Raw genomic sequence first — 138426 nt, 5'->3', positions numbered from 1 at the left:
AGAAACTGGTGTCTATCATCAAGGTCACCCGTCAGTCATTCAGCTGAGAAGCAGAGTCCCTGAGCGGGATTTGTGTCGGCGTCTTTTTCTTTAACATGGGACAGACAAAGCAGCTAGAACCACACTGTATTGAGTACTGATTGCGGATAGGAATCTTAGAGGAACGTCCTCTAAGTAAGGAGCCACCAGGCAGAAAATGGCAGTATGAATAAATAAGGGGTGTTTGGTAAGCGTGTGTCCAGCTGCAAAAATGACGCCAAAGTTAGCCAATGCATGTCAGGCACATGATTGCTGAAATGAGTGTATTTAATTGAGTAAGGGGTTCATTTCTTTGCTTAATACTATTTTAAGTTACATTGTTAGGTTACATCATCTCGATTTAAGGCGTTTCTGGTTTTCTTTCTAGAACAAGAACAAGACGAGATCGGTAGCTTCTCACCGCCTTTTGTTTTTCTCAATTAAAACATTGTTCCCGCGACATCGTTACACAATAGCTGATCGCTTCTATATTAATGCTCTGAATCCTGTATATATCACCTTTAACTTTCCCATTTTTCACACTTCAAAAAAACAATTCCAAATTCCTAAAAAGAATTTCCATCGTATTGGGTGAGAGCATCTTTGGTGTTGTTGGAAAAATAGCTTTCATCATGTACAACTGATGCAAAAATGTAACATGTGTGTATGTCACAGTGAAACTCAGCATGACCATTTCAACACGGTTAGGACATAGCCGTGGAATGGCCGTCTGCCGCTGGATTTGCGGGCAATTCCAAAAACATAATTCCAGGAAGTGGAACAGCACGAGCTTGTAACGATTTCCGATTTCATTTTGATTGAAATAACTCATTTATCAACATTTAATATATAGAAGCATGTAAAACCACACCATCAGGAATTGCACATAGGTCCTGGTTCGCTGATGAATGCTGACCCGTAAGTGAAAGGTACAATGGATGTGTCAGGGCTTCGTATAGTTCTTCTTCTAACCAGCTCCTAAGTGCTGGTGACCAACCACTCGGGCTGATGTTCACAGCCAATCACATCTGTCACAGTCAGACGTGATCGTCTGGGGTCAGATCAAGGCACATTGATATTTCACATGGCCCATTTCTGCCGAGCACGTCGCAAACGATCAAAATTTCCATATCATAAATGTAGTGTGGTGCACAATTAGAGCTGTCATACTTCTGCAATTTTTCCTCTCGGATACCAAAATAAATTGCGCAGTGATTTGCCAGTCGCATGAAAAGATGCAGCTGTGTGTGTGGAAAACGCTGCAGGAGGCAGGAGGGCGACCCTAAATGTCCCGTTAACTATCCACACAATCACAGTTTTTGGGAAGTGTGCCCTTCCTGGGTCAATTCTCACTGTTATGGCAAATAACAAAAATATGTTAATATGCGCATTGATATTGGACCAAGCGCCTCCTGAAGAAGCCCGAACAATGATCTCAGCCTGCCCCCGGTCTTTATTGACTCAATTATCCTTCTATCTCCACATTTGGACCGCACACTTGGACTACTTATTTGTCCTGTGCAAAAGATGAAAGCGAGCCCGAAAAAGTGTGGCGAGGGGAAGAAAAAAAAAAAGAGGGATGAAGAGAGGGTCAAAAGAGTTTCATTTAGAAGAGGAGGGAGGTATTATGAGCACATTTATCCAAAATTGGAAAATAATGAAGAAAGATTAAAGCCCTCCCAGTATTTTAGATGCTCCAAATGGACAACCAGTCCTGGAGTTGACAATGGACCACAGCGAGTTCCAGACACTATTATGTGCCACAAATGAGGGTGACAATGTGAAAGCCTCTTTGCAAGCTAAAGGGGGAAGAAACTTGAGTAAGGTCTACTTGTGCACATTCCCTTTAATACACAGTGTGTGACAAGAGATAAGCACACTGTCTTAAATAATGTAAGAAAAAATAGCCTTTTACACCATCCATTTTGGTGATGATTATACTCCACCTTTTGCAAGTGCGGCAGCTCCATTTGGGGCGAGTCCCCCTGACCCCCTCATCCCTGTGTTCCCCTGTGACATGTGGAGCCAACACAAAGTATGCACGTGGCCTGCTCTTTATGCACGTGGGCTGCTCTTTCACTTGTAGTTGGCATCCCAGGTTCACTTCCACAAGCTGCAAAAAAAAAAAAGCTGCTTACATTAGAATGAATCGCCACTGGTGAAGCAAGGATGCCGTTTTTTTCATTTTTTAGCTGGGCTTGACAGGTTGAGCATTTTGCCGCCCCCCCCCCCCCCCCCCCCCATCACCTCGACCTTAAGCTGGCAAAATACAGACAACCAGGTCACAGAAGTTCTGTCACAAGTTATTGGGCACCTAAGAGTGTGGGAAATCCTGCAGTGCAATATTATTCTGGGTAAATCTCAAACTGTGAATAACACTAGCCAAGCAATTTAGGCAGCAAGGTCATAGCAAAGTAAAGCAGGAGAATTGCCAGGAATGGGGAAAAAATAAATAAATAAATAACAGGCTTTCTGAGAGAGTGAAATAGATGAGAGATGAAGGGAGATGAAAAGTTGACGGGTTACCCAGGCAGGTCTACAAAAAGTAATGAATATCCCTTGGTGTGGACCGATTTTGAGGAACTGTCATTCTGAATGAAGCGAGATAAAAATTATATTTTGCCCAGATACAAAAAAGCAACCAATACAAAAGCTGAAAGGACATATGTCTGCCTGATGCTGCCCTTAATCCAAGACAAGGCCTGACAGCCTGCGCCATCAAATGTCACAGCCACTGAAGCATCAAAAACAGCGTGATTATACAACCCATACGGTGAAAAAAAAGGAATCAGGAACCAAAAGAAACCGAAGAAAAGAACTCACCGTAACAATGTGGGGCGAAATCTGGAGAAGCTCTCCTCTCTCCTCTGGAGCAGCTCTTCGCTTTATTCCTGCCCTTGCTGCTGAAGTATTGGAACACGCGTCGAGAAAACGAGGACGATGACGCTTCGTGAGTCCGCGATTCATTTTTTTATTCCTTATTCAGAGATTTCTAATGAAACAGAATACAAATAGGCTTGTGTTGCGAAAGGCCAACAATCAACCACACGGCATTCTGCTTCAAAATCACCGCGGTAACGAGTCAAACATGAGGCCAATCTATGAATTCAGACAAACTTTTTTTTATTTTTTTTATCAATCCCTTATCAATTTAATTTCCTTTGTGGGGCGCGGAATGAATTGAGCAGCCTTCTGTTGTGGAAAATAACGTGTCCTTCGCAAAAAGAATACGTTCGTGCTTCTCATTCCAAAGTCTTAATGCTTTTTTTTTTTCCTCCCTTGAATAAATCGTCCACTTCTATTGACTCTCTTTCATTTCGCAACACAGGCCCACCATTCAGAGTGCAGAAGAAAAGAGTCTGAATTACTTCTAGCTGGAGAGTTACCTTGCATAGAGGGGAATTAAGGACCATTTGCCAATATTGTGGATCAACTGTGCGCAGAATAAAAGCAGCATTCTTGAGTTACCTGGCCGAGGGAATACAGCCACAATGGACTTCAAACAAGGACCGGCACACGATCCGCAGATTGATTTTTTACTTGAGGGACCTTGGACTTTTCACAACAAACATTTTTCTGGCAGAAAACAAGCAGGAAGGGAAGCGTTTGAATGGCCGTTGTATTACTCCTCTTGCACTTTGTCGAGGAGAATGTTGCCTGCACATTGTGTGTCAATGGGTGACCTCAATTTCATAATTTACCATTGTGGCGCGAGAAAGTAAGGAGCTCCTTTTCAAAGCTCCTGTTTGGGCATTGTTCCCAAAGCTCTTTGGCGCTTTGGACGTGTTTTGTCTATATTTGTGTACTTTTGTGTACACCTTTGCGCGTTGTGCAGTGGTTTGAGATGCAAAGTGACCCCGAACCATGACGAGCAATGATTAAATATCGCCTGCACAAACGACAACGGACCTGTTGGTTTTTTTGTAGTTTCACCCCATTCAGCGGCAGGCTTCGGCTCCTGATTTCAGATCAGTCTGGAGAGGACGAACGGGGCAAAGTGAGCGCGTGCAGGTGCAGCGCTTGTGACTCTCCTCGTGGGTACCGTAAGCTGACTATCCCCGCCGCTCTTAGCGGTGCCCACACTCCCACCTGAGTGACACTCACTTGAGCTCTGCTCCAGTCTCTAGCCCCTCTAACAGCGAGATAAGACTCTTATCGCCTCCAAGAGGGAAGATTTGGCCTCAATCCAAAGGGGAACCAGCGGAGCAGGGAAACCACTGTCTACACACTTAAGGTGAACTAAGAGCAACAATGCTGGGTTTGACAGGAAGTACTGAAAGGGGCTGTCGCTGAGGCGCGGCACGCCGAGGAGGCTGTGGTTCAGACAATGTCATTGTGCCACAGCGCCTCGGCCAAATCCCCTTCCCCGCAGTCATTTTTCCTCTCCATCCACCATGAACCTTCTGGCAAGAAAAGGGGAGGTGGAGGCGCACACACACACACACACACACACACACACACGTTATCCCAGAATGCCATGGGTTGGAATGGACTGTGATGCACACCGGGGCGCTCAGGTGATCGGATCCGGTCTGTGACCCGGTGGACTGAAGTTTATGGTAAACAAACCACAAACAGAAACATATTCTGAACAAAAATGTAAACGTAATACTCTATCTAATATATATTGTATGTTGCTGCTGCTACACATCATCAAACAACTCTATTATTCTGGTTCCTTGCCAAAGACAACATTTTAACGAGATTACATGAGAACACACCACCTGATAACTAACCTTTGCCAAATACTTGTGTGACTGTAGAGAGCTAGAAGACATCACCATGTGACTCAAAGTGACCTTTGGCTCTGTTCAAGATCACCACTCCTGGCGTGGTTAACGCTAAACCCGTGTGCAGGAACATTTTTAGTGACTTACTCACCATGACAGTGGCTTTTCTCTTTTGTTACTCCACATTTTGCTTTAGTCCTAAAAAAAACAAAATGACTAACGATGGATGCGTGATATTCCATACAGTGACGAGAAAGGATTTAAAGAGAAAATACTCATGAAAGAGCCACACAAGTGGCGTTGTGTGAGGTATCCATTGCTGTTTAACCCATATCCACCAATGCTCTTTTTCTAAAATAACCTTCCTGCCTCATTCGCTTAGTTTCTATCATTGGATGGCTTTGATATTATGAAAGGGGGAGTTTGGATTCACCCACCAACAGAAACTCACAGATTAAAGGTAACGGTTCTACGTGGTGCAGATGGTGTTTCTTTGCGCTCTCGGGGGTCACATTCTCCGAACTTGACCCATGCAGACGGACATGACTGTAAGTGGTGATACCCCAACCATGGTGGAGTACCACAAACCAACCTCAGAACCTCTGAACTACACCTTTAACAAACTCAACGTGTGTATTTCCATAAATACTGTTAGAAATGATAAGACTTAAGACACAAACAGCCTCTGCGGCTACTTTTGGGATCCTTTTGTGCTCATTTAAATAATAACAGCTGGGAAGCACTTCAGTTCCTGTCAGTAAACAAGTGGATCTCTAATGGGAACGCTCCCATTCTTTTGTTTAAGCTTAGCTGGGAGTATTATTGAGGGATTAAAGGAAAAAAGGTGGTTTCCTGCTGGGTTTTTTAACTGATCATACCAATATTACTGATGTTAACAAACCTTTACCGCTATCAACAAATGCTAAACCCTCTCCTCCTTCTAAAACAGGGTTTGTTGCTTATCAATCCTTCATTTGATGCACAGATTTCAAGTTTGTCCGCTGCGGGGTGAAAGTTAATTTGCACCTAAATTGCTGTTGTGTACCTACACAAGCAGGATTTTATGACAACACAAAAGTTGACCTTAACTGTAGCTTTTCAGTTAAGTAGTTTGTTTCACCTTTTCTTTATCATCATTATTATTATCATTTCAAACTACATATTTTTGAGCGTGTGTTTATTATATGTAATAGATTATGGTCTGATGCAGCCTGCATATTGAAAGACCTGTTTTTACAGAAGGGGTTTAATTAGTGATACTATTAGGTAAGTAGATGACACAGATGTTTTAGTGGTGCTCCAGCTGCTGGCCCATCAGGGGAGTGGGGATGTCCCGGCCCACGTGTAGTGGGCACCGCGACTACTAACATCACTAAAGGCCCGCTTGTTCACACCTGTCCTTCTCCTCCTTCTTCACGCTGACACCTTCCAATGAATACTTAAGGTGGGGACCATTCATTCTCTGGCAAAAAAAAAAAAAAAAACCTTAGGACGCGGCGCTCGTGGCGCATCGAAGGATTTCGACGACGCACTGACACGCGGCCCCCGATTTTCAAGTTGGTCGAGCCAAACCCAACGCAGGACAAATCACAAGCCAAATTGGATGGTTTTCTTCTTTCTCTTTTTTTTCCTTCTTTTTTTGATGGAACTCTTTAAGTTCAGCAAAATTTCACATGGCCAAGCCTTTTTCTGTGTGTGGGGGGGACGCGGGGGACATTGTACTCACTTGCATGTGAATGCGTCGCCTCTCATCATTTGATTGGGCCCTGCCAGTCTCGATTGCAATGGATTCCACAGTCCGCCTGTGCCATTTACCGCCAGCGCCTTAAAATCCAAATTGACCCAGACAGACGCTCAAGTGGAGGCGTTTTTTATGAAAATAAAATATAAAATTAGAGATTCAAGCCAGAAGACACTTTTCTTTTTTTTCTGTGTCAAAACTGCAGAAAGTTGAAGATGAATACCACAGCCATAATATTCACCTACCAGAGTTTATCCAGGCACACGGGAAGTAAGCAATCGCCCTCATTACGCCTGCATGACACTCTAATGCAACTCATCTATTCGATAACTCTGCTGAAATAGGAATATAGGTGGTTAAATATATCTCTTTAGCTGTTGGAGGGATTGTATCTGTGGGACATGGGTGGGTCGGGTTCATAATCTATGGTTTTATATGATTACAAGGTGCAGACACAAAAAAAGCATATTTATGCACATAAACTCCACAAGGGAAGTAATCACTCAAATACTGCCAAGAAGAAAAGGAAACAAACAGAGTCATGTTCAAGGAATTCATCAAATCATTGTATCTCTTCCTTTGCTTTCTGCAACGTCCAGATAAACAGTAGATGGTTGTAGAAGATTTAAAGGTATTTAAACATACTAGCCAACGTTGGCTGTAAAGGCTCAGAGAATATCAAATTCAAGTCTAGCAATGCCATCTAGTGGCTCTAAACATCCCCTCTGAAAAACAGGCCGAGTAACGGCAGTGTTTTTAGTGCTAAAATGAGATAATAAATGGGGGGGGATGTAGCTGCTGTTGGTAACATGGAGTGCAACGGTTATTTCGCTTTGTTAATTAGTATAATGTAGTTTAATTAGCTGTTTGGCCTATCAAGCATCAGAGGGTGGTGATGTCAGTAAGTGTCCGTGTGAATATTGTTCACATTTCATATTCACATCAGAATATTTTCACTTTTTTCAAGACAACTTTTTGAAGGATTTGATACCAAGACAGGTCAAGACTGCGTTGTCGGATTTATCCGTTTATATCTGCTCATAGAAAACAACGGACAAACTCACTTTTTTCCCTTTTTTCTCTGTGGAGGACTTTATGGGAGTGTCGATTCGCAGATATGGATATTTTTTCTAAATATAAAACCACACCAACTGTTTCCTTTGCCCACTCTCCTTTACTCACAACATGTAAAACTATATTGGCAAATGGATTTATCTATAGTGAAAGAAAAATCCAGCACTGACGGCTACATTTTCGGATGGATAAATTCCTGCCAAAACGAGACCTTTTTTTCACGAGAGACATATTGCAACGTCAATGTAGAAAAAAAAAAGCACATGTGTAGATAATCAAATTACTTATGGCTGAATTTCATTTAGCTTTTTCTGTTTCAGGGTCCTGGTATTGTTCATGCTGGCTCACTGTAACAATGTCATGGCTTACAATATTGTTAACGTTTTTAGTAGCAACCACGCTTTTTTCAGCGTTGACAATTGGAAAAATCTGCAATGAAGAAAGGGCTTCGAATGCCAAGGATTGCAGCATGGATTGTGCAGACTTATTCATAAAGGTTTATGCAGTTCTTACTAATTTACTATCAATTGAATTTGCCGCCAGGGCGGAAGAGTGCAATCGTGTTACACATCTCGAGGGTTATGAACGCTGGAAGGACGCACTGGAGCTTCACTTGGAGTGCCATGACAAAGAGTCTTTGCTCTTACTTCACAAACACGTTTCTTCTTTGTCCCCATGGTTTGTTGTCTTCTCAACGCTGGAGAAAATAGAAATTCAATCCATTTGAAGGCTAAGATTACAGCAAAAGGAATTTTGCAAAAGGGGAAGAGGTCAGGGCTGCTTTAAAATATGAATTTCTTTTTTACATGTAATGTCAATGTTTACTTTGAATGAACTGAATAAACAAGCAAGAAGGGCCATTTCAGTTCGTATCACCATCATTCGTGCATTCAGGCTTTCTACCGAGACAAATAAAATTAATAAAAAACATAGAAAATATATCTGTAGAGATCTGATAAACTCCTTTTTTTTAAATCAAGTCTTGAAAAATATTCCTATCTCTCAATGTACCTGCACTGAAACTGCTTTATTCCCTTGAATCAGTTTTCTTTCATTTGAGCTTATGAAAATTTCCCATTTTTAAATGATTCTTCTCTCCAGCTGCTGGTCCAGGGAAGACGGGCAGTTTTTTTTATTCATGGCAAAGCTTTGTCGTCAGAAATAAACAAGTCTTCTCTTGAACTGACACCAATCATGTCATTTCGGAGGTTCTTATTTTTTATATTTAATAAATTTATCAGCAGTGAGCAGCTTACAACCTGCACAGATTTTCACCTCCGCACGTGGTGATCTCATAAACTGTGTGTTGAATTTTGAGTTTGTCATTGGATGGCAAGTGAAAAAAAAAAATGGGGGGAAACGGAGAATGAAAGTGAGACAAAGATAGCGGGCCACTGGGCTCTTTTAAGTCACAAGATGCAGGAGCAGATGGCAGCACAGGCAGGTTTGTGAGACGACAAAATGCCCAGAGACACAAATCCAACCTCTCCAAATGTTTCTTTAATTTTCAAAATCACAACCGCTTTACCTCACGGGCAACCTCAATGGGCAAAGAGATTCCTGAGGCCACCTGGATCCCTTTCCAAAGAGTTAGCCAAGACAATTTCCCTCAAATCACCTGCTATCTTAATCTGACAGCCAGACTCGATTACAAGGCGTAAAAATTGCTTTTCTTGCCACCAGCAGTGGTTGGAAAATTATCTTAATTGTGTCATGATTATGCCTCAAAGCTCCGGTGTGAGCGTCAAGTTGCTCTTTCCTTTCCAATACACAGGAGTGCTTCACGAGGGTGGAGAGATTGCACCTTTATCGGCTTTCAAGGAGGAGTGAGGATGAGAGGGAAATGCATTCATCTCAGCGCGTTTCTGACTCTGTTCAAACAGGTGGATGTAGAAGCTTTAACGGTCTAAAATGACCTGAAACCTAAAGAGTTTACTGAAGGGGGAAAGCGACTCAGATACTTCAGGACCATGAAGAGAAGTTACATTACATCAGAAAACTGCATTTGGGGGGAGCAAAAACATGCAATACTGTTTACTAATAGCAACCCCTTTAAAAGATGTGAGGTATGGAATGGAATTATGCCGTCATTCAGACTCTGAGATGATCAACTGGGAGGTTTTCAACCAAAAGAAGATGTTGAAGCGTGCAAGGTGGGCGCTGGATCCATCGCCAATGGACCCTCATTTAACTGTGTGTCTGCAGTGTGCTGGAAGACCTCGGAGATTTACATCGCTTTAATGGAAACAATTTCAGGCATTGCCTCCAGTAATGAATAAATACTGATAAGTAGCAAATAGTAGCTCATCAACACTGGTTTAGGGAAATAGGATGGATGACCTTGAACAATTTGATCGACGTGATCCTGTTAAAGCAGAGGAGGGCGGTGTAGTAACATCATCTGGATGGTAACTGATGTTCAATAATACACAAAAGAATAAATAATGCTTTCTGGAAAAAAAAGGACTGTAGTGACCAGTCCACCTTCTGAAATACCCAGTGTGTTACACACATTTTGAAATATTGAGTTTTGGCAGCAATCACTATGACCACCAGTTATTTCTAATCAAAATGTTTCAGTGTTTCATTGAATTTATGAACTCCAGAGTAGCAGAAGTTGGGGTTATTTAATTATCCACACAGGTGATGAACCATCTGAACAACTCGGCCCTTTTCTCCGGACCCCCACAGGGAAAACCTCGCATTTGTTTCTATTTATAACAGCAATGTTTTTCCTCAATGTTTAATTCCTCCAACTTTCATTTTTTTGCACACGTGTGTGTGTGTTGGAGGAGGAACTGCATGTGTTCAGTGTTAAACGCGTGTTCTTGTATACACTTATGTTGGCCTCATCATTTTTTATTATTAAACTGAACTCAATATCAAAGCGGTCCTGTGTATAAAGTCTGGAGCTGAAGGTGGTTTGGTGTGTTGAGGGGGCCGCTGTGGTGCTGGAGCCTCCTCACACCTCGTCGGTTGTCATCCTCTCTCAGAAGCTCCATGAAGGACAAAGACACAGAAAGATTCCAAAGAGAAGACAGGAATGAGGGTCCTCATCGCTTGGTCTGCTGTAAGCATCAACGTCTCCAAGGCTTCCGTTGGCCTGCAGACTAATTCAATCATAATATATTGTCATTACGAATTTATATTAAGAAGCTCGTACTAGCCTTTTTTGTACAGGAGGAGCTCAGGTGGTATAGGGAGTAGAAAGTGAAAAGGAATAAACAGAATCATTTAATGTAAAACGCAACAGACCTTTTAAGCAGAACTCAGGATAAAGGGCAAACAAGTCCCAATCATCTAGACTAAATTAATACTGCACTGATATAATACTGAACATATGGCAGGATGAGTCGTGTGATGCTGCATTTACACTAGAATAAGAACTGCATGCAGTGTAAATGAGAGGTAGAAAGAGAAAGGATTTGAGAAAATGTTAATTATGCATCTAATATAGTGGAAAATCCTAGAACAGAGTTTTGGCATATTGGCATTTGGCAAATTGGCATATTGTTTCCAAACGTTGACGCTCAGTAAGTTAGCTATGTCAAAAATGACGGATGATTTTGATCGACACGATACCGTTAAACTAAAGTTAAACCTTTCTGACTGAATGCTGTTTTAATAATACAGAGTTAGGTAATAAAAGACGCTGAAGTGAATTAGCCCTTGTCCCAGTTCGGGTTAATTATGTCCAAACAGAGTATTGTTCCACTCTCCTCTGCCAACCATCCCGACCTGCGTAGTCTGGTGGGTACTCTTTGACCTATCATTGACTTTCGACCCCCCTTTTATGCAGCTTTATCTGCTTTATCTACTTGGATACATTCTCTGGCTCCCTGTAGCATGCAGGATACACGTCTCCTAATGTCTCACTTACAGAGCTCCAGCACAGTGTCTAGCAGCTGATTCTATGTCCATCCCATGCACTCACCGAACAACCCGTGGTGACCAAGCTTTTGGGCCAAAGTTATGGAATGTTCTGCCTGCACGAGCCTTTGTTTTAAAAACCAGTTCAAAACGTACCTGTTTAGACTGGCGTTTGGGTCAAATCAATGTAACAAACCTGTATCCCCTCGCTTTTAATCTGCATTTCATGCTGTCTTTTTATTGGCCCTTGTATGTCTACTTTGTCTTATTATGTCTTATTATGACTTTTGTTAAGCACGTTTGTCTGTAACAAGTGCTATATAAGTACATTTGACTTACCATATTTAATTATATCTAAACTATTAATATTAACATCAATGCTGTCAACACATCTGGGACCATACGCCTTTTTCACAATAAGATATCAAGCTTCCTACACTACAAATGATGCATTACAATTCCATTATTTCCATTTCTGAGTAAACACCACCACCTGCTGGATGTTTTTTGAAGTCTTCTCGCTGGTAAAAGCTGATGCATAGAATGGAACAATTGTGCACACATGTATTACGTATAACAATTACTACAAAATTTCAGGGTAAGTAGGATTTAAAAATCTCATTTAATTGACTTGTTTTTTTTAAATGATTAAAAAGTTGACATTTGTTAAAATATGACAAAAATGTAAACTAAATCAAAAATATTGACCAAAATAACATTTAAAATAATCATCATCCTTCGGTAAGCTCTGCATCCCAGACAACAAACATGATGTCATCCCATCTGTGACAATTGTCATTCTGGACCCACAACATCAACACCTTCCAAACTCTCTGCATTTGGCTCCATACGCTTCAGGTTCCCCTGAACTTACAGCTCCATCTCTTCAAGTGTGACCAATATAAAGGCTGTGTGGATAACAAAAAAATAGAACCATGTTTTGTTTTGTTGTCACCACTGTGTTATTGTGTTGCTTGTTTTCTCCGATCACATGAAGCATTTTCAGTGGGAGTGAGATGAAGGAGTTAAGGACCCATGGAGGACCCATCCTGCTGCTGTTCATGGCTTTAAAAGACATACAAATAATGACATAATAATGAGTGTGTCATCATAATAGTTAATACTGATATTGACATTATAGTTAAGTAGAAGGGTGAGATTTTTTTGGTCAAAACTAAAAAGAAAAAATAATTTGGATATGGGTTGTGAAATAAAATAGGGCCGGGACTTTAGCGCGTCAATTACGATTAATTATTTACAATGTGAATTCAGATTAATTAATTACACAAAAAATGACACATTAAACATTTTTAACGCATTTTTACACTTATTTTTTGCACCGCGGAACGTTTCTCACTGGATGAGTTTCGGAGGACCGATTATACTGGAGCACCGATGGTTGAGTGGATGGGTCGAGGCGGTGGCTGGGAGACGGCGGAAGGAAAAGTTTGGTTGGAGCAGAAGCGAGAAGTTGCAAGTGGCGAGTTTACGGTTCGGGCTGTTTTTGAGGCGTAAAAACAGCGAGAGGAAGGAAGCGGCTATTTGCTGGCTGGAACACAAAGTGTATACTTGTTCGGTGTGGGTGAGTTAAATCGAGTAGGAAGTGGGGTGGGATAGTATCGGCCGACGGCCTGTATAGGTCCGGTAGCGGTACTATCTCACACCCACAGCTTCTTGATTGAATTTTAAAAAATTTAAAAAAAAACTTAAATGAAGCTTAGGCGAAAATTCAGTCAGGAAGACTGGACAGGCGTTGCCATTCTCGGTAGGCTCCCTCTCTCCATGGGGGCACACGGCCAGCTGATTAGGGGCGGGGTCAGGTAGTACCAGCCAACCAGATGTGGGTGATGTTACCGTAAACCAATTGCATCAGGGCTGGCAAACGTTAAAAGACTGTTCTCTCTCTCTGCTGTCAGTTGTCATTTCAGCGCGCACCAAAGGCGAGTCAGAGCGCACCAGACGTGAGCAGGTGTCATTGCAACGCAAAACCAGATGCGATAGGTTGGCTCTGACTGCGGGGCATTCTCGGTAAGACGATTCCGGAAGAGAAACTATTATCCCTCAGCCGCACGTCCTTGCGCAACTGTGCAGGTGACCGGTTGACGTTTAAATCGAGTTAGTGCTCAGCTGCACGTCCTTGCGCAACTGTGCATGTGACCGGTTGACGTTTAAATCGAGTTAGTGCTCAGCTGCACGTCCTTGCGCAACTGTGCATGTGACCGGTTGACGTTTAAATCGAGTTAGTTCTCAGCCGCACGTCCTTGCGCATCTGTGCATGTGACCGGTTGACCATCAAACAAGCTATTATTCAGCGGCAGAGAGAACTGGGGAGGAAGAAGAAGGTTGTCCGACACAACAATGTTGCGGTAAACGCCGATGGGACGTCGGTTGATTGCGATCGATCGGAAAGCTAAAGCAAAATCTGAGCCGGCGAGCCACCGGCGTAGTAGCACTTTTATGAGGCGCAGCAGGAAGCAGTTATGCTAAACGTAAGAGCGCTGCGCGGTCCGAGCACCAAGCATCCCTCTGCCCAGGTGTGAGTGGGTAAGGCTCACAGCTGGCAGAGAGCGAGTCGATCCCTCCCTGCCAACCGCACCGAATTGAAACAACCCATTATGTTTTATGTAATTTAGCATACGATTTAATCCAAGGGACAAGAAGTGCATTCAGCAGAGGGTACAGAACAAGAAGCAATAGAGTACAAATAAATCAAGTAGCCAAACTACAAGTGCGTTATTAAGAGCCAGGGCATAAACAGTCGAGGTGTTAAGGACTTAACGGTAGCTCGCGCTGAGGGAGCGTAAAGCACGCGCTCCCGGTACCGATACCAGCCGAGGCATCGCTCCCATAGATCGTGGTAACGCTCCTTTAACTTGAGGCACCGGTCCATTTAGCTCCCCCGACCGAGGACCTGGTCTCTTGACCGAGTAAACACACGAGGCAGTTGCCGCGACTCGCCGCGGTAGTTGCCACAGAGCCACAGGCACCGCAACCTGCAACAGGAAGTGCCTCAACGAGTTGCCACTGCCACTAGCGGCGCTAGCTCCTACTGCGAGAGAGCGCTACACCCCGGACCGGCTCTCCAGCTACTGCGGAACATCGAGGACGGAAATCACCGTCATCTCCAACGCCTGGGAAACGCGCAGCTTTCCGTCCAGCAAGCAGCTCCTTGATGGGCTAACACTCGGCAAGTCGACCCTCCGCATCCATGCAGAATGAAGCAGCTCGGCATTCACAGGCACCCGCATTCCCTGATCGTCCACCGGGTAAGCACGCAGATACTAAGCTGGTAACGTATGGACACGCTCCGCGATGCGAAGCTATTCCCCGGTTAGCACTGTCCGGCTGTCCTCATGTGATGATAGCGCAGCGTCGCGAGGTGACGCTCCGTGGTGTTTGAAGTAAGCGCTCCACGGCGGAGCACGCAGCGCTGGCGTCTACCGTTGTTTGCGCGGTGTAATGTAATGTTTACCCTGAGAGGGGGCATGAGCTAGATTCTTACAGAGCTGGGTAGCGATCACAGCGTGAACTACGGGAGTAACAGCTCGGCAACCAGTACCGTGAAGCTTCTAAGGCACTCAGGCCGGGTCCACCGTATTGACTACAAGTAATCGATCAGAATAACTGCTACAACTGGACATGATGTTCTAGTCAAATAGTCTAAGCTATAGCTAATGTATTGCATAAATAAATACAGGACCACTAGCAATAAGGGGGAAGTGTCATAATTGTGCCTATGCAGGTGCATGGCTTTCAAGCTAAAGAAATATAAGGATAAATAAATAAAATAAAAAGAAGCTTGCGCGACTCCTGCATACAGAAACAAATCCGCAAGCGACATTCAACTGCAATCTATCCGTGCGGCGCTTTGGGTCACCCAGCTCAGATTGCCCGTCAGCGACACGTTAACCACCGGCATCGGGCTCGCAACAGTCATAGCAGCGGCATGAGGTCCTAAAAAGCCCAGTTCATGGTCATGCGTTTTCAGAGGAACACAGGGGCATGCATACAGGACCCGGTGCACGTCCGTTCCGTGCTTGGTTACCCCTTCTGGCAGCTGTCAACCAAATGTGCTGGGCTAGCAAGCTACCCAAGCCTCGCGCAAACCACAATGCTGTGATTGGTCGGAAAACTATGTCCTTTCCATCCATCCTGTTAGCATAATACCGGCGTATAAAAGTTGTTCAGGAGAAACAAATCGACTTGAAGCGCTTTTTCGGAAGTAATAAAGAGCTGCGGTTACCCATTCAACCAGTCAAGGGCTGATTATAAGGATGCACAGATGGGCTCCAAACTCATGGAGGGAGATCTCTGAAATTGCCGGTTGAGGGGCGTTAAAGTCCTGGAGGAAACTACGGGACAAACATGGCTGCGGAAACTAATAACTGAACATATCAACAACTTCCACACGCAAAGACCTTGTGTTCTGGGTCGCCTTTTACAAGGGCCGGTGTGCCACCTATGCTGGCGGTGAATGGCTTTGCAGCACGGGCAGAACCCACCTTTACGTAATACATGTGTGCACCTTTCAAAACCATGGAGGGGAATGAGTATCGACTCAACTGCCCATAAGACGCAGCCGCGTTGCAGAACCAGGCACCGGAACCATATAAGCTACACTCGTCGCATGATGACAAGAGTTTGCGCGAAGAGGCTAATTCGCCATACGCATTATGCCGCGGGGAAGCGTATTTCCATGCTGCTAGCAGGACATGGCGTCTTATTTATGCAAACAGCCGCAACCGATATGGGAACAGGAGCAGCACTGACGGAGCGTGAGTGTCAGTGGTTTCAATGTGTTAGTGTAACGGCCACAACAGCGGTGCTGAATCAGTAACATGGAGGCATGCAGGCCAGCTGTGTTTTGGGGGGGTTTTGGTCAAAGCCACGGCTGGCTAGACCAGGGCCTCCTTTCTTCAGATGATTCCATTTAGCGTGACAACCAAGCGCGGCCAGCAATCTCAACTAAGGGAAAAAATTATTCTTGGTTGGCTGAGATATTTATCCGCTTAAGAAGTTGGCACCAACAGTACGCAGGGCATTCATTTAGGGGCAGCTACTTGACTATTAACCAAGGTATCTCCTCGTCATCCGGCCTAAGGGTACGTTGCGCCGCGGCAACCCACACATTCTCCAACATCAAGGATGGCGAGTTGGATTCTGGAAGCCTAAGAGGGTCTGTGAATTCCAGAAGGTAATAACTGCTAGAGCTGCTAGCATCCCAGTGACAAGCTCTCAGCCAACAGGCCAGGGGGGGTCGTCAGAGGTTGTGACGTTCCTCCGCCCTGGTCGTAGCGCAGTACGTGCAAAGCAAGATCTATAAGCCGTAAATGAGCGGGTAAGCATGCATATAACTGGTGGTGGTGGTGCATTCCCTTTTGGCATGTTGGAAGGCCAGGTCAGCGTCCCCTATGCAGGGGACCGGCGTAGTTCCTCCCAGTCTCCCTAAGAAAATCTAATTTCCTAGGTGAACGTGACCTGACTTAACGTGGCTGTGTTTCCTAGGTTTAACGTTACCTGGCTTAACGTGTCTGTTTCCTGGTCTAACGGGACCACATAAATTTCCCCAAAAGATGTCCGAAAGGACCCGTCAAGCCGACAACACTCTGTTTCGCGGTCTCACGGGACCAGTCAAGCTGACTACCTTTCCGTTTAGCGGTCCCGCGACCAGGTCACTATAGATCAGGGCTAGTTGCCTGTCTGAGCAGGGCCCGGTCCAAGCTGGACCCGTCAAGCGACGCAGGGCTGTTCAGCGGGCGCACAGGATCAGTCAGGTACACCATGTGACCATCTGTTTCCCGGTCTGAGCGGACCCGGTCAAGTTGTTCTGTGAGGGGTCCTCCGCAACTATGTCTATTCTGCGGTCTCCCTTGACCCTGACTGTCCTGTTCTGCGGTCGACCGTGACCACATCTATCTTGTCTGCGGGCTTACACGACCACACCCTGCCCTTGGCGTGGGTCTATCTCGCCCCCAACCTATACCGTCCTTTGGTCTAGCAGACCCTCTCTTTTACTTCGGGATCTGTTGAAATCCCACCATGCCTTACTGTGGCCCAGCTAGGCCCTCGCTACGTCCTGCGGCTTTCCTTGCCCCCTTGTCCTTGTCTGTGTTTCAACGAGATCTTCCTGTCCTTTCCTTGTTAACTGTGGCCGCTATCGGCTCTTGACTCCCCGTGACCCATGATATGTTCCCCTACCAAGCTAACCCCTTGTCCCACCAGCTCCACTTAAAGTCTGGCTAGGACTCCTCAGTGGCCGTAAGTATTATTTTATTCATCATAAAATAAACCTGTTTTTGGGGGATATAGCTCGGCTCAGCATCCCGGCCCCTGGTCTTTCCTACGGCAGGATGGAGTCCAAGCCCCAAACACATTGCAATAACAAAATTAATGCATGTTATAATAAAGCACTGTTCAAACTTCAAGTCTCTCCGGATTGAAATGAAGCTTAGGCGAAAATTCAGTCAGGAAGACTGGACAGGCGTTGCCATTCTCGGTAGGCTCCCTCTCTCCATGGGGGCACACGGCCAGCTGATTAGGGGCGGGGTCAGGTAGTACCAGCCAACCAGATGTGGGTGATGTTACCGTAAACCAATTGCATCAGGGCTGGCAAACGTTAAAAGACTGTTCTCTCTCTCTGCTGTCAGTTGTCATTTCAGCGCGCACCAAAGGCGACCCGCCACCACCCCTGACACCTCCAATCTACAGCAGTACCTGGCACATCAGGAAATTGGAGCAACTTATTCTCTACCACCATCACCAGTGTCTGGACTCCCGAAGGGGGGGATATAGCTCGGCTCAGCATCCCGGCCCCTGGTCTTTCCTACGGCAGGATGGAGTCCAAGCCCCAAACACATTGCAATAACAAAATTAATGCATGTTATAATAAAGCACTGTTCAAACTTCAAGTCTCTCCGGATTGAAATGGAGCTGCATCAGGGGAGACAGGAGGAGGATAGTATGGATTATAGTGGAATGGAGGAAAATGGAAGTGATGGGAGGAGGGAAAGTGATTGGGAAGAGGTAGGGAAAGTGCGTAGGGAAAAAGAGGTTAGTCGTAAAAGAAAGAAGAAAAAAGATTGTGCTTGTTCAAATGGGACGGAAAGTGAAGAAGATAAAAGGAAAGCTCCTAAAGCAGGAATGCTTAATGTAGTGGTACGACTTGAGGGAGAAGGAGTTAAAAAAAAAATGGACCCACTTAAGTTAACTAAGATAATAAAAGAAAAAGTAGGAGAGGTGAAGTATGCAAGGATTCTGGGAGATGGAAATCTACTGGTAGGATGTAATAATGAAGAGCAAATGGAAAAAGCAAAGAATGGAATTATCCAGTTTTGAGTAGTGGAAATGAAATTGCAGTGACGAATAAAGAAAAAGCTGAAATGTTAGCAAATACATTTGCCGAGGTGCACAGCTCTAATAATATGTCTGAGGAAGAGAAGAGAGGCAGAGAAAAAACTAAATCTGAAAATGTAGAGGCACTTGCAGAGATGGGAAAAGTAGAGGATGAGCTAAATGTATTATTTAATGTGGGAGAACTAAATAGGGCAATGGCCAAAGCTGGGAAGACGGCGCCAGGAAAAGATGACATTTGTTATAGCATGTTGAAACGGTTAAGTGAAAAGGGGAAAGAAAAATTGTTGATGCTGTATAACAAAGTGTGGGAGAAAGGTAAATTACCAAAGAGCTGGAAGGAGGCAATTATAGTTCCGATAAGGAAACCTGGGAAGGACGTTAGTAAACCAGCAAGCTATAGGCCTATTGCCCTGACTTCTCATAGTTGTAAATTAATGGAAAGAATGATAAATGAGAGGCTAATGTATATTATGGAAAAAAGGGGTATGATGGCTGAATGTCAAAGTGGGTTTAGAAAAGGTAGAAATACTATGGATGCAATACTGTGTTTAGAAGATAACATAAGAAAAGCACAAGTAAACAAAGAGACAACAGTAGCAGTATTTTTTGATGTAGAAAAAGCATATGATATGTTATGGAGAGAGGGATTAATGATTCAATTATATAATATGGGAATTAGAGGAAATCTTCTGAACTGGATTAAGGATTTCCTGGATGGAAGAACAATCCAGGTTAAAGTAGGAGCAGACAGAGAACGGAACACCTCAGGGGAGTGTTGTAGGTCCCACATTGTTTTCAATAATGATTAATGATATATATGTAGACATACCAATGGATATGGGAAGATCGCTATTCGCGGATGACGGGGCAATATGGAAAAAAGGAAGAAATATTGAACATATAGTTAAAAAGATACAAGAAGGGGTCCAACAGGTTGAAAAGTGGGGAACAAAGTGGGGTGTTACATTTGTTGTTTTTGAGAAAACTAAAGTGATGTTTTTTACAAGGTAGAAAATCAAGGAAAATATAAATGTTAAACTATATGGAAGTAATTTAGAGAGAGGTAAAACATTCCGTTTTTTAGGAGTACAATTTGACCCAAGGTTATCATGGAAAGAGCATATTAAAAATGTAGAAGATAAGTGTAAGAAAGTAATAAATATAATGAGATGTTTAACAGGAACAGAATGGGGAGCAGATTATAACTCATTGAAATACATATATGTGAGGTTAATAAGACCAAGAATGGATTATGGAAGTATGGATCAGCGACCAAAACTTTACTTGATGTAATACAGGCAAAAGCGATGAGATTATGTTTAGGAGCAGTTAAGACATCGCCAGTGTGTGCTCTACAGGTGGAAGCGGGAGAAATGCCATTGAGCATAAGACGAAAACAATTGATGGTAAATTATTGGGTTAATCTAAAAGGACATGGAGATAGTCATCCAACTAAAAGAATATTACAAGATAATTGGGAAAGGGAGAGAGCACAAAAGTTCAGTTTTGGGTGGATAGGGGATCAAGCAGCTAGAGAATTGGGAGTATATGAAAAGGAATTCTGCTCAACTGTAATATGGCCTGATACACCGGTATGGAAGTTAGAAACAATGACGGTTGATTTTAAATTAAATCGGGCAAAGAAAGAAAGGAAGAATATTGATTTGGTAGCGGAATGTTATATAGACATTTAGAGGTTAAATATAAAGAATATGTTCAGATCTATAGAGATGGATCAAAGGATACAGGAACAGGACAGACCGGATCTGCAGTTTACATTTTGAATCAAAGAGATGAGATAAGTAGACGAACCACAAATGACCTGAGTGTGTATGCAGTTGAGTTATATGCTATATTGATGGCACTAGAATGGATTGAGGAAAACAAAATAAAAAAGCTTTAATTGGCAGTGATTCAATGTCAGCTTTATACAGTCTCATGACTGGGGTGTCTAAGAGTCATCAGGATTTATTGTATGCTATATTGACAATCTATACTAGAATAAAAGGAAAAAGTTACGAAATTCAAATGGCTTGGATTCCTGCTCATACTGGTATTGTGGGAAATGAGAGAGTCGACAAGTTAGCCAAACAAGCTGTTAAAAAAGAGTATATTGAAGCAAATATTAAGCTGTCAAAATCTGAGGGATAGAGTGTAATATGGAAAGAAACCATTAGAAATTGGCAACAGCAGTGGGATAGGGAAAATAAAGGAAGACATTTGTACACTATTCAAAATAAAATTGGGGTTGTGAAGAAAAGGGGAGGAAATAGAAGAGAAGAAATTGTTATGAGCAGATTAATGATAGGTCATAGTAATTTGAACAGCACAATTCATATTATAAGGAAGCACCCAACGGGTTTTTGTCCGGTTGCAGAAACAATAGAGCATGCGTTAATGAATTGTAAACAGTATGAAGTACATAGGAAAAAGATGATGGAAGAGTTAGGAAAGACTGGAATAAAAGGGACAGGAGTGAAGGAAATACTAGAGAGTGGGGAGAATGAACAATGTAGAGAAACTATTTTTTATTTTTTATTAAGAACAGGTCTGGTGAAAAGAATATGAAATAAGGATATGATGTAACAGAGAAATAAATCCGCAAGATGGCGGTAGCGCAACATAAAAGGATGCCAGCTGCCGCTAAACGCTAAAGAAGAAGAAGGAGGATACTGGAGCACCAACTAGCGTTCATGACTTCAGACAAAAACAAACCACAGTGAACATGAACGAAGAAGCTGACGAGACCGTGTCGGGTGGCCTCGTGAATGGGAAATCTTATTATAATAAACACACGGATGGAAGCGTCGATAAGAGCATGGTTGTGTGCAAGCTGTGCAACAAGGAATTCACATCGAGCCTCAAGTATCACCTCAACGCTAAACAATTAGCAGCTAGCGTGGACGTACAAGGACCCACACCCAACCCACACTGCACCAGATGACTGGTTTAAGGACCAGGGGAACTAAGTCCACGTCTGAAAAAATAACGTTGTTGTTGATGTTCTGAATGTACTTGAAAGTATTGGTCTACTTAAAGAAACCTAGTTTACAGAAGGTCTACTTACCTATAGGCTACCTGAATTTCTGAAAGTACTATATTTCTAATATGCTATTTCTACACTTGTCTGCTGGAATTGGTTGAACAAAAATAAAAATACATGTGAAAAAAATTACTTCTCACTGTTCTCAGGTCAAATATTTATGCAATTAAAATTAGATTAATTTTGATTAATTAATTACAAAATACACTCACCGGCCACTTTATTAGGTACCCCATGCTAGTAACGGGTTGGACCCCCTTTTGCCTTCAGAACTGCCTCAATTCTTCGTGGCATAGATTCAACAAGGTGCTGGAAGCATTCCTCAGGGAGTTTGGTCCATATTGACATGATGGCATCACACAGTTGCCGCAGATTTGTCTGCTGCACATCCATGATGCGAATCTCCCGTTCCACCACATCCCAAAGATGCTCTATTGGATTGAGATCTGGTGATTGTGGAGGCCATTTGAGTACAGCGAACTCATTGTCATGTTCAAGAAACCAGTCTGAGATGATTCCAGCTTTATGACATGGCGCATTATCCTGCTGAAAGTAGCCATCAGAAGTTGGGTACATTGTGGTCATAAAGGGATGGACATGGTCAGCAACAATACTCAGGTAGGCTGTGGCGTTGCAACGATACTCAATTGGTACCAAGGGGCCCAAAGAGTGCCAAGAAAATATTCCCCACACCATGACACCACCACCACCAGCCTGAACCGTTGATACAAGGCAGGATGGATCCATGCTTTCATGTTGTAGACGCCAAATTCTGACCCTACCATCCGAATGTCGCAGCAGAAATCGAGACTCATCAGACCAGGCAACGTTTTTCCAATCTTCTATTGTCCAATTTCGATGAGCTTGTGCAAACTGTAGCCTCAGTTTTCTGTTCTTAGCTGAAAGGAGTGGCACCCGGTGTGGTCTTCTGCTGCTGTAGCCCATCTGCCTCAAAGTTCGACGTACTGTGCGTTCAGAGATGCTCTTATGCCCACCTTGGTTGTAACGGGTGGTTATTTGAGTCACTGTTGCCCTTCTATCAGCTCGAACCAGTCTGGCCATTCTCCTCTGACCTCTGGCATCAACAAGGCATTTCCGCCCACAGAACTGCCGCTCACTGGATGTTTTTTCTTTTTCGGACCATTCTCTGTAAACCCTAGAGATGGTTGTGCGTGAAAATCCCAGTAGATTAGCAGTTTCTGAAATACTCAGACCAGCCCTTCTGGCACCAACAATCATGCCACGTTCAAAGTCACTCAAATCACCTTTCTTCCCCATACTGATGCTCGGTTTGAACTGCAGGAGATTGTCTTGACAATGTCTACATGCCTAAATGCACTGAGTTGCCGCCATGTGATTGGCTGCTTAGAAATTAAGTGTTAACGAGCAGTTGGACAGGTGTACCTAATAAAGTGGCCGGTGAGTGTATATTGACCTTACATATATTTTTTTATAATATATATATAATTTTTAATTATAATTTATTTTTTTACCTATTATTTAAAAAAAATCTTTTCTGTGACATTTTTTGACCCTACATATTTTGACTGTTTTCACAATATATTTTTTCCCATGACATGACTGGAATGGTCTTAGATGGAGCAACCTACACATCCCTGTCACTAATGCCAAATGCCCCAAATTTCTGTACTTTAAACCTTATCTGGGTTCAACCCTCAAGGGACATGGTGGCTCTTCCTAAATCCTTTTTTAGTTTGGGGTAACTGACATTTATAAAAAATCATAATGGGATATTGCCCCAGAGATGGATTGGTGCATCTTGGAGGATCAACCATGCTATTCATCCTTCCTGCATTGGTAAAGGCACAAGTGAGTTGAATTTGAATGTAACAGAGAATTGGAGGGTGGATGCACTAAACAGGGTAAACAAATCTACACCATGTGCCAGACTGTCAGTTTAAGGTTGTCCACAGGATGCCCTGAAGTAGACAAACATGTGATTGTCTTGAAAAATGCCCTCAGAGGCTGTAATAAGTTTCATGTCAGTGTGACCACTTAATGAGACACATCTGACTCATAGGCTACGTAGCATGGCTAATAAGTGCTATAAAGCTAAAAGCAAAGCAATTAACATCAAATTTAGTCAATTCATCATCATCATTCAAAAGATTCTTCATCATTCTTGACAATGCCATCATAACTCTCAAGTGAACGCGCCTTGTGTTTCTGCATAACCCCTAGGGTTCACTTCTCTGAAACAACCAGTGGGGACAATGCCCCCACAACTACCTCCACAACTACCTCCACGGTAGTGTGCTCAAGACTTGGCAGGAGCAGGATTTGAACCCACTGGCGGCGCTTACAGAGGCTTTCGGCTGCTTCTTGCACCCCTACACTACCAGTCCTGGTCACATTTTGGCAACTTTGATTCTCCTATTTAACCTTGAGCATGTGAGTTAAACTTTAACACTCTTTTAAATGCTATTTCCACATCTGGGCTTGAACCCACAACCTTCAAGTGCAGTGCAGGGGCTTATGTCAGCAGCTCTTCCGCTGTGCTACTTCACTACACACTAACCACCCCTTTGTTTGTTGTATTTAACCTTGAGATTGCTACACAAACCTGAAGTAAAGCCAACCTACAGAGTAAGGACAGTTGCTCCTCAGCTCTTGTGCTGCACTACCTCACCATGCACCAATAAAATTTTGTTTCTCGTATTTAACCTTGAGACTGCTACTCAAACCTCAAACCTCTTTCAAAGCAGAAGTGATGTCTGCATGAAGGGGTGTGAACCCACAACCTCAGACAGCAGGTTGGAGCCTGCAGCCCTTCAGTTGTTCCCTTGTGCTATTCAAGCACATGCCTCAATGTGTAAATACATGTTGTGAGTCTATTGGATGTGGTCCATTTATATTCCCTATCCATTTACACTATATTATGTTAATGATATGTTAATAAAGAAAAATGTTAATATACTATAAACATAATACATTGAGATAATGGACATCTTGATTATTTCATTATCATCATTATTTCTTAAATACATTTTTTGCACAAATAATCTAACTAAAACTGACCAATAATATAGTTGAGTGAAAAAAGTTATTAAACTCTAAAATGAGAATGAGAATTCTACGTGAAATAAAACAAATAGTCAAGAAAACAGACAGTAGTAAGTTAATAAATATACCACACATTTTGGCGAGATTAATGGGGAACAGTTTATTGTAGCCTTCAATGACACACTGGGACACCATCATTCACACATGTAACCCCAATTTCAACAAAAGCTAATGACGGAAGGAAAAACTCTTTTAGTGACAGAAGAATTTGGGACAGCAAGGTGGGGTTACTGACATTTCACCTTCACGTCACTCCGCCACACTGACATTGCAGTGGTCCCCCCAACATTTACCACGGTTTACATCCATTTAGGAATCTTTACGTCCACAACCCTGATCATGGGATGAAAAACACAGAAAGTTAATGTAGAAAACACTGTAAGATGCCCTCCTTTTGCTTATATTGCTTGCATGAAAAAATTAGTGCTCATTGATAAAAAGCAATACCCTGAACAGGATGATTGTTATGTACAGGAACTGTGTTGCTGAAAAGTTAGTTGAAATCCCTCTCACTGCAGATCTATTATCCTCTGTACAATTTAAGATCATACGTTTGAATCAGCTGGATCACAGAATATCAATGTAAATGACACAGGCATAAGTACTTCTAAATAATAAATAAACTTGTTACTAATATGAACCAATTCAAGAGGTTGAATCACTAAAACAATACTACATTAAGTAACTAGTAAGTAACTAGTAGTATTTGGCTAACATTTAACAGCATTTTTTAATGGCAACATTACAGTACAGGTCGTATTGAATTATAATACCTTATGTATTTGCAGGGATGGACATACGGGTATATTTGACTTCAATATAGTCTTAAAGCTTCTGTTTACCCTGCCATACCAAGCATAGTGCCCAGGACCAATGCCCGGTGTTTTCACATCATCAGGGCATTGTAAAGGGGGGGGATTTCTCAGATGCTATAATGTCTAACTACTTGAAGGGGTACCAGTTTGATGTTTTATTTCCATTGTGAATAAAGTGACCTCTTTGTGATATAACTCACCCCTCTAAAGAATCCTTCATGAATATATTTCGAAATATATTTGATAATTATAACCCTGGTCGTTCGCATTATTTGTGATTCTTATCTAAGGTTAAATGTCTGGATTTAAAAGAATGTGAAAACACAAATACCTGTGTCTCTCGTCACTCAATGTAACATTTTTATTATTAAGGCAAATAAATAAACCTCATTGAAACCTTATTTTTATGTGCTGGATTATTCACTGGAGGGAGAGGGGGTGCGTTACTGAAGTACTCCAAATACACAAGCTACTGAGAAAAATTGTTACAAGCGAGCTAATACATTTGGGTGTGAATAAAACACAGATAGGAACGAGATCTGGAGAGATATGCTTGTTTGTTGTTCTGCCCAGAGTCATGGATTGATATCAATTTCACCTCTGTGCATCTTGTTCATAAATAGGCCCGATTCATGTTCAGCCTAGCTGGGGCGGGAAACATAGGGATATCAATCGCATATTCCAACTTCCCAGAGGATATATCGTATTTGAACTGGGTAAACTAAGAAACGGAATAAATAAAAGAGAAACGCAAACTGTGGTTTATCATGCAGCTGAAGCTATTTCGTTCTCCCCATCAACTGTGTCCTACACATTGTCTGAACATCAGTGGCCGTGACAAGTAGCTTGACAGTTTACAAGACATGTCTGATATGTACCGGTATCGCGGCTCTTCGGGTGTTAACCAGGGATTTCAGATTACTAGCCACAGCTAGGCTAACCAGTCTTCATCTAATTTGTGCCCCGACAGCAGCACGTCCCAAAATGCACAGAGATGACCCTTTATAACCATCTCACTGGGCTTAGGGCCGCCACACATTTATCTCCAATGGCTTTAAACCTCAGTGGGGGGTAGAGTCCCATGAGCATAGCTTGAGATACTGTAGCTTCCCTTCCTGGAGTCACTGAGGCACTACTTCCTTCAAAGAAGCCAGGGCTGAATGGATGCGGACATGAAGCCTGTTCTCAAAGTCGTAGCCTGTAAAATCCTCCTAAAACAGACAGACGTACGGATAGGTGATCAGTCACACAATAGAATATAATTACATAACTATCCGGGGAATTCCAATTGCTCTCCAAATATTTTACCTTGGCTTGAAGTAGCAACGATCTCCCCTTTCCCAGAGTCTAGTATAGAAAAAAAAAAGAAAAAGACCAGATTATAACAGAGTATGTGTTCCAATGTGATACAATCCAAAATCCAAAATGTGGATGAATAAATATGCAAACGCTGTATTGCGTGCAGCAGACCGACCTCATGCTTTGCGAGGAGAATGCACCCGAGCTCGTACACGGCGTACGGCTGAACGTACGAGTTGATGTGGCGTCCGTACTCGTCTCTGGCGGCCAGCTGGAAGGACTGGATCGCGTGTGAGATGGACAGGAGAGACAGGCTGAGTGACATTCGAAGCGCCGACTGACCGCCCCGAATGTGCGGTGCAGAATGTAGATACCTGAATGGCATCCCTCACGTTCCCGTGGCATTTGTGGATGGCACCAAGGAGGAGATGTTTCAGGCCTCTGCACGAAGCCTCGTCGAGGCTCTGTAACACTGAAGGGGAGAGGATCATAAGGTCTGATGCGTCTGCATCCAGCACATGCTGCTGTGATACCTGAAGGTTACATTTACCCTGGTTCATCATCTGCAGTTTGGACGAGGAGCAGTTCTGCAGCGCCTTCCACAAATACAGCACTTCAATCACCCCCAGGATGCAGAGCTCTCTGGTGGGCGAGATCTTTCTCAATCTCTCCGCCTGCAGCCGGGAACCAGACAGAGGAAGGGGGGTCGGGGGGGAGGGGGAGGGGGGGTTGTCACACACTTGGGGTGACTTTTTGAAAACGAAAAAAGAGGCTAAATCTGCAGCGTAACCCACCCTTTTGACGGCAAACTGCTCAATCTGGTTGTTTTTTCTCTTGAACAACTTCTGCACCTCTTTGAAAACCCCGATTGCTCCATCCAGGTCGCCGGAGGCCCCCTGACACACTGAGGGAGGGGTGATTAAAAACAAACATTGTAGAAACAACGTAGGTTTGGTGCGTGTCGGGCGTACCTCCGGTCAAGTATGCGTAGTAGCACTGCGACCAACGCGACTCATTCTTCAGCCGTTCGAACGACCTGTACGCGTCGTCAAAACTCATCTCGATCATGCTGCACCAACCTGAAGAAAGGGTCAGGCCAGACGGGGACAGAATGAGCTGCCGGGTGTGTCGGCATGTCACGACGCCGCTGACCAGCGATCACGTACCAATCTCATAAAGACACACGTGCTGGATCTCCCTTTGGTCGGACGCCAGCTCCAGCGCGTCATGGAAACAGGCCAGAGCGCTGTTGATGTGGCACTGCGGACAGAGGAGGAAGCGGAGTGACTCGGCTGATGCGTAACTGTTCGTTAGCGACCCGGGGGGAGGCGGCGGCGGCGGCACGTTACCTCTAGCCTGTGAACCCGTCCTTTGAAGAACATGAAGAGGGACGAGTTGGGGTAAACCACCGACTTCCTCTGCAGAATAGCTTTGGCCTCCAGCAGCCCCTCGTGGGTATCCGAGCCGTCCAGAGCAAAGAAAGGCAGCACTACCGTGTGGTACCACAGGAGGGCCAACCTAAGCAGCACAACAATTATGTTATGATATAACAGCATTAGTCAGGGATCACCTTCTAAAATGATGTAAAGGTAATAGGGATCTCCTTTAAAGAGTCATAAGAAAATAACATTCAGAACCAGGGAGATTGGACATTTCAGTTACATGGCTCTAGTGTGGAGGGTTTAAGAATGAATGCAGGTTGCATTAATTGATGCAGAGTTGGCTGACGATCATGTGTGGGTTTGTCTCTATGTGCTGGATGATCAGATTAAAATCCCCCTCCAATGCAATCTGTCTCTTTATCAGAAAAAACATCTCTAATTTACAATGGAAGCTACTCACTAGGGCTGTGAACAAATATCCAATATTCAAATATATATTCATGAATAGTTGTTAAAAACAGATATTCAAAAGTGAAAATTAATATTCGAATGTACAAAAACAAAAAAACGGGCAGCAGCAGCAGCTGACTGTCTGCTTTGCGGGTTGGCGCGCTACTGTACTGACTTTATATTGCATAAATAAAATAGACTAGAGGCTTCATGCACTGTTTTGATTATTTGCCGTTTCATGCCAAAGGAAAAGTTCCACGTTCACCACAGCACAGCTCGCTCAGAGCGCTCATTGTCGGCTCTACACTCGCCTCTACACCTTAAGAATATTTGTTTCAATCCCTGAATGAAGCCTGGACAAGGATCGCGACCTGAAATTGCTTGCACAAAACTCTTGATCAGCACTCGGCATTTGTTTATTGTGGTCGTTCATTTAAACCGCTCTGCGAGAGAGAGAGAGAGAGAGAGAGAGAGAGAGAGGCCATGGTCTATTGACGTGCCTAATGCCCAACTTATGGAATTCCTCAACAACTTTCCGTCTGGATGTGACGCATGTCTACTCTGTAGCAAGCAGATAATCGAATATTTTCGAATTAATGTTTTTTTAAGCAAATATTCGAACGTCATTTTTGAGCAGTTTTGACAGCCTTAGTACTCACGTAGCCAGCGGTGCCTTCATGTCCTTGCTCTCGCTCGCGTACATGAGCGAGGACAGGCCCTGGAGGCGGTCGCCGGGGAAACCAAGCAGGTTGATGATCTTGAGCAGGTGTGGCGGCACCATGGAGATGCACAGGTGGAAGAGGCCGTAGCCGAAGCTGACGGAGCCCTTGAGCCGGTCCAGTGCCTCGGCCGTGACGCAGTTCTCCACCGGCGCGTTGTGGTTGGCGTTGTCCGCCGAGAGGGACTCCTGCTGGACCGAGGGCCTCCCCTGGCGGGCCTCCTGCAGCTGGCTGATGTCACTGTGGCACTTGTTGTACATTTTCCACGCCTTACGTAGAATCCAGCCTCCTTTGATATAAGCTGTGATTTGATAAGAAGGTCGTTAATTAATCTCTGCAGCAAATAAGCATATTCATGACTAATTAGTTTGTCTTTGTTTTTTCAGCCTCACTAGAAGCGTTTTTTTGAGCTAAACTCTTTGTAGTTTGTATCAGATCTCTATTTTCCCCTTGGTGATCCTTTTAGTTTTTATCACGCAAATTAGCTAATGTTAGCATGCCAACTAGTGGTGGAACACAACATACATTCAAGTACTGTGAGGCATTTGTACTTTGACTTTTTCTTACATGTCACAGTCTAAAGAGAAATATTATCCGTTAGCTGTCACAACAATAATATTTCCCCATGTGTTTCATTGTATCATTATACTTACTTATCTTTATAATACATAATGTATTATTATAATATGTTAATAGTTTTATGAACAAAATGATTCAGTACCAGTATAAACAAACTAATATTTCATGCCTACACACCTGACTTCACATAGCAGTAATGGTATCGTCCAGTTAATCCTAATTAATATATCCCAGTAAAATAAGATCCACCTAAATATGATCCGTTAAAGTGGTATGACATCATCACATGGATCTACTTCTCTTTCTACCTGAAAGCTCCTGCTTGACGAAGGAGAGCACGGCGAGGTACACCTGACAGTCGGCCACAATGATCTGTCTCTGTAGGCGGTCCACGACCACGACACCTGACCTCTGAGAGTCCATCTGCAACACGCACACACATACACACACACACACACACACAGCAGTATTACTCATAACCTGCATGCTGAATGACCCCCACACCGCTCGCCCCCTGTTTGTTGATTACATTTCCCAGAAGCACTAATTAAATCTGTGAGTGGGTTTGGAATGACCTCACTGCCGGCTGGATCATTAGGCACGACGCCAAGGATATAAACATTGTTATCTGAAAAGCAGCCTGTTCTGGCGGCAATATTAGGAGACTTCAAAGCCAGCGGAATCACGTAACAAAAATGTTTTCTCTACGTGGCAGCGCTATACTCACACTTTTCTTAATCTTGTTCCTGATGGTCTCTATGACTCCGGCGCTGTCGCTCTCACACAGCTTCTCCGTGGTCCTCAGGTCGTCACAGGCCGTCTGCATCTTCTCCTCCTCAAATGTCATCATGGCGTTCTGCAACGCAAAGAGGTCAACGCACCCTGAAAATAAAGCAGCCACGCATGGTCTTGTTGTGCTCGAGCGGGCAGGAAACATCTTTTGACAGTAGGGAAGGAGTGTTATGAAAGCACAAAGGGCCGTGTCTGCGTGTCAGTGAGCGGAGGGACGCGGAGACATCCGTGCAGCTGCAACTTTGAAGATGCGACACAGTTGTTGCTGCTGAAATGTCTTGGGGTCAGCTTCAACGAAACACGGAGGTAGACAAAAGTGGAGAGATTCAACGGGACATTTGTAGATTCCCGTTATGAGGTTTTCATGCCAAGCGGTGGGCGTTCTCTCCGTACGGCATGTATGAATGTCCACCCTGACGTTCAGATGCCTTCAGGGCCATTTAGTATCTAGGGGACAGAGGATGACATCATCTGTGGCTTCATGTTTGCGAGTGTCTTCACCCCCCTCCACCAAGAGAAAGAAAGAGTATGTGTCTGTGTGTGTGTGTGTGTGTGTGTGTGTGTGTGTGTGTGTGTGTGTGTGACCATCACAGCGTGAAGAATCTCCCTTTCCCATCAGCCTTTCAGCTAAATGTTCTTCTCTGCCGGAGCATCACGGTTCTTGAGAGGGAGATTCATCCATTATGTTAATGGACGGAAGTGCAGAGCAGAGGAGGCCCTTGGTGACAATAGCGAACGTCCAATTTGACAGTTTGGGTTATTTCATGTGATACGGGGCGGGGTTCTCTCCCCCCGATCATCATATCTCTCACTAGCCGAGATGAAACTCACCAGGAAACTGACGAAACTGGCCCCGAAGCTCATCAGCGGGCTGTGGGTCCTACACAGGAGACGAGAGGAGGGATGAGAGATGCATTCACTGTCAAGCCAGACAGAACCAATCCCATTTACAACCCAAAGCCTGGTCCCCTCTCATCCCCCAGCGAGGGTGCTCAGCTGTCACGAAGGATGTCACGGCTCACCACCATCCCTTCGTGTGATGCGAGGGTCTAGTGTGGGTCTTGTGTTAAAAGTAAAAATGCATTACCAAAATTTCCGCTTTCCAAAAATGCAACAGGGTCTGTTTGAAAGGTTCAATAAGAGGTGGGAGGGACGATGTTAAGATAAACAGCTGGAGGCCCCACTGACCATAACATGCATCTGGAACCTTATAACCTATTTAGTAACGTATTTGAAGTGCCCTGCCTTAAAAGCATGCTCAGTGTTCTCCATTCCACTGAGATGTTTGAGGCGCCTGGGACTCTTAAGGAGAGGTTTATGCAGGCATCCCTCTGCAACATGCAATGATGACGGGGCGCACCTGTATCTCCTGAACAGCTCGTCGCTCTCCTTGAAGCCGTTGTTGAGCAGCATGTTGATGCCTTGCAGGGCCATCTCGGCATCATCTAGCCGCTCGGCCTTGTCCTCCACCTGCTGCTGCTGCTGCTGGGACCGCTCGGGACCCGCCATTGTTTGTGCTGCAGCGCGGGCGGCCGCGGGCCCGAACCGGTGCGACGGGGAACAAAACGCGTCTCTCCGCCGAAGCGAAGCCGCATTGGTTTATTCCCGCTGGCGTAATGGACGGATTTTATTTTTGTTGTAATAAAAGAAAAAAATGAGACCTGGTCGGCGAATCAAGAAAAGGAGAAGCGGCTCCCGCAGGCTCCGGGGTCCAGTGCTCCTTTCGGGGTATGTAGGCCGCTGATGCCCGCATAGGACTCGCTCGCTCCGCGCTACAGCGACGCTTCTCCTCGTCGTCGTTCCTCCCGTCCGCGTGCGCGTCCACGCTCTAAACACACGCTGCACCTATCGGCCCGTGCATCTAGCATCCTTCAGGCTCCACCTGCACGCCTCCTCCACTCTGCTACTCCCCGCCTTGCAGCAGCACCCGACGCGTTACATAACGAGGCTCCGAGTCCGCTGGGCTGCTTCTGTCTGCCGGCGGCACGTCACGTCGCCCTGGCGTCACAACGCGCCGCGCCGCCGCCCGAGAGGAGGAGGAGGAGGATGGAGCAGCATCCCGTTCGGTCGGCTCCGTCACCCCGACAGGCTCCGTCAGGCGCGCAGCGCGCGGCAGCCAATGGGCGCTCAGACCGATGAAGTACTACTATTATATCATATACCGCATTATAAAGTAGACCTTTATTCTGAACCTGGTTATCGTCGAGCCGAGGCCTGCGTCCAAGAAGGTTTGACAATTTGCACCGTAAATAACATAAGAAAATATATTAAGGTATGATTTTGATTAAATAAGTATACGTGTCGTGCTTTTTGGTAATACCTGTATTTTTATTGTATATTATTTTTTATGTATTCCCCGCAGCACTAAGCACAAACTGGGATTCCAAAGTTTTGTTTTTTTAAGTACGTGGTATGACATTCCACGTGTGCAATTACGTCACAGAAAGCAAGTGGGGCTTTACAGTTTGAATGTGCAGTAAGTGAGTAAAATGAAGTAATGTACAAATATAAAGAGGGTCAAAACATTGGCAATATGAGTATAATGTGTAATATTACAGTATGCATCTATCTGTTGAAAAGAGATTTAAAGAACACATATTGTCACCAACAAAAGCACATATGTGGAGGACAGGGTTGATATTTCTAAGTGTTAAGACATGCAGACAAGTAGCCAGGTAGGTTTGATCCTGAGCCCCAAGCTGGTGAGCCTGTGCAGCCTGTGCACCATGTCTGAACTGGTCTCACAGCCCTGATGAGTCAACAAATTTTCTTTTCTTTGAACCCGCGGGGGGGTGGAGCCTGGAGGCTGACCTACCTACCTACCAAGCAGAGTCTATTGTCCTCATTGACTCTCAGTGAAGACAGTCATGGAGCTGGGATCATCGGTTGGGGCTGTGAGGAGTAAAAGGGTTCTACTGGGCGACCAGGTCCGTCCTGCTGTCATCGTGATAAAGGATGGGAAGATCCATCAAATCCTCTCTGACAGCGACTTTCCCGGAGGTGAGGTAAGACAGCCCTCGTTGGCCATTTCCCCCTGTAGGTTTGTAAGGTCACATGCACTGATTCAGCCCTCCTAATGATCTATTGGCCCTCAAACAATGGTGTTGCTGCGATGGCAGGTGTTGGACGTGGGCGACAGCGTGGTGATGCCAGGCATCGTCGATTGCCACGTTCACGTGAACGAACCAGGCCGAGTCTCCTGGGAGGGCTTCTGGACCGCCACCAGGGCCGCTGCAGCTGGAGGGGTGACAACTATTGTGGACATGCCGCTGTAAGCTTGTTTCCAAAAGGGGAAAAAAAAGTCGGACCTTGCGAGGCCACCTGTGGAGGGTAAACAGAGAGTAGAATAACGCCTCTTTTTGGAAGCATGAGTTGTTACAGCTGGTAATTTGACATTCAAATTGGTGTTTTTTTATGCAAAATAAAAGGAGCTGAAAAAGCCAACATCCTTCCCTCCCGCATTGCCATTCGTTGGCATGAGAGAACAGTTTGATTTCAGGTTTCCAGCTGGAAGTTTTGTCTCATTTTTTTATTTTAAAATTCCCACAGAAACAGCCTTCCTCCAACCACCACGGTTGGAAATTTCCACGAGAAGCGGCTCGAGGCGGCAGGGAAGTGTTTTGTGGACACGGCCTTCTGGGGAGGAGTGATTCCTGGCAATCAGGTATGGTGGAGCAGCTCATGGTACATTAAATAAAAGCCAAGCTGCGCTGATATAACGATCAAATGCCGGATGTCTCCTTTGAGTAGCTTGAGCTGCGGCCCATGATCCAGGCGGGAGTGGCGGGCTTCAAGTGTTTCCTCATCCACAGCGGGGTGGAGGAGTTCCCCCATGTGACGGAGCGGGATCTACACGCAGCCATGGCGCAGCTGCAAGGCACCGGAAGTGTCCTGCTGGTAAGAGACCCCCCCCCCCGCAGCGGCGTCCATAACCTTCCCACGTAGAGAGCTGCAGTATCCCTGAAACATCCTCTGGTTCGTCTCCCTTTAGTTTCACGCAGAGGTGGACGTTCAGCAGACGACACAGGAGGATGGCGGTAACAGTCATTTTACAGTAGAGCAATTTAAGTATGTGACGCAGTTAGAAAGTCAACAACTCACATGCCAGGATTGGGATTGCAATATTCGGAAGTGCACTGAGCTAGAACATCCAAAAATGCTGTTACTTTACCTTTTGGCCAAATGAATCACAACATTTGAGTTTAATTTGCAAAAGGTTCCCAGTGTTGATATCGTAGCTAAACGCCACACCTTGCCTGCTCCACTAGACCCTCGTCAGTACTCCACCTTTCTGCAGTCCAGACCAGATGTCATGGAGATGGAGGCTATTCGCACCATCACAGCGCTCTGCCTCCAGTACCAGTAAGAACATCTGCGTGGCGGCAGATGACCGTGACCTCTTTGTGATCGTAGCATTGATGCGACACCGAGCGAACTCTCTCTGCTCCAGAGTGCGGTGCCATATCGTTCACTTGTCCTCTGCTAAGCCACTGGAGCTGATCCAGGAGGCCCGGCAGGCCGGAGCCCCCCTGACGGTAGAGACCACCCATCACTACCTCAGCCTGTGTGCGGAGAACATACCTGCGGGGGCCACACAATTCAAGTGCTGCCCCCCCATCAGAGGATCTGTGAACCAGGTAAGCGGAAGAGGGTGCAAAGCAGTGTGGTGAGGTCGAACGTAACGCTGCGATTCGATATCCATTACTCGCAGAGGATGGGATTTTGTCCCCACAGGAGCAGTTGTGGTCCGCGCTGAAAGCCGGGCAGATTGACATGGTGGTGTCGGATCATTCCCCCTGCACCCCAGACCTGAAGAAGCTGGTTACCGGAGACTTCACTGAGGCTTGGGGTGGAATTTCTTCTCTACAGTTTGGTATGTACTGAGACGACGTCCAGTGTTAAAATGCCACATCTTTAAAGCAGAGTCAAACATGTCTAAACTTGTGGCAGAAGAAACAGTTTTGACTCTGTACTGGGAACACAAATGATTCCACTGGATGGCACCAATTTTGTTTGTGAATTTACATCCCAGTAAGTGTTTTGGTGTCACACACCCGGTGTCGCAGTAAACTTGTTCAGAGGCAGCTCTCCTCCTCGTCCTCCTGGCTACGGAGCAGCTCCAGGACTTGTCCCTACACGACAAATCCTCCGTGCTTTAGTAGCCTGGCAGGGACACTGCACACTTAAACCTGGCCCGTGTAAAACGACAGGCCACTCTATATGCAAATTGGTCTTTTTGAGTGGACGAGCGGCCGCGTGTCTCCTCCGACCCATAATCCATCCGACAGTCACACACACACACACACACACACACACACAACCGGGGCAAAGTTCACAGGGAGGTAAACAAGCTTTGGGGAAATGAACAATCATTTACTGGTCATTCACAGTGAGAGGGTGGTCAAAGTCTGACACCAGGAAGAGTCCAATGCACAATGTTTACTTGTTAACCATTTGCAGGTTTACCTTTGTTCTGGAGTTCAGCCAGTAAGAGAGGCTTCCAGCTGTCTGATGTGACGAGACTCCTCAGCCTGCAAACAGCCCGGCTGAGTCGTCTTGACGACCGGAAGGGCTCGCTGGCCCCCGGCTACGATGCTGACTTGGTCGTATGGGATCCAGAGAAAGAATTCGAGGTCAGGGTTGACATCTGCTTCCGTATTTAGGACTGAGAAGAGCGTGCTTTCATTGTATTCCTTTTCATTTTCTTCACAGATTAAAGAAGCAAGCATACATCATAAAAACAAGGTAGGCCACATTAACCAAACAAATAATGGAAGGAGCATGATTTTATTGTGACTGAGGTAATGATCGTGTGTGTGTGTGTGTGTGTGTGTGTGCACCCAGCTAACTCCTTACCTGGGCCTCACACTGCGAGGAGTGGTGTGTGCAACCATAGTCCGGGGCCAGCTGGTGTACAGAGAGGGCTCCTTCTGCCCCGAGCCTCTGGGGACGCATCTCCTCATCCAGCTGTGAAGCACCGCGACAACAAGCTGTAATAAACCTCAACAAAACTAAATCCTTGTGTTGTCCGAGTCCGTAAAGAGTATCCCAGGATACGTCATCTCGCTCACAATTTATGTATACGTTTGATTTTATTAATTAATTATTAACATCACAATTTGCATTTGTAATAAAACTGGGAAAACTGACAAAGAAGAAAATAAAGATATCTATAGATATCTATATAGTCATACATACATTACATAACATGCATCACTTTCGCCTTATGGATTGATTTATTAACAGTATAAAACAAAATTTCCCTTGAAAAGAGTTCCATGCAACCTTGAGCGTACATTTAAATATTAAATTAGCACCACAGGTATCCAGCTGATGGGTCTAGTGGTATATGAGATGAGCAGCAGACAGAAAGACACACATATGGTCACACGCTTATGACTGAATCCATAATCTCCTGCTGATGATGAAAATGCATTACTGTTCATAACCTTAAAACTCTTGTGCTAGACTTCCAATAGTGTTTAAAGCTCATGTGAATAACTTTTCATGTATTTATACGTCTCTATATCTCTATAGATATAGATAGATCAAGACCAAGACCGATAAAGCTGTTAGAAGATGTAATGTTCCAGAATCTAAAATGAAGCGATTTAAAATGGAGGCCAAGATGAGCACTTGCCAGGCACATGTCCTCCTGTGTACTGGAGCAAAAGCACAGCCTGGCGCTCTCGACAGTCTGTGGTCAATGATTAACATCAGAGGACATGTTGGGTGACTTCTCTTTAAAAGGCTTCCAGCTACCTGAGCTCATTGTGAACAGAAGGCAACAAAGTGTTGACAGAAGAAGCCGGAGATAAAAGCAGAAAATGTTGTGACACCCTCCTGACCGGAGGACCTCACTGGTCGGACAAAGGGGGCGTAGCTCAGCTCAGGCTTTACTTTTACCTGCTTCTACGTCTTTTTGGTGGTTTTTACTGCTCGACACGCTTGCTGGGAAACATGTCGTCCATCTCCGTGCCCCCTCCGAAATGCCTGCAGAAACCGTTGGTGGTTCCCCATCGTCAGATGTTTGGACCGGGACCTTCAAACGTTCCTCCGCGGATCTTGAAGGCCGGGGCCCGTCCTGTCATTGGACACATGCATCCAGAGATATTCGAGGTAACGGTTCAAGGGGGGGGTTGGAGTGTATTAAGTAGTAGACCCACTTCAGTTTCCTGCATGGCAAGATGGATATTATGTTGGTTAGGTGTATAAACACACATTTCTGTAAATATGAGAGCGCGTGAATTGAGAGAGAGAGAGAATGAAATCTTATATTCTTTCGTTTGGGGTTTTTCTCAATGTGTGTAGTACAGAAAATATAAAAAATGCACATCAGAATATGCAAAAGCTCAGAGTCAACAACAATCCCAAAATAATGTGTAATCCTATTATTATCATAGAAGACTAAGAAGCCAGCCAATTGTACATCGGCGAGGCTTTGTGGCATATTTCCTGCCTTCACACTGGGACCATTGATCTGTTTGCCTTCATGATGAGACAGATTTAAAAGGTCCCCCCTTGTGTCTCATAGATAATGAGCGACATCAAAAGTGGGATCCAGTACATGTTCCAGACCCGGAACAACATGACGTTCGCCGTGAGCGGCACCGGCCACACCGCCATGGAGTGCGCCATCTCCAACACAGTGGAGCCGGGGGAGAGCGTGCTGACCGCGGTCAACGGCATTTGGGGAGAGCGAGCCGCAGACATGGCTGAGAGGATCGGTAAGGCTGCTGCTTTTGTTGATTTGCCACGCAGTTAAACAGCGTGGCTCGTTTTCAAGGAGAAATATACCGAAGCAATAATCGTCCTAACCCAACAGGAGGCAGAGTAAACACCATGGTGGCAGCCCCTGCTGTTTTCTTCACCAACGCAGAAATTGAGCAGGTATCACACACACTGTAAAGCTATGAGATTACTCCCAACGCATTCAGACCATGTGACCGCGGCGTTATCTCATCGAAGGCCCTATCAAAGCACCGACCTGTGCTGTTCTTCCTGACACACGGGGAATCGTCCACAGGAGTCCTGCATCCTTTAGATGGCATCGGGCAGCTGTGCCATAAGTAAGACGCTTCCAGCATCATCAGATCCGTGACCAGAGGGAGGGCAGAGAGTACTTCACGTTGCCCTTTGTGCCTGCAGGTACAACTGCTTGTTTCTCGTCGACTCCGTGGCATCAATCGGAGGGGCCCCTCTGTGCATGGACCAGCAAGGTTCAGTATTAGATCCTGCTACATATTCCCACCCTCACCGGGGAGGCCTATTTCTGTCACACAAATGTAGATTTTGTTGTTGTTGTTGTCTTTTCAGGGATAGACATCCTATACACAGGCTCCCAAAAGGTTCTGAACGCGCCTCCGGGTACAGCGCCCATCTCCTTCAGCGAGCGAGCATGGTGAGATATGTAGACAGCAAGCAACAATTGAAGTGTGTGCAACATGTATTTAAGGATGCATCTGTCCACAGCCAGAAGATATTCAGCCGCAGGACAAAGCCAGTGTCGTTCTGCTTGGATTTGAGTTGGCTCGCCAACTACTGGGGATGTGATGGAAAGACGTCAAGAGTGTAAGACGTCTTTTTATCCCCAACTGCTGAGAGGAACCCGTTCCATTTGACATTTTTCTGAATATTGCTCTTTTCTATTTCCTTTCTATAGATATCACCACACAGGTCCAGTCACTGCTTTCTACTCCCTGAGGGAGAGTCTGGCCGTGCTCGCTGAAGAGGTGGGACGTGTTAGAGTGATAAAGTTGGATTCTGTATCCATCAGAACATCAACTGTTTGTTTTTTTCTTTTTCTTTAAAAAAGAAAACAGCAACTGTGCAAGTTGCACAGTGATCGAAGAAATAAAGTATGTAATGTAACTCAGCTGGCTGTTGGCTTGAGACGGACTCAAGTAGAAAATGGAAAAAGTTGGCTGCTAAAATAAGGCAGTGAAACATGGTGGCATTATAGCATATATATATATATATATATATGTATTCATTTTCAGCAATTATTACACAATATCACCTCAGCTGTAGCATAATATGTATTCTGTTGTCATGCCTTGTTCTGTTACTGTCAGGGCCTGGAGAATTCATGGGAAAGACATCAAAAAGTGGCCGAGTATTTCCACACTGGCCTAGAAAGCATGGGACTCAAGCTTTTTGTCAAAGAAAAAGTGAGATTTGAGTTTCAACACTACCATTTAATTGTATTGTATCATCTAAAAGGAAAGAAAGGGGAGAAAAAATGATGAATTCTGACATGAATTGTTGTAACAGAATGCCAGGCTCCCCACGGTGACCACTATTGTTGCTCCTCATGGATACGACTGGAAAGATATAACATCCTACCTCATGAAAACACATAACTTAGAGATTTCCGGAGGGCTCGGACCATCAGTTGGCTTGGTAAGAGATATATGTGCAAAAGTACTTTCCGTAATAAGTAGTTTCTGCCTGGCTGTGCTTTCCGAGTCACTCAAGTCCTGTGGATCCTAAATCCCAGTTGTTTTTGTTGTTTTAGGTGCTGCGTGTTGGACTGATGGGATGTAACAGCAGCAAAGCCAACGTCGACACGGTGCTGGCAGCACTAAAAGACGCTCTGACACACTGCCACAAGAACAAAATGTAAAATGTTACATCTGTATGCTGTCATATGATCAATGAATAAATGAGCAGCAGTATTGCGTTGTGTGGCTCAATCACTACGCAAGAGGGGGGGGGGGGGGGGGAAGGCACGCAGACGCAAGAGCCCTTTGCGCGCTCCTTGCGTGACTTTTCACCTCCTCTTGCGTGCTTGCGTGTGTCGACCCGAGTGTTTTTTTTCCCATTTAAGGGTTTTGTGAAGTGGACTTTTGGGACACGGGATATCGCATGTGTGCAGATTAAAGGAATCTGCGTGGCAACTATTTCATTTTGGACCATATCAAATGAGTTCAATATTATGTTTGTGATGTTATGGAATAGGATGATTAGAAAGTATTGCATATAAGATGATAACGATAATATAACGTATCCCCTATCATATTTAGTTGAATAATCTAATCTTCTAAAAAAAAGTTACCATTTCTTGTTGATGATTTTATTTTAATAATGGTCGCAACTTCTTCAACCCCCCCAAGCCGGGGCTTCCGTAGTTTCCTTCGGAAGTCACAGCTAGCTTGAACCAAACGTGGTGCAGATGGTGAAGCGAAAGCTACCGTTTTCTCCGCGGGCTTAGATTTAGCCACGAAGCTCGTTCGTTAAGCCCACGGCACCGTGCTGAGGACCCGGGTCCCGTGATGGCGTGTGCCAGAGGAGCGCTCATCGTGCTGGAGGGAGTGGACAAGGCCGGCAAAACCACGCAGTGCACGAGACTAGTCCACGCGCTGCAGCAGAGCGGCCGCCCCGCGGAGATGATGAGATTCCCCGGTGAGACATTTTAAGGATTCGTACGGTCATGAAAAACCGTGAAAAGTCACGGGGAAGGAAAGATGTGATGGCAAAACACTTAACGATAAAGGAAGCGGACGGCAGGAAGCTGCTGCTGCTGCTAGCGGTGCTACCACAGGACCCCCCCCCGGAGTAGAGCTCTCTCTCCTCGGCCCCGCGTGTAGCGTGGTTCCCCTCGGTGTTTGTCATTGAGCTGTCAATAAACAGAGTGTCAATCCAACATAAATGCTTTTCAATTATGTTACGTATCTTTAGTTCCTGCACAATGAGCATGGATCTAAAATGCCCAAATTCCAATTAACTGTTATAGATTCCGTTTTAGGTAAAATACCCATCCCTAGTGGATAATTGTAAACGTTTCTTGGGGCTTAATTGAATGGTACTTTGAATGCAATGTAATTCAGTTAGTTTTAAATACTACATTTTCACAATTTTGCATGTTTGGTCATGCAAATGTTGTTAAAAGTCGAAATGTGTGTCAACCCTGCGTGTTGCTGTTGTAATACGAGGCTTAATGTTGGTCTTGTTCCGTTGCTGTGTCAGACCGGAGCACCACCATCGGACAGCTGATAAGCGCCTACCTGGAGAAGAAGAGTGACTTGGAGGACCACACGGTGCATCTGCTGTTCTCCGCCAACCGCTGGGAGCGAGTGTAAGTCGAGTTAACGTGGACGTCCAGGCAGCTACAAAAAAGAGGGAGAGCCAGCTTTTATCATTTTCTTTAAACCACAGAACTTTGAGTAAATGCACATGTCCTTCCATCCAAGATGTTAAATGTTGTTGTAAACATTGAGCGCTTAAATGCAGCATACTTCTAACCATCGTGGCTGCAGGCCTCTGATGAAGGAGAAGCTGGAGCAAGGCATCACTCTCGTCGTGGATCGGTACGCCTTCTCCGGAGCGGCGTTCACAAGTGCCAAGCCGGTGAGTCCCGTCTTCACCATCAGACCGCTTGATTTGTGTGTGTGTGTGTGCACGCACATTGGCGAGGAGCACGTTTGAGCGTGTTCGTCTCCTCCTTCAGGGTTTCAGTCTGGACTGGTGCATGAAACCCGACGTGGGGCTGCCACTGCCGGACCTGGTGATGTTCCTGCAGCTCAGTTCGGCCGAGGCCGCTCTGAGGGGGCAGTTCGGAGAGGAGAGGTACGAGACCAGTGCTTTCCAAAGAGCGGTTCAACAGCAGTTTGAAGAGCTGAGGAAGGATTCCACCATCAACTGGCAGGTACGAGGCCGGTCCGGGTTGCTTGTTTAATCTCGGATGTCGACTATATTCCCGATGCAATAAACGTTGTGCGTTCTCTGCTGCAGGTGATCGATGCTTCTCAGAGTGTCGACGACGTGCACAAGAGTATCACCAGACACAGCCTCGACACAGTCAGCGCGGCGCAGAGCCTGCCGCTCGGAGAGCTGTGGAAGTGAGCTTGGGAGCGCTTATTTTTTTAAAAACCCTGTATGTTTTAATGCAAATATGATTTGATTCCGTCTTGAAAAGGAAGAGACGAACCAGTGTCAAATACCAGATGCTGACTTTATTTTTTCTAACCTCTTTACATGTGTATTCTTTATGCAGCGTTGATTAAATAAATAATCTTTCAAATGAAGTAGCGCATGAGTTTCTTTCAAACATGGCAAGGATACTTTGCATGAACAGTTAATGCAAATCGTCTGCAGATTTGATTTGGTTTCATTGCAGGCCGTTCCAGACTGGAGCTGTTAGTGACAAACCGCGTTTAAGCCATTGGGGTTTCTATACAACATAAAACTGTTATGGCAATTTAACTTCTGGAGTCAGGAAAAGGCACCATATCACTTCAGAATAAACATTTAAAGTGTTAAGACTCGAATGGAAACGCGCGCGCGATGTGGTGATGTGCATACAGAATTTATCCTGAGCTCCGGCTCCGGCTTCTGTGAGGGGTCGACGCACACACAGAGCGGTGAAGAACGCTGTGTGACAGACACACACACACACACACACACTGACCACACCATTGGAGCTGGACGGGCTCAAGAGGTCTTGAGTTAATATTTGTCCCCTTCAGGCTTCCCCTTCTGATACAGAGAATCTTTCGCGCCGACTGTCCACAATAGTAAATCATTGTTCGTGTGTTCCTCACAGGGAAAGGATCTCAAACTCCTCGTCTTCTGAATCAAAGAAGCGCTCCAACCGGTCCGAGTCGGAGAAATCTGGGAAGCAAACGTAAAAGAAAGATCTTCGAAATTCATTCATTCACCGATTTTGTTGTTGTTGGAAGAGTAGGTTTTTATTTTCATTTACCAGGAGTAAGGTTGAGGGCATCCACGCTGACCATGTGAGAGGGCTGACTGTCCACCAGTTCAAACATGGGCAGGCCCCCTCTGTTGCAGGACAGCTAGAACAGAAGTAGCATCACATCATGACGCACACGCTTTCTCTGACAGTGGCGTCATTCAAGCACCGCTCGGGGCGCGACAAGAGAGCAGTGTTCACGGAAACGTACCCTTCTTATGCGCATACACCAGTCGTCAAACTCGTCCTCTGTTCTGCAGAAGAAACCCTGGTGGACACCAGAAGACAATAAGCTACAGACCACTGAGCTACTGTTAGAGAAATCAATTTTTAAAAAAAATGAAACCACGCACTTTGAAACAAACAAATGTGTTATATATTTTTTTAAAGGTTAAAATATCGCCCCTATTTATTCCTACCGCTGCGATGGATGGGTCCAGCTCACAGATGTGCATGCGGCAGGGCGGGTGCTGACAGTGGTACGTCTCGTCGGGGACCTGGCCGTCGTCGCATGGATCCACCGCAGGCTGAGTGGTGTGCGGGTCTAAATAGATGAGTTCTTCTCCTGAAGGAAAAAAATAAAACGGAAGATTCACAATCGGATGAATCCCCTTAGTGTGAGTCGAATTAATATGGTGAGTGTGCGGTGCACAGCTGAGTGTTTATTTCACAAACACAGAGACCAGACATACCGACATAACCAATGAAGTAATGGGCACTGTTGGGTTTCCCCCCAATAACACCCAGCGACTGAGGCAGCATGAAGCATTGCTGTGAAGAGAGACGAGAGGGTTTATCTTACCCCAGCTGTACCTGCCTCGGCCTCTGCAGTCACCTTGTGGCCCGGTTAGTGCAAACAACATTTAAATGACAGTGCAAACATTCTCTTTGGTTTGCCGTCATTTCCTTTCCCCGTTCATCCGAGTTTTAGTGGAAGTTAAGCGGCATTAAAAGGGCAGATCTACAGCAAGCACATCAGAAAACCCAACACACAATGTTGAGGCAAAACAATGGGTCACAGTATAACCTCCGCTACGTACCTAAGTAAAGGGTATCTTTAATTCCCCCCCCTATAAATGAGGCTGAGAATGCAATATCTACTTCTTAAGCTTGGTGATGTGTGAGTGTGTACATTAAAAGTGACATTACTGTAAGGAGTAATGCAACTCCAAACAACTAATGATAACCCATAACATGTACGTGGATCCCTGGCTGTCTAAGATCGGGAAAATCTTTGTTTTAACCCTAGTGGTCCTTCACCTTGAGGGTTTCGATGTAGGCCTCGTTTATGTCGCTCAGGCCCAGCCTGAGGGGGATGAGTAGGACCAGAGGCTTCCAGAGGGCCGTCTCCTCCTCCGCCAGCGCACACGCCCCCTCCCGGCAGCCGTTGAGCTCCCCGGCGCCCTCCGGTTCGCAACAGGCGGCGTCCAGCCAAGGCATGCAGAGGCGCTCTGTCGCAAACAAGACAAAACCAGAACTAGAAATAACGCTGCAGTAACCTTGTAGAAAAGGATTAAAGCCCTTTGCATAACGCCGCTGTGCATATGTGCACATGGCAAAGGCATTAACATGCTAGTGTCGGATGAACTTGTTTCCTTCACTCCAACTCACATTTGTGTCTGTTTTCCACCTTAAACTTTATCTTGTAAAATGCAATGTTTAGCTGAAGTACTGCATGCGCAAACCATCGCAGCATGAGCCGCAGTTTAACCCGGCGTTTCATTCAAAGGGCACTCACTGATCTCCTCGATGACCACGGTGTTGTCCATCGCCACGTGTACGACCAGTCTGCTCCACGTATCAAACACCGCCAGCTTCCTAAAAGCAAGGCGGCACACTGAGGGAGTCACACTAAAATCCATTTGAACCTCCTCAGGTGTACAGCATATGCTGATATGTCCTTCCGGTTCTGAAGCTACGACAGTAACTGCATTACATTTGCTTTTTTTCATTTTTATTTCAAATATAATGCAGTTACTGATAAGAAAAATCAATACCAAAAACATTAGCGGTGTGTTGTTTTGCTACAGTACTTACTTTAGAACCTGGGCCACTGTGTTCGGTCCATACCACTGGCCTATGGGCTTTCCCTCTCCAACTCCCATTTGGGCTGCAGAACAAAAATAACAACAACGTGACACAAACCCTTTCCTGCCTAAATTAATAAAAAAAATATCAAATTGTTTGGGTCTGACAGTCACTACTCACCGATTTGATGGATGGAATAATAGCTGTCTTTCTTGTCGATGAAGGCATTGAGAATACTGATGTACTCTTCTCTTTGTTCCTGGCCTCTGGCCCATCTCCAATCTGAGAACACCAAGCAAGTTATCAAGCCTGTAGTCTCGTTACTGGAGAAGACGCCACGCCGTGAGATAACTGGCTTTCATCTATGTGTATCTTTAGCTATCTGCAATCAAGGGAGGTACATTTTTCTTGTTTTTTGTAGTATTTGAAAGGATGTCTTACCTCTGCCTACGTGTGTACACACCAAGGCCTCGCCTAGGATCATCTGGCCGCACCGTAACATGCATCCCCATCCTGTGTCTGACGTTGGTCCTGTCCCACCTGTAACACATCCAACGATCAAGCAGGAGATCACTGTAAGTACACAAGATTAGGAGCTCAACTAAAACACAAATCTTCACTTACCAATGGGTGGGAAGTTTTTTCTGTATGTGAACCACAGTCGTGAAGTGACGTCTGATAAAATCGCATCTTTTTCTAAATGAGGACCAGATATGACTATGTTACAAGACAAATTCAGGGAAAAGTCTATGTCTGATCCTTAGAACTTATAATCTACAGTCCTACCTGTGAGTGCATTATATTCTTTCCCCAAGATCCACACAGGCTCTGAGGTCTCGGGAAAATCTTCAAACTCTCCAAAGCGAAGTGTGTCGTATGTCAAGGTTGCTGCAGAAGAGGTCAAGAATCAGAGCGAGAACAGTTGGAGCACCGATTTGAATTAGGATTGCTTAAGAAAATTCACAGTTACATCCGGGAAGGATGTTTTAATATACATCCATCTTTTTTCTAAAACTTGTAATCTTTATAGGCCTTTTTCACAATAACCGGAAATGCGTAATCAATGTGGAAGTGGACTTCAAGCGTCAACACATCAGGAGAAAATGGATCCGAGACTCTCTGAGTCTTCACAACTTTGCTCACAGATGTACCTACTATTACATTTGCTGACGTTGGAAAACTCTGTCACAAAAAATAACAAAATAAATAAAGTTTTTCATGAGGAATTTGTCCATCAGTATCACGGTAACTTAAGTGAGAGTGATCAGCCTCACCGTTACCTAATGAACTGTTAACTAGAATCACAAATCATTAGCGTGTCCACTTAGACATAATGTATATATAGAGTATAGAGGATATAGAATACCTTACTAAGGCACTATAGTCTGCAGTTAATGAAGCATTATTGAATCAATTGGTTCTGTATGGTTGTCTAAGTGAACGTCTTGTGTGTAGCGACAATAATATTAGCCGAATGCAGATGTTTTTGGCCCCGCTCACACACAGGCTCCCTTTTTCGTTCCAAGGAAAAGGGCCAGAGACAGTGATCCCTGCAACGTAGTCATCTGAAGTAAAGCGTCTGCTGCAGACACAAGTGCTGCCCTTTTTAAGGCTAAAGTTTGGTCCTTCATCCCGCCGGAGAACTTCCATTTTCGTCGAACATCACCATCAACAGTGAAGGAATGAAACGACAGATTCGGCCGCTTTTGGGAATAACAAGAAGAGCCCGGTGCGCTACAACAACTCTTGCTGGTTGCTGGCGCCATTTGTTTACCGCCGTTGCCCTGACCAAACAGGAAGTAGATTACCACGACGACTGCGTGTTTCCGGTAACAAATACGGAAGTTGTGAGAAAGGTCTATTTCTGTTTGCTACGAGAGTAGGGAAAAGAGGAATCTTCACGTCTTCCTGACAAATGTATTTCATGGTAAATAAAAATAATACCATGTGATGGGGCACTCAAGAAACTTGATATTGTATTAATTAGAATCGAGGCTTGGAAGAGACTGTTGCGTTGTTGCAGTGGATGCAAAGACATCCCGACTTTTAGTCTTTGGTAAAAGCTCAAATAAACTACAAATGCATTAGTCATTGGTAAAAGCTCAAATAAACTACAAATGCATTTCCCATAATGCAGCAGGATATTGTTATTTCTTGGACCTTGGCCGTCACAATTACATTATGTAATTCTAGCTTTCAATTATTGATTCACAGTCTTGCGACGTAACATGTTTTTTTTTAACATGCAAGACACAAAAAAGGCTCACTTATATCATACATATACCTAAACATACATCTCCCTGGTGCAATCATCTAGTCAGTAAACAAGGAAGTAGGTGCGATGGTAAACAGCAATCAAGTTAGAAATACTGGGATAAAAGCCGGATAGTGGACACCATTAAAAGTGTAAACTTTCCCTTAAAGAAGCATCGGAGTTTGACTAACTGGTGCCCGTAGCCATTCACATTTTCGATGCAACGTTAAAAAATGAATTTTCGCTGACGAAAGCCCAAGAAAGTGGCAGTAACTAATAACAGAGGAAAAGTTGAATAGCTAGCTTACTGACGGCATCTGTTACTTCAGTTAGCCGGGACCCAGAAAGCTAACATTTAACTTGGAGGCTCGTGTATTTGCAGTCGAAGGAGACGGGAATGCAATACAAGTCCGCTCGTATTCCCCGAAGAGTGTCAAGTTAATAAAGTACGTGAGTATTGCTCTCCTGGCTATTAGCAGCGTTAGCCTAATAGCTGATGCGATGGTGAGTGACAGTGCATTGACTGCTGTATTCTTCTTGGGCGTAACGTAACATAACGTTAGCATAAACAGTCCGCCCGAGGACGGGAGGCATATTATGAACAGTGAAACTTAACGACGACCAAAGACGACACGTTAACCGATAACAAGCAGTTTTAAGGCAGTGCAGCGAGCTGTCAAAGAGGGGAATCCACCACATTGAGCAATAACAGCCAGCTACCGCTGGTTAGCATGTAGCTTTAGTCATCATGTTAGCAGGCTAACGCCACCGAGGCTACAAAGCAGTGGGATGTGTTGGGCTGGCAGCTGGAGTTGGCAATTCTTCACGACAAAGCTGGGAATGTGTGACCAGGTGCGGTGTGGTGTTGTTGTGATTAGTTTTTTTGGCAATAGGGGCTTGGTGAATGAGAGAAATACATGCTATTGTACTGTATAAATCTCGTTTACCTGCATCCATCCCGACGGTCTTCACCCTAGCTGGTTTGTTGTTCTCCAGACTCTGACCGGGCGGACCAATGGGAGCAGTGTCCTGCTGAGGTGTTTGCCAGGAGGCGGGACATTTTTATTCATATCCAATCAAAATGGGAATGGAGTCACGTTCCCCAAACCAATCGGTAGTGGCTGAAAAATTACTAGCCTACAATTAAATTAACGTTTTTTTAATTTAAAATGGTGCACTTAAAATAGCTGCCACACATAGTTTACAAAATAATGTATTGCTTGAAAAATTGTTGTTAAAACCATTTTATTATTTTTCATATTTACAGTTCCAATTGACTCACACGCGTGTTACCCCCTAGTGCTACGTGCCATATCAAAGTTATTCCTGTAATAAGTTATTCATACAAAATTAAATGTCATCAAAGTGCTCTTGCTTGGACAAAATGTATTTAGAAACTTTAATGCAATTACACTACAGAAATGGTGTACTCACAGTGGACAATGAAGTATAGACATACATGTCATAGGCTTGATTCATCAGACTCATTAGGGACTGTGCAAACATTACTGGGTGAGGAAGGGGGGGGGGGTCATCGTATAGTTTCAAATGTATCATTATTTCCAAATATTTCTATTTGCTTAAAATTATTCAAAACTAAGTCGTGAGTAGGGATGAAAGCGTAAATAATATAACCTGGTGTTTCCTAATTTTAAACATGTATAAGTCGAAGGAACTCCGGTGAAAACATTTCATTTCACTTCTGAAAATGATTAGAACAAGTTGGCAATGTGTGAATATTAACTTTAATTTTTTTCTACCTTTGTATACAGAATAACATCAAACAACAAGTGTTGTTAGAGACAATATTTACTCACTAATAACCACAGAGGCAATCGTAACTATTTGGTCCCCTTTTCAAACGTTCCTGCAAGTGATGGCGGAAACACAATACAAATCTTGAGGGAGGGGACAAGCATAGACGATCAAATATTGTTCCCCAAATTATCTTTGGAAATAACATAACTTAATCATTTTCGTACAGAGCCGCGATTAAAGGAAAACATGCTTTTCTAGCTGTCTGGCGTGCACTGATCTTCTGTGCCACGTTTGCCACCCCCAAGAGAAGTTGAGATTTCAGTACAAGCACGTACAGTAGTTACCATTTCTGACCACTAGGGACAGCCAAGACTCTGACAAACAAGAAGCACAATGAATGAGCAGTTCTGCTGATTGTGGAACAAACGAAAAGCTAAAAACCTCAAGAGCGGGTGATTTTATGCATTTGTGTCAAAAGTGTGCCATAACCTTACCATTGACAATGAATAGACAATCTCGCATTGGAAGCAGAGGCGCGGAAAGCCTTTTTTTTTTTTTGTTGAAGGGATGGTCGTTCGTGGATGAAGGCTCAGTGCAAACAAGTGTAAACATCATCCGAAGCAGTAAAAGCTTTTGTAGAGTGCTGTGTCGCTGGCGGGGTGCAGTGTCGGTCAGTCTGCACAGCGTGTGCCCCGTGTGTGACTGTAGTTCACGTGTCTCTGAGGAGGTACAACACGGTGGCCTTCAGGTAGTGTCCGAAGGCGCAGACGGCGGACACCAGCCAGTGAGAGCGGAAGCTGGGATCAGTGTTCACCACGCATTTCGTGACATCCACCTGTGGCGGCAGAGAAGACACAGAGCTCACATAATGATTTCAGACTGTGGAATGGAACAAGAGGGAATAAAAAAAAAACATGAAATCCCAACATCTGCTCTTGATTTGTCAGTACGCTGAGCACCCGCAACGACGTCCCGATTTGCCCTAAAAAGGTTTTTTTTTTTCAATACCAAAGCCCACACAGCAACCGCTGCAATGCTTACTCGAGAAAACGACTCATGTAACGAGTAATTTTGTAGACAATGAGATTTCCCAGAGAGCACAGTTTTAAGTGTCAAACACGGACACTAAACACTTCTCCCTCCTCAGATCCGTCACATCACAGATTGTTATTTAGCTTTTCTCACGCGCCGGTGTGGAAATAATATCGTCTGAGTTTAGAGTGGGACAGGTACCTCATTTGTGCTCGTGAGCCCAGTCATACAATGCCTCGCTCCTCATTTTGTCACACTCCACTTGCCTTCAAAACAAAACCGGCCCGGCCGCCACGTCTGCAAATGCACGGGCGCATGGGTTCGCTTGTGCCCTTTCCAGCAGAGCGGGGCAGTGGAGCGTTGCCAGGCCTTGTTCCTTACGGTTGGCTTTGTTGTCTCTCCGGGTTTTATCAGAACTCAACTATGCCGCCTGTGGCTATGGAAAGGATGTAGGTGTTACATTGTCAATACGCAAGAGCAAAAAAGGATCAGTCAAGTTACCAATTCTGCCAGTTGGTAACTTGATTGATGCTTTTTTGCTAAATTGATCCAAAAAAGTCAAACATGTAACATGTTTTGGACCACAGACTGTATATAAGAAGTGGACGTGGTACCATATTAGCCATTAGTTTGTAGACTGCATTTTAGAAGCCTCAAACTTGGCATCACTGTTGCCATCTTATTCTTTTCAACCAAAAAGGAGAGGTTGGAGCCAAGAGCAACCGACAGGTTACAGTTAACTGTGAGACCAATACATGGACAACTTAAAGATAACAGTCAATCAGAAATATAATGTGTACAATTTGATATGTTAGAGAAGTAGAGCTATTTTCTCATAGATACAACCAAACTCCTTCCTGCAACCCGAGGAGTCGCCCCCCCCCCCCCCCCCCCCCGTATTGGTCAGAAATGAAAGTTGAAGGCACTTAAGCATCACTTTTCAGAGCATGAGGATGCCGCCAATTTTAATCCACTTGGAAAATGTTTCACTTTTTTTTTTATAGTGGGCTTAACTCACTTTGCCACAAACGGTAGAATTTGTGCGATGGTGGTGCATGGAGTATGTGATGCGCTGCGAGCCACAAGGTTGATGGTCCGAATCCCAACTGCCCCATGTGCCATGTCGAAGTGTCAAAATGTAAGCCATGGGTCAAATGTAACGCAAGTCGCTTTGGATAGAAGCGTCAGCTAAACGACCTGTAGAATACCCACATGCCTTCAGTTTGCCACCGTGAGAGAGCAAAGGCCTGAGCGGTACTTCGTTAGCAATGGAACAGTTTAAATGAACAATTCGCCCCCTTACCCAGCCCCCTCTCCTCTTCAGCCAGGTGGTCAGGCTCTTGCGGACAAACTCCCCCATGCAGTCCACAATGGTATGGACAATGGCCGGGTGGCCGTGGCGAACACAGTCCACAGCCAGGGCTCCTGCCACGGCGTACAGAGACACCACCTTCCCCCACGTCACACCTGACAAGGAGAAACACAACATCTGACCAACAGCAGTGGATATTTGGGAGTAGTCTTGTTACTGAAGCCAAACGCTGCGAGCAGCTTTTATCCGGGGACGGATGAACAAACTCTAAAACCTCAGCAGGCGGGGGGGGGGCCCACATGCCCGTCTGTCCCGCAGAGAAGAAAAGCCAAACACAAGGCTCTGGGCAGCAGTCAGACGGTTCGACTCGCTAGATTAGTGAGCAGATCATTTTTTCCGACTTAGTTCAGTTGTTGAGACTTTTTGCCGCAGCACCATTTACAGTCAAAGCTTCAGACTCTTTCTGGAGTGTTTACATGTCTGAACGGATTCCAAAAGGAGCCCCTGACTCCATCCATCTTCTGCCTCGGTCGTCCGATTCATTCCCAGGATCTCGTAAACGGAGGTCATGTTTCTCTTTGACTGAGAGATCTGGAATTTGCAGAATGACGCTCTCCACCGTGCGCACGTGGAATGCTGCTGTCCAATTTATATTATAGATAAAAGGTTTACCTTTTAAAAATGAAGAAAGAAATACACAAGGCTGATAGCTTATGCTAACGATATCAATTTGTGTTTCGGCAGGCACACACGGTCCACCAGTTTTGTTTCACAAGTCTGTGTCTTCCCAGAGGCATTAAAAGGTGAAGAATGGACACATCCATTTATTTCAATGTACCAGGTGGTCACAGTTGGGGCAATTTGTTTTTCTACTGTTGCCAGGGTGACTGTCTGAATCTAAACTTAACCAACTTACAGCAAGTTGCAGAATTACCTCAAACGTGAAGTGGAGATATTACAAAGCAGAGAGAGAGGCAGAGCACATTTTAACAGTTGAATTTTCACAGCGGAAGGTCCTGGGATCAAACCCCGCTCAGCAGCTTTCTGGGCTGGGGGGCGGGGGGTTGCATGTATTCCTGTGTGGGTTCTCTCTCTGTCGCTTCCTCCCACAGTCCATGCGGGGCAGCTAAATTGGGGAACGTTTACGGCCCACCGATTCACCGTAACAGTCAACAAGCATTGGCATTTTCTGCTGTGTCAGTCAAATGACCGAAGAAATGTCAGTTCATATCCCATTTCGTAACGTCTATTGACTCTAGACAGGAAGTTTACACAGGTTCCATCAGCTGAAAACATCTGTGCTCAGAAGCCACATGAGGGAAAATAATAAACCAAAAGAGTCAAGTTGAGGGGTATAGAACCAAAACAGTGAGCCACTAAAGGCTCGGTGTACATGAGGGGAGCTTTTGATTTAAATTAGAAGGGTTCAGAAGCGGATGCACGGTGTGAAAAGGCGTTTCAGCTGTAGATGACCATGTGTGAGGCAGCATGACATTTGTGACTGAGCTCATAAGCATCCAAAAAGGTTGTGGTAGTTATCTGCTGTTGCCCATGACTTCCTCTTCACAGTGACATGTCTAGACTGCCCAAATCCCAAAGCATTGTTTCACTTTAGGCAATTATGCTCTTTCAAATTGAGGTCGTTGGTGCTATTTATCCGAGTAACCGCAGTTTGAAAGGACCACACAACCCTGATTACTTTTGCAGCATATTGCTTTGTTACAGTCCCGAAGGTATAAACCAACTGGAGCGGAGGACTGAACTCCGTGGGTGGGGTCCAAACTGTCTGTAACAATCACTCGCTCTGTCGACATGTTGGCCTAATATGGACTGAATGGTTTCCCCGCAGCTCCTTTTCTGTGAGGGGATAACGACTGCAACAGAACGGCTAAGACTGGAGAATTCCCCAGGCGCCCTGAAAAAAAAGGGTGTTTATAGGAAAAGGTTGGCTGGAATTAGTTGATTTTTGAGGGGGAGAGGAAGTTATGGACATGTCTAGGACTAATACAAGTATAGGAGTAACCTGGTTATCAACACTTTTGGATTTCTTTATTGCATTGGTCTCAGGCTATGTTCCCTCTTCTTGATGACAAAGAAGAAGAACTTCCCTAAAACAGCCAGAACGCTCTTTAACCTTCCTTTGTTTTCGAGTTTGTGTACCTGATAACAAAAGCACTAAAGCTGGTTGCCGTCACACAGTCGTGCACACACGGCTCAATTTACGATACAACGAGGTACTGATGTGGACGCACCGGTGGAGAAAATGTCTGCAGCCACCGCCAGGAAGGCATCGGACACAATGCTCTCTGACGCCACCGTGATGTTGAGCTGCCGCGCTACGTTGCGGTACACGTTGGGTCGAAGGTACTCCAACTCATCACCTGGGGGGGGGGAGAAAAAAAACACGAGAGTAAACTCCTTGAGAAGGGTTGACATTGTCGATTCATAAGTGACTTCAATTGCTTTTAGACCAGCCACGCAATCAAAGCTAGACTGGAAAAGTCCAGGTTTTACTAAATGCTTGAAGATGCTTCTTCTGCTCTTTAATGATAAGTAGAGAGACTTCATAGTGTTGTTCCTTAGCTTCATTGTAGTCCGTCTTGATCAGCAGGTAATGTGGCATTTCACTTTTACACTCAGGACTTTTTAGCTTTTTCAACCATTTCCACTGGTTTAATGTGTCCTAGATTCATCCGCCAAGCCCCTTCAGTGGGTCTCTCTATGGAATAGCTTTTTTTTTTTAGTTTTTCCAAAAGTTAGATAATAGTTCTCTAGGGGGTGCAGCTCGTGACAGAGTGGCTTCGATGGTAACAAAGCCCTGACATGGTGTTCGAGGAGCAGCATGAAGCCTCCGATGTTTGCCTTAACGGCACAAACACGAGCGAAATCCACTCTACAAAGCAGATTTTCTAAAATGTCAAACTATTTCTTCAAGATTTTTTTTAAATATAAAAAATATTTTCATACAAATATAATGTATGAATAGCAGATGTTCTGTTGTAACCTGGAATTACTTAATAGCCAGTGTAATTTAAAGCAACAAAGTCCAAAAGTCCATGGTGTACATGGTGTGTTTGGATCAGAGCTGGGAAGTGTTCCCGACCATGAAACATTCCCTCTGTTGTCTTCTTTTAATAAACAGTCTGTTTTTTGACTTTCCAGTGAATTGCACAACTAAACTGGAGGTGGGGTGACAACCACAAATGGAAGAATGAAACCTCTGAACCCACTCACCTAATACTGGGAAAACACTACGTAAATGAAACCGTGGATGTTTATTTTCCTTGGAATCCCTTCAACGTGTTTTTATTGCACATTAAACCAACATCCCATTACAAATTTAAGTCATGGGCCGCGTCCGAACAATCATTCAAATAGGTTTTAATTCATTCATTTCATTTTCTTTTTTTTAAATAAATATTTATCATAAAAATAACAAGGGACAGGTCCAGCACACAGTTCATCCAGTGTTTGGCGGACCTTGCCAAATAACTCAACCCAAACTCACCCAGCCACAGCAGGGCGGAGGAGACGTCTCCCAGCCCGCCGCTCGGCGCAACCCGCCCGGCCTCGGGCTTCGACCAGCCCATCCCGGCGCGGTTGAGCCTGGAGTGAATGTAGTCCCTGCACAGCGCTTTAGCCTGAGACACCAGCTCCTTGTCGGTGGGCGAGCGGTCAAACACTTCGGCCGCGAACACAGACGAGCGGCGCAACATGTCCATGCCCCCGGCAGCCGGCACTGCGCCGCGCTGCTCACCTTCCGCCGCCTCCCGCTGCCCTCCGGGCGGCCACCTCTGCGCCGGGGAGCCCTTCTCCGTCCGCGTGCTGCAGCTGCTTGGAACCACTTGTGGAGATTATCGCGCATAACTAAACACGCGGATTAGTTTGTCGGACATCTTTTGATTGGCCCGGATGGAGCTGTCGCTGCGTAATAAAGCGGCGGCTCTTACGTAAACGCACGCGGGGGAGCCGGAGTCCAGAAGTGCTGCGTGACGGTGCGGGAGCTTGTGATGAAGTACTGAAGGTATGGACAATTCAGATGTCACTTATCCGAGAACATTTGATCCTGCATTCTGACCTGCTGAGCAGGGAGGTGGTTTGAATCATTTTACATTCAGGAACTAAAGATTTGCCCCCCCCCATTAAAATCGAAAAGAGATCAAGAAGCTCTTGAGTTAAAAGTGTGACGGGCTCTCCTTCTAAGGGCACTTATTGTGGAGTCCAAAGGCGGGGACACACATGGCCCGCCCCACCCCCCCACACACACACACACACACACACACACACACACACACACACACACTTGTTGCTTAAATCGGCTCTGGGGCTGTTGTGTCCAAAAGGTAATCAAAATCTCAATCTATGTCCCAATTACAGGTCAAACACATAATCCGACATTTCCCACAATGCAGCCAATGACTTCTTTTGATCTGTATCTCTGTGACTAGATAAACTTCCACACCTTTCCAAACTTACCGCAAAAGTGACATCACTGTGACATCATCAAGGGGCGGGGGGGCGGGGGGGTGATGCATTCCCTGTATGACCCACTAACAGCACTAGAGCTCATTTAGACTCATTGCTTTAGCAAGTCTTTAATAATCATTATTGTGCTTCCAAAACACGATGAGCAGGAACACATCTCCACTCCCCAGACAGAAAATCCCTTGACTGAATTTCCTTGGTAGGGGAGCAATATTGTCATCTCTGGCCCGGGGGGACGCCGACCCGCCCACAGTGCCCTCTGTTCGGGCCTGCCCAAGGAATGCCCTGCTTTGTTTATGACTGCTCAGCACGTCTAGAGCCAGAGAGGAGGAGACAAACTCCTCAAACTGTCACCACAGCTCAGTTTGTGAAATACAAAAACACATTCAAGTGCTACTATTTGGTTTTAGTGCGTTTGGTCCTCAGAATGCTCCTCAGCACACCTTTCTATATTCATCAATAAGTAGAGAACTTAAGACAAAAACAATTTTTTTGGTTACTGCCTCTCATGTGTGAGGATTTGCATCACTTTTAAGCATTTTCTGAATTTAGGACAATCGATTGATGTAGGGAGACAGTAATCTGCCATTGAATCCACCATGAATATTATATTATATTAGTTGCAGCCCCTTATGAAGCATTGAGTACCTTTACATTTAATATCCATATCCCTTTATCTTGCTGAATATAATTCACATGTTATTTAAGATGTATTCTCAAAGCAGAACTTGAAATGAGGATGTGAATACTGGCTCGTCAGTTCCCACTTTGAGTTTGAAAGGATTTTACTGGTCTTTAAAAGTTGTTTCATTAACAGTGTGAACCAGGCCGGCCCCTCAGCTCGCCTGTCTCACGTTCTTCAGTTACCTGATATTCTGGCCGAAATTACCAATCTTTTTAATTAAGCATTTAATTAAAACCATGGCTTCAATCTGGATTTTTTTTTGTAACAGTCTAATATTATTTTTTCCAAAATGATTTAACGGTTTACATTCATACCGTTGTATTATCAGCTAGTGTCATCTGTAAATCACTTTGAATCGCACAAACCTGCACTAAGGTTGCTTTACAGATACATTTGATTATTCCCAAATTAAATGCAGGTTGCCTTTTACAATGACTGTGCAACCTGGATGTGACCATAATGTAGCAGCTGGAGCCTCCAATGCTGCTCACACATAAAGAAACTAGCAGTAAATATAGAAGTCCACCACTGGACATTTGGCAGCTTGATGTTCTCCCATAAATAGCCACACAGAATGTCAAACAACACAGAGCCACAGAGTGGGCTTCCAAGGGTTTTTTATTAGTTTTCAATGTAATAACATGATAACTACATGGGGGGGGGGGGGGGGATGTGGGAGCAATGGCCCTAAACAATAAATAGAAGTAACATGTACCGTCTGTTAACAGTCGACCGCTCACACTCACACACGCACGCAGAAAGTCAAGACAGTTCAGAGATGACCAGCGCACACACACACACACACACACACACACTCGTACAAAAACATCCTGATTAATATCACGCGTGCATGTGGCGCACCAAAGAACAGTCAATAAATGGCATTTGTGTCTCCCATGAGCCCGGCATGTAGCCGGACATCAGAGTACGATTACTTCAAAGCGCGTTCTTGTGGTTCGCCTTTAGAGGCGCACACCAAGTCACCACTGCACAAAATGTTCAAGTTGCTATCCCTCTGCCAAAGAATAAAAACTGGATACATTTGATATTAAAAAAGAGAAATGTAGCACCCAACCGGCCGCCACGCTGCCCGACTACACATTAATGCAGCTCCCGTCATCTGAAATCTCCTACAGATAGGAACGCTAATACTTCATTCAGCTTTATTCTTGGAAAAAAAAAATTATAATCTCACAAATACTGCCGAATGTTTGCAAACCAAAATCACATCCTTTGTTTTCCCAAAATTCCCATGCTTCGCAAAAAACGGAACTACTTAAAACCTGCTTCAACATCCCCAGAACTTCCTGCTCGCCTTTCTCAAGCGTGCACACAAACACGCCTCCAATGGAGAGCACATATTCCTGTGTCCCTTCATTTGTTCACATACTGGGCATAATCCGTATCTCAATACAGCTTCATTCATCACGTGCTACAGAGTAAAAGCCCCTTCTGTGTTAGAGTTGGTCCCAGAGAACGGTCATTTACGTGAACCCACTGAACACAACACATGCAAAAAAAATTAAAATTAAACAGTATCAAAATATCTCCCTTTCTTATGCCCTGTATACTGACACAAACGTTAGCATTTTACAAACCGTAGAAAAATGTTAAATACTTTTTACTGGCTGTATCTACCTCCATCTGCTATTGTCAGAATATTTGCTCCCCAAAAAAAGAAAAACTGTGCGGCCTCTCTCCGATGCCCCGGGAGGCCCAGCCTCCAGGAGCGGGCGGCGTCCCCTTCAGTTCCCGTTCATCTCCGCGGGACCTCCTTTGGGTACGAGCAGGCTCATCCGCCCCGTGGTGCTGGCCGCGCTCTTGATCACCTCCATCCATCTGTGGAGACAAGCGTGTAGGTTTTGTTGTGGTTGTCGTCGTTTTCTTTAGCAAGTGATCGTGCAGCCGTGAGGGGACACACACACACCCTCCCACCCTCTACAAGACGCATACCTTTCGAAGGTGTACTCGCTCTCCGCCCGGAAAAAGTAAACGTGGGACTTGAACTGCAGCTTGAAGACGTAGTCCTTGTGAATGCCGTCCGCCTCGTCGGGCGTGCTCACCGTGTAGCCGAGCAGGGGCAGGCTGGCCAGGGGGAAGTCGTCCTGCAAGCGAGAGATTCAGTCTTTGTGAAGGCACAAAATGAGTCGCACTGCAGCAGCCGATCAGCTGGTACGTGGGCGCTCCGCTGACCTGGTGAGTCTTGTAGAAGAACAAGCAGAAGTTGGTGAAGACCACCCAGAGCTTCTGCCAGCCGTTGCTGTTCTTGAACTTCCTCAGGAGGTAACCCGACAGCTGGTTCTAAAGAGGGATCAGATCAACGGATGTTTCGTCATGAATTCAAAAGCACGGATAGTAGCTTGTGGCCGTGGGCGAGCGCTTGGTTGGGACACAACGATCCCATACAAACAGTTTGCGTATTTATATTGTTAAACTGTTAAAATGTGCTCCAGACTTTAAAATGCTTTAAAACACTACAAGGTATAAAAAGAAAAGAAAAGACCCGATTTACTTTCTATGGCTTCTAGTTCTTTTAAATTGCTTTATTTAAACCGTAGAGTTATGGCAGCCTTGCGTATCTGTGTTTTGCTTTGTATTCAACTTTGATCTGAAGGTATATTTGAGATTCATTAATATGTACGAGTGCTGTGATTGGTTATGCAGTGTGATCTCGTAGAAATAGAGGACATGTGATGAATCAATAAATCAATGTCTCAATAAAAAATTCACAATGAAGGAGTGGTTTCCTTTGTAGTGAGACTCCCGGGAGAAACTACTCTCACGGCCCCGGTACCTGGTTCATGCGCAGGTAGTCAGTGAGAGAGAGGTTCTGGTTGCGGTACCAGCAAACGTGTGTGATGGTGTTTGGGCGTTGGCCCTGACCGAGGAGGTAGCGAGGAGGAAGCTCAGGTGAGATAGCCGGAGAGCCGTAGACTGAGAGGACGAGGAGACAACAAAGGGTGCAGAGAACAAGGGTTAGCGTGTTAGCTCGGAGACGAAGAAAAGAGGAAGACAAGTCCTTGGGGTCTGTGGAGTGAGAAGGTGGAAGAAAAATCAGTCATTGCGTGCATATCATTAATATCCTCTCGCTGTCAAACAGATGAGACACAAGATATCAACAGACACCAGGTGGAGGGAGGGAGGGAGGGGGGGGGGTGGCGTTAGAAAGAGAAACGCAGAGATTACGGAGGGAGCTTTCCTCCGCCGCCATGTAGACAAACGGCGCTCCCACGCCAGTCGAGCCGTTCGTCATCTGTGTTCTTGTGCAAACGTCTGTGTGTGTGTGTGTGTGTGTTAAGCGCGGGCGGAGGAGGACGAGTACCTCCACAGCCTGGCTGTGATCGGACATAGACACGCTGGTGTTACGGTGCCAGCACACGTGCATGGTGGTGTTGGCGCGGTGGTGCGTCTGCTTGTCCAGCGACGTGTGCGACGAGTTCATGTCGTCCTCCGACTCCTGCTCCAGGGACACCTCGTCGGACGACCCTGGGAGGGTGGGGAGTGGGACAGGAGGTTGTTTGGGGAGGGGGAGGGATCAACTGTACATTTGAATGCGTTCTGTAACCCAAGGGGGGGGGGAGAAAAGTTCTACTCTGAACCGGGGCGGCAGTCAGTCAAATCCTCAGTGAATACCGAGGAAACAGGAGCTCTTACGGTTGGAGTGATCGCCGAGTCCCGCATCAAGGAAGATGCTGGACTTCTCTTGGGATTTCTTTGCCAGGTCAATGGCCATGTTCAGGTCCTCAATCCACTTCCCCATCTCCACTTTAGAGCTGGAACAACAGCCAGAACAGTTGTGTGCACATCCATAGAAAGGAGATCAAATTACAGAAAATAAAAAAACATTGATAATGAAAGACTTCCTGGTTGTTTCTCACCTGGCGGCCACGACGACGGTCCTCTGAGCAGAGTAGATGGTGAAGCAGTGAGGGACCGACCACTCGTTTTCGCTCTCCTCAACCTAGGGAACAAAAGAGAAAAACCCGGACAACGTCGGCTCGAGACGGGAAGAATTCCATTGAAAAAAATAAAAATAAAAAACACATTGGTTAACAATGAATGACTTGCGCTCGGGGCTGAAAAAAAGGGGGAAAACACAAGCGGGGAGTCTGAGTGGAGGCACAAGGCAACCTCCCCAAGCACCGGAAGGATCAGACAAACCACCTTTCGGACTGCAGGATTATTTATTAGTATTAAGGCGCTTTTGAGGAACAGCTAACAGGAGCGGCCGACAGTCGCTGTGGTTGAACACACGGCGCAGAATTCATTCAACATGGGAGAATGTGTGGAATGGATTGAGGACAAGAGGAGAGACTGTTTTTCTCAGTTTGATTACATTCAAAAGAAAAGATAAGCTCTGCTGGGCTTCTTTTAAAAAAAAAAAAAATTGTGAAAAAGTGAGCCGAGAAGGCGACTCATAGCACGGAGAAAGCTGTGCATGAGAGAAGAGCTGAAATTCCAATTTTTTTTAATGGTCGGTCTCATTTCAAAAGTAAAAAGCTCTTGCTGTCCTTGCTGGTACTTTTATCATCTTTAGAGGTTATTTCTATTGCACGCGCCGACAAGTTTCTGCATCTTGAGCACTCTTTTGGCGACTTGTCTAAACGAGCGCAGGAGAAGGGGAGGGTTGGTGGGGAGGGGAGGGGGGGTCCAGATGACTTACCGGTGTATCCAGCACTATGAGCTGCAGCCAGGAGTGAAAGCAGAGACACGAACAGTTAGGACACCCGGGGGCCCTTCCCTTTCTAGACACATAAACCCATCTCACCACCGGGGGCCACTATTCCATTCCTGTGCTGGGTCAACGGGACGGTGGGGGGTGGGAGGGGGGGCGTTAGAGCTGTTAGGAGAGAGCCGACTGGCGCGTAAACACTCACGATCATGCCGTGAAGGGGCAGCTGGCCGTGCACTTTGAACTGGTTGGTCGCCGTGACGCCTTTACTCGTGTAGAGGAGCATGTCTGAGAACTGAGGAGAAACACTTGGGGTCATCTTTGAGGTGCATTGATCTGTGGGAATTTAAGTAGCAGTAGTTGTTTTTTTGTTGCACCAACCAGGAAAAACATCCTTTGCTGCAGTCCTTTCTTTGTGAGTTTGTACAGACACCCCTCTCGTATGAACTCCTATTCAGAAGATAAAAGAAGTTAAAAAGGGAAGGTTCATCGGACGTTCACTCCGTGCCCCCTTACGGGCGCCACTAGACCCACCCTGCCCGGCCCTGTCAGGTTCTCTATGCCGATCAGGTCTCTTTGCAGCTCTGTCAGCTTCTGGAAGTTCTCCAGGCGGATCAGGCTGCTCTGGAGCTGGGCGGCGATCTCCGCCACTTCCTTCAGAGCCTCTGCAAGGGAACAACAACGAAAAACAGATTTTAACCCTTCCAACAGAGTAAAGGCAAGAGGTCCATTGCGAGCTTCAGAAATAAGTTTTGATCTTTTCAAACTAGTGCTGTCAGTTAAATGCATTATTAACAACGTTAATGCAAACCCATTTTAGCGACGTTTTATTTTTTTACCGATTTATTTTCTTACGGTGGAGGGGATGGATGACTTGTCTGAAAATGTCAACAGCTTGTCTGTTTGAGAAGCTGAAAGCAAAGTAGTAGGCTTACCTTTTATTTGTAACCTAAATGTTACGGTTCATTGTTTCTGAAATAAGAGGCCTGACTGCTTTGTTCACAGCAAACTTGAAAAAGAGAAAATATAAAGCCATGGTTTGACTGCACTACACGAGTCCTTCTTTACCTGAAATGTGCACTTAATCATTTTATAACGCACTGTTTGGCAATGTTGTTTTTCAGTAAAATAAAACATTTGTATAAAGCAAGCCAATCCACTTTTCCATGTTGATTAGAGCATTAAAATGAAAAAAGATGGAAAGAAAGTGCAATTAATTGTGATTCATTTTCGTTTGACAGCACTAGTTCAAACAGAAAGCAACACATTCTGAATACCAATACATAGAAAAGCGAGGGGGCGCTCACCCTTGCAGTCGTCATGGTCGCGGTGGGCGGGGGAATAATGCTTGCACAGCCGCTCCAGGATGAGCTTGTAGTGCATGAGGCGCTGGATGGGCTTCAGCAGGAAGGTATTGAGGGGCAGGTAGCACACCTTCTGCAGCTCAAACTCCTTGTAGACCGTCTCCAGCTTCTTCAGCCTCTTGCTGCCTTTCTCCAGCTCTGTCAGGACCTCGTCGTGTTTCTGCAGGAAGCCGGTGAATTCCTGGTAAGGGTCGGGGGGGGGGGGGGCAACATAAATGCACATGAGGTGTTAGACACAGGGACATTCCTGCTGTTATTCCAAGGTGAAGAGGAAAAAAAACAACTTTCCCACCTTGAGAGCGCACATGTTCCCCAGCATCACGTCGCCGATTCTCTGGAAGTCCCCCTTAACGTGGGCGTTGGAGCGTCCCTCCCTGCGGATATACATTTTTTTATTTTTTGGGGGGGGGGGGTTCTTTGTTAGCATGTCGGTCATACACGCGTATCACCACACGTACCAGAGAGCCAGTCTCTGGTCCAGCTCCTTGAGGAAGCCCCGATGGAACTCGTAGATGGGGTCGATGTTGGAGAAGAGGAGGTTCATCAGGACTTCGGGCATGGCGTTCTCTTTGATCACGGCACTGCGGAACCACTGCAAGCAGCAGAGGGACAACCGGCTACTGATGCATTCAGAATTACCTACTGAATAGACTGGTGTAGAAACATGACCGCCTATGGAGATGAGGTTTCAGTTCTAGTTTTAAGCCAATTTTGCCATTTTAATTGCCACACATTTTGTTTTTGTGGCCCAAACAAGCATCAGAAACCTGCTGAAAGCCTTTGACTGATCCTTCGATGGACATTACCAAAATCTACGCCCTGGGGGGAATCTTTATGAAGGGGGAGGATGGATTTTTACATTTAATTGTTTATTATGACATTTTTAGTGAATTAAATATCACAAGGGCTGCTTCCATTTGTTACACACGTCTTATTTGTTTTCCCCCAATCTACATTGGTTTTGAAGGAACCACACTGTACCGGTACTATAAAGGTACCGCGGTACCCTTACGTCAAAAACGGTATGGTTTTGAATATTTTTAGTACCGGTACTTGATTAAAAAAGCAGCAACCAGAGCGCACTCAGTGTTCCGCTGTCTGCACGTCACTCAGAGTCATCTCACAGAGACACGCCCCCTTGTGCAGGACGACCGTCCTCGGCTCGTTGAGAGAAAAGATGCCAGAAGTTAGATTTGGAAATACTTTGGGTACGAAGTATTTATTATATTATTGTACTTATATTATTTTTTAGGTCTCAAAATAAGGAAATGTCCGGGTAAAAGAGGATGTCTGCTTGGTCTCGTGTTGCACTTGCTTGATGTTTGACTCTTAGGAAAGTTCATGTCAAACTAACCAACACAGCTACAGGCTGCCATCTCTCAGGGTTTCCCCGTGTGACACGCACGCTTTTGCAAGTTTTCACACGCACTCACGCCACACATCCAATGTCTCACTCTAAAAACAACAATCCGCGCTGGTTTGTTGGCTTGACAACAACTTTCCTAACAGTCAAACATCAGCAAGTGCAACACGAGACAAAGCAAGACAGCGAATAAGTTACTGAATAGTCCAGCAGAAATATATAGATGCAAAGTAACTCATTTGGGCCTATATCATCATAAGGCCAGAATGCATATAGAAAAAATAATACCCACTTAATGCAATTTTCATTGTTTTTTCAATAAAGGGGAAAAATTGGCCTTTAATTATGTGTCCATCTTTAATGTACCCAACCCACATAGCTTTAGGTTTTTTTCCACCTCAAACACCTGTAAAATGATGTAATTCATACTTCTGGAAATAACTATTGTACGTCGCTTTGGATAAAAGCATCAGCTAAATGACATGTATTGTAACTATGTAGTCATTTACGGACAATAGGCCTACATAGCCATGTATAATCAATGCTATCATTTTACCATGTCGTTTTCATTAATATCTTGCTGTAGGTTAATACTAATATGAATGCAATTTGTAAAGTGTTCAAAAAGCTGGGCACGAACAAGCTGGTAAAAAAAGGGAACCGTAGGTTTTATTTATAACTATCATAGATAAATGTTCCAGTATCTTATTTGTATCCTATCGAAAGTATCGAGTATTGTAATATTTAGGTAAGTATAGTATCGAAGTCATTTTGGTATCGTGACAACCCTACTTGTAACTGAATGAAAACAGAAGAAACGCACCACAGTGATGACCTCGAGGTCCTTCAGGTACGTCCGCTCTGTGGTCAGAATCTCTTTGGCGATGAAGTAGGCCTTGTCGGTGGGATATCGCTGCGGGAAAAGAAAGACATCAGTTTCAAAACAGAGCAATGGACAACTATTTTAAAAGACACTGTCCCCCCCGTCCCATCATAAGGGACTAGTGTTCCCTGGTTTCTGCTTCTAGAATGCAAGCAAAGTACCTTCCTCCTGCCCTCCTCTTCCTCCTCTAGTCTGGCATTGCTGCCCCCCTCGCCCAGGATGGGGCTCTGCAGGGGCGACGGGGTCTGGCCCGGCAGGCTGAGGGTGGACATTTGGAAGGAGGGGGACAGGCAGAGGGGGCCTTTGGAGCTGACGGGGGAGGCCTGAGGGCTGTCCGCAGCGGAATCTGTGGAAGAGGGGAAAGCGAAATAGAAAGAAAGACGTTCAATTATATTCCAAGTCTAATGAAAATGCTTTGGTGAAAGTACAGTGCGAGAGGTCTGGGAAGTGGAATCAAAAGCTTTACATACGAGTCAAGAATTAAAACTAGCAGAGACTCGAATACATAACTTTATTTTCCCCCAAAAGAAGGAACACAGGTCGAGTGTTGCAAGTTTGAACAAAAACAAGCCGAAGGCCTCAAACGCAGGCAAAAGGAGAGACGGCAGAGCACATCAACCCAAGTAATGGTGCTCATGTCGCCCTCCCTCCCCCTCCACTGCTGTCAGAGCCATCAAGAACCCAAATGATTCAAAGTGAACTCATGTGCAGCGTCTCAAGAGAGATCCTGCTTTTGCTCCGCCTCAAATCAGGAGACAACAGCAGCAGCAGATGAAGGGTCAATACAGCTGTTCTTCCACTTCTAATGGAGAGGGGAAAAAAAAGAAAAAAAAGGAGCGGGGGAAGGCTTAAGAGAAGAAAAAAAAAAAGAAAAAAAAGAAACACTCCCCGACCCGGAAATAATTGCTCACGCAAAAGACTTATCAGGAATGTGGCCTGTCTGGAGGGCAAACGGTCGTTTATGGTTTATCTGACGGGGTTATGGGGGGGGGGGGGGGGGGTTTGCTCTGGAATGACTTGGCACAAAGCCTGTCCAAGCAGCAAACACACACGCACACACACACACACACACTAAACCTGAATTGGGTTCGGGGAATCTTTGTGTAAGAATGTGACCCCCCCCCAAGCGTGTTGCCTTAAATTTGAAAAGTGGCGTGTGTTTACTTGTTAGTTAGGTGTCTTTCTGTCACGAAGCAATGACGACACTTCCACATTAATAGGAGGATTTAAAAAAAAACCATGGACTAACTGAGTCAACAGAAGATTCCTGCAGCTGAAAAGAAAACCATTTTAAAGAATTCTTTGTAGGATCGGAAGGTGATCCTGGGGAGGTTGATCTCATTTTGTTATTTATACACAAAATGATGAGCCTTAAACCGCACACCATTACATAATGTATCCAGTCTAGTATTTTAGCATAACATTTAAAAAAAAAAAAAAAAAAAACTTTAGATTTTGGGCCCAGATGACAGAGGTCATGATCCGAACACCTGACACCACTTGAGTTTCTGTTAAGGCAGCTGAAATAATAAAAATTCCACCTGGGTCTGCAAACAAAATAATTTTAAGTCTGACATTCATGGTACTCAAAAGTGATGACTTTATTCTTGAGTAAAACATACACACATTAAGTACAGGTCGTATAAGCCAATATACATGATTATTGGTGCGTAAGTGCAGTTAAGATTAGCTGGTTATGGCCATCAGCCCGTCATTGATTCAATCTTTATCCAGAGATGTTGGGAGAACACATGGCGAAAAAAGAGCCCCCCCCCCCCCCCCCCAAAAAAAAGGGAACGAAAGACAGAAAAGCCACCAGGACAAAACCCCTGGAAGGACCGACACGCCACACGCTCTCAGGGGGTTTTGTGATGGCACAAGATCGGCAATTGCTGCTCACCATCTATCACAATGACTGAGAGCTGGTGAGTATTTAACTATTGCCTAAAAAGAGCCTTGATGCACACCTGAGATCCGCATGAAAGCATGTGCCATGAAGGAAAGAAGGTAAGTGCTTAAAGGCACGACGGCGCGAGACCAAACTTAAAAAAGCCGAGGATGTTTTAAAAAAATAGCAAACTCTGCAAAAGCTAAGTCCGTCCTTTCAAGTGAGCTCGGACAGAAAGGAAATTTAAAAAATTGCACTTGGCAAGTCAAAACTGAGGAAATGAACCAAATACTAGCGATTAGTTCAATATCAACACAGATCAGCCTTTTGTGTTGACTTTACGACAGCCGACACGCATGTCTGAGGCCTGGAGTTTGAAGCAGCTCTGTGCATGATCACATGTTAGCGACGTACCACGAGACAGTTAATGCCTGCTCCTATGCCAATACATAAAATATATATATATATATATATATATATATATAAAAATAAAAAAATTGATATGAAATCATGGAAAATTGAATTGCCAATGTGCAAAAAAAAAAATGGGGAGATTCCTTTCATTAAAGATAAATCCACCTAGCTGGTCCCCTGAAGACGGCTAAAGAGACAAACATCTACCTCTGGTGGCGCACATCCTACTTTACCCAAAGGGCTTACTTTAAGTTAAGATGGCTTGTAATGTTAACATATTGTCGATACTTTGGAAGTATCTAAAATGCATTAATTAACTGAGAGGATACATTCATTTAGCAGATCTGGCTCACTAGTACACTGCTTACATTCTTTCACTAAGCTCAGCATGAGGCCAAAATGGATTTCTATCCTTCAGGCTTAGTGGCTCTACATGACGGCTCCTACATTTATGCTGTGGACTGGTGTGACAGAAAGAACTGCTTCAGCCAGCAGATGTCACTGAGGATCACTGAATGACTAGGTTTCACTTTTTTTTACCCTGAGATAAGACCTGTTGATTTACTTAGAGAAGACTTTTAAAAAGCCAGGTGACTGTGTTTAATATTTGTAAAAACAATAGCAGTACATTTGTTAATTAATTATTTCTTGGCTTGTCGGTCAAGTTATTGCTTAAAAATAAAGGTCGAAATTACTATACCGCTATATTGGTTTCGTTAAATTGAAACTATTACGGTGGATGCAGAATATTAACTATAATTATATAAGAGGTAAACTAAAAACAAAAAATCCTATGCTTGTGTACATTTAGTTTTTGACCGGGTGTAAAAGAACCTTCTACTTCTAAAGTAAAAAAAGGCACACAAATGTTTTTCCATTTATGCTCGTGGGATTGGCCCAAAATGGACGATCGATTCTACTCAACCGGCTGATTGGACAACTGGGAAACACACCGGCAACTAGGTCATTGTGTAAAACATTACAAAAGGCCAGGTGAAAAAAAAGCAACGCAAACAAACCGCAGCGGGGCAACGGCACGTTCGATCACTGATCAAAGCCCAGAAGCAACAAGTGCTGCTGAAAACCAACATGTTCAGCGGGAGCCGTTTCCCACCAATGATCAGCACCGAGAGCCGGTATAAAAGCGTGTCCACGGCGGGCGGATGGAAATCCCCCCCCCCCCCCCCCCCACGTATTAAGATAAAGACTTTCACAGGGGCGTCTGCCTGGAGATTATTAAAAGCGCGTGGAGCAGAGACCGTATGGTTGGAGAGTGCTTAAAGTTGTCATTCGCTAAGTGCTGCTACGACGCCCCACTTTACATCTGAATGTGAGGGGACCCAGGCGGGTCGGCGAGGGCCAGCGCCTGCAGGTTCTGGTACTGACGGAGGAAATCCTCGATCCCGCCGCTCCCCATGAGCAGGTTACTGTGAAACAGCTTCTGCTCGGGGGGCAGGACGCTGTCGGAGCCCCAGTCCGAGTCGGAGTCCGAGCTGCCGTTCCCGGAGCCCTCGGTGGCCGTGGGCGGGTAGCTCAGCTGCTCCAACTGCTCCACCAGGTCGCCGAACTGTGCGGCGCAGCTGCCCTCCGACCGCACCGAGCACGCCGGGAAGTTGACCATGGAGCTGGCCTCCGACTGGATGTCGGAGCCCGGCAGGCCGAGCGAGGACGAGTCGGCGCCCCCGTAGCCCGCCGACATGGACTCGCCCGCCGACACGAGCCCCAGGTTGTCCAGGTGGCTGCACTCGGAGCGGCTGTTGACCAGCGAGCTGGTCTCGGAGCACCCGTCGAAGAGGTGTCTGTTTGGGAACAGGTCCTCGATGCCCACGCTGGACAGAGCGCCCCCCGCTGGGTAGGTCTCCTCGGCGTAATCAAAGTGATTTTCCTCGGGCCCAAAAGAGTAGGCCTCGGCCCCGCCGGCGTAGAAGGAGATCTCGGCGGGGTCGTCGTCTATGAACTCCTCGCTGACGTGCAGCGGCGAGTCGGGCATCGAAGGCGCGTGACTCTGGGTGACTCGCAAGAGCCTCGCCTCGAACGCCTCGGGCGTTAGGACCCCCCTCCGCTGTCCGCCGCCGCCCCCTCCCCCTCCTGGGAACCCCACGCCCCCCCACCCGCCGCGCTCGCTAACCCCATTGCCATTTTTGGAGGGCTGCGATTGGGTGCCGCCCTCTACACACACAAACAAGGGGCTGCAGTGTCCTGCTGCCTGATTTCTAGGGGCACCTTGAAAAGCGAAGTGAGACGGGGACGCGGCCTTGGCGGGTTCTTCCTTCAGAGGGCTCGGCGGTCTGGCGGCCTGCAGAGGGGACTGAAGCTGGAGCTGCTGCGGTGAGGCCGGGGACCAGCTGGGTGCGGGCACAGCCCGCGGCTGGAGCTCAGTCCGCGGGCTGTGCGCCGGGTAGAAGGACACGGTGGTGGAGGAGGGGGAGCCTGGGGCACCGAGACTGTCGTTGAACGACAAGCTCTGTCCGTAAGAAGGAAGAAAAAAAACAGACCAGGGGAGGGGTGGAGAGAGAGAATTAATAGGTGCAGGATAATTTACTCAAGTATACATGGAGCTTCTTGCTCCACTCACCTGTTTTGGCACATCTGTGGCGAGGGAGCGAGCAGACATTCGGATTTTACTGTTCCTCCTGAGCGAGAAACAAGTCATTGATGGAATTATTTACATGAACGCAACATGGAAAACATTTCTCAGTCGATACTCTGCATAGTGCATAGACTTTGTACAGGAACACTCACCTCTGGTACGGTGTTCTCTTCGCACCGTTTTCCTTGACGTAGTCGACGAGCTGCTTCTGGGTCCGTCCACTGACAGGAGAGAGTTTTCAATTCAATAGAAACCCATACACCTTGTAAGCCCTGTACCTTCTTCTATCGTGCGTATGGGATACCTGTATCTGAAGGAAGAGCCTCTGGTGAAGAGGATGGCTTTGGATTTGGGTTGGGGTTGGTCGAACATGCGAAAAAACGAGTGGTATTCCACACAGATCTTCCAGAAGATTTTACACTGGTCGCGACTGGCCATGAGGAACTCCAGCGTGTCCTGATGCGGCCCCTGAAAGCACACAGGGAAAGACCGACATCTAAACCACACAGTACCAATCCTTTAAGGATAAAATAGATTCTAAGGTTAAAATAGAAATATGAAAGAAATAGAAACTATCAATACGTACGTGAACCTCTGGGTAGAGCTTGATCAGGAACCTCTTTCTCTTGAAGCTCAGTTTGCGAATCTTGGACCAATTGAAGGTGTTTATTTTGGTGTGGCCCTGGGAGAAATGTAAGAGGAAAGACATAACCTTTAGCCACATATTAAGGGCCTGAGGGTCACACCCACAGGATGCAGCTGGCAGGGAAGCGATGCGCACCTGAAAAACCTGAAGGCCCATGTGAGCGACGGCCAGGTTGATCTTGGAGCCTTCCCGGTCAGCCGCTGGGTGGAAGCGGACGCCGTACATCTCCAGTTTACGGGCAATCTCCAGGATTTGGAAATCTGATTCAGCTGGAGTCTGGCCGCTGGAGTGAACAGAAAAAAAAAATATATAATAAATTATATATTGTCCTTTAAATTAACCCAGTTAAACAAAATGATACTGAACATAATTAGCCATTGTGATTTTGCAGAGAACCCCCATTTTGATAAATAACTACACAGATTTTCTCAATAAGGGCAGCAAACAAATTGATTATTGGCAGATTAATTAAAGAAACTACAGAGATAAAAGTCAACATATGCCATTTATATTTCATCATGCAACTCCCTTCGGGTATAAAATGTGCTGCATGAATAATTAACTACTTTGCTGTCAGAAACCAAAAACAAGAATTCCAATTTTCTTGGAACGAATAGCAAGGAATGAAGACATTGGCATTAGTTCTGGGTCTTTTGCAGGAGCATATTTTGAAAGATGTATTTTGTCAAACGCGCCACCAAAACAAAGCGATTCTGTGGGATTCTCCCTTGTTTAAATGAGTTCTGTAAAACTATACTGTTCCTCAAATTGAGGAGGCTTGTGCACTTTCAAAGCCTTGTGTCAACGTCTCAAACAAAGATGTTGCAGCGTGACTCCCTTGTGGCGTGTGGTGTGTCCTCAAATCCCTCACAACTTCTAGGATTTATTTAAAACCACGGGATTAACCCCAAACAGTGTGCTAGGAAGACCTATCCATCCAATCATCACCACATTCTAATTTTGTTCATCTGTTAAGCACTGAAAATCTCCTTAGAGCCTACCCCCACCCCACTGGCCCTATGGCTAATAGAGCAGGCCGCAGAAGGGGATTAGGCCGAGGGAACTCGCCGCTTGTGCTTCATGGGAAGAGATTAGCAAAAGGTCTTTACACGCTGGGCTGAAAGGAGGCTCCCATTGGCCATAGAGTAGCGCTGACCTGACGGTGAGGCTGGCGGTGGGAAAAGTGCAGCGAGCGGGTTTTGTGAGACTCTGGACTCCGAGATGGAGCAAACTCTCTTTACGGTTGTTTAACACCAACAGGGTTTTCTAAGCTCGGTTACCTCATCGCGACAACGTGCCCCTGTTTACACATGCTACTGTGAGGAACCCTTTGGAATAAGAATTTTAAACTTCTGGTACATTCAACTGAAAATGTTTAAAAGGAATAGAGCAGCATTCATTTCTGTGTGCGACAAAGATGTTCCTCTTGTTATTTCTCTCACTGGGAGGTCATAGAACAAACCTGCGAGGTAGAGGAGCCACAACATCAAACAGCAGTCCTGACAAATCCATTTTACGACAACGTTGCCGTATTATTTTGCTGATTAATAATGAACATCTAGCTTAGGAGGCATGACTCTTTTTGCACGGGAATCGGCGGCTCTGTTGCGGTGCTCATTTGCTATGAAAGAAAGTCGCCTCTTGCATCTGCAGTCTTGGTTCTCTTTGCAAGAGTCCCGGTGAACCCTACTTTGAGTCTTATCTCAAACCTCATGGCGTTTTCCCGATTGAGGCAAAGGGACAGTTAGGAAATGATGGGGGAGAGATCTGAGTGGAGCAGTGTTGATTTCGGCGACGAAAACTGACAAAAAATGTTCGTTAACGACCTTTTGAGTATTTAAGACTATGACGTGACAAAAACAGATCTTTCAAAATAAAAACTATGACTTTGTTAACAAGACAAACAAATACTTTTTCAGTAGTGCAGAGTGGGAAAAGTGGTCGGTGGTAGGATCCTTTCTCAGAACGGCACGAGCCGATCTCAGTTGGGTATTTAACGCCATGCAAATTTTCCACGTAACATTAGATGAGTATCTTCTTGACCATGAGTTTATTTTTTTCTCACTTTTGAGAATCTTGAGAATTTTGAGAATCACAACACATCGACTTTCAAGTAGCGCAGTGCCTTAAATGAAAACAAAGGGATTGTGTATTTGCTCATAAAGTCTGAAACGGCCAATGTTTTGACAACCGACCGAAGCCAGCGGACCGACTACCCCCCCCCCCCCCCGTTTGCACGACCACTAGCCGTCAGTGGAAAATGGGTTCTTGATTTATTTGTTTCAGTTATTTAGCATGCACGGTCGATACATTGTCCCTCTATTGTTGTAGCCACCTTCCTATGATATGAACCGCTGATCACATGAGCCGTCGCCACCAACAGGTCGCTAAATCTGAAGGCACCTTCCTATCATATTATAGGAACATGGCAATATTCAGAGGCAACGCTAAAACCCTGGGCCTGAGAAGGGAAGAAAAAAGGAGTTTAATATGGCTATTAAATGTGACTAAAACTAAGGATTAAAATGACTAAATGGGACTATAACTACTACGGACTACTGCATTTTCATCTAAAGACTACGACTAAATCAAAAATGGCTGCCAAAATGAACACTAGGGTGGAGCCACTTACAGGTGCCGTCGGTGCAGCTCCATGATCCTCTCCTGCACCTTCTCTTGGTACGGCAACAGCTGGGTCGACTTAAGGAAGCTCCGGTCCGCCACGTCATCGTAGTCGCCAATCTCCGCTGTGGTTTGTGGAAGAGCGACACGTCAGCTTTTCTGAGAGCACCACGGTAAAGTCGCTGGCTTATATTTTGACCATTAGTTTTACACAAGACTTGCTTGGAGTACCACTATATTAGCTTCAGCTAGCTAAAACAGTCTAATGCAACAGAAATAACAATAAGCATAAATACGTACACTGGACAAGGTGAGAGGCCAGCAAGGCTCCAGTATTTTCTGTGCAGATCAACCTGGATTCCATCAGATCTCTTTTCATCTGCAGTGAGAACAAGTACCTATAGAAGATACAGAATGAAAAAAAAAGCTTAATGACCATTGATTTTTGTTCATGAGAAGTAAAGAGATATATTCACTAAACAAACTCCTCATTTAAAACCATACATTGGCACTGCACTGACTGCAGTAAAGCATTCAAAGAATTGCAATGACATTTTAGGAAGAACAAATGCTATGATGGTCTAAAAACCATAAATCGAGAGTTTCTGAAAAGAAAGAAAAGATGAATCACCATTTTCTAAAGCCCCTCCTCACAGGATACAGATAAAGGCAATATCCAGAAGAAAATTACAGTCACTGACCTTGTGTACTCCTCCTGCAGCTGACCCGGGTCTGGAGGGAAGAATTTCACTGACAGTCTGAAAAGCGCATTTGCCGGCCCTGGGAAGAAAAAAAAAAAAAAAAAAAAAAAAAAAAAAACACGAGACGAGCTCATCAGTGCACAGATTTACTTTCATTATGCGGATATTAAGCTAACATTTAAGCTCACTTACTCCTGACTTGTCTCACTATGGGTTTTGTGGGTTCCAGCCAAGCCTGAAGAGAAAGAAACATGATATTCATCATATTACCAGAAGATGTTTTCTACAAAAGTTTAACAACTGTTACAGGGCGCACTGAGAATGACTCCAATGAATGGATGTGGGGGAACTTTGAAGTCTGTCTGCTCGGGTCCATCTGGGCCTGATTCAGAGAGGAATGTGCTCCATGCAGACAGATATGTAGCGTTATAGAGCGGCTCAGTGATGACGGCCTTATGAAGGCCAAACCCGGAGTTTCCTCCAACAAAAACTTGTGTGGCAAAGACAAGATAATGTTCTGATATTTTTTGCAATCAACAGAAGCAAAAATTCTACGTGAGGCCGAATGAAGCTTTGTAGTCTTGGGATAGCAACTGCGTTTTATAGACTTGACATCTGACATTATTCATAACATTGAACAAAACGTAACAAACGCTCCAGTTTGTGTTCACCACGCTCTTTATTTCAGGCATAAATACCAAAACCCATTGACTTTGAGACGAGGGAACCTGAGGTATAAAATTGCTTCCTCACATCCAGCTTTTAGAAATGCTGACTCATTCCTGGCATCTTTTTCTCAGTTTCTTATTATAAATGTATTCATAATCATCGTTGCCATTTAGAGCTGTGACATCATCAGCTGGCTCCAGCAAAGATACCAGCAGCCACATCGGACCACTGCTGTAGGCCAAAAAGCTAAAAACGGCAACAATGCTTTTTGGCGTCCTTTTTGGGGCCGACTCTCTTCTGATATGTGGGAAAGAGACATTTAAAAGAAAAACAAAGCTTCAAAAGTAAGATGTATTTGAATTTTGATCATGGCTGTTATTTCCATGTTTGTATTCCTGGGCACTTTGTCATTTCTATTTGTAGGAGCAGGGCTTTAAACCTTGGTATGCATGTATACCAGAGATCCCCATCTATGTGGTATGGCTTCTTAATGTTCCTGAATACAATATCTAAAATGCAGCTCTGAGAAAGATAAACAGTGTGTTCAGAGTCTCTTCTGTTGCTTTACAAAAATGTAAATCTGGGGGTCTGGAATTCCACTTACGTTTCTGGTAGAATAAAACACTGGAAAGTCTGACATTTGTGTATAGGGTGCTTGTGCCAGACGAGTTAAAAATACCCCTTGATTATATACCGTTTGGGTCCAGTAAAAACAACTCTACAATCGCCAAAGTCACAAGAAGAGCATCTGAGAAATGACTGAAGAAGCTGTTGCAGAAGCTGTAACGTTTAAAAGTAAAAACGTCGTCCTCCTGAGCCAGGCGACATGAGCGCTCGATCTGTCGGTTTTGAGCTGGAGACTCGGCGGCTGGTGCTACGTACCCAGTTCATCTGCAAGTTCTGAAACTCCAGGCCAAAGTAATCCCGCTCTATGAGATTGACTCTCAAGAAAACCTCAGAGAGGAGGTACTGCCCAACGGCCTTTGTCTGAAACAGAAAAAAAAACACAGAAAATAAGAATCACTGTTTTCATCACCGTGCCAATACTGAAAAGCCCACAGATGAGACGTCCTATGACCTCGATATACAGACAGTTAAGAGCACAAAATAAAAAAGGTCTGAAGATTAGAGCTGATCAACAACATTGGTTATTAATGGACAGCGATATGAAGTAAATGAAGAAGGCCATGCTGGTGGGACGCCGCCTGTGTGGTGCAGGAAATATTCGGCATCTGTAAATGAGCCACTTCATGCGTTTACGGCTGCTTTTGCTCCATCAAACAGTTCAAATGATTTCTGGACGAGCAAGTACATTGCTAAAAAAGTCCCTCTGTACAATTTAAAAAAGATGGAGGGCAGTAAAATGGCCAGCAGGAAATCTAGCAGAGTGTACCTTCTCATCCGCTCTGGGGTTTGTTTTCACTAAATGACGAGCTAATTGCTACGTACTAAGAACACACTGCACTTGAGGTTTTGAAGTCCTGGCTTGTGACTTTTATTTTGAGAGGGGGGGGGGGGAATTATAGCCTGAAACATCTGGTTGTAATGTAAAATAGTATTTTTAAAAGGGTATAAATAAAAATAGAAGTGCTTTGCAATGGCTGAAGTAAAGGATTACTTCTCAACGAGCCGCGGGAGATTTACTGTAGTTTGGTCTTTCCATCGCTTCACACACACAAAAGAAGTGAGCGTCTGGCACTAGGTGCATGAATCTGCTGTAAATCAGTCCTCTTCCGTGCATTAATTTATTACATTGTCGGATAACAACCCGATCTCAGAGTGTTAAACAACTTTTTGAGTGCGAGCCAGACGTCTGATCCAGACAACGTCAGCAAACCCATCAGCGGCCAAATGAAGGTAACCTTTGCTTTGAAAGGGACTCCGCCTCACTTTGACTCCAAAGGAGAGGAGTGAATGTTGACTCGACTGAAGCGTCCATGAGGACATGCACGGAGCTCCGAGCAGACGGAGTCAAACGTCTGAAGGCTTTTTGTTATCTACCGTCTGGATTCATCCCCACCCAACTATCTGAACCCCTTCAACGTTCACAACAGTCACCTCTTCCAGCAGATTTCCAATTACAAAAAATAAGTTATTGGTTTGTCAATAAAACAGGAAGGAAGATCAGAATAAACAGATTTCTCCCCTTTGTGTTACTCATTAACCCTATGCAGGGATGTGGAACTGTATCCCAGCACTCTTCAGTCTTCTTGAGAGACAGAGAGAAATTCTTTATCTCCCACAATTTAGGAGTGGGAGGAAAAAAAAATGAAAAAAAGAAGACATGCCACTCATAATAAATGCCCCACATATCTTCCTACATCAACATGCAAAAAGTTAATTATCTATCCGGTTTGAGCTCAAGGAGTTTCTACACCGTATCTCCTCACAGGACTTTTAATCCCCTTCCCCTCACAGTTTGCTTATCTGCTTGTGGCATCAGTGGCGGTGTACGGCCCTTTAAACATGCTTGCATCTCTGCACTCGAGAAGCGTGAGGAGAAATAATGCCTCGTGACTACTTCAGCGCGCTGAACGTGCAATTTCATATAAATGTGCATATGATATTTGACGGGCTGTTGACTTTAAAGTTGAAATACCTGCGTTTTGGACTCTTACTTTTTTAACTTTAGTTTTAATTATGCATTAAAATGTAGTCACCTGAACCTTCTTCCACCAAGATCTATCTAAAATCATTCGGTGGTGATATCCAGTGAGCTGCTACCCAAAGTCCACCTGGTGTTCTTCAGTCCAAGACGCAGCAGAAAGCTCCCAGCATGTTAACAATGAACATGAAGCCTCCGTCTCATCTGAGCGCCATCACTGAGGCCGGTCAGTGGGTCACCCAATCAAGCTCAGAGAGTAGCAGGGATTATCACCAACAGATGTTTCTCTGGGGAGACAGAGCTTCCCCTTATTGTGTTTCTGTGTGAGGGACACGGACACACAGACACACAACGCAAAGAGGGTGAAACACACAGCAGCGCAGTTGACCCAGCGTCACCCGGCTTGATTCCCCATCGAGGCCTTGGGTGGAGCTCACGCGACAGGTTTGGTGCACGGATACGCCCTGAGCCAATCAGTGAGTGGCAGTCAAGCGCTGAGAGGACCGCCCACTGACAGGAGGGTGTGTGTTGGGCTTTCATTCAGCGCGAGGAGTGAGGGGGGCAAATCAAGCAGAACATGTCTTGAAAAGCCGGCACACTGGTGACCTTTTTCACAGTCAGCGAGGAGCAGTCTCACAGATAAACCGGTCCTCTACTGCTTTTCTCTCCACTTTGGTTGCCGTATTTCTTTTGGGACACACCTGAGCAGAAGGGCTTGTTTTGGCAGATGTACGGTGTTAATTTGGGATCTGGTGGGTGTGCCTTTTGTTCAGGTCACCTATGCAAACATTTTCCACAGTAATCTTTTGATCACCAAAACGCAGGAGAACAAAAAAAAAAAAATTACAGGAGAGAGTGGTAGCTCTCAACAGCAAAATACAACATGGGAACAGTAGTCAGTGGAGAGACCACATGAACAGCCTTTTATGAACAGGTGGCAGTGAAGAGCGAGACGGCTCCTTTGATGACAAAGCAGAAACACAAGTCTGTTTTCAGGACCTCAATAGTCCGATATTACTTTTAAAAATGTTGCAGAATGCTTAAAGAGAAATATTTCAGAAACATACATAACAACAACATCCAGTCCAAAAGTCCATCTTGAACAAACCGATAAAGATTAAAAATAGCACATGCATGGGTTTTGTAAAAAATAAAAATGGATTGTGCTGAAGGTCTTTGGTTGAAATTCCAAACTTTTAGCAGGCCTCCACTTCTGTGTGTGTCCCCTCCCCCAGCACCCTCACTCAAACACCACACCGGTCACAACTGCTCCCTCTGAAGAGCTGCTCTTTTAACACCAGACGCCGTACCCCCTCTACCCCCACCAGCAACCCACTTGGTTGTCAACCACTCTACTTATGTGCTTGTTTGCGAACACTAAATAAAAGCCTACACACCGCTCCTGGATCTCCCCCATACCTCTCCCAACTGTACCGCACTTTCACACAGCTGTGGTTCCAAGTCCGGACCCCAGGCCCTTTTCATTTGGGAGTTTGGAGCTGGAAGTTAGGGACCCGGCAAAAGAAGAAAGGGGGCTGGCTGTTGCTGGATAAAAGGAGCCTGTGTTTCCCCTGCCATGCCTGGGCCCGGCCTCCCCTGTCCAGAAAAACCACAAGGCTGTCTCCTGTGCTGCTGGCAGCGGGGAGGAGCCCTGTGGACGAGAGCCATGCGAGAGCAAATGTCTGCTGGTTGATGACAAACATGCCTGGTACCTGTGGCCACGGATCAAAGCAGCTCTGATGCGACTGAACTCAGAAAGCACGTATACAATAGACGCGCCATGCGCCCATACAGTGACCCAGTCGTTGAGTGTTAAAAAAAATCTGTCATGTGTTACAGGTGCAAAAGCATAAAGCACAGCAAAGGCCGGACGGTAAGAAGAGGTAACGACATACGACAAAATACTCAAACAAACAAGGCAGCTGAGCAATCAAAAACCACCAGGATCAGAGGAAGTGTTCACCAGGGGCCACAACCACTGAAAGCTGCAATTTAGTATCTTATACGGCATGCACGCATGAGGGAAATCTACAATTACAATGCATTTTCTTGAAAAGGGTATTGTGTATTGATGTAAAAAACAAGAAAACTACTGACTATACATAACACAGGCAGTTTTGAAAATGAGTCATGTTAGCGGATGCATAGCTCTGCAGAGGACAGAACAGACAGACAGGACAGAAACACCATTCTCCCAACAGCCCACGACCTTTTCTGTATGAATGAGCAGCTACATCAAGCGATGGTGGCCAGCAGAGCCTCTCAGAGGCCATCTTGCCCCCGGAAAAACTACAGTCTGCTTGACAACAGGATTGCCGCCACCCCCCACCTTTTTGCGGTGGTATGCGTTTGTTTGCCAGCTCCTGTCAACACTGATGTCCAGAGCCTAGAGTTTAAACTCTCCAGGGGTCAAGTTTGGTGAGCTGAACATTTTCCTACAATTGACCCAAAGAAATTAGATAACTTCTCGAAAGTTCATTTTCCTCCGAGCTGAGCAGGGAGCCGCTTCCATACAAATTAAAACTTGTGCCCATCACCTTCTATTAGACTTAAGACTTAGAGACAACATATGGCGCATAAGATTATGAAATGTCCGTCTCAGCAGTGCCCCCAGACTACATCTGCCAGAACAGTTAGTGTTGTGATTATGCAAGGATTTAGGACAGAGTGGGTGCACAAGTTAAATACACCGACTTTTAGTAGAACTAGTGGGCCATAAGTCAGTAAGATCTGTATCACGGTGCAAATTAAAACTCCTGCGTTGATCAGTCACTGACTTGTTTGTTTGTTTAATGTGGAGAATCTATGCAGATACTACTACCCCCCCCACAGGCACACACACATACTCAAAAACAGACAGGAAACTTGCTCGGACAGAGTGGTTTCCTTATTGCTTCCCATTTGCCTCGTGAATGACTCCAGCGGCGACTTGGCAAGTAAACATCAAAAAGGCTTTCGACGGTGTAGAGCTAAAAGGTTTGCCCCGAAATGACAGCCAAAGGATTCATTCTGTGGAGTCATTATAATTAAAAGCAACAGGACAGCAGTGATGCTTCGTTGCTAAGATTAATGTTAATGGTGGCTAATTACTTCAAAATTCTGGTGTAATATTCTACAATGCTCTTTTTTTAAAAGAATTATTTTGTGTCTGTGGTTGCAGGGATGGTGGCCGTGGTGGGAAACAGCCTTCTTTCTGCCAGTTTCATCACTATTCAAGTCAAAAGAAAAGTCAAATAACCACCCTAAAAATCAGGACAGAACTATGAATGGGATGCTATTCCAGAAATCCCCACACAAGAATCCACAAGCTGATGATTCAAAACAAATGAATCATTTGTTTCCACCGAACGCTTAGATAGGAAAAAATTCAATTAAAATTCTGCATATAAACAAGCTTGAGTGCTGGATGGCCATATTATTTTCCTCCTTTCCGGCCTGAAGCCCTGAACAGAAAGTACTTTACTACTACTGGTGACAGCCAATAATACACCGTGTACTTGGTGTAACTCACCAAGTTACCCAAATAAGAAGCCTAAAGAAGGAAACGTTTCAGCACCAAAGCCATGGGGCAGCTGCCACCGAACCCAAGCCCCACGCGGTGTCCCGGGTCAGGCGTCGCCTGCTGGGCAGCACACCGCCACCGTGTCAAGGGTGTCAACAGGAGAGCATGTAAGACGCACGCGCGCACCGACTGCGCAACAGTCGCAGAGGCACTTACGTCGACATTGAAGAACTCCTGGGAGTCGTCCAGACCCTGCACGCGGATCTGCAGCTCTCGGCCCAGGGTCCTGCTGACCGGGTTGCCGCTGAGGCTGTGGCCCGGCTCCAGAGTGCTGATGCCGGGGTTGAACTGGGCTCCCAGCCGCACGCCGGGGGTCTGCAGGGCCCGGTATGAACCCTCGAGGTCCCCCATGTTCTGCCTCAGAGGAGCTCCCGCCACCCCCGCCTCACTCCTGCAAAAAACACGCAGAGGACAGAGAATTGTGAAAATAATGACTTGATTACTTATTAAGTGGAGAATGCCAACCACGAGGAATAGTGTGTGGTTAAAGTAACGCCGTACTGAGCCCCGGGTGAGTTCACGCGTCATGACGCGGTTTGAGTGTCGTAGGACAACTTGTGTATTTCTACGTTACGAGACAAGTAGTAACTCGTACCGCACAGCGGGGACACGCTGCAGACCGAAGGCTTCGGGCGAGGTGTCCACGCAGCGTTCAACGGGAGCCAAGGTCCAACCCGACGCGAGTCACAAGAAACTACGGAGCACGCGCGAGATTACGCGTTACATCTGGGCCTAAGTGGGTCGGCTAAACGTCAAATGCGGTGGTCAACGAACCACCACTAAACCTAAGCGAAGGAAAACAAAGTTTTCTTCTTTTTCTTCCCGAGAAATTACGCTCGGTTTACAACGTTGTTGGTTTTCCAGACTTTCGTGCAGCGAAAAGAAACATTGATGCTCACAGCCGAGTCTTCTTTAAAAGTCGCCCCACTAAGCTCACTAGAGGGAATACGTGTATCCCGAAAGTAGCAACACACTTACCGTCTTCGTCGGTAGCGAAACAAAATGTTAACTTAAAGGTTTGTTACAGCGCAAAGGACGCCGCTCCACGCCATGGTCGCCTTCTTTCGACGGAGTGCGTTCTCGGGCTCGTTTCTCATTGGCTGAAGCGGACTCACTCGTGCTCCTATTGGCTGGGATGAGGCTGAGGATTGTGGGCCGGGGACTGGAGATTTGCCTTCCTTGACTTTAAATAGCCTCGATGGATGGACGGGCGTTCTGCCCCGGCCGCCTCAACCATTACACGCCGCGGCTTTGTAACGAGGCGTCGTGGAAAGTTTAAATAGTGTGCGGTTGCGTTGCTGCGTGCGTTGAATCGACAGGCCGGTGGTCGTCTACACCCAGGAGGAAATAAGAAAAACGATTATTTTAGCTGATTGGTTTATATCTGATTTGACTCACAAAGCGGTGAGGCCGTTATTTGGGTTCAGGCTACACTTTGCCCCGTAGATAGTGTGGTATTTGTTAAAAATCTATGGCGAAGATGTTGTTTTTTCGCTTTAACCTTCTAAAATCATTATATAAAGTACACGTTTAGTCTCTGAGGACATAAGGTGTGTGCGTGCATGTGTCACGAGGCTATATCTCTCTAGTCTAAACGCTTCAGAGCTTGTTCACATCAATCATGTGGGGTGTGATGCACATATTTGCACTTTGTGCCGTGTTTTGTTGGATAAGAGTCCGATCGAACTTTATCACGATCACAGAGAAAAATCACATCTGACCCTTTGATGGAGCGCCCCCTGCTGTCTTCTCTGACATATTGAACAAAGATGCATTGCACTTCAATATTATCATTATCGTATTTGATGACGAAAAGTGTAATAAAGCGCTTGCCTTTTTACCCTTTACCTATATATATATATATATATATATATATATATATATATATATATATATATATATATATATATATATATATAATATATGAATATTGTTATTTGTAGGTATATATACATTTTGCATTTATATCATATTAGTATTCCTATACATGCTGATATGTTGAAAAGTGTCTTCTTACAGTTTAAACTACTATAAGCTATATTACATATGAAGTGAAATTGAGAACAAGCTGCATTTTGTGTTTTAATGTCTGATCCACGAGGTGATAATGACATCCATGTACTTCCTTTTGCTCGACAAAAAACTTGATTTGTGCAGTGGGATGAAAGCGGTGCATCAACAAGGTCGTTGGTCCATCACGGGACTCCTTATCTGCTGAATTTTTACAAACACAGAACTCGTCCTTTTTGGTCCTGTTGATAGATTGTCACACGATGCGCTTATGTGTGTATGTGACTTATGTGTCAATGACTTGTTGATTTGTAGTAAGAAATGCATCACAGGCTATTGTTTTGTCAAAAGTTGTTGCTTTTATTTGCTGTTTTGTTGCAGGAGAAAGATAAAGTTGGTGTCCAATAATGGTGTCTGGACTGATCTGATCACCTGGCATTATCTTCAAAGGGCTCCGAACCCCCTCACAGTGCCCTGGTGTGATTAAATTACTACGATTGATGTGTGTTTCAGTCAGGATGTCGATGCTTGTGTTTGGGTGGACACAAAAACAGCAACGTGTGTGTAGTTTAATTCACAACAGTGTTGTTAGAATTCTTTGCTGACACTGAGTGGGAGAGATGTCCATGTCGAACGTTTTGAGGCTGTAGACTATAGTACTACTATATCCATTATATTAAAATAGATAGATAGATACTTTATTCATCCCCAGGGAGAAATGTGTGTGTAGCAGCAGCAATATAGTCATTATTATGTATGGAATTAAAAACGCACAATATATATACACACAATAAAATAACAGAGCAGAACATATTAAATTAAATAGAAGTGCACCAAAACACAATTGTATACTGTGTATGTGAGTACATGTAGTATATGCACTGCTTTTTAAAATTACATTAAAAAAGCAGTTCTGTGGTTATTGATGTTGAATTGAATTAAGACAGTAGTGCAGTTGTTAATGGTTGGTGATGGTTCAAATAAACAAGGATTTAGCCACAAGTGATTTGTTGGAGGAATGTTTTCCTGTAAATGTCCTCTTTTCCTGTTGGGGAAAGAGCTCCGCTGTCCCTGCAGTGAGGTGGTGAGGAGGGTGGTCCATGTTTTCAGTCCTCCTCTCCACCACCTGTTCTGGACGCTCCTGTTGGCAGCCAGCGATGCAGCCGGCTTTCTTCACCAGCTTCTTGAGTCTGTTGTAGTCACCAGCTCCAAAGCTGCTCCCCCAGCAGACAATGGTCACAACAGACTGGTAACATCTCCAACATCTTGCTGCTCACGGATTGAAGAGACACCCAGGTACTTATACTCCTCTGCTATTTCCACATACTCACACTGGATATGTATCCATATGTCGTATAAACGAACAATGAACATATGTTCAATATAATACAATAATGGATAATATAACATAATTCATATACATATATATAATATAATATAATAGATAAAGCAAAAACAAAGGTGTTTACCGTTAAAACATTTTTACCTCAAAGTGATGATATAGTATTTTGGAGATGGTTATTATGGCCTTTGTTCACCCTCTGTGTATCCTTACTCCAAACACACTGTAGTGATGTCCCCAAAAATATAATTATAAATGATATAAACGAAGCTGCTGCTTCACAGTGCTGTTGCAGTGCTCATTGCGGAAGTAGAGGATTAAGAAAAAGTTAAGGTCAGATTGATCAACATTTAATAACACAATAGTAACAAATCAATAAAGCTTCTTGTAAAAAATTAATGAAAGTGAGCTATAAGGTTCTTTATTTACTTGGCAAAACATTTTGCAATCTCTAGTACCATAATAGATTTCTGCCGGAGCTTTATATGTTATCTTGTGGCCCTCATCAGCTGTCCAACTGAGCAAACCCCACCTACCAATGTAGACCATGCAGTGCATCTAAATGTCCCGGGAGAAATCTACCAGGTGAAAATGTGCCTAAGAGTCTTTAAAAATTATTTCAGGAAATATTGTTTACTTCACTTAAACTGATTTTTAAATTTTAAATGACATTTTGAATTTGCACTTGCCTAAATACGGTTTGTGTGTGAATGTCACCACCTTTTTGAGTCACTTTACAGTTTCTTTGTGTCACTCTTTAGAGTTTTCAGTCATTACGATATATCTTGACGTTACGTGTTTCTTTCAGTAACATTTAGTAGGTGAAGGCAAAGTGGGGCCTTGTCACCTTGAGGGCCACTTACTAATCCATCCGTTACTTTCATCCCTAATTGCATGTTTTGAGCTCAATTGTAAGGGGCATTTGTTTGTATATGCGTGTTTAGCCGTCCACTGGCTGTAAACTGTGGACTCTTGTTACTTTGTGCTGTAGTATAGCCATAAAGAACCAGCTGAGGAATGACCTGAGCAGCCTCCCTGAACTTGTGTTTCTGCACACGCCTAAAAGGTAATCGGATCGTTTGGCATGTGCATATTGCTCTGTCACAATTCAAGGTAACAACATTGGGATCCTCCTTTAATATCCTTAAAAGTGATACCAGAGGAGGAGGATGGGCATGGGCTCATCCTTTATCTTATCCCATTAAAGTCTGAAAAGACATTGAGAAATGATCCCATATTGAAATATGGGATTAATAATAAATAAAGACTGAATTTGATGCCTCATCTGATCTTTTTTTGTACATGAACAGACGTGATTGTAACACGTCTCTGATCCAGCCCGGATCAAACAGGCGAACACCACGAAAACCACATTTTATCTTACGGCTCGTCACACTACGCCATGTAAACAAAACGCTCAAGCGGCTCAACGGATCTGTAACTGCTGGATATGGAAATAAATGATTTGTAATCGGACTCTTTGACGTGACGTTGGAGGATATGATTGGTGGGCGGCACTGGTATATATCCGTCAGCCTTCAATCCCACCTTCTCGCCAGTGGAATTTCATCTCAGCTCCTGCACCTTTAGGGCAGACGAGAACATAAACTAAGTAAGTACTCCCGGTTGCCTGCTGATTACTGCTGTACTGAAGTCACACGTCCCCTCTACCGTAGTTGTACGTGACATGGTGGTACTGGTCGGGGTGGGAGTTTGTTCGCGGTACCGAGTGTGTTCTGGCCTGACTCCGTGTCATTTCTCCCCTGCTCAGCTGTATGCCTACGTGGACTTAGCCGGCTAGTAGAACAAACTGTAGGCTAACGTGAGCTCGCCAGGCTAATGCTACACTTCAACTTGTACTTTTTACCACCGTGTTGGCGTGTGCTGCTGTGCAGAAAAGACCCAGCCCCTCTGTATGAATGCGGGGGGGTGATTACACGGCTCCCCCGTTCAATCCGCGGCTGGCTTAACACCATTATCTGACTGCGGTGTGGCTTGAAGTTCTGTTGGAGTGAGCCATGCTACATGTAGCCGAGGAGCTACGTGTCACAGTCAAAGTTTTTAGCAAGTTTGCTAGCTAGCGTTAGCAGGGGGGGGGGGTTGAGCTAACCACTAATCCACGCCACGGGGATTTTGCTACTGAACACGCCGCTTCTGCGAATAGTCTCGCGTGTTTGCTAAACACCCGACGTTATGTCCGCGTCCCTGCGAGTTGAATCCACGTCAGTTGGTCTCGGTTTCGGCACATTTCTGACGTTTTCTCGACGTTAGCCAACGCGAAGGTAGCTAGCCTTCGCTGTGATGTGTCGATAGCAACTGTCAGCCAGCTAGTTAATTCGATATTATGTTAGCTAGCATTCGGACTAACCAGCTACTTAAACCCTTAATCTGGGATTTGTGTGTATAACATGATATAGGCTCGCAGGTGGCCATGCCGCAGCTAACGTTAATGCAAATGCGACTAGCGGACCGACGAGCCCGTCGGCGTTGACTTGAGCAGCACATTCGTGTCCTCGTAGGTCAGATCTTTAAGGTCTAAGTTAGTTTCGCTACGTTGGTGGATCGCTTTGTGTGGTTGAGCTCGCATGAGTTCGAGCTCCTCGCCCATGACTTTATTTGTCACCGGTTCAATCGATAAAATGCGTCCTCGACGTGTTGCTGTCAACGTTGGTGGAGACTAAAAGCGACCGTCACTGTGCTGTAATTCACACGTGTCATTTTGAGCCGCTGTCTCTGTTTACTGACTGCTGCTGGGGTCGGAATTAGCAATAACATTATTTGTTGGGGGGGGGGGGCAGGCCATCTTCTGATGCCTGTGCTAACACCACTAGGCCACACGAAATATCGTCACTAAAAGTACAAGTTATAGTTGCCGTGATACATGCATTATACCTTCGTAGTACTAAGTATGCACCAAGGAAGGGTTCTTTCCCCTTGACATGCATGGCAGCCTGTGTACACTTTAGAGAGTACAGATGCTGGCAAACTAGTAGAAGAAATGTTTACATTTCAACCCGTACAAATGTTTATTGTGGTTCTTACACAAGAGAGCAATGGCATCTACCTGGTTCACCCACAGCAGCCTTATTCATTGCCATTAGTTATGTAATTATCAAATTGTCAAGAGTGACTTTAACTTGAGTTAAATAATGTTCAGCTTTGCATCAAGAAATGTTTTTAATGTTTTTTTTTTTCTGTGATCTTTAGGCAAAAGCTGGCAGGCTGACAAAAATTGCATCTTTACAGGACGGATTATCTGGTAACTGACCAATTAGCTGGTAAGTTGTTAAAACTATTAACATTGTAAGTTGTCACTGCTACCATCCTCAGAGATCTGCAGAGTAGCGTTTGGTTTACTTAAAGTGGGATTCTGCCCACCTCCACCACAGCTTGAAATCAGCCTGGTAGTAATGAAGTATAATTAGGAGTGTGGTGTAAAAGCTTCAGCACTTTGGACAGACAGCGTTTTCCCACTGACACTTAGAATTTAAAATACATGGGAATTCAGAGTAGTCCACCATGCCTTGTGCTTAACAACCCGGGGGCGCTGGATCTCTCAAACAACTGGAGAAACATAGCAATGATGTGAAAAGGAAGAACTTGGTTTGTCCCACATTATCCATCAAGCATTCGATTAAAAAATGTCTTCCACTTGAAAAAAAGAGTCCCGTTCCAGAGACTTCATACTTCCCTTTCACTTTGTAAAGGTATTCATTCGATTTAAAGCAGGCAACTGTTCAGTCTGTCAATATTTGGTGTGTTATAAGTCTGCCAGCACGTTCACCACCCTCCCCGCCCCCACCTTCTGTCCCTCCCCCTAAGTTGTTTTTTCTCTCTCCCCGTTCGGAGGAGTTTTTCCGGTACCATGTGAGGGTCCCGGGACAGAGGGTGCCTCACGCTTCAGATTTTAAAATGTGTCATTGTTGGATATACAGAATGAATGTAATTGAATACACCCGTGGCCTATTCTGGGTGAGGAAAAACATTTAATAATTTCTGAGTCATGAAATTGAAAGAAACGGTCCTTCACTAACACCAAGTGTTACAAAGCGTTCTTTATATGTCCTTTAATTCGGCTAATGCTGACACATCGTGTTTAAATATGTGCTATAACCTGTCAACTAATTAGCAATATGCAAAGGCTAACAGTCTGTTTTAGTGTCAACCCGTCCCCTCCAAGCCAAACCCCTCACCACCATGATTTTGACTGTCTCTAGCCACAAGAATGGCAACACGGTGCGGACGGCCTACCTCCAAAATTCAATTACCCTTGCTGAAAGTTTCTCGAAGGCTGGTGCTGTAATGAAATCCCTACTTGATGTTTTATTTCATGTTTCTATGAAGCATATGCGCACACCCGACTGGGCAACGCGGCTTGCAAACATTAATGAGTGCTGGGCCGAGAACAGCCTTAAGTTTATGAAGCCTGACAAGGAAGAGGCCCCTGAGAGGGAGGTCAGAAATGTGTTGTGGGGGGGGGGGTGGCCTGCTTAACCCGAGGACCGCCATGTTGAGGCGCCAAGTGCATTTCCTTTGATTGCGTGGTCTATGTTTAAAAAAATAACACTTTTTATATGAACAAGTTATTGGTTCCATCTGGGAGTCTATCTGTGCTTTCAGATGAATTTTAGACGTGCTTGGGGGCAAACATCCACCGTAAAACAATTCACATTCCTGTGCTGGTGAACTTTCTCTGCAGGCCAGAAAAACAGCACTGAGTCCTGGAGATGTATTTGGTTTCGTTATTGACAGTGAGGTAGAATCGAGCTGGAGCAATTTCAATCTTCTTTTTTTTTTTTCCCCCAACTATGCAGAGCAAAAATACTTATTAGCAAAACTCAATCAAGAAATCAACACTTCCATCTTCATCAAAGTTATGAATTATAATTGCTGTAAGTCTCTTTTTCGAAACAAAAAAAAAATTCACGGGTGAGATGATATTCTTTTGGCTTGCTTTCTTTCATGTTCAAAGACCCGAGACGGGACATCAGAGTTTTCCGCTGGAGTATTTTTGCTTTAATCCAATCCCACATGGACCTCCTACAGGGGTCAGTGGGGAAAAGTATCCTCTTAACCCTGGAGCCTACTCGCTAGGTTACACTCCTTAGAATAGCATTTGACAAAGAAGGTCACAACAGAAGACAAACTGGTTTCTTGCAGCGAGAGACAAAGTGTTCTGTCCCGTGGCCCTGCCCACACTCCTGTTCTTCTTTTCTTCCTCCTTCTGTGGCACTCGGTCATTGCTTTAACACAGTGTTGACCTGCCAATGGGGCAGGAAGTGTGGTTCTTTTGATAAAGGTAGATAAGATAAAGTGAAAATCCCAAAGTCCGCCTTTGATGAACTTGTGTAACATGCTAAACGTGTGTATGCGAGTTTGACATATGTGACTTAGAGCATTTCTCTGACATGAATTGTTGTTTATTTATTTAAAAATGAAGAAAAACCACTTTGGGGTCTTGCTAGACATGTGCAGAAAAGGGCTGTTTTTAAATATTCTGTGCTTCCCATCGCCTAACCCCTTTTAATAATGGCGCTTTCTCTCCTTCCAGTGGCACACTCGGACTCTGTGTAAACGTGGGATTTTGACCATGAGCTCAGTCGCTGTACTTACGCAGGAAAGCTTCAATGAGCACCGCAGTGGGCTCCGGCCAGAGAAGGGTGGTGGTGAGTGTTTGGATTTCTTTTTCTTTCTGCGCCTTATTTGTCAAATGCAAACCGGGAGCCGTAAGTGGGTTCATAAGTTTATTGTTTTGTCGTTGTTATTGTCCGTGTTCAGCTGCTGGAGCAGCTGGTGGAGAGGAAGAGGAAGCTCTTCCTACCTACAAGGACGCCTTCCCACCTCTGCCCGAGAAGGCGGCCTCACCTGAGGGGACCCAGGAAACCACCAACGCCTGGACGTCCAAGATCCGACCTCTCAAGGCTTCTGTTATCACGCAGGTAGAGCGCTTCCCAAAGTTACCAACATTTCACTGTACAGTTTGCCAGCTGCTGTTTGCATTTGAAGTTTACCGATTGGGTTTATAGTAATGGTCTGTGATTAGTCAAACCCACTCGCAGCAACAATGACCAGAGCCAGCTGTGTGCTATAGCATTCAACTTGGGTCTTTTTATTTTTTAGAAAAAAACTCCCAAAAGCCATTTTATGTGCGTCCCAGTGTTTCCCCCTACTATTATGTAGGGGGGTACCCCCCCCCCCCCAAACCTATAAACCAAGGTGGACCACTGCAGACATTTTGACTTGCAATAGCAGGAAAAGCCCAGGTGCAATAACATCATGACCGTGAGCCAGGCTGCTCACGGAATGTGACGCAGTGTTAGTTAATGTTATAAATCACTGTTGTGTCAAAATATCTGTGGTACAAGGCCTCTTAACCAAGAATGCAGCAAAAATGGCCCTTTTTTTACTGGACCCTGGCATGATTTTGTAGGTTTTGTATTCGTTTCTAGGTTACTGCAGTTTCAACTTTTTGGTTGTAGTTAAATCTGAGATTTGGAAATCTGTTTTGTATGAGCTTTTTGGAGTGTGTGTGTGTGTGTGTGCATTTTATGGGGTCACAAGCTATAAAAAATGATTGGGAGCAATGAGCAGATGGAGCTATTAGCAGTTTAATGTGTCATTTTCCAAATGCCTAACTTATCCGGTTACTTGAATAACAAGATGTTACAACAGTAAGTTGGTCTATAGAAACTGTTCGCGCATCCTTATTCACACTAATTTGTACCACGTGCTGCGTCCATGTGAAAGATATAACCCGTCCTTTAAGTATTTCACAGGTTGCCAAAAATCCAGACATTAAAATGGTTTTGTTTGTTCATGATTTTTTTTTTTTTTTTTTTACACATCCAGGTTTTCCATGTGCCACTAGAGGAGCGCAAGTACAAGGACCTCAACCAGTTTGGGGAAGGAGACCAAGCGAAGGTCTGTGTGGACATCATGCACAAGACCGGAGCCCACCTGGAACTCTCCTTGGCAAAAGATCAGGGCCTCTCCATCATGGTGTCTGGAAAGCTGGATGCCGTGATGAAGGCCCGCAAGGAGATTGTGTCCCGACTGCAGACTCAGGTCAGGAGATCAGTCTTTTTGTCTGTGATGACTGTACACATTCTTGATGGTGGAGTGCAATGGCGGCAACTGTCCATTCTGACACCCCCCCCCCCCCCCCCCCCCCCGTCATGACCGAACAGGCCTCGGCTACTGTTGGCATCCCCAAGGAGCACCATCGCTTTGTCATCGGCAAAAACGGGGAGAAGCTTCAGGAGCTTGAGCTCAAGACTGCCACCAAAATCCAGATCCCACGACCCGATGACCCCAGTAACCAGATCAAGATCTCTGGTACCAAGGAAGGCCTGGAGAAGGCCAAGCATGAGATCTTGTTGATCTCAGCCGAGCAGGTAACGTGTCTCCTGAGACTGTCAACCGTCCCTCATGTCGCAGGATCCATAGCAGGAGTCTTCAACTGAAATGTGAAGAGGTCCAGTAACAGAAACTGTCTAGAAGCAAAGGCCCGGGAGATCATAATGTGACAACTTGGTGTGATTTTAAATAAAGGAATAGAGCTGTATCAACATCGGCATGTAATTAATAAGCTATCATCCTGCCTGGAATGCAAAGACTTGATTGGTCGAGTGGGATGGTTTAACTTTAATGCTTTAATTGGTCAGTCACAACCGTGTCTTTTTAGCTTTTGGTCCGGGAACGGATGGAACGGCTTCTGGGTCCAGATCCGGACCTCGGTCCGTCAGTTAGTGACCTCTCATCTGAAGTCTTCTCTTCTCCCCCCCTCCCCTCTTTTTAGGACAAACGTGCTGTGGAGAGGGTGAACATTGACAAGGTTTACCACCCATTCATCACGGGCGCCTACAACAAGCTGGTAGGAGAGATGATGCAGGAGACCGGCGCCCGCGTCAATGTGCCCCCTCCAAGTGTAAACAAGACGGAGATTGTGATCACTGGCGAGAAGGAGCAGGTGGCCCTCGCTGTGACAATGATCAAGAAGGTTTATGAAGAAAAGGTAACGTTGGATCCACTCGATTCCTGAGAAAAGGAGAGCGTTGACACGGATTGCACCAATTCTCTGCTTGATTAACCCCTTTTTTAAATGAAAATGTTGGGTTTTTTCCTCGCAGAAGAAGAATACCACCACCATTGCGGTGGAGGTGAAGAAGTCTCAGCACAAGTATGTGATCGGCCCCAAGGGGAACACCCTGCAAGAGATCCTGGAGAAAACTGGCGTCTCGGTCGAGATCCCACCATCTGACAGCAGCTCAGAAACTGTCATCCTTCGCGGGGAGCCAGACCGTCTGGGTCAGGCCCTCACTGAAGTTTACGCCAAGGTGTGGAACTACAAGATGCTTGAGCTAGGACCTTTTTTATGTGGGTTATGTTAATGGGTTAATAGAAACATGCCTGAAAGTGAATGTTTCCTTTTGCAGGCAAACAGCTACACTGTTTCCTCGGTCTCAGCTCCTTCTTGGCTTCATCGTTTCATCATAGGCAAGAAGGGACAGAACTTGGCAAAGATTACCCAACAAATGCCCAAGGTCTGTCAAATTATGATCTTTATTTTTTTTTTTTAGCATAACTAAGTTTAAAAAAAAACATTTTTTAGTTACTTAAATTCTATTTGCAATTTATTTCTCTTGTGAATTTTGCATTCAGGTGCACATTGAGTTCACCGAGGGAGAAGATAAGATCACCCTGGAAGGTCCCACCAAAGACGTGCAGATGGTGCAGGGCCAGATTGAAATCATTGTTACAGATTTGGTGAGTGAAGGGGAATATAGGGGACTATATCTTGGCACATAGGGCCTTTTTTATAATGTCAAAGTGGTTTGTTTAAAAGGGAGACCGGCATCGTATAGATGGCATGTCTGTACGTTCTAGTGATTTTCAAGTTTTCTCTTCTACTTTCCCCTCCAAGGTAAGCCGTATGGACTTCACAGAGATTAGCGTGGATCCCAAATTCCACAGACACCTGATCGGAAAAGGAGGGGTTAACAGTAAGTACTGTGTCTCTGCCAAACGGTCAACTAGATCTCAACTTCAATAAAGCGTCACCTCAATATCGAATACAATAAATTAATGGATATTCAATTCTACTTCCAACAACAAGTTATGATTTGCAAAGGAAAGACTGCCTGCAAACTGTATTTGATGAATAAAAATAGTATTTCGTCCATAGTGCAACATACTTATAACAATAAACACATTTTCCAAGGACCAATACGGCATCTCAGTGTTCAGGTCGGTACGCTGGCATCATAAGCCATATGTCAATACATTTTTCTCTTCTTTCTAGTCAACCGCATCAAAGAGCTGCACAAGGTGTCTGTCCGCATCCCCCCTGACAATGAGAAGAGCACCGTGATCCGTATCGAGGGAGATCCCCAGGGTGTGCAGGAGGCCAAGAAGGAGCTGCTGGAGCTTACGTCGCGCATGGTGAGGACCGGATTCACAGGCCGGATGCTGCCTGTTGGATACTGATGTGCCGTCGCTAAATACGCCGTCTTGTCCTCTTTCTCAGGAGAACGAGCGTACAAAGGACATGATCATTGAACAGCGTTTTCATAGAGCCATCATTGGCCAAAAAGGGGAGAAGATAAAAGAAGTGCGGGACAAATTCCCAGAGGTGAGTTGTTGACATCGGTGGGGGTTTGTCTTTACTAAATGTAGCATAATAATAACTCATGATGACATTTGTTCCAGGTCATCATCAATTTCCCCGACCCAGCACAGAAAAGTGACATTGTTCAACTTCGAGGCCCACGCAATGAGGTTGAAAAATGCTCCAAGTTCATGCAGAAGATAGTTGCTGAAATGGTAATGGTTCTCTCTCACCCATCTATGAAAGATAAGAAATGTATTTTATACAACTGTCTGTTTTGGCTTCCGTCTATGATAACTGTAAGGGTTTCCTTTTGTCAGACGGAGAACAGCTTTTCTCTCTCGGTCCCCATCTTCAAGCAGTTCCACAGAAACATAATTGGAAAAGGAGGATCAAATATCAAGAAGGTGCCGTATATTTCAAAGAGAATTCACTGTGGTCTTTCCGGTTGTCGCATGTTTGGCTTCAGCAACATGTGTCCTTTCGCATTTCCAGATCCGGGAGGAAACCAGCACAAAAATAGACTTGCCTGCTGAGAACAGCAACTCCGAGATGATAGTCATCACAGGCAAGAAGGCGAACTGCGAGCTCGCACGAACTCGCATCCTGGCCATTCAGAAGGAGCTGGTAAGCAGAGCCATGCGCACTCATCGCCTCTCCTGGGCTTCGACCCATGGGTCTGACTCTCGTTCCTATTGGTGTTGTTGCAATGACAAAATTGCCTTGTGATAACCTGTCTGAAAATCTGGATTTTGGTCATTTAAAAAAAAAAATCTAATGGTTGGGTATCCCGATGCTTGTCTCTGTACGCCGCGTCCTAATTGACGTCTCTCCGTGCTCAGGCCAACATCACGGAGATGGAGGTGTCCATCCCCTCCAAGCTGCACAACTCCCTGATCGGGTCCAAGGGCCGCTTTGTGCGCTCCATCATGGAGGAGTGCGGCGGCGTGCACATCCACTTCCCCACCGAGGGCTCAGGGATCGACAAGGTCACCATCCGAGGCCCCGCTGAGGAGGTGGAGAAGGCCAAGCAGCAACTGCTCGCCTTGGCAGAGGAGAAGGTTTGTAGAAATGTGAAGAGTTGCGCTTCAGTTTACATTCTGACAGGCGCGCAGAGGGCGGTTCTCAGGGCCTCATTGATCACCCATCGCCACTTGCTGAGAGCGTCCGTCAGAATTAAAGCGAGCTTGTAATAAGGTTTCAGTAGACATTAAGGTTTGCTTTGCACGGTTCTCCCTCGAGATTAAATCGTTTTTAGCTCATTAAGCCCTAAAATCAAGGGGTTTCAGGTAACAGCTGACACTTTTTATAACTTAGAAGTTTGTAAAGACCCATTAAAAAAATTGTTTAGTTCTTGTTCTCGAACTGAGTTTGTTTTTTTTCCCTTCAGCAAACAAAGAGCCACACTGCCGAGCTGCGCGCGAAGCCGGAATACCACAAGTTCCTCATCGGGAAAGGTGGCGGAAACATCCGCAAGGTTCGCGACAGCACCGGGGCCCGGATCATCTTCCCCACCGCGGAGGACCAAGACCAGGAGCTCATCACCGTGGTCGGCACTGAAGAAGCCGTGCGGGACGCCCAGAAGGAGCTGGAGGAGCTCATCAAGAGTTTGGTGAGGCTCCAGGTTGTGGCAGATTTAGGCTTTTGGTCTTCTCTCTCGACTGCTCTATTCAACTTGAAGTGTTCACTCTTTGCTTTCAGGACAACGTTGTCGAGGAAAATATGATCGTTGACCCAAAGCACCACCGCTACTTTGTGGCTCGCCGCGGCCAAGTCCTCCGGGACCTCGCCGATGAGTACGGTGGCGTGATGGTGAGCTTCCCTCGCACGGGCACTCAGAGCGAAAGCGTCACCCTGAAAGGAGCCAAAGACTGTGTGGAAGCAGCCAAAAAGCGTATGCTGGAGATCGTTGACGACTTGGTTTGTAGATGCAGCCAACAGGCCATTTATTTTATACACATCTGTTGATTGAACCTCTCCTGATTGAAATTATATCGACTTTGTCTTTTTCTTTTCCCCCAGGACGCTCAAGTAACCGTTGAGTGTGTGATCGCTCAGAAGTTTCACCGCTCCATCATGGGTCCAAAGGGCTCACGGATCCAGCAGATCACCAGAGATCACAATGTGCAGATCAAGTTCCCAGAGCGCGAGGACCAGCAAGGTAAGACGCCAGATGCGTATGAAGACTTTGAAAGCCACTCCCCAAATGACCGATCAAACTTTTTTCTTTTAGCAGCTGCAGCAGCAGCAGCGGCAGCGGCGGCAGCAGCTGCTGCACCTCCTGCAGAGGAACCAATTCAGAACGGCGAGGCCAATGAAGAAGTGAAGGAGCCCGTCGATCCCAGCGCGCCCAGGAAGTGTGACGTGATTGTGATTTCTGGCCGCAAAGAGCGGTGCGAGGCTGCTGTGGAAGCACTGAAGGTTGGCTTTCATGATGGAGCTCATCATTTTTAGGATTCTTTCTCCAAATAGTTTCTTTATCCCTCCAACTGTCTTCTTTCCCCAGGCTTTGGTTCCTCTCACTATTGAGGTGGAAGTGCCTTTTGAGCTTCATCGCTACATCATCGGACAGAAAGGAAGTGGAATTCGAAAGATGATGGATGAATTTGAGGTGTGTGTTGAGACCAGGATGTTCAATGGGTTTTTCTTCATCTTCAATTTAGCTTCAAACTCGCAGTAACCTTGCTTTCTTTCTACAGGTTAATATTCAAGTGCCTGCTCCTGAGCAGCAGTCTGATAAAATCTCTATCAGCGGCCTGGCCAATCACCTCGATCGCGCCAAAGAGGGCCTCTTGGATCGCGTCAAAGAGCTGCAGGCCGATCAGGAGGATCGGGTTAGTAATATTCAGAGTACATGGATGTGTTTTTTATTGTGTATATACACTCTGTGTAACCCAGAGTATCGTTTACACCAACCTCTCCACAGGCACTCAGGAGCTTCAAGCTGACCATCACTGTGGACCCCAAATATCACCCCAAAATCATCGGCCGCAAGGGCGCCATCATAACCACCATCCGCACTGAGCACGACGTTAACATCCAGTTCCCAGACAAGACTGATGAAAACCAGGTACCTTTTCTATTTGTGTAGTCCAGCAGGTGGAGCTATGTTCCCAGTTGTTATCATTAGCTCATGAGAATAATAGTTGGATTATTTATGTTGGGAGAGGTATTTATTTGATGCGGTCGTCCTCCACAGGATCAGATTACGATTACAGGGTATGAGCACAAAGCCATAGCAGCGCGGGACGCCATCCAGGCCATAGTGGAGGAGCTCGAGGAGATGATCTCTGAGGACATCACCCTGGACAGCAGGGTCCATGCCCGCATCATTGGAGCCCGCGGCAAGGGCATCCGCAAGATCATGGATGAGTTTAAGGTGAGGCCGCTGAGAGGAGCAGAGGAAATGTCCTCATCGCCGGAATACAGCGTAACGTCGAAAAGCCTCAAAGTAGCCCCCTTAATGCAGTGTGTTTTTTATTCAGGTCTGTTTTTCAAACAAACTGTTTACCAACCTTTTTTCTGTTTTTATTTTCATGTTGAGTCCTTTATTGGATTGTATTAATTTGTATTTAATCGCTTCACAAAGCCAGTCAGTGACGGGACGTGTCCTGCTTTCAGGTTGATCTCAGGTTTCCCCAAAGTGGATCTGCAGACCCCAACCTTGTGACGGTCACGGGTCGCCCCGAGCTTGTGGATGAAGCCATTGACCACCTTCTCAACCTGGAAGAGGAATATGTAAGCCTCTGCTGCTGCATGATGTTGTCCAAGAAATGGCCGCAGTGTTTGCCGTTCCCCACTTGAGTACTGAGCCACTTGTTGTGCCGCTTTTGCCAGTTGGGAGATGTTGAGGAGAACGAGTCAAAGATGCCTTTCCAGAGGCCTCACGGGGGAAGTGCTTCCGCCATGGACGAACAACGCGGCCCGTCGAAAGGCTTTGTGGTGAGAGAGGCTCCCTGGACCACTGGCAATGAGAAGGTGAGCCATTTTATTTTAAATATATACACTACAGTCTTTTGAACGGTTGTGTGTGTGTGTGTATTGTTTGTTTCTAGAACCACACCTTAAATCCCCGATTTGCTCATTTCTTCCTGAACTTTCAGGCCCCGGACATGAGCAGCTCTGAAGATTTCCCGAGCTTTGGCGCCCCCGTGGCAGCCAAGGCCTCCCCCTGGGGACCCAAGCGCTTCTAAGCCATGCTGCTCCAGATGGGCCTCATCGAAAACCGGACACAATCTTCCCCTCTTTTGCCTCCCCCACACCCTCACCCCCGCTATTGACCCCGGACTGACCGCTGACCCTTTGAGTCTTCAGTTCTGAGAATGTCATCCTTCTCTGTGTACTTATGCCGCCCTGCCCTCGCACATTCATCAGTCTAAAAGTGCTTTCAGATACTGTAATCGACTTGTGAGCTTTTGTATCTGCATTTAATAATGCTCTCTCAACGCAAAAAAAAAGAAGACGTTCAATCTATACATTGTGTACACGGGTGACTTGTAAGTGTTGATTTAGACCTGACATTTCTTCGTGGTTTGAACTGTTCTACCAAATCCAGCCGTGGGTTCTTTTAGCCGCCCTTCTCTTAGTTGCCTTCGCAGGTTGGGGTGAAGGGATTGAATTACAGCTGGGGCCAGCTGTTTAGGTAAACCCCTCCTGGTCCCCCCCCCTTCCCCACCCCCCCTCTCCCAGGCCTGCTTTACTCATGTAGCCGAGCAGAGTTGTCACTTGTTGGCTCTCAAGCACACTGCAGTGGTCGTCCTTTTTCCGTGTGCTTGTTGACTGTGCTTCTGTGAGTCGTGGCACGTACCTTGTAGCCTTACGAATTGGTAAACTTCACAGGGGGGAGGGGGGAGGAGGGGGAGGAGGAGGTGTCGTCAGCTGTCGTCAGCTGTCGTCAGCTGTCGTCAGCCGTCGTTCCATTCAAACTGCCAGATGCTCGGAGATCATGCCCCGAACTAAACTTCTTACAACACTATGGCCTAGAGCTCAAACGTATCAAACCTCACACTAACTGTTGAATGAAACTTTCTTTTTTTTTTTTTTTTTGACTTTTTTTTTTTTTTTTTGACATTCAAAAGTAAATGACTGTCCAAAAATCTAAATATGACCGTGTTTGTGGGCTAAATCAGCAGACCATCTCGTGCCAACTATCTGTCCTGTTAGTGGTGTCCTGTGTTACTCATCCTCTGTAGTGGGTCAGTGTCCAGTCCCTTTGTCTTCCAGTTGCTATGCAGATTATTCTGTTCTATATAGCAATGGCCCTTCTTTTTTTATCAGCCTTACAGTTAGAAAGATAGCAACCAGGTAGAGGTGATGTCCAGGTGCATTTTTAATGGCCAACAGGGAAAGGTTTGTTTATTGTTCATGTGAACGCTATTGGAAATCTCCCAGCGCCCCCTCCCCCACTCCCCCCCTCCACCTCACCTCATCCCCCACCTCAGTTATTGTAATGACTTTAATTTGGCATCAGGAGTTCAGATTTGGCTTGCGAGCGGCTAACTGAACACCTTGTATCAGCCTACCTTGGTTTTTATCCTTCTAGCATTGAATGAAAGATTATGCAAATACAATTGAAGTGAACGGTTATGGATGACACTGGAAAACAAAATTGTCCAAAAAGTCAATAAAAATTGAAAACCTGTCGACGCTTCCTTCTGATTTGTTTCGGATAGAGCAACGTTATTCATTCAGTCGTGAAATCGAGCCACATGAGATGAATACAATTGATCTGGTGCGTTGCAAAGTACCACTGATACTTTGCAGTGGATTTCAGTGTTGGAAGGTTTGCATGACTTTGGCCTGAGGAGAGATTATTATTATTATAAACTGGTCATAAAGTGTCGATCCTCGAGTGCCTTCCAATCTCAGTAACGGATATGAAGTTGAAAAATTAGGGATTTCCTTCACATGAATAAAAATATCTACAGATGAAGTTATGGGGTAGATATTTTGGGTAGACTCCAAAGTGAGGCAATACTTGTGTATGAAGGTGTATTTAAAGATGTGAAAAGTTCAGATTAAAGACCCATCTGACTTAAAACAGCTGAAGTTGTGTGTTTTTTTTTTAATTCATCAAAGTATCAAAAGTAGGAGTTTGCAGATTGTACTTGTTTACTGTTTTTCCTCCGTGAGGATCGGTTTTGTCACACGTGGATAAATCCTGTGCCAACTTCTGATCTAATCACTAAACATGAGCTTAAGGGTATCACATCACAATTGGCCGAGCTTTAGTTTGAACTCGCCTTAATTTAAGGGTGTGTCGAAATATTGGCCAATTTAACCACTTTTGCAGTAAAATTTTGAAAATCAAAAACATTTTTTTAAAACTGCGAACTGGCATTTAATGAGATTGTCAAGTAGAATTATTAAGTAGCATAAAATGGATTTACTAAAGTACAAGTAGCACAAAAAAACATGTATTCTGTTAAGCAAATTTATGAAGTTACGTTCATCTAATATTTTCCAGAATAATACAAACCTACCCATTTCTGTTTTAACAAAAAACTATTTTAACTATATCAAATTAGTTTTTTTAACTCTTGGACAATTTTCTACACATTCTTTTAATTTAGCTGTTTATGCATTGAAACCTTTTGGTTAAGAATGAAGCATTTTAAGATCCATTTGACAGTTTGCATAAGAAATGATTTCATGTTTCAAAGGTATAAATCGGGCACAGAACAGTAAATGTGAAGGAAAGCAACAAAGAGCCGGGGATCCGTCCTTTGACACCAGGGGCACCACTGATGGGTCACGAAACGTCTCCCCATGTCTCCGTCCGTCACGTGCCGCTCACGGGGAGGAAGCGTGGCCGTGACAGTGGAAGCAGGCGAGGCGAGCCAGCACCTCCTCCAGCGTGTCAGGAAGAACAAGAATACACAACCTGAGGGACAAAAGAAACACGAGAAATAAAGAAATAAAACATTACCCGCCCACCGTCACGTCTCTCACCTCAGATGGTAGCTGGACGCTGTCTCTCCGGACTGACAGCCGGCCCCTAACAACACACCCTTTTCCTCCAGCAACATCTGACAATACAGATCCTCTGGCTCCACCTTTAATACCTAAAAGCAAAGATGGGAAGTGACAGAATAACTCAGTACCTTGTTTTTTTTTATTTTTACCACAGCAATAGTTGCTGGAAAAAGTGTTTTTCAATGAGATTATATACATTGCAAATTAACTTTATATATTAACTGTACTTTGTACTAAAAAAACAATGACTTCTGGGAAAGCTGTTTGAATGTACTTTTTTATTAATTAGAGTAATGATTATGTTAGATAGATAGAATTTACTCGGATTAATGAAAGCTCTTAAACAGACAGAAATACCAAGTGTTGTTTAGTTGCAATACATTTTGTTATATGATCTTTTAAACCTTGGCCTTCTCTATAATCTGGGGTGACAAGTGCAGGCGGGGATAAAGGTAGATTCCCCCCATCGCTGGCTGACAGCTCATCCCTGGTAGATCATTCAGGAACTCCTGAGCTCGCTGAGCATTCTGGGACAAAACAGCCCGAGTCAGGAGAATCTCCTTCGGCAAAAAGAACAGATCAGACATTATAAGTTGAGTTCCAGGGATACCTCTGTCCGAGCGAGGGGAGGGGGGGGCAGGACGACAAGCTGAATGAACCTTTTTGCTCCTTTTGCTGCACCGAAGAGGAGCCGCATGTCTCACCTGAGAGTACGTGTCAAAGGAGAGGTCGCCGGGTCGCGGCGGGTCGACCATGAGATCCAGAGCAAGCTGTCCTGTGACCGGAGTGCTGATATCAGTACACAGCATAGTATCAACGAAATGCATCACCTCCGGGTCAATGTTGACCAGCTCAATGTATCCTGCCATCAGGCCGCCCCTGGGACACAGACGCAGAAGGGATCCGGTTACTTGTTGAGTCCGTGTATTCATTTCGTTGGGTCAAGATTGCTCCAAAGTTGCACAACTGAGCAACTATTATTATTATTTTCTTTGTAGTTTCGAATTGTTTTTAATTTTAATGTATTATTCAAATACATTTGCAAAATACTATTAAAACACAAGATATGCAAGAGCGCAAATGAATGAGGGACAGAACTCACTCTCCCATGTGGGCACAGGCTAAAGAGTGGAAGGAGACCAGCTCCACCGTGTCAGAGTACCCCCCGTCCATCTCAAACAGAACTCTCTTGTAGGAAATAAATCCCCGGCCCGGTCCATACACGCTGTCCTGGTACACCTTGAGTGCAGAGAGAAGGGATTTGATAGATGAGCAAAAAAGGCTGCTGCTATCGAATCCCAATCTGATCGGTTTGTGACCACCTCATCAACCAAGAGAAGAAGTCGCTCCGCAGCCGCAAAGCGTATCACTTCCTCTATTGATTTCCAGTCCTGCACATGACCTGGGGAGACAAGCCGCCGCCCACAGGTAGTGATTAAAGAACAGGGGGAGTGGGGGGGGGGGGCTTTGATGGGGCTCCTGGGTGCAGCTCACCTGTGGGGTTTCCTGGGTTGCTGATGTAAATGGCTCTGGGTTTGCAGCGCCCCGTGGCGCTCTTTAAAGCTCGATGCAGCTCGTCCACATCTACAGCCCAGCGGCGGCCCTCGGCCAGCCGGTACGGCGCCAGCGCCAGCCGGGCCTCATCCAGGAGAGCCGGCAGGGTGTGTGGGCAGGGCACCGGGGTCAGCACGCCCACCCGGGTCTCCTCTTGCCCACCGGCAAGCACCTTAATAAACACCTTCACGCAACACGTCAATGAAACCAACCGTTTATTCATCCCATCATTTGAACTTTCCGAGCATGAAGAAACGTTCTATGAAGCGAGTCGCTGGTTTGACTTTGACCTGCCATCCTTGTAGTAAGTGGTTTAGTTCATTATTTTACTTTGAAAGCCTTATTTGATTAGTTTTGACTGACCTCATTGCAGTTACATAAGGCTGTGAGATAAAAGATGATGATTAAACAAATAACAGACTACAATGAATGTACAACTATTAGATCTAAATGTATGTTAATGATTATCGTCTCATCGTGTATTTTCTATTAAATGTACACAAATGAATGTACAGTTCAATAATGTACACAATTTAATTGCAGCCTGCCCTCCATCCTGGACCTTTACCTCAATTCACTCTTCTATGTTCTTATATGTTTATATTCTCATATATATGGATATATTTATACCTATACTGTATAATTGTTACATGTTTATACCCTCACCTCTTTATATTTTTTGTGTTGTCCTTTTTATAAAGCACAACGTTGTTTGTACAGTATGTGGAGAGTAAATGTTTGGTGGACATGGAGCAGCACAAATGGCCACTTAAACTGATTCTGATTTTCATCTGTCACAAACTACATGTACAGTGCAAACATGCAGGACTCCAAGAAGACAATAGGCTGAATTTGAGGTCAAAGTTCCCCCCTGAGGAGAGAAGTTTTGTGTAAGTCACTTTACTGTGTTGGACGTCATCAATTTCCATTATTTCTTCTCAAAATCTGTCCATTTATTATTTACATTTGGCCTTCTGAATGCTATAGCTCATTTAAATCAAGTTTTTGGGGATAACAATGTTAACCAGAACTCGGAAATTAGGTTCAAAATAATCCTTTAACCTAAAAATGCCTGTGATATTTTTGGAGTTGTGGTGATACCGTAATAAATAATGACCGAATGACGCATACATACCATCAGGGCCCTTTGCAAACTGGAAGAAATGAAGATGTCTTTGGCGTGGGAAGGCACTCCAGCGTCTCGACGCACGATGGACTCGGCGATGCTTTGCCTGACGTGACACATGCCAGAGGAGGCTGTGTAGGAACCTGTGGGTGGATCCATCACTGGATGAGCCGCTGTGATCATCGACAGCTGGTACTTTGTTTTTCAATTTTTAAAGTCTAGCACGTTGTTGAGTAACTGCCTCTCTCCGGTCCTCACCCACACTTCCTCCCTCGCAGGCCTCCAGGAGCCTCTGAGCCCTCCGCCTGACATCCAGAGGAAGAGTTTCTTCTTCCAGCAGCCGAGGGAGGAGACACGCGGCCAAAACCTGAGGCAATAAGCCGGATTCAGGGCAATAAGACGGAGGAAATGTATGGAATGTGAGTATCAAAATCAAGAGAAGATGTTTATGGAGATACAACATGGATTATGAAAAAAGAAATCAAGGATCAACAAAACAAAATAGTCAGTCAATATTTCATTACAATGACTACAACATACATGTAAATCAATGTAATTTAATTATTGATGATAGATACAGGACATGGATCGATTCAAATACAAACACAAATCACCAGCATTTTTTTTTTTTTTTGAATGACCTCAAACTGACCTGGCGAACAAATGTAACGGGTTTGAATCCCGCCGTGTGGGGGTCACCTGCGCTGACGTCAATCACCTCTTTAAAGGGTTTCAGCGCCCCCTGCAGGACGACATATGAATGCAGGAAGCATTAGATCCAGTCTAAACTCCAACATCCTTTTTACATGAATCAGATTGTGGGAGATGCGACTTTTGCAAACTATTGCTCCACTATTGAAAGGTACGGTGTGTAAAATGTATTATTGGGTGTGAATCCGTTGATAAGGACAAAGCAGACGTTCCATTGGTTTGATGGAAGTTGCACAAGGACTCCACATTTTAACTTAAGGACCACAAAGAAAAGTAAGTCCTTTTATCTGTAGTTACCCAACAGCAACTTCTCAAATCATAAAAAAATAATTGATCTCTTCAGTGCACGCACATTGAATGTGAAGCTAGATGAGTCAAGATAGATCATGGGCACTTACCTGTGTGATGTCTTGTGCGATGTGTGTAGCCAGACCGTGCAGTCGAGTGTGCGCTGACGCTCTGATCCCCCTCACTGTGGGATTCACCTGCTGCAGGGAACTCATCGTCGCTTCGGCCTTAAATTACCGACGGTCAGCCCGACGACACCTGAGAGGCGAAATGTTCCCTTCTTGCATGGAGCGTGACCGAGCTCTCCTGTTTGATGAGTAACCATCTATGCTAATATTTTGCTGCACAACAGTAAGCAAAGTGGTTTTTGGAAACAACAATCTTTTTGAGTTGCATCAACACACATTTCAGACTTCCAACGGACGTTACTTATTCTCACGTACAGTAAAAATGATGTTTAATTGCTCTATGTATGACAGTGTGTCACCTTTTGTATAAAACCTTTCTTGTAATAGCAAGCATCTCGGTTATTCCACTGAGACAATCATTATACAGCATCTTGGGCTTGATATTTAACTTGTTCTGGTGTGAAAAGCAAAGTCTGTTAATGCAGCTACATACTTCTATAACTCTGCACTCTGATTCACGTTGTACATTTTCACAGCACTACATGCATTCAGATCCAAATGATTGATACTAAATATGTTCGTGAAATAACAGGGTTTTATGACACTGTGGTGGCTGGACATCAGAAATGTCATCACCCAATGAAGAGGCTAAATCTTGAAGAACGCTGTGCTTTTTTAGTCAATGTCTTTTTTTCATAAGGGATGGGACCAACCTGAGTTATTTATGTTTATTCACGTACTGTACTTTCTGTTGTGGGTCAGCTGCCTTTTTCCCCATCCTGTGTGTTTCCATCTCCCCTTTCCCCTGTGTCTGTCTATGCTCCACCTGCAAGAGGCGTGGCCTGCCAGGCTGCACAGCTGAACCTCATCCGGCAATCACCCCGACAGCATTTAGACCTGGGCTGCTCACCTCTCCAGCGCCAGATCGTTGAATTCCACTACGACGTAACAACAACGGCTCGCACTACAAAGACCCCACCAGTAGCGCTATTAATCTATTGTCTGACCTCCGTTCTTCTGCTACAGATCCACCTACCCACCTGGTCCTTCCCTGCCGTGCTGCCTGTCACCTCAACCAGTCTGACGTCTACATTTAAGCTGAGCATTAAAACCACTTGAATCACTAGTTGGTGTCCTGTGTGGGATCTCTGCGTGCTGGGTTATACGAAGCCCCTTAACACTTTCGAAGAATTTTGAGGTACTTCTCCCAAAATTCCATTTTATGTCACATTTTATCTCATAGGGAGATAATGTATTTTAAATTGTACTACATTTATTCAACAATCGTAGTCACTGGTTAGTTTGAAAGTTTATATTTCATATAGGGCTGGGACTTTAGCGCGTTAATTACGATTAATTAATTACAATGTGAATTAAGATTAATTTATTACACAAAAAATAACACATTAAACATTTTTTACGCATTTTTACACTTATTTTTTGCACCGCGGAACGTTTCTCACTGGAAGAGTTTCGGAGGACCGATTATACTGGAGCACCAACTAGCGTTCATGACTTCAGACAACAACAAACCACAGTGAACATGAACGAAGAAGCTGACGAGACCGTGTCGGGTGGCCTCGTGAATGGGAAATCTTATTATAATAAACACACGGATGGAAGCGTCGATAAGAGCATGGTTGTGTGCAAGCTGTGCAACAAGGAATTCGCATCGAGCCTCAAGTATCACCTCAACAAAACAAACAATTAGCTGCTAGCGTGGACGTTAGCCCGACCCGAGTACAAGGACCCACACCCAACCCACACTCCACCAGATGACTGGTTTAAGGACCAGGGTAACTAAGTCCACGTCTGAAAAAATAACCAATGTTCTGAATGTACTTGAAAGTGTTGGTCTACTTAAAAAAACCTAGTTTACAGAAGGTCTACTTACCTATAGGTTACCTGAATTTCTGAAAGTACTATATTTCTAAATATGCTATTTCTACACTTGTCTGCTGGAATTGGTTGAACAAAAATAAAAATCCATGTGAAAAAAATTACTTCTCACTGTTCTCAGGTCAAATATTTATGCAATTAAAATGTGATTAATTTTGATTAATTAATTACAAAGCCATCTGGGTTCAACCCTCAAGGGACATGGTGGCTCTTCCTAAATCCTTTTTTAGTTTGGGGTAACTGACATTTATAAAAAATCATAATGGGATATTGCCCCAGAGACGGATTGGTGCATCTTGGAGGATCAACCATGCTATTCATCCTTCCTGCATTGGTAAAGGCACAAGTGAGTTGAATTTGAATGTAACAGAGAATTGGAGGGTGGATGCACTAAAAAGGGTAAACAAATCTACACCCTGTGCCAGACAGTCAGTTTAAGGTTGTCCCCAGGATGCCCTGAAGTAGACAAACATGTGATTGTCTTGAAAAATGCCCTCAGAGGCTGTAATAAGTTTCATGTCAGTGTGACCACTGAATGAGACACATCTGCTCATCTTTACTGACTCATCCGGCCTTCTCTCCCGTCAAAAAGGTGGAACCCTATAGGCTACGTAGCATGGCTAATAAGTGCTAAAAGCTAAAGCAATTAACATGCAATTCATCATCATTCAAAAGATTCTTCATCATTCTTGACAATGCCATCATAACTCAAGTGAACGCGCCTTGCATAACCCCAGGGTTCACTTCTCTGAAACAACCAGTGGGGACAATGCCCCCACAACTACCTCCGCGGTAGTGTGCTCAAGACTTGGCAGGAGCGGGATTTGAACCCACTCACAGCGCTTACAGAGGCTTTCAGCTCCTTCTTGCACCCCTACACTACCAGTCCTGGTCACACTTTGGCAACTTTGATTCTCCTATTTAACCTTGAGCATGTGAGTTAAACTTTAAAAGTCTTTTAAATGCTATTTCCACATCTGGGCTTGAACCCACAACCTTTAAGTGCAGTGCAGGGGCTTATGTCAGCAGCTCTTCCGCTGTGCTACTTCACCACACACTAACCAACCCTTTGTTTGTTTGGCATGAACCCACAACCTCAGACAGCAGGTTGGAGCCTGCAGCCCTTCAGTTGTTCCCTTGTGCTATTCAAGTACATGCCTCATTGTGTCCGTTTCTCATATTAGACCTTGGGATTGTTTACTAAACCTCAAAACTGTTTCAAAGTTTACAGTTTGAAGCCCTGACTGCAACCAAACCCTCCTTCTGAGAGAGCAGGTTTGAACTGAGGATCCTCCACACTTCAGCCTTCCTGCTATCTCCCTGCACTGTTCCACCACACACCTGTTGATGCTTTTGAATCCAACCTCAATTCTCATAGATTCTCAGGCTGGATTCCACAACACAACACACTTGTCTGCTGGAATTGGTTGAACAAAAATAAAAATCCATGTGAAAAAAATTACTTCTCACTGTTCTCAGGTCAAATATTTATGCAATTAAATGCGATTAATTTTGATTAATTAATTACAAAGCCTCTAATTAATTAGATTAATATTTTTAATCGAGTCCCGGCCCTAATTTCATATTAAGACTAAATGGTCCCTCCCTGCAGACAGAGAGGACAAAGTATGCGGACACCACGCTCCGAGTGAGGGTGGCTTTGAATGATGGCGTGCTATTGTTAACAAAGATGGACGTCTGATAAATGTTTAGCCGAGCACCGCACACACAGCATTCTCTTACTGTATTATTTCTTCCCTGGTGTAAGCTTTCATTTTCATTTAATCTAAATAATCCGTGACAAGAGTCTCCTTCAGCTCTCACTGTTCAATGCACAAAAACAACAATCTGCATGTTATTGACCTGATTGTAATCAGCTTTTATGATAGATGTAGATATATATTATGTTACATAGTATATTTTGAAAGGAGTCATGGTATATAATGTCCCAAACTTGCTAACACGTTTCAAAAGGACATTGCAGACAGGAGTATTTTAAAGAGCTTTATTAAATCAGAACTTGCTCAGCATTCTAATAATCATAATAGTAGATATTTGGCACAGTTACGTGTAAATTCTCATTTGCATCCGCCGAATATACAATGGCAGCAAGGAAAGAAAAACACTTTTGCATAGAAGTCTCCTCTCAGAGCGAATGAGGCATTGAGGGACAAGGGTTTGTGTCCATGGTAACTTTTAAATGCACACAACCTTCATTTCTACATAAAGACACGCTAATAAAATAAATGCGAAGTTCATTAGCATTCTACTATATTAGGTAATCAAACAAGATCTCCACTGGTTCCATAAATAAAGAAGTTATATACAATGTGACATTAGACGGGCGTTAATAGATACGAAGCCATGCAGTGAGTAGATAGAAGAAGGTTATTTGCAGATCCAGGACCAGTAGATTCACATCTGTTGATTGGAGCCAGGTGATGGGGACTCTGCTCGTCTTTATTCACAGCCCTTATTTGTCTGACTGAGAGGAAAACATCTGGACTGCTGTGCAGCTGTTACGAAGGGGGAGCAGACGTGGTCTCCCCCCTCTCGCCCCCCACCTCGCTGATCTCGAGTTTTTTAGTACAGGTAGTTCATTTAGAGCTGGTTTGGTGAGGATTTATTGTTCACAGCTCATCCAGTTAGTGCTCTCCCAGGTAGAACAGGAACATCTGACCTCAGGTGGAGAGGTTCCCCAGTCAGAGTTCATGTGGAACTAAACAGCCCGTTTTGAACCCAGTTCACGGGCAGCTCCTCTGATTGGTTGGTTTTCCATAAAGACTCGCTATTCCAGATGTGGAGCTAGTTTAATTATCAAAGGCACTTAAGTGATATTCATTTTTTTTTGCACTGCTCCCTTTTGTTCCATTTGTGTTACCTGAGTTTTCCCCTTAAAATGAAACACAGTAAAAGTGAACTTCATAAGCTTTAAACTGCAGCTTTTGGGGTTTCTATGGGTCTCTGATAGCATTACTTTGATAACTAACAATTCAGTTCTTTTATATCCTTAATTAAGGCACTGGAACAGTGTCTGGTTGGTGTGGTAGGGACCTCCCTAGTTAAGTGCTCATGACATCCACTAGAAAGGTCTCATCGGATCACAGGATCAATCAACAACATTGATTCATTGCTCTCGTCTCATCTTTTGTTTTAAAGCAGAAAAGTTCTTTTTGTTGTCATGGCAGACATCCATCGCATCAAAGTGTCAAAGACTTTCAACTAATGATCCGTGTCTTGATTATTATTTGGCTCATAAAATGTCAATTATTTCCTGAATGTCTTTATAAATGTCTTAAATCTGATCACCAAAACACAATTAATGATTGCAAAACCAAAAGGTTGCAGGTCACTTTTCTGTAGTCTGATGATGATCATGATACCCAGTTTCACTCTGAATGGGTTTCATCAGCAAGTCCGTGATGGTTTTTATAGCTTCATCTTGTGAGGTTTTATTTTTCCGTTTGTCCCTTTCTGCTGTGGTGCTATCAAGTCTCACAGTGTATGGTCCAGTTGTGACTGTGGGATCATGTCGCACTCTATGGTGGATTAGCTGCGCTTTGCGGTCACCTGCTGCCTCAGTTTCTCTCTTCTCTTCTTCTCCATCAGCCTGGAGAAGCAGAAATGAAGTGTTTTTGTGTGTATAGAATACAATGTCAAACACAAATCAAGTCAACACGTCAGTCTGTAAATTAAAAAAATCTTTGTCATCTTTAAATTTGCTTTGAAACTAACCTGACAGTGTTATTTAATCAAATCACCTTTTTCTTGTCGGATGGTTAATGTTCTGTTTGCACGACCGATCGATTGTTCCCGCATTAATAATAAAGAACTACTATGTAATAATGCAATGGCTGTGTACTCAGGCCGTCTTCTGGTCCGCTTTTCCCTCACCTGTGGTTTCGGGCCTCCACCAGCTCACTCAGTTGGTCCTGAGCGGCTCGCAGCTCCTCCAGACTCTGCTGGTACCCGAGGTCCCCTGAGCCCGACCTCTCCAGGAGGGACACCTGGTTGGACAGCTCGCTGGTTCGATCCCGCAGACGCTGGATGGTCATGTACATGTTCTCATCGTCCTCCTCCTGCGGCCACGGCGAGGACCCGGGGACAGCGGGACAAGCGTAAGTCGGCGGTTCTGAAGTGCAATGATTGCGTCTCTCTCTCTGCGTACCTTTGCATTGACGATCTCCACGTGGACCAGAAGTGATGCCAGCTCCAGCTCTTCGCTGTAGCTGTTCTTCAGAGGGATGCTCCTGTAGCCTGACAACGCACATCACACAACTAATTCAAACTGAAGAGACATATTTGCCTGAATGAATTAGTATTGGCCTAGTTTCAGGCCTGGGAGTCCCGCCCCTTCCAATGCAGACTGGCCAATGGGCAGCATCCGGCCACTACGCCACGCTTCCTTCATGATTCTGGCAAGATCAATGGATGCACTTACCTCTCTGCACTATGCTCTGTAGGCTTTAGCTTTCTTTATCTAAACTCACATTGTGGAGCATTCTGTCTGGACCTCTCTAACGCATAGAAGTGCTATTTATAGGCTTGTATATACAAGATATGGAGTGTTACTTTTACACTTTAAGCATGATACAATTCAGAAAATCCAACTGTGCCATGGAGGTCTAAGGCCCTGTTCAGAAATGGCCAACGCTACGATCAGCCGGTGCGTGTTGGAGGGGCGGGACTTAGCCGCGACAGGAAACGCAAGCGGGGTTTCACTTCACCTGTTCGTAGCAGGCGCACTGGGTAGGTCGCCTGTGCCAGGAAGTTGGGGTCACTGAACATGTCCTCCTCGAAGACGGTAAACCGCAGGAAGGAGAAGGTGGGGTTGTGGATGTCAAACACAAACTGCTTCTGCAGCCACACAGGGTTCAGTCCGTTATCAGCTGGGTGGGGTCAGGAGCAGAGGGTTAGCACAGAGACATGAGCACAGGGCACCGCGTGTCTCAGAGCCGCGTTCCTACCGACGACGTCCGTCTTGCACTTGCAGCTGTCGTAGTCGGCTCCACAGATCTCCACCTCCACGAAGGGACAGACGATGCTGCGGCCGTTTTTTGGGAGATGACGGGCTCCCAGCACCTGACCCGTAGACAGTGGACGGCATGTGGAAAGCAGGTACAACAAAGTCAATACGAAACTGCTTTTTAAATACTTGTACTCCTACGATGGGTCCGACCTGCAACTGGATGGTGATCGGCTCCACGCGTAAGGTGTCCTTGTCGAAAGGGTCGAAGGCCTCGTCCCTCATGACGTCAGGCTGTGGAACGAAGCCGCTGGCCCCTCCCAGCATGAACAGGGCCTGGTTCAGCTGCATGGGTTTATCTACACACACACACACACACACACACACACACACACACACACACACACACAGATTTATTCATAATCAGTTTTTATCATGCGATGGCTTTTTTGTCCGGACTGATTCCATCAGGGAACCGCAATAGCAACAATGCAAACAATACGGCATTTTGATTGGTCGACCCTAATACCAGAGACAAAATGTTAAAATGATTGTGACTTGAAAAATGTCTGAAATGAGGAAAACAAAGTACCTGCTCAACTCAACGTCTGATGTTTATCTCTCATCAATTCTATGTGTACTTGCTTTGACCTTTAGGGTGAACGTGCGCGCACACTCGCACACTGACCTGGGGTCTGGAAGTTGAGTGCGACCAGCTGGGAGCCACAGAGCCACATGGAGAGCGGGTCGTAGTTTGACGAGTCCAGCCTCTGCCCTCTGGGGTAAACCCTGGAGAGCTGGCGGCGATTGTACTGCAGGAAGCGTTTCCCTTTGCCGCGGGTGGCAAACTTCTCTGCCTTGGTCTCCGGGAAGGAGGACATGTCCCGGTACCACGCCCGCTCCGTCCCGATCTCTAGAAGCGGCGGCGAATCCCCCAAAAGAGATTTAAAGACAAAACTTGACGCAAAGAAAGCGAGGCGAGAGGCGAGGAGAGAGCGGTGTGGTCCTTACTGTCCTCGTTGAACGGGACGGGTCTGCAGTAGACCACGAGCTCCGACAGCTCCACCGCGATCTTCTTCCTCCTCTCCATTTGCTTCTCCTCCTGCATCTGTCTCCACAGAGGCAGGTCGATATTTCATCATTAGTTCCTCTTGAGAGAGAGCAACAATTGGCCATGTAGAATCGGTTGCGATTCCTAAAGACGGGTTCGCCGTGGCTTCGCCCCCGCACTGACCCGCGCGTCGGCGTTCTGAGCGGCCGCCCTGATCTTGGCGACCCAGCTGGCCACGTCCTCCACGCTGTCGGCCGCCACGTCCAGGGTCTGAACCGGGTGAGACGACAGCTGCTGGGAGTGGATGGTGAACACGTAGGGGCGCGAGTTCTTCCCGTCCTTATGCACCACTGGACACACGCAGGGAGACAGAGCTCTGTGTCAGGATTAAAGGACTAGATGGCAACCGGTTGTCTGCTCGTGGGACTCACCGACGTGGCACGTGGGCACGTCAATGAAGCCCTTCAGGAATGTTCCTAGAGGACTATTCTCTGTGGACTGACACAGCAAGAAATACACATGTAAATATTATTAGTGCTGTCAAACGATTCAAACGATTCATGATTAATCGCATTTATGACAGTTAACTCAAAATATATCACAATTAATGGCACATTTTTATCCATCCTAAATGTCCCTTCATTTATTTTTTTCCATAATTCGTTCTTCATTTTAATGCTCTAATCAACATGGAAAAGTGGATTGGCTTGCTTTATGCAAATGTTTGATTTTACTGAAAAACAACATTGCCAAACAGGCCGGTACAAAATAAAATGATTAAGTGCACATTTCAGGTAAACAAGGACTCAGCCTGTAGTGCAGTTAAACCATGGCTTAATATTTTCTCTTTTTCAAGTTTGCTGTGAACAAAGCAGTCAGGCCTCTTATTTCAGAAACAATGAACCGTAACAGTTAGGTTACAAATAAAAGGTAAACTTCTACTTCTTTGCTTTGTTGACATTTTCAGGCAACAGTCATCTGCATTAACGTTGTTAATAGCGCATTTAACTAATATATATATATATATATATATATATATATATATATATATATATAGGTCATTGGAAAAAACAAGCAGATCATTTGACTGAAGAATCCCAACTCACTGCGTCATCGATCTCTCTAGTGGGAGAACTGGGAACCTCCTCCACGTAGTTGGCGGGGAACCACAGCTGTTTCTTCCCCCCGTAGTCACCTCGCCACCTAAAGACGCAGGCGGGCGGTTCACGGCGAGCTGCTCTTATTGTGACGGGGGGCCACGTGGCGTGACTTACTCACCAGCTGCCCTCCTGCTTATCCACGTTCATGACCAGCGCCTGCTTGGGGAAACACAGCTCGTCCTCCCTCTGCGCTCGATAGTCGTACAGCGCTTTGACCGTGCACTGAAACGCAGCACACAGCGACAGCCTCTCCGTTTTAGATACAACCCTTCGGTGCGTTCATTTACTTTTTTCTCTTCCTTTAAAACTTATCTGAGAACACAGAAATTGCAAAAACTGGACCCAGTACAACTGAATGCTGGGTGCTGAAAAGTAGAGTTACGCTATTAGTCCTTACATGAGTAGATTGCACAACCAATATTACAGAGTACATTACAGAGTACAGAGTATTACAGAGTAATTCAGATATTTACTATACGGTAGTTCTCCAACTGCTCCTGCTGCTATGGGTTTCACATCTAACAATCATTACAAAGTCTTATAGCCATATTACCTTACAGGATGATTCATCATTTGCTAAAAAAAATGGTAATCATTGAATAAGTTAACAATGTAGCTCCAACGACCCAAAAGGTCTCACTTACCCGTGCTGTGGGCATCTTGTTGGCCTCCACATAAAAATGAGGGCTGCGGACCTCATACAGAGCCCCGTAGTCAAGGTCCTGAGAAATACACAACAACAACTGCTGCAGTCTAGTGACGTTGAAGTCAATCGGCTGTTTGATTTGAATAAAATGAAATGCGTCACAGCATGGCATGTCTACCAGAAGGAAACTCTTATTTCAAAAAGTTATAGTTCCTTATCTTGTGAATAAAAAAACCTGAGAAAGTCAGAGTGTAGAATTCCATTGAAAGAAGAAAACACATTGTATGCCACAAATCATTTCCAAAATGATTGTATTGGATTATCATATGGAATATAAATAAGAGTAGCATGCGGAAAAGGTCACAGAGGTCACAGGACACTCCGTAGAAAGAGCATTTTTAATGTACAGGTGTTGGGACTCACGGCGGTGCCCATGCGGTCCAGCGTGTCCTCGTTGATGGGGTACCGCAGCCTCATCTTGCGGTACAGAGGATGTTTCTCGTAGTAGCTCACGAGGTCGACGAGGCTCTCGAACTCCGCCGAGCTGCCCAACATGAAGAGGCGGCCTTCCTGCTGAATGCGACAGTGCTTGATCTTCCCCTCCGCCCTGAGGGGGGTGAGACGGACGCAGACAGGTGACGACGCGCCACGGCGGCCGAGAGGCGCTTTCAGAACCGTGGGGGGGGGGGGGGGGGGGTGGGGGGGGGGCGCGGAGCCTCTTCTACCTGAAGGAGATGGCGTAGGAGTGGCTTTCGCTGCGCTTCCGCACCAGGAAAGCGCCGTCCCTGGGGACGCGCATCAGCATGTGCTCGGCCTGGACGCGGGTCAGACTGGAGTGGTACCACCTGGAGGGCACAACGCCGGGTGGATTCACTACATCTGCGCCACCTTTTACTTCGCTCGCCAAAGACACGCGGTGTGCGGCGCCGGGGGGGGGTTCCCTTACTCTCGGCTCTCGTGGGCGTTGGGCTGAGGCACGGGGCCGCACAGCCTCATCTCGAACTCGTTGCAGCGCAGGGGCGTGTCTCTGTAGTGGCAGATGAGGCGGTAGAGGCTGTCGAACACCAGGTTGTCGGTCAGGTAGAAGCGGGTGGAGCCGGACTCCTGGCGGGAATGGATCCTGCAGTGCTGGACGCGCCCAGAGCGCCTGGAGAGAGGGAGGGACATACGGGGGGGAAGGGGGGGGGGGGGGGGGGGGGGGCGTTAAGAGCTCCAATCGGGCTGAAAAGTGACAAAAACTGTCAATAATTTCGCCCAAATTGCATCACAGGTTATGTCGTGTTTCTGCACACGAGGTGAGTGACAGGTGCACACAGCTAAGAACAATATTTAATTAAAAACATCCAAAAATGTGTTAAATATTTGTTAAAATAACATTTAGGTGTGCCTTTTTTCCATGGCGTGAATACAAGTTATTTTTACCCATTCTTTGATAGATTCTTCAATGACTAATAAGGATTTGACTGGTCTGCATGAGTATAGTACAGTACTTCTACAGTCTACTGTACTGCTACGATCACATTTGTCTGACCTTTAACCTTCTACATAAATCCCACTTCTCCTTTTTTCTTTTCCTCCCCTGTAAAAAAGTCCGGTCCCTTCTACTTTGAGAGAGACGTCCTGTCAACTATTACCGACCAGAAGGAAAGGGTGTAGTCCCCGACAAACGTCTCACTCTCCCGGACCAGGAAGGTGCCGTCTTTGGCTCCGCCCTCGCAGTAGTCCTGCAGGAGCTTCTCCGCCACCTGTCGACCGTCGCGACCTCCACCCAGCTTCCCGTGGAACCAGCGCTCTGCACAGTGCTGCTCGTTATTGTTACACTCCTGACCGAATACACCAAAGAGCAATTGAGCGTCATCTTAATACTCTTAATACTCCCCCCCCCCCCCCCCATAACTGAACGTAACCGCCTCCCCACCTCTTTCCCTTCGTCGTCCTCCTCTTCCTCGGCCGTCTGGTAGTGGGACGTCTCCTCTGAGTAGTAAATCTTATTACTGGTGAGGACGAAATAGTGCGGCGTCCACGTCTGTGAGTCACACACAGAAAAAAAAAAAACAGCGTTCAGCAACGCGGCAGGCGGCGTGCGCGCGGTGCGTAACAACCAATGCACACGCACGTGGTCGATGGGGTCCTCCAGGTAAAGGATGCCGTTCTTCAGCGAGTTGCTGATGTCGTTCTCCGAGTAGCTGGCTGAGGACACCTCCTCGTACGGCGTGCCTTCCACCAGCTTCTTGTGCTGCGACAACAGGGATGAAGCGTCGGGATGAGTGTCAGCGTGGGAGCGCTGTGAGCGGCCCCTCGGAGGTGGGCGTTTGGTTCGTGTACCTTGATGAGGATCTTCCTGCGGAGCTGGTGCGGCGAGGGGAGCTCCTCCGCGGTGTTATCGACCGGCTTGGTGAGCAGCAGATCTCCAAACACCTTCTTGAAGTGCGTGGCCATGTTCCTCTGCTGCACCACGCTGCAGTGGTCCTCGATGGACAGGATCACGGGGTAGCTGCACAAACACACAAACAGGCGTGACTCCCCCCAGGAGGAGGCCTTGTTTTCACCGGCGGAGGGGTAAAAAGCTTACTCTGATGTGACGAAGGCCTGTTCTTTGATGGTGTGCAGCACATCCAGGAACTTGATCTTGGAGGTCAACGTGTGACCGTGGTAGATGATTGGCAGGTCGTCAGGTCCGTCCCAACAGTCCACTGAGGTCGGAAAACAGAAAGGAACACGCAAACAGGTGTGACCAGCATGTGAGGAAGTATCATTTTCTGGTCAGAAGGAATCAAATGCAGCAGACTGTTACGTTCAATGCAGCGGCAGCCCATCCTGAGGCAGCGGGCGTAGGCTTCCAGAGACGACTCACTGGAAAACTGGTCACCTGTCAGGTAGCTGAGCAGAAGACAACGTGGAAACAAGTTTAAAAGAGCAGCGGTCGAGGAGATTTAATTACAATATCGAGCAAGGTGATTGTTGATTTAATGAATTAGGTCAATAGTTCCTTCAATAACCTGTTCCTTTTCCTACACATTTAAAATGGAGACAGAAAATAATTGGATTCTTCTTTCTTTATTAATGACAAAGTGATCAGTCGATTCAGTAAGCTCATGTTGGATTTTCTACTTCTAAGTAAAGAATTGTTGGCATTACATTCAATTTAACTGCTGTTTTTTGCAGAAGGAAAAGAAACATTGACTCCAAAGTGAGTCACTCTGGTCCCACTTGCTTAAAAATCGATCCTTTCATAAGCAGATTTTCCTAAACAAGGCACGTACAAATCACTGTTAGTACCTTGAAGTCATCAAGATCCCGGTAACGGGACTCCTGACACAAAGATATGGACTTTTAGGAACACCCGAGACCCAGATGTTGAGACCTACGTGTTGTGTGAAGAGGAGATCCAGTACTGCGACAGCGGCCTTTTCATGTCCTCAGCAACGACAGGCGCCAGGCGAGGGTCACACACAGAATTCTCCTTGGAGAACAGGAACGTCAGGAACTGGAATACAAAGCAAAGTGATCAGATGGGGGGAAACACATCCCCGCAGCTTTTCTCCGGCGGGTTCTCCGGTTTACCTCGTCGAGTTGCAGCACGGGCTCCGGCTGCGCTCCGCCCCTCATGTACCCCGCGAGGAACTCTCTGACGCGACTCAGGTCCGACGCCCAGGTCTCCTGAGACCGGCCGGAGAAAGAAGTGAGCACAGAGCAGCTTCAAAGAGAGCAATGCCTGCGCCTTGTAGTACCTTCTGGTCCATCTGTAAAAACTTCTGGAAGTCGTACAGGGAGATCTGACAAAGCGCCGGCCTGTCAACGTTCCTACAAACGAGATGTCACGCGGCAGGAGTGAAGGTTAAAGAAAGGTTGACACTGGCTAAGGGAGCGGTCTTCACCGAGGAAGAGGAGGCGGTGGAGGAAGGCACTCACCGCAGTGGGAAGGAGAGCTCCAGCTGCTCAATAATCTGGGAACAAAAAAAGGGGGAGGGACCAGGTGATGGACGGGTGAGCGGGGGGGTGCGAGTGCAGAAGGTCTCGAAAACACAAACACAGTGCTGGGGAGTGAGTCGGATGTAGAAAAACGGTGCTTTAAACTCGTCCATAACTCCATTTCAGAGGGAATTACATCTGATGGGGGACGTTAGCGGCTGTGTGTTTAGGGGCTGTAAAATGAGCATTTCATATCTCTCATCCAGTATTCCCAAAATGAATAGCAGCACGTGGTTGCTGTTGAAAACCAGAGTGTAATCCAGAGTTTACAGAATATAGAAGAGCGTGCAAAGTTACAGATAATAATGTTGAACCATAAGATAATATACATAAAAACCAAATACTATGGTAGGCATCAACGTAAAGAGTACAACAAGCACATGGTCCTTTTCTCCCACTGTGACACGACGGCTTTTTACGCAAGCAAAGGTTTTGAGGACTTCTTCCAAACACTCACAGTCTTCTGAGCGTCAAACATCAGCGTTCTGTAGAGCTGGGAGAAGTTGGGGTAGGACAAGTCGCTCCTGGCCTCCACCTCCTTTGTGAACAGGGAGAACGAGAGTCAGCGCATCCAGGGGGCCGACGTTCAGAGAGGCTCAAATGAAATGAACTCTGACCTGCAGCTTGTCTTTGAGGAAGCGCGTGTTGGGCACTCTGTAGTTGACCTGAGGCATCAGAGCTTTCACGTCCTTCACTGTGATGCTGGAACAATGGACAAGAGAGGGGAAGGTTCAAAGGAAACATACACGGGGGAAGCAGGAGATGGCGCTCTTTGCTTTTAAAGAGCCAACGTCACTGCGAGGATTCTACATTGAGAGACTGAGGTTAGAAGGTGAAACGTCTTGTGCTGGACACAGAGGAGAGCTGGCCACTTACAGGATGGCATCACTCAAGCACCCACTCCTCAGAATCTAAATATCCTTATACTAAAAATAGGTTTGGAAAAAAACAGCTGTTCTTTATAGAAATTGAGTTGAAACGTGACGCGTTTGTCGAGCTTAAAAGTCATTGACAAAACCTTGTTGTGGTGCATTTAGCAGCTGTTCTGGAGCTTCTTCATGGTGTCACGCGCTGGTCACCAGCTGTCACGGGATTTCAATTAAACGTTCAAATTCCCATTTTCTTCTGAGCACGTTCATGTCCACGGTGGCTCAAGAGATTAGCTCACAATGAAGAATAACACTTTGAGCTTGATTTTTAAGCCAAAACCCGGTTCTGGCCAACTGGGCAAACTCCATCGGGAGAAAAGATGTAAATCAATAGCACAGCTCTTTAACAGATCTAGTTTTTGTTGTATTAAAAGAGCGTATTTGCAGCTTCTTCTGCGGAGTTGCTAATGCCTTTACCTCAAACAACACATGGATAATGAATTTTACTGATTTACAAAACACATGCGGCTGAAGGAAGAAGGCGAGAGGCGGGGAGAGAAATGATCCAGGTCAATGCGCCGGGGCGATCTGCTTGGGGTCAACGACCGCAATTTACTGCCAGGTCTTTTTCCTCCCTCCACCCGCTCCCCTCTGTCTAGCTACTGTTACTATTTTCACAGGAGACAGGAAGTTGCCCTCTCCCGGCCCATCGCATCACTTCCTGCTCCTTATCAGGCCGTGGCAGGCTGTTTGTCCTGCGGCGGCTTCCACCCAAAACAGAAGGCCGGATTTATTAATGCGAGCACGGGAGCAAACCGGTGTGGGATGTGTGTGCAGGTTGAGGTCATCGCAGAGCCCTGACAGGGGTGTGACACACTCTGTCATAACATCTGGATCGGGTTTAACCGCCACGTGCCACCTGCTGCGAGGGGCCCGCCCAGCGGGCATCCATCCCGGGCGGCTGTGGGAGCTCTGATTGGGTGTTGGCGTGTTGGTGGCGAGTCACCCACCTGCCCTCGTGGGTCCGGTCCATGGCCTCAAACTGCTTCCTCAGCCACCTGCAGGGGTGTGTGTGTGTGTGTGTGTGGGGGGGGGGGGGGGTGGAGAGAGTATGGTGGAGAGCAAGGGAACACTTTTCATACCACATTTCCACAGAAACATGCTTCATCCAGATGTGCAGGTACATGTGTGGGCAGACATGCATACATTCGGATTTAATTGATTTTTGAATCACCGGAGTCATCCAGTTGATGGCAAATAGGGTGATGCATATGCTACAGCCAGTGTTATGTTTGTCCATTCTGGGCTACCGTAGAACAACGCAGCAAAATCCATGGAGATGACCCGCCGTATGTGGAGTAAACATCCCTATTTTAGAAAAATAGGGATACCAGCGCAAATACCACCCTTATTTTCAGCTGATTATACACTATATACTTCTATTCCACTTCTGCCAATCTCTGGCCAAATTTCTACACACTATACCTTTAACATAAAATAAAGTGTAAATGTATTTTATAACATTTGTACACAAAAAGTGAGAAGAATTCCAATTATAGTTTGACTTAATACAGAGAATTTACTTTACACAGACTCTGTATTTGTCCAACCTGGTCAAATCTGTTGAATCTTAAGAGACCAAATTAGCTATTTAATTTCCTCTGACCTTTTCCAGACTTATACTGCTCACCTTATGTCCACAGCCGCCTTATATTCTCCTGCTCGCACCACAGAAGCCAAACCTGCCCCCGCACATTCATCTCGAGTCAATATTTTCATCCCAAAAACAAATGTTTGTCCTCTTCTCCAACCAGCACCTCCCTTTCCCACCAGGTCACTACCTCTTTTGATGCATCCAGATATCATTTCATCACATATACGCCGGGGTAGGATTGTACTGGGTCATTTATGAACACTCAAATAAATAGTTCAGGGATGAAGGTTTATAACTTGCCCACAAATTGAGGAAAACTGACCAAAACAGTCATACTGCTCATTAGAGTTACTCGATTCATTGTTTTAATGCTGAAATGTCTCAAAGACATTCATTTTCCAATCATAGAAGAAGACAATGGCCAGCAAACATTCATGTTTGAGTAGCTGCTTCTGGTTATTTGTTTTGCTTAAAGAAGTTACTTTGACCAAAGTTGTTGCCGAATCGTTTTCCGTTGATCAAATTCACTACTGGTTCCAGTGCTGGCAGCCTGAATAACACTGGGAGCCTTCTTTTAAACGTTCAAACCTACCCAAGGTCAGTTTACATTATGGACAAATAAGATAGACAACGAGGTACTCCTTTTACCCTCCTGTTACCTTCACATTTACTAACACCTTTTACCATTGGGGTCAATTTGACCCCAGCGATTTAAACACCCAGAAAATGATTATAATTATATTTTTCCCCAGGTGTATGTATTTGGAACTTTGTGCTAGTTTGTTGACGTACTTAAATAGCGCAGTCAATAAAAAAAAAAAAGAAGACACCAACCCCCTTAAACATCCGGAAAAACCCGTTAAGCGACTATGGAGAAATATGCAGATCAGAATAAAATGTGAATAAAAAATGACTCTAAATCTTTCTTTAGAAGTAAATTTCAGTTGAGAGAGAGAGAGCAGAATAATAAAGCACCCAAAGCACCAAGATGAACGCTTTAGAAGACTGCTGGTCAGGTGGTCAGTCTCACAGTAGCCCCTCGTGCAGCAGAACACGGCGACACCCACCTGTCTATCTGCTGCGGTGCAGGAGCTCTCTGGGTGTCCATCATCAGCCAGTTGAGCCCAGTGATCCACATGTTGACCTCCTCTTCACTGAAGGCTGCAAAGAAACCCCGTTAACATGCATTGGCTCTACGTCTTCATTATGGGTCGGGAATATAATAATGTCAGCAAAGTAGTGGATGAATAATGCTAGTGAGCTGTCATTCCACACACACACCAAGGCATTGAATCATTCCACACTACACTACAGTAACTCTCATCACGGACAAAAACAACAGGCACGGACATGCACCTTCCTGGCAAACATTACCATACCACTACAAACATCCTCACTGACCCGAGTGTATCAGTACTTCTACTCGTGTGTAAGGGCTCCTTCATACAATCAAGCATCGTAAAATAACAAATTATTGTATCCTTGAAACATGCTGAAAACACATATAACATATGTTCTCAGATTGATAGGCAGAAGGTTCTAGAGAGTAGCAGTTAAAGTTAAATTGGTAATCACTTGTACACACACACACACACACACACACACGCAGGTCTTTATGCACACTGACCGGCCACGCTGAGCGTCTTGAGGCGAAACTCCAGGCCGTAGAGCACGATGAAGCAGTGGGCGGTGTCAAGTTTACGGGCCTCCTCCGGGTAGCGCTCAAAATCACGGGAGCCTTTCCCCAAACGCAGCTCCCGGATCTCTCGTATGTCCACTGGAGGAGGCAGGAAGGAAGGAAGGAAGGAAGGAAGGAAGGATAGTGTTGCATGAACACAAATATGCACACAACCATGAATCACAGTTTGGCACGTTGTTCGCTTCCCTGCCAAACACGCAGAGATGTTCTGCCAGAGAGCTCAACCAGTGTACTGTGTGTGTGTGTGTGTGTGTGTGTGCACGAAGCCAAAAAACAGACGGACAAACATTTCAGCTGTCGGTGGCAGGATGCTCCAAAAGTCTGAAGAGGTTCTCAACAGCAGGCAAACAAACAGACACTTTTTGTAGCTCGGCCTGCAAGTGTTTTAGAGAAAAGAATCCATAAAAGGTTCACCTCAGAAGTCCTTTCAAACCTTGACGGAGTTGGTTAAAAAAAAAAAAAAAACTATATCATGGTTTTAAAAGTACATCTCAAAATTGTCAAAGACATCCATCTGGATGCAGAATGAGTAACTCTATTTAGTTTTCTATCAAAATATATCTCTTGATAGATGTGTTCTGCTCCAAATATATATTTTTGTCCTAAAATAATTGTTAAAATAGTAAACATTTGTTTAATTTTTGACAGGATTTTAGAAAAAACCTTGTCAAGGACTGTCATCTGAAGACTTATTTTCTTATCTTTATTTAAGGTGGTTTTTCCTTAATCGTGCATTGACACAGCATTCAAATAACACTATTCAAGTCTTTATTAAGGAGTATTTGTATAGATTATAGCATAAGTAAGGCAGGTTATTCTGGTGTTTGGTGTGTGAATGCCAGCGCGTTAAGGATAACTGAGCCTTGTTTGTCATCTGTTCAACAGCTCTAGCGTCTCCTCGCTATATTCTTCTTACTTTAAAAAAAAACTCTGCGGGTTTAATCAAAGCCTTTCTACATCTAACAAGGAATCCACACACACTCGCAGCGGAAGGGTTAACAAGGGGGTGGACGAGTCGGGCGACGTAAACTCTGCTTCGACACCTGCAGCGGTCGACGCACCCACCGAGAAAACGTATTGACACAGCAGATGTCTTGTGCAAACACACATAACCGTGCTCTCATAGATGCTCCGGCATTCACACACCAAACACAGGCCTCCCACAGCACATGCACACAATTGACCTGAATGCGCCCCTTGTGAGCCTCCGTGCTATTTTCTTCCCCGGGCAAAACCAAACAGGAATATTATAAGAGAACACAGACGGTTCATATGCGAGTGCCCCCCCCCCCCCCCCCAACAGGTAGACACAGAGCAGCCTGCCTGCTGTTCCTCGGCAGGTTGCATACAATCCTGGATGAAGGAGCCGAGGGGGTCTGGTTCCTATCTGAGGCTCCTGCATGTGCAGACGACAGGGAGTACGTTTGGCATCGGATTAAGACGGAACGTCCGTTATCTTCGGACGGAGCCGTGTGCGTGATTGAGCTGGACGGCGGTTTAAGAGCTGGATGAAGCAGAGGAAGGCGTAGCCGGATCTGACTGAGGTCTTGCCCACTAATGACACGCTCTGTTATACGCCTGTGAAGGGAAACACTTTGAACTAACGTTGTACTTTCCTGCAGCAGAGCGCAACAACTGTGATGACTTAAAGGACGTGTCCAATGACGTGCTATATTCCTCTCATAGTCCCGCTTTTACCAACACGTACACCCACTCGAGCGCCAAATAAGGATTAATCTGCATCTGAAAATAATTCACAACAAATGGACTATTTGGTCCCGTTAAGTCATGTGTGATGAGAACCAACCAGGTGTTTTAGCATATAGCTGAGCTAGGATTTTCTGTTCATTAGTAGCCAATGGGCTTGGGGCTAAGAGCCGCAGACAGGAAGTTGGTTTTTGGTGTTTTTCAAAGGATCTGTTGACATTCTTTAATTGGAAGAATAAACCTTCCAAAAGGGCCGTCTGGTTGCAAAGTTTCAGAGGGGAAAAAAGCTGCAGAGCATCTGGACCCATATCTATTCAACTTTTTTAACATTCACAACCGCAGATCCCATAAAACTGAATATTCCAAAACATTCATCTGCTTATTGCAAATCCTCTATTTTGAATGGATATTTCCTGTGAAAAATAATATCTCAACAGTTTATCTTGCTGGATGAGAGTCAATGACTTAAATGAAGCTGAGACAGCTGTTTTCAAGGAGAAGGTTCATCTCATGGATGCTCTGTGTTTCTCACAGACATTTGATGAATGTAATTAAATAGAAAAACAAATGCACTTTTGGATAATCACAGACACACCAGGCATGATTCCTCCGGCCTTTAACACTGGTGCATGGTGGTGGTAAAGACACACAGGGCTTCTTCAAAGAATCGGCCTGATGTCAGAGGAAGTCACACAGTGGGCCAACTGGAGACACATCAGAGTAGAAGATACTGCCAGCAGTCTCACACAAAGGAAGAAACTCAATCATTGTCAGAGAACTTGGCAAACCAAGTGTCCATCAGTCTTCAGTGAGCTCAATGCCTGCACTGAATGAAAGGACCCTGAACGCACCGTGAGTTGGGTGCACTGCTGACCTGAAACCACCAGCCGTGGATAATTGCAGTGCATTTCCAGTGAAACAAACTGTTCTTGGTGCAGCTGGTGACATCACTCCCGACCAGATGGCAGAAGTCTACTTGGAGTTTATAAATCACAGGGAAGCCGAACGATGGGAGACGAGAATGAAAAATAAGCACGAGGGCGGGTCATAAAATGGACAAAGGGAAAAGGGAAATGACTAGGGATGAATAGAGAGGGACATCACTGTCCCCAACCTATTCCGAGTTCTTAGAGAGGGAATTTTTGAATAAGTGACAGCCCTCACCTTTTTTAGTGGCAACTCAAAGCAGCAGTTTTTTTTTTTTGGAAATGGCTATTATAAAGTATCAAACATGCAGAAATAATCACATTTTATAAGGTTGGCGCGAGCTAATGAAGCAGCGCCTCATTTTGTGGTCCATGTCTCTGCTTCCTGCAGAAGATGCTGGACCTTTTGTTCTCCTGCAGCCAGCCAGTCCTTCCAATCTGAGACGGGAAGCAAGACACTCCCTGATAACCCCACACTTCCTGTTCCTCGGGCTTTAATACCTCCGCTGTTTGCCAAGGCGCTCATGTCAAAGACAAACAGCGCAGCTCAGGGAGAAACGTTATGTCCGGGCAAACGGCAGGAGGAAAAAAAACAAACGGGCAACAAAAACACAGGAAGGAAAATCAGGAGAGAGAAGGGGGAGGCGAGACCAGACAGAGCGATGCGGCCATTCAGATAAATGTGAGTTACATTTCTCAGAACAAAAGAATCAAATGATGGACCTGGACTTCAGATTGAAAGTGAAAGCAAATAGACTCAGAGAGGGACACGGGAGGTCAGAGACGACAAAGGGTGTTTAGTGGGGGGAGGAAACTGGGAGAAGCACAGATGGGGGAGGAAGATGGAGGGAGGGGAGGGAGGAATAAGTGGGTAGTTGAGAGATGGAGCTGTGGGAGATCAAGTGAAGGGGAGACCTGCTGAGCTCCTGGAATGTGCCCCTGTGTTTCTCCACAGGGCGGCCCCCCCCCCCCACCACCACCTTTTTGAAGGGCCGCTGGTGGCTTATGGTGGTGTGGGTGTCGTCCCCTTGGAATCTCCGAGGGCTTTATGACTACGGATGAATAATCTTAAGTCTAATGACCCTCCCCGAGCAGAAACTACACCTACATCTGTGCCGCTGCCACGTGCCATGGAGCGTTCAGAGGGGGGGGGGGGGAAGCGCACATAGATTAAAAAACAAGAGCAACTGAACGTCCTTCCACAATTGACCCCCCCACCCTGGCGTCGACTCGGGCTGAGGACGATGTTTACTTAACTTTAAACCACCGATTGCCAGACCGCCTCGTTGCAGCTGCCCCACATTCAAAGAGTTTGCCTTTGACTGATCACCCAACAACAGGCTACAGTCAGGGGAACGATGTCGACACCTGGGATTCTCTGAAAGCTCCTTTGTCGCTCACCTGTGTGCAAGTGGGCGAACACGTTTTCCTCCCGTTATCATGTCATCAAAAGTGAGGACTAAAAGAAGATGGCGAAACAAACCTGGCAGCAGTGAAAACGATTCCTGTCTCACAGGGGGAGGAGCCGGCCTCTTTATTTTTTTTTTCTCCACTTGTTTCCCCCCCCCCCCCCCCCCCTCACACGGAGGAAGCAGAGGTCAAAAGGAGGGCCCTGGCTACTTGTACTTCTTACAAGCTCAAGTGGTGTTCGGACGTGGGGAGAGTTCTGGTTTCAGCCACGTGGTTCCTAGGCAACCATCACTTCTCAACGCGAACGCAGATAACACACAAGACAATTCTTGAACTTCCATCCAGATGTTGACCTAATAGGTCCTTTCTTTGGCCTTTCGGCCACAACGCAGGATGGAGTTCGCTCATCTGTCCTGTTGATTCTTTGGCGAAGAATATTAAATATAATAAAAAGTTGAATGCCAAATTGTTTAAGTAGACCAGATTATTTTTCATTGAAAGTGCATAAAGTGCGTATCTGAGCAATGGGAGAACAATTAAGCGAAAAGTCGAAAATTCTGATTTAATAAGGAAAGTACTGGATCACATGTCTGAGAAACAAGACTGAGTCGCACCAGGCAATCACAACAAACGGTTCCTATCTGACAGTTCTCCTTCCAACAGAAACATTTGGGCCGACACTAAAAGAGTTTGGGTGTTTTATATTCAGTCCATGTGCGAGCACAAAACGCTTTTTCTAACTGACCCCTAACCGCGTGAAGCATTGCAGACAATCCTATGTTATGTGTTGATATTGTTAGTCATAAACCTGTGAAACGTCTGCTGCCACTCCACAACAAATAACATGATCGTTTGTGGTGGTGAAATATTGCTCTCAAATTTAATTTTCTTCTTGGCAGCACATATCTGTTTGAAATTTGGGTTTGCCTTAATACAGTTGTCCTCCATGTGGGGTCATAATAAGTTTTATCTAATAAATAACAATAAAAAATACTTTGAATTCGTTCTAAAAATCCAACAAATAGAAATAATCTGCGAAAGAATGGTTTTCTTTGGTTCCACCAACCTGTGATTAAAGAAGAAGTCACCAACACGATTTGATTTTTTTTAAGGGGCCACAAACCAAAAAGTTGCAAACTGCAACTGCACATGGGGACAAAGAATATGTCCCCCGGGGTTCTGTTTGTGACTGTCAGCGCCTTCTCTGACACTCCAGTCTGACTTCTCACCATCTTTGGATACTAAATCTAAAGTGAAGGATGTGAGGAAGAAACGAGTGTATACATGATGCACGTGACTGAGAGACAACCCGGATGTCTTCCATGCATGAATGAACTATGAGCCCCGCAGGTCCACTCAGTATTCACCCTTTACAAATCAATACTCACCCTCTCCTTCTATTTTCTCGGGGTTTCGGCCCCACGCTATCTGCCGCATGTCCTGCTTTATCTGGAAGGTTCTCCTCTCGGGCCGCTGGGACTTCTTCTGGTAGAAGAGGGTCATCACTGTCCCCATCGCGAGGCTGTGGAGGATGCGTGGACCGACCTCCGTCCAGTCCGTCGCCCGGGACGCTGTGGCCGGACCAGGAGACCCCGCGGGGCCCCCGGCGGCCCCCTCGGCACAGCCGTTGTACCTGGCTGCACACATCTTCAGTGCATCGCGGCACGCACACCTTGCAGGACGACTGGGGTGTGGGGACAGGGTTGCACGTTAAAATCCCTTTAATCCGCAAAGGCACTATTTGTCCAACATGTCCAAACCACCGGGGACAGGAGGGGACGGTCAATGGCAGGTAAAACAATTGGACAACCCAAAACTGCAACGCAGATATCCCTCTGGAGCAGGAACCCAGAAGTCAGATGTGAGTGGTCCCCTGGTTTCTCTGGAGGGGGGGGGGGGGGGGGGCGGTATCTCCGGGTTATCCTTTCCAGATGCTTCAAGCAGCGCACCAGCTCGGGAGCTCTCCCCGCCGCTGGCCTCGGGTTTCCATTCCGCGAGTGTCCTCCTGCTGCTCCTCGCTTCGCCGCTCACTGAACTCCGCGTCCCCCGGGCGGACGAGACGTGTCCGTCTCAAGACTCCTGCGAGGACGAGTGGGACGAAACGCCGGAGGGGGGAGAGAGAGAGAGAGAGAGAGAGAGAGAGAGAGAGAGACCACGGAGCGGTGTCTCTCCCATCCGCCGAACCGTTCTCCTCCCCCTCCACACACTCCTCCTTCCTGGGCACGTTGCACCGCCGACGGGATGCCTTGTCCTACTCGGTCGTGGTGGAGGTGGCCCGCGCGCTGTGAGGGAGTCGTCGTCCCCCCCCCCCCTCACACCCCCCGCGGTGCCTCGAACCGGGATCCCCCGCTGACGTCTGCTCGGTCCGCGCGTCCGCGCCGCTCCGACGCCGGAAGGTTCTCGAGAGGAAATCAAGGCTGGCCGACAGGAAAAAGCTCCTGTATACTGTAGTTTACGGGAGAATGAGAGGAGGACGAGAGCAGAGCGACCTCGGCCGGTCTCCAGGAGACCTGCAGCTCCGGTGGAGGGGACACTAGCGGGGATTGGGGAGGTCAAGAGGTCACGCAGGGGTTAAACGCGGAAAGCTGCCCCAACAAATTATCAACGCTGATTCTGTTTTTGTGCGTGAGATCCACAGTAAATAAGAACAATTCTTTAATAACAAGAGTAACACGTATATGAATAGGTCATGAATTAAATCAGCAACTAATAATTCTAGACCCAATTCTAACTGTATTTGTTTTGTTAAACCGAAATTCAATGAACATTTGATATTAATATATAACTACAAATGTGTAGGCAAAGTGCAGATACCAGGTGTACCTTCATCCTGGTGATTGACTGGCTACGAGCTACTTGGCCCCCATCTAGATATGAACAGCCTGCAAGGTACCCTTAAGGACTTATACAAACCAACATAAACTTATATGTTTAGAGTTATAGACAGTTCAAAGAAATCAAGGATGCGGTTTTTGCTCAGTATTTCAACAGTTCACCTCCCCCAATTACAACATTATAGTTTTCAAACACACTGTGGATATCAATTAGTCTGTTTCCCAACAACCACGTTCTTTTCAACTCAAAAAGCTGAAGGCTCCAAGTGTGAGATTCACCATGTCATCCACCTCAGTGGGAAGTGGATGACATCACAGCCCGTACCTTTGGCCTAATCATGTGCACATGTGTGATGGGTGTATCTGCATGTCTGCCACCACTCGTCAGCAGGCAGACAATCCAAACTCAGGGAAACCCCAAACTCAATATCCCCCCCTGAACCATGAACTCTGACCCCTCGGGGGACTCAACTGACGCCACCTGTTAATGGTTGAGTGTGAGAGTCTGTAAGGGCCTTAAATGGTAAATATGAATGGATGCCACATGTCCCGTCCCCGTGACATCGGCAAGAAATATGATTTAGTTTTCAGGTTTTCAACCCCTTTCCTCGTGGAGGTCATTTATTATTTTTTTTTGCCAGAATTGCTTCGATGAGAAAATTGAATATTTTAGATATAAAGCCTGAATTCATTTGTTACTTTTTTTTCTTCATCATTAATTTGTAACGTTTGGAATGTATACATTTCAATATGTCTGAACAAATGTGTGCCGTCCTCTTGGTTTACCTTATTTTACGCCTCCTTGCTTACACTGCTTTTTACCACATTATTTTACCCTAATACTATTAATTGTGGGTAGTTCTCTTTAGGCATCTAATGCTGAGATGCAAAAGTTTCAGGAGAACCATCTTTGTTGGTCGTATATTAAAAAGGGAGATTCTCTTACACTGTACATAGCGCGATTGCAACATCTTTTATTCATTAGATCCGTTTTGATTTGTAAGCTGCACCGAGCTGATTCTTTGATTCGGGCCAGGAGGGGTAGTGGAAAGCCGCCCGAGGTGTTCTGGAGAGATTGACCGCGCATAAGTAGCAGAAATCTAAATTGCAATAATTCATGTTTGGTCCCACCGCAAACAACCTCCTAGATGTGTATCGTTACTCAGATATTCGCTCTACTTTTACCTCTGATTATGGTCTCCACCAAATTCAGAGAAAAAAAAAAAAACTCTCTTCAGCTGCTAGTGTGCCGCCATGGTTACTATTTGGTCTGTTTTAACCAATCAATCTATTATTAAAGATCTATAATCCTTTCTCATGCCAACAGTCAGACATTACTAATGTTTGAAAATGAGTCTTGACTCCAGGTCTACTTACTACCAGTGTTCTGTTGTAATTCTTAATAACTGCATCTTTAAGATCAGAATTATTATAAACCATTGTTTTTTTTTAATCTACAGTATAAGGCCCAAGTAAGAGGTTGCAGTTGGCTACTTTTTTAGTGAATTTCAGGCAGTTTGATAACTTCTTCTGATTCTGCCATGGTCTTAATGTAGGAAGTGTTACAAATTGTGCTCCACCTTTTTATTATCCATATATTAAAATTGCTTTCCAGTTTCTGGTTGAATACATCCAACCACAGTTTCCAGCAGAAAAACGGTCCATAGAGTCCAGATGCTGTATTTTCATTTGCTTCCATCGGTCCACTCTGGACTTTTCAAAAGTACAAAGTCAAGTTCTGCTCAACGGTTGTGCAGAATGGTTGTGTGTAATGTCCCGGGTGTGCAGACATTAGCTGTGCCACACATTTGTATTTGTGTATTCCATTGTTGTCAGAGTCATGGTGCAGTTCATCGGGAACACGGACTACAAACGTATGCACTTCTCTCCCTGTGAGGCACTTTGGAAAAGAGCGTCGACAAAAAGACTAAAAAGACGGATAGAGTCAGTTAGGCAGTAGAAAGTGGCTGTTGTTGGAGCTTCCTTTTCGGATCTCTGTGACCAGGTGATGGAGTTTCTCAGACAGCGCCACCTGGAGGAAGAGAACGGCATATTAAAGCCAGAACCATAGTTTGTATTCTCTGTACGTGTTTGTGTGTGACGCTCACTCCGTAGGAGTCTGGCTCCTGCAGCCGCTTGTGTCGAGGGTTCAGAGTCTGGAGGGAACTCTGGACCTTCACTCTGGTTTCTGCAGCGCTGCTCACAGGGTGTGTGACCTACAAAGAGTGGGAGACACATTCATGAGGCTGTCTTACAAAGTACAGGCCGGCCATATGGCCTTGTTTTGTGCGATTCTACATCTCTCAAAACAACAAATCCATATTTTTTAATTAAGTATGATACTTTCTTTCATCTTGTAATAACTTTGGTTTATTGTTATATTTATATATTCTACAGCTAAATCCCTTACAGTACATACAGAGTGATCGCTTGTGCTTAAGGACCACAAAGAGGATATTCTCCATATTCTTCCTTTATCCTTGATTTTTTTTCTCACTCTTGTAATACCTTTAAATCAAAATGACCCACACAAAATCTTTGAATAAACTGCTTACAGATGTGGTCTAGTGTACCGAGAGAGACGAGAGAGGCGTGGGGAGTTCATGGGTGTGTCCTCCATATGAAGTCCACAGTGTCTACTGCTGACTAATATATCAAGTCAACAATATTTTAACTCCACAAGGGAGACTATGCACACGTCACACAGACTGGTGTACAATTAAACCGACGTTTGCTCTTATGGTCCAAATATAACAATGCAATGCAATGAAAAATGAAACAACCACAACACCAAGTCACCAGGAAACAGCCACTGGTCTCCTAATTGTACTCACCCGTCCTTTGGTGAACACCTCCTGGCGCAGACAGGTGACCTGAGCTGGAATGACTGAGACTCTGGCGTTATCACACATCAGAGGGTAACAGCTCAGAGAGACTCCTGCCTCCGGAGGAGACTCCACAGCGAGACACACCAGGTCCAGAAAAGGATGGCCTGGAAAGGGAGGAAGGAGTAGGAAGCGGTGAAAAGGCCGATGAGGAAACTGGGGGCCCAGACAGGCTCAGATGGTCATCATGCATCAGGAAACCAACCGATTCTATTCTTACAGCCATTAAAATAACGTGTGAAGCAAATGATAGAGAGACTCTCCCAGGGGTCCATTGTGTCACCTATGTTATAAATGGATAAAATCAGTAGAATTGGTGTCTGTTTTTCAATGCATGATGATATATATATATATCCGTTCGTAGTAGTGTAAGATTGCCAATAATGGCCTCACACACCCAGAACCTTAAAGGGATGGCTACCATGATGGTCTATTTGGTCTGGCAGCTGTTGGCCGGCTGTAGCTCTTGGAGCGGCACTAGAAGAGACGGCCATAACTAAAGTAAGATGGTAAAAACAGATTCATAAAGTGCGTTGCGATGGGGGTGCAGAGAGTTGAAGGTACACGTGGATTCTCACCCTCAGCGTCTACTAGCCTGTAGACAGCTTTCCTCCCGGGGACGGTGCTTTTCTCAGGGTCCTCGCTGATCTTCATCCTGGGTCTCCCCCTCACCTCCACTAGCTGATACACAAACCCAAAAGGCACCGTTGGAAATGTTAAATGGAGAAGGGAGTTTGAGGCATGTGAAGGGCCAATGGAGGGCATTACCTTATACACACAGCCCAGCGAGGGCTGCCGTGTGCAGGTGACCAGATGTGTTCCAACTCCAACCACATCGATCTCATTCTCCTGCAATAATAATGCACAGAACTTTAGGGAGAAGCGAGGGAGGGGGGGGAACACACCTTTTTGCTCATCATAAACAATCAGGTGTTCAGGCGAGATCTACCTTCTTGTTGAGCTCCACCATGCTTTGCTCCGTGATGTTATTGGTCCCAACGATGATCAGCGAGTCGAAGGTGGAGACGGAGAAGCTGCAGAGCGACAACAGACGCTCAGACACGGGGCGCGTTCTCACAGTGGGTTCTAAAGACGCACACAGGCGCGGCGTGGCGCCTCACTCACTGCTCGCTGCACAGTCTGAAGACGCGGCGGACTTCGACCGACTGCCTGCAGAGGTCCCCGCTGTCCAGGCGAACTCCTACAGGCCTGAAGTCCAGGTCGCACAGCGCCAGGGCCACGGCGCAGAAGTTTAACAGGCCACTACTGGAATCACACACAAACACAGTTTCATCACATGAGCATGAGACACAAACAACTAACATGAATAGGTCACCTTGGGTTTGGGGAAAAAAATTATTTGTCCAGATATGAATTAGAACACGTGTGGTTGTGAAACATCTTTAGGTTTAGCCGAAATGTACTACTATCAGATTCCTTGATAGCTCAGTGTGCACTAGTGACACCTACTGGTAGAAAAATCACATTGTACTTCAGCTGGAACTAATAAGGACTGCTCTGGAATCTGCTGTCTTTGTAACTCTAACTATTGCTGCTCAAACCATGTGAAAAGTAAAGTAAAAGCCCTCTTAGTGGAGGTCCCAGTTACACATTGCACCCTTTTATTTTGTAAATATGAACTGTCAAATGAATGCCTGAAAAACAGAGATTCAACAGTAAGTGAGATCAAACAATAAAAGCCTCAATACATTGTTTTTTAGGATGAGTCATAACTCTGAGTTACCAGCCAACACTGTAGCTGTCAATCACGGGCAGGAAGTTCTGAGGGTAGGCAATGGCGTAGGACAGAAAGGCCGCCAACTCGCCCTCGCTGATCTTCCCCGGATCCCCTCCCAGAAGCTCACACACACGCCTCAACCAGCCCTTCGTCAACGAAATGATGTCCACTGGATCAGGGTCCCCGTTCCGCGCCACAAGAGTCTGATTGTAAACATGATGCAGGGACATTTCATTAAGCACAGCCGAGGCAGACACCTTTCTGCTCACTGAGGTGAAAACCTGGAGGACCTCCAATGTTTACTATTGTGATGCCACAACTAAGTTCCACACCAATTAACTAAAACAGAAAAGGTAAACAACAGGTTTGTGTTAGTCCTAGAGTCTGATATCTCGATTTATGATTTACAATAATTACAATTTGCTGTTGATGAGTTAAAAATGCACAAAATCCTTAGTGCGATCGGAGTGGACGGTACTCACTTGTGGCCGGACCTCCTCCAGGGAGGAAAAGGAAGTGACGTACGAGTGCGCCATGGTCCCTGCGACCGGGATCCCATACAGGAAACCCGCCTGAACGTTACTGGTGAGATCAAACCCTGAGAGGCAGGTTCTGGTGTCAGTGTGCGGGTGTGTCAACATGCTTAAGATTCAGCAGCAATAAACCACTGTGCAGCATTTAGAAAAAAACAATCTGCAGCGGATCATGTTCACTGTGTTATCAAGTCATTGCAATCTCGCCGCTCTGCACATTCCTCACACATCAAGGTTTTTTCTGCTCCGGGGGCTGAAAACTGCACTTAAGTGGATCCATGTGTCTCCTCTCAGTGAGCACGCCCACATGTAGCCGTGCATTTTGAGGTGGGCGGCAAGTGGACCTCGGAGAGAAACGCTCTGAGGGCTCCACACAAACAGGAGTGACAGAAGAACATTCACCTCCAACGTGTGTGTAGCGTGAGGCGGTGAGGCCTCCATCCGGGCCCTGGGCCCTCCTGAGGCCCATCTCCAGCAGCTTCCTCCTGGGGCCGGCCGCCAGGCGGAAACGGGCAGCGTTACTGCACACCAGACTGACCACAGAGAGGAAGGGAGGAGCGATTTAAAAATGTGCCGTTTCATTTGGTTATGTAATGTTAGCGTAAGAGCTTTAAAAAAGCCGTGCCTCAGATTCTTGATTTTCTTTTTAACCTCTAAAACGTCCTCTGAACTCGCCTGAATGTATGAGAGTGTCACATGTAAACTTTGTCACATGCTACTTCATTAAAGCTACAGCATACGATACTCACATTCAGTGTATTATTTCAACTCAAGAAATCATGTTTTCCATGGGTTAATTATTCCTTGAAATACAAAATACTCAATATAAATAGATTTCCTTAATCTTCAATTTTCCATATCTTAATCTTGGTCATTCTCGTCAAGCAAAGCAGTCCACATTGACTCATGCAAATTGTACACAGTATATATTACCTTCAGAGGACCACCTGGTTTTCCTGTATGTTTGTTACCTGGCATAGTTGACCAGGCACAGCAAACTGGTCTCCAGCAGTTGAACCACAGCTAACGGACCTGACACCTCCATCAGAGGCACCTGCGCATGTTTTCGAGAGGTAAAACCGGTTATTCCCTCTGACACCCCCCCCCCCCGCCCCCTTTGACCCTTGGTGTGTCACCCCGAAAAGCTGCAGCGGAGCTCACCCTGGCAAACACCACAGTGCCCTCCGGGACGGCGCGGAGGGTGACGCCGGAGCAGTCGAGGCCTCGCAGGAACTGGAAGAAGGCCGGCTCGGTGGCAGGGGGCAGGACGGAGCGCAGGAACTCCACATCTGGACGCACAAAACACGACGTAAGCACGGCAGCTGGAAAAAGGGGCGCGGCTGAGACACCAGAGGGGCTCCTTCGTCCCCCCCAACACGTGGGCCCTCACATGACGACGTGGACGCTCACGTGCCCTGGCTCCCCCGCACATCTACAGTAACAGAGCTGAATCTAATCACGTTCTGCAAAGCTGAAGTCCAGCAGTGGAAGGCAACAGAATTCAGAGGGCCGACTCTGAAATTAAATTAAATGAGATTTACTGGAGTATTTCTGTGTTGTACGGCTTTAAAAACCTTCTACTTCACTACTTTTATTGGTTTCGCATAGTTACGTTGCAGATTAAGAAATACACATACAGTACATATGGGATCAAGAAGACCTCCTGAGATGGTTGAACGATGTTTACATGGGGTCATTGAGAATTGCAGTGAATCTGCTTGGCAGGACACTACGAGGGTCTGTTTTTGTGTCCGGCATCAGACTTCTCAAGGTACCGATATGAATTATTCACAACTTGTTGAACTTTGGCTTGTGGATGTTTAATACATCTCAAATTACCTTCATGCTATAAATACATATGTCTTGATTTCATTCATTCAAGATCATTATCTTTTCTATTATCAAAATCTGATGCATTGCTGTAGATTTAAATGGCAATGAATGGTAAGCCCTCAGTAATAATCCCATTATACAATATATTTAGTCGTCATTATACATAATGCGTGGCTTCATGTACATTACATTACTGATCTACTTTACTGAATACAACCTTTTAACTTGCAGTGGAGCAAAGTATGTAACACGTTTTACATTTCTCCCTGGATGAGGTTACATCTGTAGGAATAGATGTAGTTCGCCTGCACACATTGCTCAATGTACACTAAAGATTACACAGCATTCACGTGTCTTAAAGATTAGGTCTAAAAGGTCAAAGTTCACCAGTTCTCATTGAAACCACGGCAGGGGTCGCGCGGCGCGGTATTGCGCAACCGTCAGCGGCGTGAGCGAGTCCGAGGAATCATCTAAAGACCCCGCGATGAAGGTGATGAGAGACGCATTCGGCCATTACGTCATGCCTTTTGACCAGCTGAGACCCCCCCCCCCCCTCGCCAGGTCGCTCCTCCGGGGGGGGGGGGGGGGGCGACAGCCTCACCTTGGTCCGTGAAGCGGAATGTTCGCAGGAACAGCAGACAGTCGTGCAGCCCCGCGAACAGCGAAAAGCCGCCGCCGAACGGGTTGTCCCGGAAGAAGAGCTCGAACACGGCGGGCTCCTGGTGCCGCTCGGTCCGCCAGTACGCGTACGCCATGGTGAACTGGTACAGGTCGGTGAGCAGCGGGGGGACCCGCTCCCGAACCGAGCGCTCCATGGCTGCGCGCATGTCGCCGGACGCCGCTGCCATGTTGATTTGGTTGGGGTTTTTTTTTTCCTTCACTGGTGAACTCTGGGACTTGGAGTTTCTCCGGGAATGCTGGGAGTCCAATCAGAAGCCTTCTCGTTAGATAATAAGACTGTTACTATATTGTGTGATGGCTTTTACCTTTTAGAGTGTTGACTTGTGTTGACAGTGAAAGGAACAGAATATTAATTAGTTAGTTCTCCCACATATGACCCCATTCACGTTGTTGAATTGTAGATACCTTTGTGTATAAGTCATATTTTTTTGATAATATAACATCCGCCAAGTCACAGCTACAACAGTCGAATACATGTAGTGGAGTTAAATGCACCCTTACGCTGTTGAATCATTATTTGCATGCAAATTGTAGAATTCAGAGTCAATAAAGAAATAATGTAATAGCTTTGTGCTTTTTTGGCTGATGCGCACATTCAACATGTTTTTTTACCAATACATTCAATGAAAACTGTATATACAATGTGTAGAGTTAGTAAGAATAGTAAATATTTGAACTGTCTATTTTTTGAATGCCCTAGCTCGTGTTGAGGTACCTTCATTTGCCTTCTAAATCTCTGGACATTCCAGCACCTTCTAACTGATTATGGTCTTTTCAACATGAATACTAAGTCAATACACTGGATATTTTCACTGGGTCTATTTTCTGTCAAAGTTCTCAGCTCATGACCAGACTGCCTTTCTCTATTGTCTTGTATTGTGTAATGTCCAATCCAGGGTGAACCACGCACCCACCGTTCGTTTGTGGTATACACTGCGTTGAAGGAGAAATATGCAACACATTTTCTTGTATACAACTGGTTTTTGGAAGCCTGTCGGATGCGTATGTGGCCTTCAACAGATTGCTGAAGAATATTCAAGTTAATC

The 138426-nt window shown here is 45.4% G+C and overlaps 11 protein-coding genes across 18 annotated transcripts; 4 read left to right on the top strand and 7 right to left on the bottom strand.

The window, feature by feature from the left end:
• Positions 1–24998: 24998 nt before the first annotated feature.
• LOC119217003 (tetratricopeptide repeat protein 39C-like) lies at positions 24999–32958 on the bottom strand. Its single transcript, XM_037470281.2, has 14 exons — positions 32310–32958; positions 31781–31829; positions 30885–31013; positions 30466–30580; positions 29519–29879; positions 28377–28545; positions 28194–28287; positions 27999–28106; positions 27822–27931; positions 27578–27701; positions 27402–27499; positions 27203–27307; positions 27037–27075; positions 24999–26939 (listed from the first exon to the last, which is right to left on the bottom strand). Exons 1-14 carry the CDS (start codon positions 32456–32458, stop codon positions 26850–26852), a joined length of 1740 nt encoding a protein of 579 aa, XP_037326178.1. The 5' UTR covers positions 32459–32958; the 3' UTR covers positions 24999–26849.
• A 222-nt stretch (positions 32959–33180) lies between these two features.
• On the top strand, positions 33181–36965 carry zgc:103559 (Allantoinase, mitochondrial). 2 transcript variants are annotated; one of them, XM_037470283.2, is made up of 11 exons: positions 33181–33949; positions 34069–34279; positions 34499–34613; positions 34700–34846; positions 34941–34986; positions 35218–35311; positions 35400–35586; positions 35684–35822; positions 36410–36582; positions 36662–36694; positions 36794–36965. In XM_037470283.2, the coding sequence occupies exons 1-11, from the start codon at positions 33817–33819 to the stop codon at positions 36920–36922; spliced, it is 1407 nt and encodes a 468-aa protein (XP_037326180.1). In that variant the 5' UTR covers positions 33181–33816; the 3' UTR covers positions 36923–36965. The 2 variants fall into 2 exon arrangements, with proteins under 2 accessions (XP_037326180.1, XP_037326182.1); XM_037470285.2 differs by having other exon boundaries at positions 33181–33954; positions 34069–34220.
• Positions 36966–37704: 739 nt separating this feature from the next.
• Positions 37705–40626, top strand: agxta (alanine--glyoxylate and serine--pyruvate aminotransferase a). The gene is made up of 11 exons (XM_037470288.2): positions 37705–38068; positions 38484–38676; positions 38775–38839; positions 38918–39018; positions 39098–39168; positions 39266–39350; positions 39422–39520; positions 39612–39681; positions 40024–40119; positions 40223–40351; positions 40467–40626. The coding sequence occupies exons 1-11, from the start codon at positions 37910–37912 to the stop codon at positions 40572–40574; spliced, it is 1176 nt and encodes a 391-aa protein (XP_037326185.2). The 5' UTR covers positions 37705–37909; the 3' UTR covers positions 40575–40626.
• A 443-nt stretch (positions 40627–41069) lies between these two features.
• dtymk (deoxythymidylate kinase (thymidylate kinase)) lies at positions 41070–42975 on the top strand. The gene is made up of 5 exons (XM_037470289.2): positions 41070–41353; positions 41918–42026; positions 42208–42298; positions 42399–42596; positions 42683–42975. The coding sequence occupies exons 1-5, from the start codon at positions 41224–41226 to the stop codon at positions 42791–42793; spliced, it is 639 nt and encodes a 212-aa protein (XP_037326186.2). The 5' UTR covers positions 41070–41223; the 3' UTR covers positions 42794–42975.
• atg4b (autophagy related 4B, cysteine peptidase) lies at positions 42884–48976 on the bottom strand. Of its 2 annotated transcripts, none has more exons than XM_037470286.2 (13): positions 48873–48976; positions 46458–46559; positions 46296–46367; positions 46113–46211; positions 45852–45953; positions 45681–45753; positions 45382–45461; positions 44904–45094; positions 44336–44414; positions 44063–44208; positions 43855–43911; positions 43653–43746; positions 42884–43561 (listed from the first exon to the last, which is right to left on the bottom strand). In XM_037470286.2, the coding sequence occupies exons 1-13, from the start codon at positions 48880–48882 to the stop codon at positions 43488–43490; spliced, it is 1179 nt and encodes a 392-aa protein (XP_037326183.1). In that variant the 5' UTR covers positions 48883–48976; the 3' UTR covers positions 42884–43487. The 2 variants fall into 2 exon arrangements, 1 of the variants encoding a protein (XP_037326183.1); XR_009956711.1 differs by having other exon boundaries at positions 43516–43561; positions 43855–43897.
• A 675-nt stretch (positions 48977–49651) lies between these two features.
• Positions 49652–56229, bottom strand: boka (BCL2 family apoptosis regulator BOK a). The gene is made up of 4 exons (XM_037470290.2): positions 55536–56229; positions 54280–54408; positions 52019–52182; positions 49652–50518 (listed from the first exon to the last, which is right to left on the bottom strand). Exons 1-4 carry the CDS (start codon positions 55747–55749, stop codon positions 50393–50395), a joined length of 633 nt encoding a protein of 210 aa, XP_037326187.2. The 5' UTR covers positions 55750–56229; the 3' UTR covers positions 49652–50392.
• Positions 56230–57810: 1581 nt separating this feature from the next.
• On the bottom strand, positions 57811–81527 carry farp2 (FERM, RhoGEF and pleckstrin domain protein 2). 4 transcript variants are annotated; one of them, XM_037469276.2, is made up of 26 exons: positions 81333–81527; positions 75892–75996; positions 74533–74575; positions 74341–74419; positions 73940–74037; positions 73650–73764; positions 71153–71300; positions 70958–71053; positions 70676–70839; positions 70524–70592; positions 70357–70414; positions 70005–70245; positions 65641–65825; positions 65420–65509; positions 63692–63825; positions 63526–63607; positions 63177–63414; positions 62404–62534; positions 62251–62319; positions 62075–62164; positions 61076–61158; positions 60852–60970; positions 59992–60131; positions 59391–59498; positions 59151–59302; positions 57811–59036 (listed from the first exon to the last, which is right to left on the bottom strand). In XM_037469276.2, exons 1-26 carry the CDS (start codon positions 81525–81527, stop codon positions 58943–58945), a joined length of 3126 nt encoding a protein of 1041 aa, XP_037325173.2. In that variant the 3' UTR covers positions 57811–58942. The 4 variants fall into 4 exon arrangements, with proteins under 4 accessions (XP_037325173.2, XP_037325172.2, XP_037325175.2 ...); XM_037469275.2 differs by lacking the exon at positions 59992–60131 and adding an exon at positions 60520–60683 and having other exon boundaries at positions 57813–59036; XM_037469278.2 differs by lacking the exons at positions 57811–59036; positions 59151–59302 and adding an exon at positions 60520–60683.
• Positions 81528–86027: 4500 nt separating this feature from the next.
• Positions 86028–99776, top strand: hdlbpa (high density lipoprotein binding protein a). Of its 3 annotated transcripts, none has more exons than XM_037469098.2 (28): positions 86028–86140; positions 87736–87806; positions 90080–90194; positions 90307–90467; positions 91378–91593; positions 91716–91922; positions 92327–92542; positions 92658–92864; positions 92964–93071; positions 93190–93294; positions 93452–93530; positions 93830–93969; positions 94055–94159; positions 94237–94350; positions 94456–94542; positions 94631–94762; positions 94978–95196; positions 95526–95747; positions 95837–96055; positions 96158–96296; positions 96378–96556; positions 96642–96746; positions 96835–96969; positions 97062–97205; positions 97335–97514; positions 97757–97873; positions 97973–98113; positions 98239–99776. In XM_037469098.2, exons 3-28 carry the CDS (start codon positions 90119–90121, stop codon positions 98326–98328), a joined length of 3843 nt encoding a protein of 1280 aa, XP_037324995.2. In that variant the 5' UTR covers positions 86028–86140; positions 87736–87806; positions 90080–90118; the 3' UTR covers positions 98329–99776. The 3 variants fall into 3 exon arrangements, with proteins under 3 accessions (XP_037324995.2, XP_062419273.1, XP_062419272.1); XM_062563289.1 differs by having other exon boundaries at positions 96372–96556; XM_062563288.1 differs by having other exon boundaries at positions 96369–96556.
• A 683-nt stretch (positions 99777–100459) lies between these two features.
• On the bottom strand, positions 100460–105004 carry LOC119216614 (alanine aminotransferase 1-like). The gene is made up of 12 exons (XM_062563481.1): positions 104900–105004; positions 104443–104532; positions 104049–104157; positions 103800–103933; positions 103028–103047; positions 102605–102900; positions 102433–102512; positions 102213–102349; positions 101815–101989; positions 101515–101670; positions 101087–101199; positions 100460–101018 (listed from the first exon to the last, which is right to left on the bottom strand). Exons 1-12 carry the CDS (start codon positions 105002–105004, stop codon positions 100928–100930), a joined length of 1506 nt encoding a protein of 501 aa, XP_062419465.1. The 3' UTR covers positions 100460–100927.
• A 3803-nt stretch (positions 105005–108807) lies between these two features.
• On the bottom strand, positions 108808–128778 carry LOC119216496 (1-phosphatidylinositol 4,5-bisphosphate phosphodiesterase gamma-1-like). Its single transcript, XM_037469404.2, has 32 exons — positions 128265–128778; positions 122762–122911; positions 122202–122295; positions 120491–120538; positions 119229–119313; positions 119069–119149; positions 118552–118586; positions 118371–118443; positions 118204–118299; positions 118008–118126; positions 117434–117519; positions 117212–117332; positions 116965–117133; positions 116756–116875; positions 116558–116665; positions 116278–116462; positions 115586–115786; positions 115365–115484; positions 115063–115246; positions 114638–114715; positions 114112–114215; positions 113940–114036; positions 113265–113331; positions 113017–113183; positions 112794–112890; positions 112471–112695; positions 111996–112141; positions 111784–111898; positions 111544–111705; positions 110985–111073; positions 110711–110895; positions 108808–110426 (listed from the first exon to the last, which is right to left on the bottom strand). Exons 1-32 carry the CDS (start codon positions 128521–128523, stop codon positions 110366–110368), a joined length of 3927 nt encoding a protein of 1308 aa, XP_037325301.2. The 5' UTR covers positions 128524–128778; the 3' UTR covers positions 108808–110365.
• A 1270-nt stretch (positions 128779–130048) lies between these two features.
• naprt (nicotinate phosphoribosyltransferase) lies at positions 130049–137827 on the bottom strand. Its single transcript, XM_037469407.2, has 13 exons — positions 137301–137827; positions 136028–136155; positions 135838–135920; positions 135269–135399; positions 134816–134931; positions 134340–134536; positions 133721–133861; positions 133545–133629; positions 133364–133444; positions 133174–133276; positions 132545–132702; positions 131819–131926; positions 130049–131742 (listed from the first exon to the last, which is right to left on the bottom strand). Exons 1-13 carry the CDS (start codon positions 137545–137547, stop codon positions 131656–131658), a joined length of 1665 nt encoding a protein of 554 aa, XP_037325304.2. The 5' UTR covers positions 137548–137827; the 3' UTR covers positions 130049–131655.
• Between the last annotated feature and the right edge of the window lie 599 nt (positions 137828–138426).

This window comes from Pungitius pungitius, chromosome 7 (genome assembly GCF_949316345.1).
Source record: "Pungitius pungitius chromosome 7, fPunPun2.1, whole genome shotgun sequence".
Taxonomy (NCBI): Eukaryota; Metazoa; Chordata; class Actinopteri; order Perciformes; family Gasterosteidae; genus Pungitius; species Pungitius pungitius.
This window is presented reverse-complemented; position numbering and strand designations above follow the sequence as displayed.

What these genes read in the sequence shown, in the direction of transcription:
- LOC119217003 (XM_037470281.2), bottom strand. Translation starts at nt 32,458, where the DNA reads ATGGCGGGTCCCGAGCGGTCCCAGCAGCAGCAGCAGCAGGTGGAGGAC. An exon ending in GAGCTGTTCAGGAGATACAG is followed by an intron (nt 31,830 to 32,309) that starts GTGCGCCCCGTC and finishes TCTCCTGTGTAG; the next exon opens with GACCCACAGCCCGCTGATGA. An exon ending in GACGGGTTCACAGGCTAGAG is followed by an intron (nt 28,288 to 28,376) that starts GTAACGTGCCGC and finishes CTCTGTCCGCAG; the next exon opens with TGCCACATCAACAGCGCTCT.
- zgc:103559 (XM_037470283.2), top strand. Translation starts at nt 33,817, where the DNA reads ATGGAGCTGGGATCATCGGTTGGGGCTGTGAGGAGTAAAAGGGTTCTA. An exon ending in TGACAGCGACTTTCCCGGAG is followed by an intron (nt 33,950 to 34,068) that starts GTGAGGTAAGAC and finishes CTGCGATGGCAG; the next exon opens with GTGTTGGACGTGGGCGACAG. An exon ending in AATTTCTTCTCTACAGTTTG is followed by an intron (nt 35,823 to 36,409) that starts GTATGTACTGAG and finishes AACCATTTGCAG; the next exon opens with GTTTACCTTTGTTCTGGAGT.
- agxta (XM_037470288.2), top strand. Translation starts at nt 37,910, where the DNA reads ATGTCGTCCATCTCCGTGCCCCCTCCGAAATGCCTGCAGAAACCGTTG. An exon ending in CCAACGCAGAAATTGAGCAG is followed by an intron (nt 38,840 to 38,917) that starts GTATCACACACA and finishes ATCTCATCGAAG; the next exon opens with GCCCTATCAAAGCACCGACC. An exon ending in ATCGGGCAGCTGTGCCATAA is followed by an intron (nt 39,019 to 39,097) that starts GTAAGACGCTTC and finishes TTGTGCCTGCAG; the next exon opens with GTACAACTGCTTGTTTCTCG.
- dtymk (XM_037470289.2), top strand. Translation starts at nt 41,224, where the DNA reads ATGGCGTGTGCCAGAGGAGCGCTCATCGTGCTGGAGGGAGTGGACAAG. An exon ending in GGAGATGATGAGATTCCCCG is followed by an intron (nt 41,354 to 41,917) that starts GTGAGACATTTT and finishes TTGCTGTGTCAG; the next exon opens with ACCGGAGCACCACCATCGGA. An exon ending in GCCAACCGCTGGGAGCGAGT is followed by an intron (nt 42,027 to 42,207) that starts GTAAGTCGAGTT and finishes TCGTGGCTGCAG; the next exon opens with GCCTCTGATGAAGGAGAAGC.
- atg4b (XM_037470286.2), bottom strand. An exon ending in CGTGGTCATCGAGGAGATCA is followed by an intron (nt 45,095 to 45,381) that starts GTGAGTGCCCTT and finishes TGTTTGCGACAG; the next exon opens with AGCGCCTCTGCATGCCTTGG. An exon ending in GGTGTATGCGCATAAGAAGG is followed by an intron (nt 43,747 to 43,854) that starts GTACGTTTCCGT and finishes CTTCTGTTCTAG; the next exon opens with CTGTCCTGCAACAGAGGGGG.
- boka (XM_037470290.2), bottom strand. Translation starts at nt 55,749, where the DNA reads ATGGACATGTTGCGCCGCTCGTCTGTGTTCGCGGCCGAAGTGTTTGAC. An exon ending in CTCCGCCCTGCTGTGGCTGG is followed by an intron (nt 54,409 to 55,535) that starts GTGAGTTTGGGT and finishes CCCCCCCCCCAG; the next exon opens with GTGATGAGTTGGAGTACCTT. An exon ending in TGCAGACATTTTCTCCACCG is followed by an intron (nt 52,183 to 54,279) that starts GTGCGTCCACAT and finishes TCTCCTTGTCAG; the next exon opens with GTGTGACGTGGGGGAAGGTG.
- farp2 (XM_037469275.2), bottom strand. Translation starts at nt 81,527, where the DNA reads ATGGGGGACCTCGAGGGTTCATACCGGGCCCTGCAGACCCCCGGCGTG. An exon ending in TGGGCCTTCAGGTTTTTCAG is followed by an intron (nt 71,054 to 71,152) that starts GTGCGCATCGCT and finishes CATTTCTCCCAG; the next exon opens with GGCCACACCAAAATAAACAC. An exon ending in CCACAGATGTGCCAAAACAG is followed by an intron (nt 70,246 to 70,356) that starts GTGAGTGGAGCA and finishes TCTTACGGACAG; the next exon opens with AGCTTGTCGTTCAACGACAG.
- hdlbpa (XM_062563288.1), top strand. Translation starts at nt 90,119, where the DNA reads ATGAGCTCAGTCGCTGTACTTACGCAGGAAAGCTTCAATGAGCACCGC. An exon ending in TGTTGATCTCAGCCGAGCAG is followed by an intron (nt 91,923 to 92,326) that starts GTAACGTGTCTC and finishes CCCTCTTTTTAG; the next exon opens with GACAAACGTGCTGTGGAGAG. An exon ending in TCACTGAAGTTTACGCCAAG is followed by an intron (nt 92,865 to 92,963) that starts GTGTGGAACTAC and finishes TTCCTTTTGCAG; the next exon opens with GCAAACAGCTACACTGTTTC.
- LOC119216614 (XM_062563481.1), bottom strand. Translation starts at nt 105,004, where the DNA reads ATGAGTTCCCTGCAGCAGGTGAATCCCACAGTGAGGGGGATCAGAGCG. An exon ending in CTGCGAGGGAGGAAGTGTGG is followed by an intron (nt 103,934 to 104,048) that starts GTGAGGACCGGA and finishes ATCCACCCACAG; the next exon opens with GTTCCTACACAGCCTCCTCT. An exon ending in CAACCCAGGAAACCCCACAG is followed by an intron (nt 102,513 to 102,604) that starts GTGAGCTGCACC and finishes TTGTCTCCCCAG; the next exon opens with GTCATGTGCAGGACTGGAAA.
- LOC119216496 (XM_037469404.2), bottom strand. Translation starts at nt 128,523, where the DNA reads ATGTGTGCAGCCAGGTACAACGGCTGTGCCGAGGGGGCCGCCGGGGGC. An exon ending in GGGCTGCCGCTGCATTGAAC is followed by an intron (nt 117,333 to 117,433) that starts GTAACAGTCTGC and finishes TTCCGACCTCAG; the next exon opens with TGGACTGTTGGGACGGACCT. An exon ending in CGATCACCATCCAGTTGCAG is followed by an intron (nt 111,899 to 111,995) that starts GTCGGACCCATC and finishes TCTACGGGTCAG; the next exon opens with GTGCTGGGAGCCCGTCATCT.
- naprt (XM_037469407.2), bottom strand. Translation starts at nt 137,547, where the DNA reads ATGGCAGCGGCGTCCGGCGACATGCGCGCAGCCATGGAGCGCTCGGTT. An exon ending in GACAGCTACAGTGTTGGCTG is followed by an intron (nt 133,862 to 134,339) that starts GTAACTCAGAGT and finishes GTGTGATTCCAG; the next exon opens with TAGTGGCCTGTTAAACTTCT. An exon ending in AGGTGTTCACCAAAGGACGG is followed by an intron (nt 131,927 to 132,544) that starts GTGAGTACAATT and finishes CACTCTTTGTAG; the next exon opens with GTCACACACCCTGTGAGCAG.